Source organism: Haemorhous mexicanus, chromosome 5, assembly GCF_027477595.1.
Source record: "Haemorhous mexicanus isolate bHaeMex1 chromosome 5, bHaeMex1.pri, whole genome shotgun sequence".
Classification (NCBI taxonomy): domain Eukaryota; kingdom Metazoa; phylum Chordata; class Aves; order Passeriformes; family Fringillidae; genus Haemorhous; species Haemorhous mexicanus.
Genome location: NC_082345.1, coordinates 30,741,543 through 30,866,256, shown reverse-complemented (window position 1 = coordinate 30,866,256; position 124,714 = coordinate 30,741,543). Strand labels below are relative to the sequence as shown.

The 124,714-nt window shown below is 37.3% G+C and overlaps 2 long non-coding RNA genes across 2 annotated transcripts; both read left to right on the top strand.

Annotated features, from left to right (window-relative positions):
• Positions 1 to 35,975: 35,975 nt before the first annotated feature.
• LOC132327500 (uncharacterized) lies at positions 35,976 to 40,936 on the top strand. The gene is made up of 3 exons (XR_009486538.1): positions 35,976 to 36,115; positions 38,100 to 38,233; positions 40,052 to 40,936. It is a non-coding gene; the product is annotated as an uncharacterized LOC132327500 (long non-coding RNA).
• An 11,676-nt stretch (positions 40,937 to 52,612) lies between these two features.
• Positions 52,613 to 124,147, top strand: LOC132327498 (uncharacterized). The gene is made up of 7 exons (XR_009486537.1): positions 52,613 to 52,999; positions 71,480 to 71,612; positions 98,884 to 99,086; positions 101,356 to 101,540; positions 117,069 to 117,166; positions 120,290 to 120,449; positions 120,542 to 124,147. It is a non-coding gene; the product is annotated as an uncharacterized LOC132327498 (long non-coding RNA).
• The last annotated feature ends 567 nt before the right edge of the window (positions 124,148 to 124,714 follow it).

Genomic DNA, 124,714 nt, shown 5'->3' with positions numbered 1-124,714 from the left:
TTACGGCTTAATCTGAAAATGTGGGCAGCTCATTTTTCTTACTCTCCTTCCAACTATCCCATGTGTGAGGATGTGATGCTTCATATATGCTTCACATGTGGTGCATGATCATGATTTTACTACCTCCTCACAATTTTTTTACAATCTCATCACCATTTTTTTGTCTCCTTTGTGAGATTTAGGTTTTTAGTCCTTGAATTATGCATCTTTTGTTGGTGTGTTTTATTTCTCATTTTGGTTATTGTTTCATTAGTTGTCTGATAGAGAATGAAAAGTTTTTCAGTTTGAAAGAGTAGAAAGTAAAAAAACCAAAGGTTTGATTTGGGAAGATAGCCTGATGATCAAGGATAGATGGGATCTGTGAACCGTGGAAGATAAGAACTCAGAAAACTATGAAATTTGTAATCCTGTTGCATGTAGCATGAATAAGGTGTCATATGCCCAATCATAGCCTAGAAGTACATTTTAGCAAATCAATATTTGGTAAGTAAAGGACATTTAAAAAATAAACTATCTATTTGGTGATAAAGAGTTTAAGATATTACTAAATACAATATATTTTATGCATTATAAATGCAATTTTAAATGTGTGCCTCATGATTCAGATTACCTTGCAAGCAACGTGAAATGCATCCTTTTGTATATGTCAGTCTTCAACAAAGCGTTGTTTACACCATGGATCAAATATGCAACATTAAAATTCATTATAGCCATATTACCCACTCTCATTATATGACAGAAGTGTGTCAGTGAAATTAGCAGCCACAAAAAAGACAAAGATTTTCTTACCTATTAGTTGGAAGGTAGCAGCTGTTTGAGTAATTCCACAGAGGGATAACAATGACCAACTGACTTGCACGTTTTAAAGAAAAAATGATATCAAATCCTTTGAGGATGCCATATGTTCTGGGCTTTGAGGCAGGCTGTGTACACTATCATAGCAATTAGACAGACTGGAGACTCTGCTAAAATTTTATCCAAAATGCCAGCAGAGAAGTATTTCTTAGGGCTTTTTAATTGTGAAAATAGATGTACTTGTGCTCCCCTTATTTATTAGAGGATAAGTTATCAAAGTGTAGAATTTTTTCCCAATCATTTCCCATAGAGAACCATGTATAAATAAGCTGGTTTAGTGTGGGGTTTGGGTTTCTTATTTATTTTCCTTCTAAATTATGCTTGAATGTATTTAGTCTTTTTTAGTTATGTATGGTGGGTATCCTTTTGCTTACAGAAGAGACTGTGAAATAATCTTGCTTAGAATAATTCTAGCTTCTTTTGTCATCTGTGAATGAGGTCTGAAGGATGCCAAGTCTTCTCAAGCAAACTTGGTAATTGCCACCGGGAGTTGGGCCATTCAGATGATCAATGGATCCATCTGTGTGTTCTACACTTTGGTATTGAACTTCTGTAGTTTGATGTGACTTCTTGCCAGCCCTATTGTGATTTAAGAAAGCTGGTATTGACCAGTTTGCCCAAACTGGGCATGTAAAAATAATCTGTGCTGTTGTTGTGGAGGTGGGTCACGTGAGAAGCTTCAGCTGGCAAAAAGGAAGATGCCTGGATCAGGAAAGATCTGTTTGGAGCCAGTAGGAAGCAGAAAGGACTGTTAGCTGAAACTGCTGTGAAGATGTGTTGAATCTGTGCAACACAGTGTCCAGAGACCCACCAGGACACATAACCCTCTTAGGAAGCTGAGGGATGCTTTGTCTATACGGATATGGATATGGATACCCGTATGTACTCAGAGTTTCTGTGTCCATTTTGAAGCCAGGCCTTTTTTGCTGTGCAGGTTGTATTATTTCTTTGCCTAATAACTGTCAGCAAGATCCACACTGGCACTTATTTTCTAGTGTCTTGGTTCTGTTTGGCAGTTCGCAAAGAGCCTTTCTGACTCTATAGGCATTTTGGCATTCAGCTTTTTTTTTATTTAAAGCAAAAAACTTGTACATGTACAAAAAAGCTCCTCAGAGCTTTATAACTCTGGGTCATGGTGCTTTGTAATGCAGTATTGCAATGTTACTGTATTGAGTACTGTCGTTCCCAGGTCTCCTTGTAGCCCCTCTCATCTCCCTGACCCTCATCCAGAACTGTATTGAATCCCCAAATTGATCTCTGAAGTCAATAGAATTATTTAGGTTTACTGTTTGATGAAGCTAGGGACTAGGAAAAAAGCAGTATAACCAAAGGCTTGCCTAAGAAGCTGTGCAAAGCTATGGACATGGAGTTGGAAGAGTCTGAGGTCTGGGATTTTGTGACCTGTTAGATTTACTATCAGGGGGTGAATGTAAAGGAGTAATAGATCCTGTGGTTTTTTGTGATACAGTGAAAAAATATAAAATTTGAATCAATAGTGACCATCTTATTCTAAAGGCAATAAAATATGAGGGCTAATTTACATATTTGAGAACAAAAGGAAAAATTCTTCCTGAATGGTTTAGGCTTTATATTTACTTTTTGGGGTCATTTTATCCCACAGAAACAGGTGTTTGGAACTGTGCAGCATGCCATCGCAGAACCAATATTGATCAATATAAATGAGCATGATAATCATAAGTAATGAAGTCGCAGTCATGTGATGAATACAATTTTAAACATACTTCTGTAGTTTGTCATGCTTATCCTGCTGAGGTACGTGTTCATGTACACTGCAGAAGCTCAGTAAGTAATAATTGTTGCTGTACTTAGGATATATAAATTAATTTGGGGTTTGTTTTTCCATTTGTTTGTTTAAAAGAAGCATCAAATAATGTTTGAAATGCCTTGTATAAGAGCATAATTTTCTACTTGACCTCAGTATTATGCACCCAGGTATTTATCTGCTATAAAGGGATGAAGGGAAAGCTTCTTCCCTTGATTTATATGTTAGGAGTTTCTACATTTTCTTTCCTGATTCTCACATGTTGTAAGCACCGATATTTCTGGAAAAGCCAGAGATTATTGGTGACTGGGGACATGTGATGTCTCTGGATCTGTCTCCATGACTGTGGGATCAATTCTTCAGGGCTCCTAATAGTCAGTCAGGCTGAATCAAGCAATCTGCTATTAATTGCCATTCCTTTGAAATGCCTTTGCTGCTGCAGTGGAAAAAAAAAGACAGGGATGCAGACAGTCCTTGAGCACTGGCATTGCTATTCCCTGCTTTATCAAGCTGTGGCAACCACAAGGACAGGATTCTGGGGCATCTCCCTTCTGAGGGTGCTGTCTGCCATGTTTCAGCCAAAAAAGCATCTGAGAGGAAGGTGGTGGCAGGAGGTGTTTTCTCTTGAGGAAAAATGCAGTCCCAAAGGGAAGGGGGGTGAAATAAAAATCCTCTCTGTGCTGGAGGTATTGTGGAGTGAGAAGATTTCTTCCCAAAGTGATTTTTTTCCTTTTTGGGAAAGGTTATTGCTGTTTGTCTCAACAAAGTGATGGTGAACCATCTTTTTCACTTTATACTTTAGGTGTTATTTGCTAGTTATATCTCAGTCATTTCCATCCTCAGGAAATTGCATGCAGTCACCTCTTACTCTAAGTCGTGGACCCAAAGCAATGTAGGGCAATCTGGTAAAAAGGATTAAGTGTAGGTATTGTGATATCTTCTTTGTTACACCTGAGAGGTCTTTCCTGCTGAAATTAAATGTAATTGAAGTTGCTGCCTGAATACCTCACGAGCACTGTGCATCAGGCTGGGAGGAGCTGCCTGCAGCACTGCTGGTGAAAGGGGTGTAGGGGGAGTTTGGACAGCTGGGTCCATTCACAGCTTGGATCTGGGAGTCATGGCATTTACGGAAAGAGATTTGTACAAGCCTACTGGGTAACAGAATTTGGTGAGTTCCCTAACTTCAGCACAGCCTCCAGTCATGCTTTACTTTTAGTTTGGAAAGCCCAGGATCCTTTAAAGGTGAGCAGTCATTAAGAAATGAAACAAATAAGCACATAAAGCACTTCATTGTCTCCCATTTTACCAGGTGACCTATAAAGAAGCAGGATTGTATTAATAAGTAGTTGGAAGGGACTTTACTTATTCTAATAAACCCAAGGGGAAAGTGGGAGATACTCCCCAGTACAGGGGTAGGGAACAGACACAGCTGGGCACACATCTTACTTTGCATAACAGTTGTGTTGCTTCCAATGCTTCCTTAAAAGTTCTGCCCCTTTGCCAAGAAAGTAGAATAAACCTTATAATGAATGCAATAAAAAAAAATTATGCCAGTATCAAAAAACAAAATTAATATAGAGAGAGCTGTACCTATACAAATATAGGTGTTAATAAAGAGGAGTAGGCATAGTGTATGTGTAATATTAACTGGGAAGTTTGTGATTTGAATTACAGGGTAAAGATGGTGAGGTATGTGCAAGAGAGAACACTGGAGTTCAATATGTTGAATCTTTTAATTAATCTGTACCATTTTTTTCCCTAGGATTTTTAATACCTTGCACTGTTTTACTTTTGTTGCTCTTTACATCTGCTGTTTTAATTGCAACAGCAGTTTATGCTGTATATAAAAGCATTAGATGTTTTTGCTCTAACAGTGTTTGCTATTGACTTTACACATGCTTCTCTAAGTAAAACAAAATTAGATTTCCTAATATATCAATAGAAAACTCTGTTCAAAAGGCCGACTGATTAATAAATGGTCTAGTGTTTCAGCTCTTATGGATACCATTTCATTTTATCTCACTGTGAATTGACAGGTTATGGCAGGCAATTGAGAACAGAATGCAGTTCAACTTCTTTTGTGCCAATGATATGTCTTTTAAGAGGTAAAATACTTTAATTAAAAAAGACAGTTGAAATTTTAGCTTAAATTTTCCTTGATGTGTCAGGTATTATTGTTGCAGTCTTAACCATTACTATTCTTGTCTTTATATGCCTATTTAAAAAGCATTCTTTTTATTAAAAGTATCTTTTTAAAATTTTCCTTCCGGATGTTGTATTTATTTTACTGATCTCAGGAAGTAAAAAATATCAATAATAATTCCCTGACTAGCTGTTTATTGTTTCAAAGTTTAAACTAGCTTAAATAAAGCTTTCTCTTGCACAGGTTTAAAGCAATAGCTTACCACTAAACAGTTTGATCATAAATTAATCATATTATTTTGGTATTATAGCTGGACATGACTTCTGTTATAATTGTTATACATTGTCTAAAATTTTCATATGAATGAGGAGGTTTATTAAGGAGCTCAATTTGTTTTTAAATAGGTAAAGCTGGTGAATTTGCAATCAGATAACCTGTACGTGAATTATTCCCTATGTATATGAGTTTGATGTCACATTTTAATTTTGTTCTCCAAGAATAATTATTTTTAAAATGTTCTTTTGCTGCAGGACAGGTAATCTGGGAACTGTGCACTATAGATCATCCTCTTTGTGTCATCTACTGACAACCATGCCAGCCCTCTTTTCTCTCAGTGTCTAGATTGATCCTTTCCTCAGGTCACCCATCATCTTTCTTTCTCTCTTTTTATGTCTCAGAAACAAAAGGAGACGGGAAAAAAACCCTCAAACAAAGGAAGAGCAAGAAGGCCAAGACTGCAGTGAAGGGAGTGGGTAGAAATGCAGAGGGAAGGGCAGAGCAGGCTTCTGACAGTTTGTCCTCAGAGACTATTCCAGCTCATTTTTGTGATCAGGGCAATTGAGTGCCAATAAAAAAGTGGTATCCAGATTTCAGGGAGTCAGGTTTTCCAGGTGTCTGTTTATCCCGTTGTCTCTGTCCAAGCAGCAGGCTTCTTAGCCTTGCAAGAGACCTGAACTGTGTGCTTAGCTGCCTCCCTATCTGGACTTGCTTCTGACAGCAAATAAACATGGCCTTATGCAGACCATCAGTATAGCTTTCAGTATGCATCCTTCCTTTAATAAGGTTTGCTACTGGGTTTGTGGACAAAAGCCCAGCTACCCATGTTCTGTCTTTTCACTGGCTCTTTGTGATTAGGCAGAGAACTGTTTCTGAGGTAGGCAGCTCAGACATCAGAAAAAATGACTCTGGTGATAGAATTGCTTCAGCTGCAGTGGAAAAGATCATTGTGCTTTGTTTTGAAAGCTACAAGAACAAAGAGTGCTTTCCCTGTAATAAGGCCCGTGGCTCCTTCATTCCTCTGCACATCATCACAGAAGGTCAGGCAAGACAATGCAGTGGTTACTTCTCTGGGTCTTTGATAGTTCTGTCACCTTGGTTTCTAGAAATTGATGAGTCTGGCAGCTCATTCATTTCTGGACACTTTAAAAGACACTGAACATTTGTTTTAGTGCCCTGTTCTTCAAAATCTTAGGTGACTTTTGAAGGTGACTACAAGGAAGATGAGTAGAGTTGCTTCGTGCAGCTGAGTTTTTCAGCTGCTGCTTGATTTAATAGCAAGAAGACACAGACTTTGTACATGAATGCTTTCATTTTGCAGATGGGAAGACAGTGTAGCATTGCCAGCTTCCAACTTCCCCTTGAACAATTGGAACTTTTTTCCTTTGGAGACTATAAAAGTCTGCATGCCCAAGATACTCTCCCTACTACTAGACTTGCAATTAGAAAAGAATTTGAAAAGAAAGAGAGGTTAACATCTCAAAGCTTGCAGAGCCCTGCTTTTGGTCCTGGAATGCTATTGTGGGAGATTTGCTTTGGTTTCAGATTCCCAGAAAACTCTCCATTGAGAATGCTATGTGGCTTTTTAAAAGTAGCATAAGAACTCCTGTTATCTTAGAGTAATAGGTTAAGAAAGTTCTAATCTGTAGTAATTTCCCTCTTCATTTTTCCCTGAGATTTCTTTGGTTTTAATTTATTGAGTAGATTTGCTTTTCTCAATCGTTTCTTTATCAAAATTTGTTGTGAACTAGTTCCCATCTTGTTCCCTCCCTATTGTGCTGGCAACTTCTGCAGCTGTTGCCAGTGAGACTTTTGAAAGCTTTAATTCTTGCTTGGAAATGTTTTTGGTCAATGGCTCTGGTAAAGGTGATTCAGATTTGAGGTTGCTATCTCAGGATGTGAGTGAAGGTGTTGCTATCAAGGAGTCTTTGATAAAAGGCTGGGTAGCTTTTGGCTGGGGAAAGGGCAGGTGTAGGGAACCATGCCTCAGGGCAAGAGAAGCACCATGTGAGCTCCCGGGGCTCCTCCTGGTGTTTGTTGTGCCACTGGGGGTTTTGCCCCATCTTGCCTGGGGTCAGGCAAGGGGATTCCTAGGCTGTTTTCTTTTCTGCCAGCATAATTTGGTGTTACAACAAATGAGTGTTAAGCCTACATCTCTAAGTTGTCAAGTGAATGTTCTGAAGGCTCTTTATCAGTTTGAGGAGGATAGAACTTTTGTGTGGAGAGAAAGGGCTTGTTGCTCAATTGTTGCTTTATTTGAACATTTTATCCATCCTGGTTGTGGGGGCTGTTCCCAGCAAGTTTTAAATCTCACCAACAAAAAAAGCACATGTGGGACTTGGAAGGAGGGGATAACTAAGCATGTATGTGTATTAGGAAAATGATTTCAAAACTGTTTTTCCTGTGTGCATTCTGATAGATTCACCGTATTGCCAACTCTGAACTGCTTGTATGGGGAGGGAAGGGAGCAGACTGTGACAAACAACTAGTGGAAAGCAATTTTTCTTTGTGTCAGTAAAACTGGGTAATAGAGAAACATAGAAGAAGCTCCTTTTGTGAGTGGTTGGTTTCTAATGTGCATTTGTTATTTTAATTAACACTTTCTTTCAGCATTAACAAAACCCAAAAGATCCTGTCGATGTCCAGGAGAGGCATAAAGAGAGACAAACTGATTAATCCTAATCTTGCCCATTGTGAAAGATTTTATATATAGTCACAATGATCTCTACTCTGACTTTTTAATCTGGGGTCCTGAGAGGTGAATAGCAATTCTCACTGTTCCTTCTGCAAATCCATATTGATAAATCTTTTGCAAAGGTTCCCTTAGAGCCCCCTCCTGTCAGACTTCTGCAAGTCTCTGATTTGCACAGTTTTAATCTCTTAGTTACTTTTAGCAGCTGCCAGCATTGTTTGCATTTATTATTGTGTAGTAAAAATGTAAGAAATGTGATTATGGACTTCCCTTATGGTGGAGGGCACATTACCTATGTCCTTGAGCTTTGCAGGCAAGGCTAGGTCAAATGTAGCTTTGTTGGAGTTTAGATTTTTTTGGGGTTGGTTTTGTTTGGTGTTTGAGTTTGGGAGAGATGTCTGGTTTGCTGAATTGTTTGGGGTTTTTTTAATAATGAAGAATTGAGTAGCAGTATGGAAGCTATTTAAACTCCAGTGTTTTATTGTAATTCAGGGAAGAACAGATCCTATAGTTGCCAAAGCTTATAACTGCTCTGAGAGTATCCAAATTTCCTCTGGTTATGTTGACCTGGGATCTATTTGGGATCCATGTAAATGCTGTCTTGTCTCTGTTGCTATGTGTCAGGGTTCTGGTTTTTGTACGTTCATTATCACCAGTTACATCAGCATTTAAGCAAGTTTGCCAGATGGGATGGAAGGACAAAGGAAAACATGTAATGTGTTTCTTGTTCTGTCTTGCCCTCTATAGGGGTAGCAGATCATGGATTTCATTCAGGTTCATTTGAATGCTAAAACCATGTCTTGATTTGATAGAGATAGTTAAGATATGTTAGCTTAGCTCCCCAGCTGAGTGCAGGCATATTTCTTCTCATGCAGTAGAGGAAAACAATTTTGTTCTTTTCCTAGGACAGAAAAGGGAGATATAAACATTAGAAAGGCTGTGAAACAGATGGTGATTTAACTGGTAAAGTTATTACAGATAGGATGGCAGTCATTCAGACAGAAGATGTGCAAATCATAATAGCTTCTCAGGTGCATATGCATGATACGAGCTGTGTTACAGAGCAGGTCAAGCAATCAGTTTTACATTCATATCCTGAGCCTCAGTCATTTTTGTTAGATCACTCTCCTGTGAGCTGCTTATTCCGTCAGGGCATGGAAATTTATTCTCGAATGAAGAGCGTTTGTTTGGCAGAAGAAACAGGAAATTCAAACTGGTTTGACCTGTTTCTAGATGACCAAGATAAAATTACTTTTAGTCTAGTTGGGATATGGTGACAACTTATTCTTTAAAATACAAATGGAGCTTTTAACTTTAGTAAGGTAACAAAAATATTGCAGGTGTTTTTATGTGGAAAAGAACATCCATAATATTTTCCCACTGTTCTTTCATGTTTCTAAGGTGCTTTTCACTAGAAATATCCTAGTTTTCTTTTTAAGCTTTTATGTATAGGTATGGATCTGCCTATTTTGTCATTCTCTGTAGAATCTATTCATTAGCACAATGTCATGTAGATGAGTCTTAAAGTTCTTTAGATAAAGAAAGAAAAAGAACATTTCCAAACATTGAAAGGTGTATAAATGGATGTGCCATCATCTCCTTGAAAGTGCAGAAAGTCTGCAATAGGAACTTTGATCTTTTGGACCATTCTTATTATCTCTTTGGAGTGTCAACACTCAAACTGTGTGATAAAAATGTCAGTGGCAATGTTATCCATTTTTGTGTTGATCACTTTCACAGGAGTATTCACCAACTGAGCCTATTTCTCAAGTCCAGGTCATATTTGAAGCACTAAATCCTTCATCCATTTTTTCTGTTCAACTGCCAAAATTTCCTCTTGCTACAATAATGTTGACAAGTCACTCTTAAAACTCAAATTGCTTATTTAATACAAAATGTAAAGCAGATGTGTTTATGCATTTGAATATGAAGTTCTGCCTAATTTCTTTTTGCTTTTAAAAAAAGGAGATTAGCAGCGACCACTATGATGAAAATAAATTGAATTTGATACCAGGGAATATTTTACTGAAATCTTTTCAACACACAGTTCAATAAAATTTGTCAGTTGCTGTGGAAGTATTTCCAATTTGTCAAGTAAAGTACCACAATTACAAAAGACTTTGACAAAAATCGGAGCAGAAACTATTTAGTCAAGTTCAGGGTCAGAACTGACAGGTGAGAGCATCTGTTTTAAGGCAGCTGATGATCTAGAAAACCTGAGCAAGACTTAGATGTGTGGATGCCAGGATCTTGAGTATATGCCTTCTCAAATGCCAGCCTCTGGCAGGCATTGTTGGTGCTTCCAGGTTTGACACACCACAGGCACACAGGAGTAACACAACCAAGAGCAGCTTCAGGGGTTGAAAGCAACAAGTGCTCGGGGGCCCCAGTAACCCTGCTTGAGCCATGGTGCCCCTCTAGCTGGAGGCAGCCACCTGCATGGGGTGGGAGGGGAAGTGCACTAGAGGAGGCCCAGGACAGTTAGCAAGATGCCTAGGACTTTTATCCCAAACAAAAGATATCAGTGGAGGTGACAGTGTTAAAGAAAAGTGACAAAGGAGGTGTGACTAGACTAGGCTCCCACTCAAATAAGTGAAAGTCAGCAGATTAGACATATAAGTAAAAGCAGAAGCAAAATTGAAATTATCTGGTTTTTTTCCCCTAAATGTTGCGTAATTTTCATCTTTGACTTTGGAAAAAAACTAGTATGTTATTGCAGGACCAATAAAATAGGTAGATTTGAGCATAGAGGAAATCTGTTGTGTATGTTCTAGAAAGAAAAATCTGAACAAGGCCTTAGTAAGACAATAGGACACGTTTTGCAGAGAATATAAATATTTTAGGCTTGAAAGCAATTCAAGGTGGGATAAATGCTAGAAGGGCTTACTAAATGTGCATTGTGCCAGGCAGAGACATTCTCTTTGCTAAAATTAATGAATGTCTAGACCAAGGAGGTCTGGTTTACATCATCTGACTGTACTGGGTATCTGTAAATTAATAGCTAGGTATTAATAATCAGAAGTGGAAAACTGGGGATCTGCATAAGTAATATAAGTGATTAGCTAAATGAAAGCCAGCACTGGTTAGTGCTGAATGAGAAAGTACAGGGTTGTGTAGGTATCCCTACTGCAGTTCTTGGAGGATGAGTTTTGTGATTAGTCTTAAATTTTTCAAGTGGCTTACTTGGACACTGAAAACGAAAGCAGGCTGATGAAATTTTCTCATGAGAAGGGAGAGAGCTGACTCAGTTGCTCACTGAATGACTAAGTCACTGTTACTACATCAGTTGAAAGGGAGCTGGAAAATTTGGATTCGGATTTGATTCTGCCCCACTGTATTATACCAATTAAAGCACATGTTTAGTTTTTTGTGACCTAAACTACAACAGTTAGGATTAGTGTCATATCCTTTTCTTTTGCCAATAAGAACCTTGCAGGTATGCAAAGGCATATCTTGAATACTTTGTATTACATGCAAATGAACCGTGCAGGGCAGTCATATGAGAAAAAAAAAAAAAGAAAAGCACAGGGAAGTGTTTTGGGAGACTTTACCCTGTGTGTATGATGGCAGGAAGCAAGGATTTTTCTGCAAATTAAGCTGACTGCCTCAGATTTGACACAGTGCTGAATGGTTTGCAATGCAGGCTTGCACACCCCTGCAAACAAGAACATTTTTCCTGTAGAATCAATTTGTGAGAACAGATCAGAGAGAACTGGAGAGAAATGGTACAAAGGGGAGCCTGAGAGAAGAGTGGTGCAGATAAGGAGACAGAAGGAACCAGAATATCAAAAAGATGGAAGGGAGAATAGTATAAAGATGAGCAAGGATAAGGGGTGCATGAAGGAGGGGATGAAAACTAGAGAGAGGGCATGAGGGAAGGCAGGCAGAGGAAGGTGTGTATGAATGCCAGTAGGACTTGCTGAGAAAAGGCTCATGTGCACTGCAGTGGCAGAGGAAGATGCAGGATGGCTGCACGTACTGGGGGGAGGGGGAGAGGCAGTGAATATTCTCAGCAGGAGGGGGAGAGAGATAGATGGCAAACATACACAGAGGAGTGGTGGGGAGAAATAGTGGATGTACACAGCAGGGAGAGAGCAAGTGAGAGAGAGACACAGCAGATGCACACAGCAGGGGGGAGAAATGCATGGAATGAGGAGGGGGCAGCACAGGGAAAGTATCAAAAAGCCTCAACAAAATTTAAAAATAAAAGAATAAGAAATAATAGATTTCTTGATTTGAATATTTATAATTATTTAACACAGGAAATCAAGAAGAGAATTGAAGAGAATTTACATCAGTTCAAAATTTTAAGGACTTCAAATGTTAATAGTGTTTGGTTTGGAATAAGGCTATGCTTGACTTAATGAATTCCTCTTCGCATTTGCAGTGAAGCAGATGTCTGCTTTCTGTGTCTGACAGGGGACCCAATCCATTGCTTTTTGACGTCAATAGGAGTGGGGCTTTTTCAAGGGCATGCATTCATCTTGTCAATGTGCTCTAACCAGCCAGCCTTGCTTCACTGCTCTGGTCTCACACAGGTGAGCAAGGTGGGTGGGAAGCGTCGTCACCTAAACTTTCCGAAATCTAACAGCTGTCACATGCTGCTCAGTACTCCTATGAATGTTTGGGCACTGATCCCTGCTGCTCAGAGCAGCACACACTTGAGGGGAGGTTGCTGTGGTGTGCCTCTGTGTGGGGCTCATTGAGGTATCTGGCACCAGCCCAGTGCCACAGACAAGGTTAGACCACCTTGATAAAGCAGCATCAGTAAGAAACCAGCCAAATAGTGAAATAGGTAAAGGGGCAGGTTTTGGAGGATCCTTTTTTCTGTTATTGTATTAAATGATGTGTAACTTTTCCCAGGTTCCGTGGGAAAGATGCAACAATTTTTATGAGCATAACATAAACTCCACTGGTGTGCATGTGGAGAGAACGCTGCCTCTGGACTGACTTTGTTATCACACCTGTACACAGAGTTGCTTCTCTGTGACTGAGCTGGCAATTCAATGGAAAAAGAAATGAAATGGTAAAAAGGACTCAAAGGGAAACATTTCTCATTCATGAGGAGACAGTGTTGGTACAGCAAAGGCAAGAAGAATTGGAGGTTGAAGATGCTGTTTCTTAAAAAAGCAAGGTTTTTCTCCACAGAAGAAGGGATGTCCCTGAGGAAGAAAAAAAGTGTGGATGGATGAACATTTTGGTTCATTTTTGTGGGTGGAATCAAAGGAATGTACTGCAGTTGGGCATCAGTATGGGCTGTTAGGAAAGTCGCTTTCTCCTTCAAATGGTTTATAGCCCCTAAAATGATTTCTTGCCATTGCTGCAAGGAAGGCTCTACATAGTGGTGACAGCATGCTATGAAGGGAGAGTACCAGGTCTAAATTCAAGAATTCAAAGGGCAAAGAGAATACAGCCAATGTATCCAGGCGGGCATATACCTTTGATCAGAGAATGAGGATGTGAGATTTATAAATCTTCAGTGAAAAGCAGAATAGTGATTGGATTGCTCTAAGGTGGAAATGTGGTAGAAGACATGCTCAAAAAACAATGACTGTTCTTATCCATATCACTGTTTTCCTCCCTTCTGAATTCTTACTTATTCTGAAAGCTCACAGAGAAAAGCTTTATTCAAGTTTCATTTAACCTCTGCAATATGTTCAGTGGTTGCTGCTGTCCTCCTACGGTGTAAGGAGCTTCATGGAGTTCTGTGCTCTCTGGCCAAGCAGACAGAGCAAAAAGAGAGAGAAGGTGGGTGAAATGTGTGGGTTTCAAGAGAGAAGACGTATATGTCAGAGGCTGATGTCAAAATGCCAGTGTTGTAGATGATACTGAGAAACTAGGAAGTTCTAGAAGGGTCTGTTTGTCTTGTCCAGATCTGGAAGGATCTCACTGCCCATTTCCTTCTGCCACGGTGAAGCCTGCTGTGATTTGACAAGCAATGTGGAAAAGCAGGCAGGGAGAGTCTCCTGCCAGAAAGACTCCTTGTCTTTTTGTGCAAGTGGAACCAGAAATAAATATGGTGTGGTGGGACTGATGCATTCAGTTAGACTTCAATATGTGTGAAAGGGCAGTTCAGGGAGAAGCTGGCTGTTCTCCTTCTGTACACACTGGGACTTGCTCTCAGGGTCTCTTAGAGATCTTAGTGTGAGTGCTGTATGTATTAACTGCCTGGGAAAACACTTCCATCATTCTTCTGCTAGCTTAGTATGATGAGTTTATGCTCCTTTTTCTGAACTGGATCCCATTTGTAGCAAGCTGAATTGCTGCTAGCATAGTCCAGGGCAAGGAAGCAAAAGGGCCTTTGCATAATATCCACAAATGTTTTATTCAGCCGTGTGGTGAGATGATCAGGTCCCAGACACACACACATTCAGGGTCCAGCTTTCTCTCTGCAGGGGTCTGGGGACTGACCCCGGCCTCAGAGCAGTACAGAGATGAGGGCCAGTCAGGGAGGAGCAGCTCAGGGACATAGGAACAGACATAGGAACAGGAGAAGGAGCCAGTGGGGTCTAACAGCTTTTTGAGGGAAGCTTCTTGTGTCTCCCTAGACCAAAGAATGCCCCCCCCCCCCCCCCAGGGTCTCCACAATTCCTTGTTTTTTGTATTATTAAGAAAGCTTCTCTGAAGGATCAACTGAATCAACGCAAAATGACAAAAACAATCAAAAGCACCCATAAGACAGTTTTTCAAAATGCAAACAATTCTGAGTTCCCAATGTCTCAACAGATTTCCTGGAGCGTCTTAGAGCTGGCAGGAGGGATTTAGCTTTGGCATTGCTGGAGTAGGGAAAGGTTCATTCTGAACTGCTGTCACAGCCATCTCCATCCTCAGAGGATGTGTTCTCTGGTAACATCAGCTGAGGCTTCTCTCCTTCTGGGCTCATGCTGCTTTGAATACAGCAGGGCAAGGCTCAGTCACCTGAGTGACTGAAATGAGTGCTGATGACTAAGAGCTCTCTCTTGCACCCTTTTGCAACCACATTTTCAGAGTGCTGTTGGGGTTTAGACTGAGAGAAGAACTCGTACCACCCTGGGAACTCTGTGAAAAGCTGTCTGAAACTGATGGGAAGATGTGTCTTTAAGCTGGGCCCAGTATGCATAAAAGACTAAATAATTGATTTTTGAAAAGTAATAAAATAGCTAGGATATTAATATTGCCTCTTTCTGCATTGGTAGAAAAGGTTTTGTCTCTCTTCTTAGATTCTTTAAATTTATACGTGGTTTTCAAATGTAAAATCCTGTTAGTCCAGATGTTTGAGCAGGACTTGGAAAAAATCCCCTTTTGCACACTCTGATAATTCTGGTTTGTGACCAATGTTAGCCTGGGAAAGCAAGGGTTATCTTGGGCAATTCAAGTGAGACAAGGTGAGCTGAATCTTATTATCGGAAATCCAACAACGACAAAAAGACTGAAATACAGGGAATCAGGAAATGGTGGTGATTTTAAAAACACCCCAAACACTAGATACACCTTCAGTGGGCCTATTATAGAAGCAAAAGCTTAGCTGATAGTATCAGATGGATGACAGCTGATAACTCTGTGAAGGGAATGTTGCCCCTGTATAGAACACGTGTGTGAATGTTGTTGGGACAGGAGCACTGTTTGGCCTCAGGTGCCACAATTGCTCTGTAATTCTCTGATGAAATCTTTGCTTTTCAATAACTGTTTGTTTAGTTTCTTTAAGATATGCTTATATGTCAGTAGCACAACAATGTGTTTTGTGACATACACTCTCCTGCATATGTAAGTAACACCTCAAAACCCCTGAATCTTGTTTATGAAGTGACTGTTGTGAAGATTTAATTCTGGAGGGACAAGCTTTAGTAATACCTATAAAATACTAAACCCTTTCTCTTTTTCATCAGCTTCTCTATTGAAATTAATTTCACAGAATATCAAATTAGGTGCTGTTTGTTTAAGTACTTGAACTGTAGGGGTTACATGCCAGATAAAGAAAAGTGTTTTGAATATAAAATAGTACAAAATTAAGTCATTTAAAAATGGGAATGAAAACTGTGAGAAAAAGCTCAGTCCCCTTCAGCTCTGATTAGTGGCTGCATGGTACTTAAAGGGATAGGCTTGAATATTAAGATGGTTGATGTGTCCTATCTTTGGTCTATTCTATAAAAATTGGATTTAGGTGTAAATCATCAATCACCTCAATCACCTCTGATTCTGTCATTTCATAAGAAATCCTGGGTATTTTTGGGTTTAGAATTCTTTTTTTTTTTTTTTTTTTTGAGGCATGTGTGTTGCTTGTTTTTACCTTCAGCATTAGCAGTGTTGTGATTTAAATTATCCTTCTCATATTCAGAATGAAATTAGGGGACCTTATCTGGATGTTGATTGCAGTTTTGCTGGCTTTTGTTCAGGACCAGGTAGTGTACAGACATAGCCTCTTTTTTTATGTCAACAAACAGAGGAAAAACTATATAATTCTCACATATGATGAAAGGAAAGGACAAAGAAGGAAAAGACAGAGAGGAAGAAAGCAAAAAGTGAAATGGTAGGTAGGGTAAAGAGAGGATTGTAATGCAGCTGAATTTCTGTGCATTTATGCAGCACAAGCCAGGACTTAACACAGCAACGTGACAAAAATGTCAATTATGACCATTTCACTGCTATGGAACTAAAGGGAAAGACCTGCTCAGCTCTTGATATAGGGCAATATCTTAATTTCAGTTATGGTTTTGAAGTTGAATTTAATGTCATAATTACAAATGTATTAAAAAGAAAGAAAAAAATGAAAAGTTTATACAGGCTTTTTCAGACCTATCTCACCATCAACATCTCACTTGACAGTTCAAAGCAGTTAGAACATACCATGCAATCTTTAAAATATTTTTACTTCATTATTAGTAAAGATTTTCTTGGTTTATATTTACATCAATTAATGATACAATATGCACAAAAAGTGTCTCATGACCTTATTTTAAAATACTGTTTTGGATATGTCCCCCGTCCCCCTCCGCCCAATTAACAATATTGTTTACAGATTCTGGATTCTGACAATGTTTTTCTATCTTATTTTAATTTTTTTCTCCATCTAGTCATTGTATTCAATGTAAGAACTTTCCTTTCTAATGTCTTTCTGTCTAGGGGCTTGGCACATGAGGGCATGATGAGAGACTTCAGTGCATCATCTTCCTTCTTTATTGTTTTTCTTGTGACAAATCTTTAACATACTCTAGAGAAAATCAGTGTATTGGAAAAAAAAAATTAGACATCTTCTCCCCTAGGATTTTGTTTTAGAAGATGGATAAAATATTGACTTCCTTATACATGTTAAATAGGAAAAAAACATTTTTACATTTTTAGAAATGCATGATGTCTATGCGAGCTGCATTAGACTGGAGTAGGATTGTAGCAATAGTCTGTATTTAGTATTCCTCAATAAATGTCTTACACCATCCTAATGTATCATATTCAGTTCTGATAAATGCAGCTTTCCTTATTTCCTAAATGTACTGTCATTTAGGAAATTAGTTAAAAATATGACAATTACCAATAAGTTAAAAGTCTGACTTTGCGCACTTTTGGAAGAGTATATGACAATAAAGCAATCTTTTAGTTGAGAGAAATTCTTCCTACCCTGTTAATGGATACCTACTTGGGTCCTCTCTTGAAAGATACTTATGATGGTCAGGGAAGACAAAGAAAGGCCCAGTACAACACATGGGTTTTGTGATGTCGTGTGGCATTCAAATCTTTGAAATAAATTTGTATAGTAAAAGCAAGCGTTTCTTCTCAAGAGGCTAAAAATGCATTACTACATTCAAAAATTACTTTTTGTTTGTTTTTTGAGAAGAATTAGCCACTCATTTCTACTCCATACTATGTGCATATTTATTTACTTATTTTTGCTGTTGGACACTCTACCTTAAGAAACTCCTGACCACCTGTGAGGTCTCGAGCAGTCAGAGGGAAAGATATAATTTTCTGTATTGTTTCCTTTTTTTCATCAGTCAGAGGAAGTCAGTCTTCTAATTACAGGGTGGAAAGTAATAAATAGAGTATAAGACATAAGGAATAAGTAAGTGCAAACCTGTTAATCTGCCTTTTTACATCAGCAGTAGGAATTGCATTTAAAATTCTTGGTGCTATATTGTTTTAACAATACAAAAATGTTGGAGAGAATACAGAAAAACCTGAGCATTAAAGACATTTTTAAAAGGCAAAAGCAAAAAAGGCTGAAATTTCTTATCATCAAATAGATGAATTTGGTAGTTATGGTTAGCATTTTTTATTTAAATAACAGATTATTCAGTGAAACAGGAAGGTGAGGTGTTAAATTAGAAATGTTTGGAAGAGTTCTTCCAGAAAGCTACTGGTGCATAGTACTAAAAAAAACCCAAGTTAATCAAATGTGGTATAGTAGGAAATAGTTAACAGGTCTTTGACTTGTAAATCTAATTTACTTTAAACTTCAGACTATTTGTCAAATTCTTTACCAAATGGTCTTCAGAAAAAAGTGAAGTCAGTGTACTTAAATGACTTGGGCAGGCTGAGCAGACTGGAACTTTGAAGAACAGAAGGGGAACATACGTGGGAAGTACTCTGGTAGAGGTGAATACAGAGATGGCTGCTGCAGAGGGGACAAGCATGGTCCTATGGGCTGGCAGGGTTAGACAGGGGAGAAAAAAACCCTAACCCACAGCATTTCTTTTTTTCCTCTGTTCTGCAGAATTTAAACTGTGCAATGCACCTCTACTGTTTTGGATGGTCTAAAGTACAAACTGATTTAAAAAGGGACTGGAAAAACAAGAGAGAACTGGCTAATGAATAGCTATTGAAGACAATTGTGTGGACACAACCTGTGACTTGTGAGATACTATCCTCATTAATTACTGACAGATTTTTGCACATTCCTTGACAGTAGCAGTATGGAGATGGACCATGTACTGGTTGGACTAATGTTCTGATCTGCAGTTGCGTTTTCCTAGATTTCCAATTTGAATATGAATATATGTTCAAAAATCAACACTTCAGTCTTTTTCCAGAGCCTAAGAAAGATCCAAAAATGACTTGCTGCAGTGTATCCCTGTAAAACACTCTACCTGAAGTATGAGTTGCTCTGTGGTTCATTGCCTGTGTTCTGCTTGATAAAGGTGATAGAGTTTTGCTAAACTGGGTGGGCACAATAAGGTTAACAGCTGTTCTTCCTCTGGAAAATACTCTAGGAACTGATGAGGAGGAATGTTTTTGAAAGTCAGTCTTTTCTGTATAAGGGGTATTCATATTAAAACTTCTGGTGGTGATTACACCCCAGTTATGTTCTGACTGGCTCCTGTTGATTGCTTTACAAAATGACAATTGAACCTCTGGGTGCTTTATAATGTATATACTATTGGTGCATGACATGTGGTGGAAAGCAATATCCTTCTGCATCCCAGTTTTGGACTGAGGAAATAAATGCACTGTAAAGTTTTGAGTCATTACATGTAGTCTGCTGTTGAATCTGTGTTTCTGCCATTTATTTAAGCATAAGCAAGTCTCTGGTTGCCTCCAAGACTTTGGCTTTTCTTTTAAAATTCTTTGGCACAAGAATGCTTTCTCTCTTCCTTCAGGAGGTTAGTTCCTTGTCAACCTATTCAACTTGTCATTTCCTGAGAATACAGTTGGGGACCACTCAGATCAGGAGCCTGCTATTGGGGGCCTCCTGCACAGTGTGCTACAAATAAAAGGAAGGTTCACTTTATATTCACCATGTTATGTAATTAACTAAAAGGTTTTTCCCTTATTTGATTAAAATATTTTAAAAATTTTTTGTTCCAATGTAAAGCATAAAAATGTTATTCAGTCAATTCCTATATAGATCTAAGTACAACAGTCTTTGAAAAAGTTTTTTTTTTTAAACAGAAGTATTATCTAGTTTAGAAACAGTAAATAAAAACTAATTTCTAACATATGGATCTGGCTTTTCAGAAAATACACCCAATTCTGAAATGTTGGTGAATTAATATTTCTGAAGAAGCTAAAAGCTTAAGGAGTTACCTACTTAACATGCATAGCAAGTAATAACCTGTCTGCTGCATATGACTTCAGCAACAAGGCCAAAGATTATGGTTTTGTGCAATTTTATCAGCACAACGTTTAGGCTTATACTCAAATTTTCAGCAAAATCTCAATTTCATTGGCTTCTGGACTGAAAGTGAAACCTATGCCCACTTAGATGGTGGTGGACCCCAGGACACTTGAATGCTTTTGTGGGCTTAGGCCTAGTCCAGAAGTATCTGGAATGTACGGTGTTTTTGGCAAAGTCAGATATGTTACTAGTTTAACAGATCTTAAATGCAACCTTTTTTTTGGCATAAGAGTGTGTCTTTGCAGAGTGGCCTGCTTTTTACTTGGAAACTGTTATAATTGTGTAAGGACTCTCTTTCATGCCTTTCCTTTTGAAGAGAAAAAACAAACAAATATATATATATATATACCCCAAAACCCAAAAGAGACTGAAGGTCTTGCATAACTCTTAATGGAAGAGTTGTGCTTGTTCTGAGGTTAAAAAGGAAAATTGAAATAAAACGATGGCCACTTAATAGAATGTAGGCTGTTTAGGTAGAATAAAGTCATTTCATCTGTGATGAAGAAGGTGCCTACTGTCAAGCAAGCAGTGTGAAGAAGCCATAATAACTAATAACTTATTTGTACCTGGGTTATTAGGATAAATCTGCAGATAAGGATACGTGTATAATGGAAGCTTCAAGAGCTGCAAATCTGATGTGATAAATGATTCAAAGTGCAACACATTAGATTAGATTTTAATGTTTGTAAAATGAACGAAACAATACATCTATATGCCAAAACCATATTATCATAAACGTATTTGCCAAACTCTAAGACATAAATTGCACTTAAATTTAGTAATCTATGATGATATGCTTGAATGTATCTTTGTGATTAAATGTGAACAATTGCTCCTTTAAGGTAAAGGTCTGTGTATGTGTGATTAATCAGATTGAAATGACAGGGCGGACAGCTCACGCCATGCCTGGTTATCAGAGTGATTGATTTTAGTCAATGCTGCTGCATGAAAAAAAAAATCTGTTAATAACTACAGCTGCAAAACTCCTGATGTCACTGATAGCACAAATCACTTCTCACACTCCTATTATCTGGCTCATTTGCAGATACGGAGCACACAAACCGATCCATTGGAACGCAAAATTACAACGTACAGATTTATGCAAGAGGGATGACTGCAGAGTGCGTCGCATGAGCAGTGTAAGAAGCTGAAAATTGCTGCTGTTGTAGCTGTCATAGGCACGTTATTTTCTTTGGTATGTGTGGAGATTTTGCTGTCAGGCTTTTATCCTCCAGATTGTTTGTGCTGTACCTCTCTTCCTGCTTAAGATAGAAAATCAGTCACTGAACCTGGATGCTATTAAGTGTTCTTAGAATAGTTCTTAACTAAGTTGGCTGATTTGCACTTTCTGATGAAGGAACATTTGGTTGTTTATTGCAGGCTCTAAACAAACATGTTTTTCCAGAATCTTCTAATAAGATTGCTAATTGCATTTCATCAACAGATCTGTTTATCATAGGTATATTCCTTCCATCTAATATTTATCTTTTTAGTTGTGTTTTTATTTTGAAATATCTGGAGTTTATCTGCATCAAACATTGTATCTTATCTGCATTTTGCAGGGGTTAACAGGGAATACTGGTGTCTTATGTACTTCATAGAAGAAGGGGGACAGCAAATAGTCTCAAATATTTGGTAAATTGGTATCCTAAATCCAGCCCCTTACCGAGCCTTTCTCCATTAGCTTTTCATCTGCCATTCCCCACTGACCTAAAGCAACACATTTGATATACCTCCAAACGTGAAAATACTTTTGGGTTCTTGTAGTCCCTTGTCCCCCCAGAATTCAGATGCATCTATTTTCAGAAAGCACGTACAGTTGTGGTCTAAAATTCTGGGGCTCTTGATTTTTTTAAATGATAAAATAACCCTTTGCTTTTTCAAGCTTCTCCCTTCTGCTCTGTAGGCAAATCATTCTACTGCAAAAGTATTGATATGAAAAACCCCAGACTCACTAATGTGTATGCAATTTCATCACATTGCTGTCTGGTTCTGTCTGGTATTCTGCAGAAGACCAGTGTGCTCATAGGGATACCAGTTAGCCCCAACATTTCATGTATGTAAATGACAGGGGAAAAAATGTTCACTTCAAGAAAGCAGAGATGATTCTCCCTTTGTTGGATATTAAAGCACGACTGTCATTATTATTTGCTCTTATTTCTCCAGAGGATCTGTGTCTTGATTAGGATTCTGTTGTGGTAAGTGCCTCTATCAATCACAGGCAGATCAAGTCCTTGTCTGAAGATGTGCATATAAAGATACCCCATGCAATAGCATGCCTTGAAGGAGCTTGATGGTAATTTCATAAGTGCCAAATATATTAATGTGAGTTCAGGTAGACTGGCATGTTTCTGAAGTCTGAGGTATTTCAAGATAAAATCCTCTATTTATTTATTTATTTTAATTATTCCTATGATTCTCACAGGAATAATTGTGATACAAAAGCAAAGGACTTACCTGACTTTCAGATTTGTGACTTTCTGAACTTTGGATATTGTCCTTTAATATGTTGAGTAAGGTTGTGTAGGAGTTCTGTGTTAGGTCCTTTCATCAAAGGAATGAAAAACTGAAGATGAATCCCTGTCACTAGTGCAGTTTACTTAGGAATTTACTGAGGATTTATCCCTTAATCTAAAGGTCATAACATTTTAAATAACATGCTTTTAATATTCAGAATGGACCCAATTGCCCTCTAAGCGGCTGATAACTTTGAAATGCTGTTAGTTACAGATACCCATTACCTTCCCTCATTTTCCTTTCATAGAAATAATGAAACTTGAATTTTATTGCAAATATGCTTTTGTCTTTTGTTCAAGCAAAAGAGTAAGAGTTGACTATGAGCCTGCTCATGTGTGGTGTTCCTGAGTGCACTGCTTGATCTGTTTGCAGATATGGCAAACCAAGAAGAAATGTTTAAAATACTGCCAGTTGTTTCGTGTGTAAGAAGAATCCCATCCATGGAGGAATCTGAACTAGGAGGACAAGATGGGAGTTCTTGGCTGCACTCTTGCTAACATCATTAAGCTGTTGCCATAAAACTATATGAAGATGCACCACCCAAGGAATTTTAGATAAAATGTCACAGTTTGACATAGAATACAGGGCATATATATACACATCCATTCCATTTCACAGAGCATCCACTCTGTCTCCAGGCACAGCTGCAGGACTCTTCATAAATAAATAACCTCATGTAAGACAGATTATGTTCCTCGGATATCAATCACTGGTAAATATCGTGTTCCTACTTACGATGTAAGAATACTAAATGGAAACTCATGAAGATTTCAGATTCGCATTATATTTACAGTCCTGGGGCTTACTGCTGAGAATTATTGGATGGCTTTGCCTCTAAATGTGGGCTGAAAGCTGCAGTGGGATGCTCATTCCTAGCTTGCCTCTCAGATTTTCAAATCAAGGTTAATTGTACTTCTTAAATCCCTGCCTCTAAATCACTGTAAATATTGCAAAAGGGTTCCAGACTTTGTCAGATGGGGTCAGTGAGTGTAAAACCATGTCTTGGTGGGCTGCTGGGGTCCACTCCAGCTAGTTACAGACCTGAGCCCACATGGTCTTACACAGATGACAGCAAAAGATCAGAAGAACTCTTCTCCACGTGGGGATGAATATCCTCTGCTTATTGACTTGCTAGGAGACACCTCAGGCTCTGGTGACTCCCCAGGTGAGAAAGAGGCTGTGGCCTGATGGCAGGAGACTTTATGCCCTGGGAATGGGGGGCGGATGAGGAGGAGGACCATGGCCAATGGGATACCTATAGCAGGGGGAGGGACTGACCAGGGAATAGACCACCAGGGGGGCATTGGGGACAGGAGTGGGTGAGGGAGAAACCATGGGATCGGAGAGGGGGAAGAACAAACCATGGGATATAACAAACAATTCATAGGAACAGTGCAAATTACCAGTGCAAATTCCTAAACACCCAGTGCAAACAACTAAATAACTATTTAGTGCAATACAGCAAGTGAGGGAGCAAAAGCCCAAACTCATCCTTTCCTGATTCCATATCTGGAAAATGTTTTGGACCAAAGTCTTAGTATTGTTCGATTACAGGGACTAAATGTAGTGGGGGAGATGGAGGGAAAAATGTCAAAAAAACCACCCGGAGTGTTGGAGTGCCTTCTAGTATCTGCACAATGAAAGGGCAGTCTTTTCATTCCCTTTCTTCTACTGGGCCATTAACTCCTTTTCTGTCAGTGGTCAGACATTCCCCAATTCCAGCTGCAAATAATACATCTCTCCATCAACTGATACCAAGAAACAGGGTTGTTTTAACCCTGAATTCTTGCCGTCTTTCAGAGGCAGTGAGTCTTATTTCTTTGCAGTCTGTTTGAATGCTTCCCTCACCAGCCACAGTTGTCCACTGGCCAAAATAAAGGTGAGAGATTGTTTACAAATTCAGGAATTCTCTGTTGGAGACTGTCAGTGTTTTGAATGAAGCCATAGTTGGGTGTTCTGAGATGAATCTAATATTTTTCAATGTGAGTGCAGCTCCTCTTTCATTCCTTATTAATTTTGTCTTATTTATGAATAATCCCAAACAGATTTAAATATTTATTTTTCATATTCTATTCCATTATGTTAATTCTTACAGGGAAAAATATAGTTAGAATATACAGACTCCCCTCCCCCCTTTTATTTACTATACCACAGATTAGCTTTTGTTCATTTTTATTCAGCTGTGAGGACAAGGAAAAACTCCAAGCTTGCTCTTTGGGTTTAATTGTTGTTTTTAATTATTGTTTTTATTAGGGAATATATAAACAGATATTTGTTATCATTTACCTACTTAACATAATTGCTCTTATTTTAGGATTGAATTACTTCAGTTCTGTAGCATTCTCATTAAAAAAAAAAGGATGATCAAAATAGAATAGCAGCCCAGCAGAACTGTATCAGCAGAGCCAAAACCACCTTGGCCAAAATGGGAGCTAAGAGGGGCACGCAGCATTTCATTGCCCTGGTTTAGTCCAGAAACCCTGGAAGTATTCCTATGGAGGATATTTAGCTGAGGCAACCAACCTGGTAAGAGAACCACTGCAGCTTACTGTGGCCACCTTTATCCTTAGTGAGCTTCAACACAGGGCAGTAGGATTCAGGCTGACCAAAATTCAGATGTTTGTTGAGGGTTGATTGTTTTCAACTGGCATATAACAAGTATGGCTTTTTCTTAATTTTTTTTTATTTCAATTCCTGTTTTGCATTAAAGCTAGAAATAATTAATTTCAATGTGCCTCTTAATTTGTAATTTTTGTGGTAATGCTCTACTTCATACAATGTCATGGTTAGCACACCATGGGCTTCAAAAACAGCCTTCTGAATTTTCCAAGAAGATTGCTTCAGTGTAGGGAAAAGCTTATTATTTTGTGATTAGTCTCTATTAGAGAATAAATAATTTCCAGATAAAAAGTGATTTAGCTTACCACAGAAATGTACAGTGTTTTCAAATGTAGAAAGCTTACTTTTACTCTTCTATAAAACAGTCACTAGGAGAAAGCCATTTATGAATTGCAAAACGGAGGTAGAGACTTTTTAGAGGCGTATTCAGCCAATTTTGAGTCTCTTATATTATCTTAGGTATTTTCAAGCATTTTTCTTCAGTGGATTCATATTTCAGACAGTATTTCTGACAATCTATTTTATGCTTCATTGACCACAGGGTTTGAAATTCTAGTTCATATTGGCACAGTAGTGTCAAATTTGTAGTGATAAATGGATAACTTTTTTTTATTTTAAATAGGTCTCTGTTGTTTAATTTGAGATCTGTAATTTTTTTTTCGGTTCATTACTTCTGCTATTTTTCTGTCTAGGAAAAAGTGATTAAAAGAGACAGAGGGATCAAGGTGCTTTAGACTTGTCCGTGAGAAGAAATGGATTGTCCAAGGGAGGGTAAATGTACTCATGCCGTCTATTCATTTTGCTTTAACAGAATTAATGTTATAGTTTTTTGAATTTATTCTTTTTTAGTGAACTGACACTGCTGCTCTTGGGAATCTGTTTAAAATGTGCAACCCAGGATTCATTATTGGGTAGTACACTTGCTAATGTTATTTTCATAAGCAGAGATCTTTTATTTATGTGTATCGTGAATTAAATTTCTTCACTTTCAAAAGCGTAGTAGTGCTACTAAATTATAACGTCCTCATACTTAGAGTGATACTACCTCCTCTCCTTATTTAAGTATGTTCCACTGCCTAATTGTAGGAGGACAAAGCTGAAGAGGAAATGTTGCACTGAGAAAATGCTTCTATTTTAGCATGTTCTCTATTATTCTTTATCCATTTTATAAAACACCATTTATCTTCAAAAATGGGCCCTGAATCTCAAGTTAGTCATGTTGCTTTCCTTAATCTACAGAAATTTGCATTTTATATTACTCATGTAAGATAATTCTGACCCCAGTCCTTAAGATTGTGTAGATTTTGTTTTTCATTGTTTTTGTGGAAAATATTCCTAGATTTTCACATGTTGTAATATCTGGGAGAATCCATTTTTTATATAGACTGCAATTAAATAGAGAGGAAACAGAGTGGGATTATAATACGTCAAGAGGCAAAGAAAGGAGTTGCCTACCTGTGGTCAATGAATGGCTTGAGAGGGCTGAACAGTACTGTTTATATCTGAAGACAATACAGAAAAGCAACTATTCCTTAAATTGGACAAAGACCTTGCTTCTGAAACTGGTGAGAGACAATTTAAAGGCACTGTGTGATGAGGAAAAGGACTACTCCCCTGATTTGGGTCTTTGGCTTATATTTTTTATGTGTATTACATTTCCTTGTAATGTAACACAAGGAAATATGTGTATTACATTTCCTTTCTGTGTAATGCACTTTCCTATTTTTTGTTGTGAGCTATTCAGGTTCCTGCTTTTTGTGTGTATCAAACCTATGTTTTCACCACGTAAATCTATTTGGTGTGTGTTACCATTTGTTCAGGAAGCCATGATAGTGAATCATAGGATCATGGACTATCCTGATTTGGAAGGGACTCATGGATCAACTCCTGACTCCACATGGGGCAACCTACCAGTTAAACCTGGTAGGTTAAATGTCTATTTAGACATTATGAATGTACATTTAGACATTTAACCTGGTAGGTTAAATGTCTATCTTAGACATTTAAGAGTGTCTAACAACAGTCTTAAATGTCTAAGAGTGTTGCTCCAACACTTCCTGAACACTGGCAGGCTTGGATCCATGACTTCACTGGTGAGCTTGTTTCAGTTCCTAATCACATTTTCAGTGAAGAACAAAGAATATCATGTTGGAAGGATTCACAAGGGTCAGCTGTTCAAACCATTTTTAGAAAAAGCACTGTCTCAACAAAATGGCCCAGCACCATATCCTGCCAAAGTGTCCGGTGTTGGGGAAATCACCACTTTTCTGGGGAAGTTATTCCAATGCCTAACTGTTCTCATTGTGAAAAATTTTCCTCATGTGAGCAATCAGAATCTCCCCAGGAGTAACTTGTACCCATTACACCTTGTATTTTCCATGACTGCTTGTAAGAAGTGCTATAGAAGATCTTCCTTTCTATGATCTGATTGTTTCTAGAAATGCTAAGCTGTTATGCTATAGTACAAACAGAAAATCTTTTAGCTAAGTAAAGATGAAATGTTTCAGCTGGCACATATTGATGTGCAAATGTGTGTATATATACATATTCATATATGTAAAACGCAGTCTTATGTATATAATACCTATATCATGAGTAAGTGAGAAATATAAAACTTACCTCATGGACTGTGATAATATGTGCTAAATCTTGAATGGAAATTCCAGAATAACCAGGTGACACTATGTGCTTAAAATTCTGGTGGAAAAGCCACTATTTTACAATTTTCTTTACTGTTACAAATTCAAGAAAGTTGTCTTTCATTAAAAGTAAGAATAAGGGGTAAATAAAAGTACCCAAACCCTTCTTTTTGGGATTTTTATGACAGGGCTTACTGTTGGATTTCAGAAGGCATGTGCATTTGAGGAAATGTTGGTTTGTATTCCAAAGTGTGCTGACCTTACCACCATAAGCTAGTTATATCATAAATTTTCTCTCATACTACTATGAGATCACTATCCCATTCTCAGATTTGATTATAGTTGGCCAACAAGTTAAAAAATCACTGTACCTTGAAAAAAAACATGATCTCATTAAGCCTAATTTCCTAAGAAATCAGGCAAAAGTGTTAAGACAAAAAGATATGGTGCTGTTAAGAAGGAACTGTAGAGATGTGTTTAGCATTTCGAGCTTTCAAAGAGAACTAAAGATTTTTTTTGGCCTGGTAGTGAGGGTTGTTTGCTGGTGAATCGCATCTAAAATTCGTCAGTTGTCCTCATGTATTTTGATACTTGTGAATTTGTAACATAGGCAATGACACTTTAAAACAAAATGATTCTCCTCCTCTTCTTTTTCTCACTGATTTTCTTTAACTTCATCTGTGTTGACAGAAAGGAGTTGGAAAGAAGGGAATTTGGATGAATTTATCGTCATGATGGGAGAAGAAAGGCAAAGAAGAGCTTCTAATGTTTTAGCATGCATTAGAATGTTAATAGACAATTACCATAATTAAATAAAAACATTCTGGTTTCTTAGTAGTGTGCCAGTTTTCAAAAAGCAAGTATTCCTTGTTGTCTCTTACTTGAGAGATATAAATCAATTTGTCTACTAAATCCACGAGATGTCAAAGCACATGTTTTATTTATCATGGTGTGCTCATCTATTTGTGTTTTCCTTTATTGAAAATGTGGGCTGCTTTGAGATCTAAAATTGTTAATTTTCTACCCTCTCTCTCTACTTGAATGTCCTTTATTTTCATGTGCAGTCAAAGAAGCATGAGTATAAGCCTCCATGCTGTGCGTATAAATAACTCCTCTAGCAACTGGAAAGAATTAAAACATGGCATTAGCAGCAAAAGCTGCATTAGTTGGAATGGTTTACCCAGGATGCACTAACTGATAAACTTGTATCTATTTAAGACAGATCTAATTAGGATCCTTTTGTTACATAAACTAAACCATATTATTATAATGAAACATACATAAAAGAATGAATAGAACATGATTTTTTATCATTTCATTCAAATGAGATGACTTAAAGGTAATTTGTACATCTTTAGCATTTAGTTTCATGACATTTCTTAGCAATTCAGCAATTATAATGCCTCAAATGTTTGCCATTATTAAGAAACATTTAATGTACGATTAGATTAGCCATAAATATTTTATAGGGAGAAAATATATTGTTTCAGGTACATCCCAACATCTTTATGCCTGTAATTCTGTGCATCTGCATACAAATAAAAGGGATGCTCTGTTAGCATATTGCACTCCTACTACATCCTTCTGTTGTGAGTGAGTCAGTCTTGAAACAATCTGAAGATTGTCTTGATTTTGCTTCCAAAGTCTAAAGCTAGATATATTTTGGAATGACTTTTCTTCCCTTTCTCTGAACTGTCATCTCAGCAGCCTTTGAAGTTAAGTTATGGCTGTTCCCAGGCATTTGAAGGTCTGTCCTTAACTCTCCACACCATGGTTCTGCCTGGTGCAGTAAGGGTCAGGTCTGGCAGCCTCCTTGTTGTTTTTCTAGACCACTATGCCATTTGGGCCTATTTTATAATGAAAAACTGAAGTACTACAATGTTAAGTGATGGCATATGGTTTAGAAGGGCTGTGGCATGGAGGTGCTTTGCTCAGTACCTTTAATCACCTTTTGAACTGTTACACTGTTGAGGCATTGGTTTTCCTTCCCAGGGAAGACAAGATTTGCACCATGGCAGTCCCATGTGAGTAGGGGAAATCAGTCTTCATCAATCAACCCAGTAAAGGGGAAACTGGAGAGAAGGAAACTGCGTTTCATTTCATATTTAATTGCCCATTATGGCAGGATTGCTGCAAACACAAATATTTTAATTTTTAGACACACATTCTAAGCAAAATAAAAGTGAATCTTCTAAGGAGACAAGACATATTCTATTTTCTCTCTTTATTTTCTTTGCCTTTTGTGTTGAGGAGCTGTATACCAACCTGCTTCTGGTGCTTTGTGTCCACATCCCTCCTGACTATACTCTCATTTTTATGACCCAAACAGCAGTCCCAAAAGCTCCTTTTTCAGGGGCTTATGAGATGCACCTGCAGCACTCCAGGCATCCTGTTGTTTGGTGACCACAGAGCTGTAAGGACACCCTGTCTGAGAGCAAACAGACCTGAACTGAGCAGCTCTGGATGTGAGCCCCGAGCAGGAGCTGGACATGGGCAGCAGCAGCAGGAGCAGCCTGGTGTGGAGCTTCCTAGAGAGCACTCAGATTTACAGAGCAATAACACACCTCAGAAGAGATGCTTGGTAAGATTGCTCTGCTGTGTGCTTTAGGGGTGTTCTTCACTGTAGAGCTTTCATAAGCATGAAGGAATCATAGTGTCTGCTCCAGAGCCTGCCTGCTCCATTTATTCTCTTGCTACCTGAGGACAAAACAATGCTGGGTGATTCTGTGTGGATCACACATTAACTAAATTTCTATCAATGACTTAAAGTAGAAGTAATACTATCTGCTAAATAGAGGATTGTTTCACAAAACCATTTAAAACTGTCTAACCAAATGAAATTAGCAATAATTTCTTAAAAGGTTGTTTTTTGGCTTATGGCTATCCTCTGTTTTCCACAGTTTTGTGCCTCTATAAATTCTGCCAAGTCTGTTTTTGTTGACAGGCAATATTGGTCTTCCTTTGAAACTTTTATTTGCTTCCTATGAGATTTTTTGGTATAAAGTAGAACTTTAGTTATGACTTAAGCTTAAAAATCCCACCTGGACTGTTTCATTGCCTCTGTGATAACCTTAAAGATCTGTGTGATCCACATGCTACCACCTGGGTGTTGAAGCAACAGCATTTCTTTTCAAAAATGAACACAATTATTAAGAAATATAAAATACTAAAATAATAAAAGATAAATATATATATATTCCTATGTAGAACACGGGATTCTTATGTTTTAAAATAGTTTTAGCTGTGTACTTCATAGCAACTTCATAAAATTTATTTTCATTTAGCTGTGGATTTCCCTTAGTCATCTATACTAATGCAAGCAGCAGTCCCCATTCAATGCATAGAAGGCTTTTATGAAGTTGTAAGGGTAAGAATAGTGTCTTTGCTTTTTAAATTTTCCCTTTTGTTGACAAACACATCTTGGAAAGAGAGAGAATAGGCTGGCAATGTCCTTTCTTGGTGTTTAATGAAATGCTGTTAAAAATCATTAGTATGACAGAATTTATGTCCTTCCAGCAGATGCAACAGCAATACAAATTTGTTTACAATAACACATTTTTACCATTTATTTCCCTTTTTTCATTTAATGATAAACACACTATTTCTTGTATAAGAAGACCATTTCTCTTCCTCATATACCCTGTGAAGTAATAACAGCCATTAGTTCCTTGGTGCCAGTTCTGCTGGTACTAATGAAATTTCTTCTACTGATTTATCTTGTGGCTAATGTTACTTTGGAGCCTTGGAATGACATAAACATTGATTGAAATTTCCATAGGTTTTGTGCCTGAGTTCTTTCCCATGTTGTGTTCTCTGGTGCGTACACTCAGGCCACAGCCTGTCCCTCCTTACGGGTGTGTGTCCCTTTCACCAGAAGTCTCTTTTGACAGTACCTGGGGGAGCAGGGTGTTTAACCTCTCCACCCCAAAGTTTAATTTCAGCAAAACTAACAGTTCAGAAAGTGATTAATGAGGGTGGTGAGCAGGCTGACAAGGCAGATAGTATTGACTTCATTAACCTGTTTAACTAGGGGACTGGGTAAAAAAACCCATAAAAATTAAATGTAACCTCTAATGCTTCCTTGTCATGTGGTATGGGAAGTGAGAATCACTCACAGTAAATTATAGTTCCAAAGAAAATGTATGCCATTATGATAAATGTGATATAAATAGGAAGATAGGCTGGCTTTCACTGCAGCCTTTTACTGAGTCCTCGTCCTGCCCCAGACTGGCTGTACTGTGGTGATTCATAGATAATTTCTTGTAATGGATGAGCATAATTCTGGTGGAACTTGGAAACTGGTAGCAAAGCTTGTTTTTAAAACATTTATTTTTCTTAGTGATACAATAGAAGCTGAATCTAAAATAAGAAGTCTCCTCCTTGTCTCCTTCAAATCCTTCTGGAAGGAGCACAACATTTGACTGTAACATCTTATAGAGGTATAAAAAGGCAGATGTCCCTCTGCTTGCAATCTCCACCTTTATTAATTAGAAAAACTGAGGAGCTATTTGGGTTTGTACATTTTTTGAACCACAAGTTGGAGATTAGCAGTCTCATCTGTGGTGGTGCTTGTCTGCATCTTGGAAGAGAAACAGAATTGAAAGGGCTCTTAATTTTGGGTTAATTTTTTATAATAAAAGTAAATTTTTTTGAAACTCAAGTCAGGAAATGGAAAAAGGAATGTTCTCAGGGTAACACTAGCTCAGCCTCTTTGCACAAATAGATTTTTTTTTTCCCAGTAGATTTCTAAAGCTTATTATATTACCATTTGTTTTGCTCTGCATGGAAGAAATTCCCTTCCTTACAAGGTATACACTGCCTTCTGTACACTGTCAATAGCTAAACAGTTCTAATAGCAATGATTAAAGGATCAGATGTACAGTTCAATTAGTAGAAGTGGGTTTTAATTTCCTGAGTCTTGATTGGGGATGATATTGATGTAACCTTAATTTTAACTGTGTATATGTTTTGAAATGTAAATATAAAACAATACATCCAGAAAATGTCATCAGGCACGAGTGAGATGTGCTAGACTGTGTTTGCAGGAGCAAACAGCAAAGAAGTAAATAGCTAAGTCACTCGATACCCTGTGCTTCACTCAGGTCTGCCTCTCAGCCTTATCTTCCTCCCTTTCATCACACACAGCTCACATATCATTCCACCCCCTTCCCCCAATTTTGTTATCAGCCACAATTATTACTTGCCGACACACTGAATAGAAATTAGAGAACTGAAACTTATAAATTAAAACTGCCATGCAGTTCAACTACGCTCTGCATGTTTGTGCTCATGAGTTGAGCTGACTCTGCTGGCAATGAGATCATGTAGAAGGGCTTGTTAAAGTTCTCCTCGGGGTTTTTATGCACTTGAGAGGAATGAAGAGGTGCCCTCAGCATTGAGTGTGCTGCCCTCTGCTGCTGCGTCCCTGCTCGCTGTAGCCTCTGCTCACCGCGACCCAGCAACCTCTTTGCACGGCCGGGGCTGATGGAGATGGAGCCAGAAGCAGCAAGATGCAGCTCTGCCTGCAGCATAGCACAGGAACAGGCCATGGGCTGGAGCTTCAATGCAGCTCCTGAGCTGAGGGGCCCAGGCAGCTGCACTTTCCCGGCAGCCGACCCTGGGTCACCCAGCAGGGATACTGGAGCGAGCCTTGAGCAGCTAAAGCCCAGGATGGACCAGGAGGAAGGCTGCAGGATGGCTCTGTGCCCCAGGCAGGGCTCTGTCATAGCCCTTCTCTCTAGAGGGGAATGTACCAATTTAAGTAGAGTTTAATTACTGTCTCTTCATTCCCTCTCGAGAAATGGTGAGAGAATGGAACCAGGACGTGTGGATTTGGCACCAGTGGGAAATTATCCCAAGTAGCATTTGTCTCTTGTTGGTCTCTTCTGAAACCCATACAGTGAGGTTTGCCATCATCAGAAAAGAAAATGTGGGTCTGAACATTGAAGATCTGATGACAATTCTGATCTTAGTGACTGTCAGGAAAAAGGGAGGAGAAGATGCCTTGTGTGGGAAAATATAAGTGAATAAAAACTGAGCTGGAGAAAAGTCAACATAGAGAATGCTTTAACATTCTCAAGTCTTGTAATAGACCTGTGGCAACTCCAGAAATTCAGCTTGGATTTCAGAAATAAGCCCCCATTCAGTATTTGATGCTTCTGCTGCTCCCTGAAATTGTAAATTTTCCCCTCCCGTGTTAAGGTTCATGAACTGCAATAGCAGCCTAAATATTTCAGCTTTTTTGTCATTTTGTTTCTGTAGGAGTTGGGAAGCTGAATTGTTTAACATATGAAAAGTGAATAATTAAGAGACCTTGATTCCTTCCTTAATGGATTGTGAATGCCAAGAGTAGCTAATAATGAGGAGGAGACTTGCAATTGTTGATTTTTGTTAAGAAATGCGAGAAAGAAAGGAGAGAAAAGTATTTTTCTCCTTTGTTTCCACTGGAAAATAATAGCAAATAGGCTGCAATGTAATATTACTAATATTGGTCAAAGAAGGGGATATATCACAACAGTTGAATTCCACAGGTTCGTTAAGGAATGGCTAATTGAAGGTCAAATAGCTAAAAAATGTGCCCTCAGGACTCTTTGTTCCTGCAGTTCTTCATGTGGAATGGTAGCTTTTGCTTCTTCTCAATATTAATAAGGTGATCCATTTTATTTCCTAAAAATGAATTAAAGATGGTGAATTTTCCTTTTTATAAGAAGATAGCAGAAAGAATATTAGATAAGAACAAGTCTAGAGCTGTTATTTGGGTATCTTTCTGTCTGTGAGGAGGACCCCTGTGGTGTTGTATTCAGAGACATTTATTCACTGTCTCAAAGTGAATCTTTTCTCAAAGATCTAAATTTCAGTTGTCAAAACTTTCTCCTTTCAAATATAGCAACTGAAGATTTTGAAGCCATGGGAATAACCTTTGGCTTGAATTGAAATGCATATCTCCAGGGACTTCAAACTCAAATGAGACTGCTTTCTACCCAACAGATTTTATGGGTAATACAATATAGTTAGAAATTCTTTCCAGAGCCAGGCCTTGCCCAATCCACCACCACACACTCATGAGTAAGGTGAAAGAAGAACCCTCAGTACTCCAGGCAGACACTTGCAACTCCCTTTGTTTACATTCCCTTGCATTGGTTCTTTTTCACTCTACATCAAATTGCATGTCTTTGGCAACAACTGGCGCTTGTTTCCATCTCTCTTGTAAACTGAGTTACTCATAACTTTCTCTTGGTTTCATGGTACACAATACTTTTGCTCCAACTTTGCTTCCTTTGTTTTGGCTGGTGTGCTAAGGAATTCTTAAAGTGTTTTTCTGTTTTGGAGGAGAAGGTCTCTGAAAACCCAGGCAAGTCATCACAGCTGGATGTGGCATGACAGTTTTGTTGGCTGTGAGCATGCTGAGGAGCCGTAACACGAGGATTGTACATCTCTGTGTGATGTAGATGTGTGTGTACAGGCCTGGCTACAGCCTGTGTGTGCACATACATCATCTTCCCTGTGCAGGCTGCCCTAATTTGAGCACTGCAGCTTTTCTCCTACACCAGAGGTTTCTGGGACCGTGGCTGTTCTTAGGTGTCATTGAACATTAAGGAATGATAATCCAATGTCCTCACAGGCATTCATTATCCTTCTGGCTTCAACTGTGTTGTGGGTGCGTTGTGTTCACCTCAGTATAAGGACCTCTGCAGCACTGGCTGCTGTTAGATATCAGACAGGAGATGGCCTTGACAGGTGATGTGCTTCTGTTTCTCAGAAAGCTATCCTTCTGAAAGAAGCTTTGCTCAGCCTTGCAGCTGCAGTGCCACAGCAGTCAAATAATACTTCCAGGGAATTGAATACTGTGGGGAGTGTGTGTTAAAATGCTTATGAGCAGGACAGATAAGTGTCAGTAACAGACAGAAATTAATCAGTTATATTTACATGTGTTGAAAAGGAGCAGTCTAAACCAGCAGTTCATCCCATCATGGACAGCAGCACAGCCATGATGTGCTATTCTACCAAACCACAGAACTCATCCTATCCAAGTCTTCACTTGTATCACACTGTGCAGTGTTCTTATCCAGCATACACATTAAATAGGAATAGAAACAAAACAAAAAACCACAAACTCTCAAGGTCAGTCAGTCTAAATAATGACAGGCAATACGAATGCATTTTATACATAAACAGAAAAGGAGTGGGGAAGGTCTTTCTCATTATGCCAAATGGCAGTCTGGCTATGATTTAATGCATTTGAAATTAAGTCTGTCTCTTCAGCTGTACATTTTTACTAGGTCTGCAGAACAGACTGGCAGACAGTGTGAGCAGATGCTTCTGGTTGGATCAGGATAAATTTCTTTGTGCTGGCTTTTTCGTCTGATAAAATCTTTTGAATCTTTTTGCAGCAGTGAGCTTTAGGTGTTTTCCAGATGAAGTGTTGGACCAAATGAGCCTACCTGTGTGTCATTGTAAGGAGTCAGTAAAGGCAGCTTCTGTTTAAAGATCTCTGCTTACTGCATAGGTAAAGAACAAATGTGACTCTATGACTTCAATATCTTTCTTGGTCTTTTCATTTTCTTGTGGCATATAAAAAATGTGTGGTTTTTTGAGAATTTTTGTGATTTTTTTTTTTTTACCCAGTCAGTGCAACATCTGGTCCTTTAGGGATTTACAGTATGTGAAATCAACACCTTATTTCATAACTAACCCAAAGAAAAGGAGATTATGGTTTGGTGGTTTTTTATTCAAAATTAGGAGAAATAGTAACCCTACTCTTTTTCCTACTGCCTTGTGTGCAAGGGTTGTTCCTGGACAGTTCTAGTGGTAAGATATTTATCAATAGTCAAACTCATAAAGTCCCAGATCCCTGTTTCTGTCCCACAGGTAGACCCTGACAACAATGACCTTTTCCTGAAGAGTGGGGGAAACATATCATGCAACCATTTATTATGAGCTGTCATCTATCATACTTCAGTACAGAATGATAAAAAAACACCTCCAGAATGACATGAGGCACAGTATGGCCAAAACTATGGCTGAGTACCATTGACTGAAAATATTAGAGATGTAATTCATTGCTGTTGATGTGAGAAGTTCAAAAGCTTAAATTTTTACTTTAAACAAGAAAATTATCTCTGAAAAGTGATTACACTTCCCAAAAAATTCAAATAAATTGAATTCAACAGAAAGGGACATAAAAACAAACAAACACAAAAAATCAAAAGGAGTTTAAAATGCCCTTCTTGATAATTCTCTATATGAATGATTTTTTCTTTGTTCCTCTTTTTTGTTCCTTTTTTTTTCTTTTTTTTTTTTTTTCCTACTTAGAAGCTTTGTTATCTGGGTCTTTAGTTCTTCCTACTCCTTTCATATCTTAGCTACTCTTTCAGCAAGAGTTTATGGCCTGTGAGCCAATTGCCTTTTTCTTCTTTAATTATGGAAGCTGAAGGCCACTTTGTCTGCCCTGAGTGCTTAATTGAAGGAGGACCATGCTTACTTTTTTGTTCCTGCCTAGCTTGCCAAGAGTATGGTGCACTGCACAGAAGCAACAACAGCTTCTTTGGTGATTTCTTTTTAACTAGCATCCTGAAGTAAAAGGGGGAGCCAATAAGGAGATTATAGCCCTCTGTCCCTCATTTATGAATGATTGTGATGGCCAAGTCTATGTTAAGTACATGTAGAATGTTCTTCAGCTTTTCTTTTACCTTGGTAGAAGATATGAAAAATACTTTTTTTTTAAGGCGTTCACTTCACATATCCTGTGTCTCTCTCTTTTTCCCTATATTAAAAGGGGGGAGGGGTTATATTCACAAAGAAATCCCCTGCTTTCTACTCTTTCATCACTAAGTGATATTTTTCCTCATTAATTTATTTTGAAAGTAGTGTATGTGTGGTCACTTCAATCTGGTTTGGCCTGTTATAAGCCATTCCCATAAATCAGCCAGAATGTGACTTTGAACAATAATTATTAAAGTTTTATTATTTATTGTTCTTTGTATATTTCCCCAATTTGAATTCTGAATGAGTCATTGTAAAAGGCATGTCTTTAAAATTAGTCAATGCAGCAATAAGATTTCTAAGCAGGGAATTTGAATTACTCTTACAGTATTTATGCTAAAATGACAATCAGACAGTCTCGTTCTACCCTGAGATACTTGCTAAATTGGTAGTGGGATTGAACTTGGCTCTGACTTTTCAGAACATGCAGATCTTATGACTGAGTCATGAAGGGTGAACTGTCACATATCAAAGCTTAATTATTGCTTGAGTTTTATCCTTCAATCATTCTCTGATTTGCTCATACTAAAGGAAAAATATTTCCTGTTCTGATACCTTTTAGTTTCCCAGGAACAAATCCAATGATGCTAAAGGAAGCTGTGGTTTCACTTTGGTGACAGAATACAAAAAAACCCCAAAGTGATAATTAAGTTATGCTATGAATATTGGTTATAAATTACGTTGTCTCATGTAAGCACTTGGGACTTCTGTTGTCTTTTTCTTTTTAGTGCATCATTTTTTCACAATATTGGAAGCCTGGCCATGTGCAGAGATTTTCTTATCTAAGGATACCAGCTGTTTACTGGAGGATGAAACTAGTTGTTCCTTTCTCAAGCAATGTCTGTCACAAGGAGACAAAAATGTGTGTATGACTTGATTTGTTTTCATAATGACGAATGTAGTTCAGTTAGGAAATTGATTATAAAAATAGAAACCAGGCTTTGAAAAGCAATTTGAAGATATGGTGTAGATCTGTTATGATCATTTTAAGGCTACTGAGAATATTTCACTTACGTAGTTAATCTTTTCAGTGTCTAGCAATAATGTTAATGTGGGAAGCCAATGTTGAGAGTAGGATGCACGCTTGGCTGATATGCACCCAAATTATATGCTAACTACTTAATGCATTATTTCCATGGAATGAGTACATAGAATGCAAATGTAATATAAAGCTGAGACATTAATCTTCTTCAGAATATACAAGTATCAGCACAGAGGAGCAGTAATCTCATTTAGGCTTTCTTCAAATAATGTTGAGAGAAGATTTTGACTCTCTATGGGTTTAGAGGCCTAAGCAACAATTTGAGAGTTAGGATGTATCAGATTCAGGCTACTCCTGAACCATGTTTCAAATCCCAGCCTTGAAATATCTCAAAGCCTAGGCTGAAAGAAGTATTCCTTGCTTGTATCAAGGGAGTGCTGTCTTTGCATGACCCAGGCAGGGACTGGGCTGTGTGTTGTGCTATTCCTCCACTCTTTCACGTGGTCAGTGCTGCTCATTGCTACTCTGTAATAATTCTGACCGAATTAAGGAAGCATCCTCTCTGTAGCTATGGAAGAACTCTCTGCCTGTTGATACCACAAACTACTAGGTCTTTATTTAACAAAGTGTCTGCACGGTGCCTAGGCAGACCAGTTACTTCAAATTTGCCCAAGGCTTTCATAATGTTCTCAGTACGCTGCTGCCTTCTTTGAAAGTTCTTCCACCAAATGAGGATGTGAAGCAGGTGTCATTTAAACAAACAATATATGAGAAAAGTAAAATTATCTTGGTCTTAAATATGTTAGTTTGCCTTTTGACATGCTAGAATTGTAAACTTTCAAGTTCTCTTGGTTCAGTTTTGTGTTTATACATTGTCTTCTGTGGTTATTTTGCTCTCTTGACGCGTGTAAGACAGAGGCAAGAGGTGCACTAACAACAGCCCAAGGAGGTGGAAAGTATGTTTTAGCCTGAGACTTGCTTTCTGTGATTTGGTCTAATCAAAATCAGTATGGAAATACCTGTCTCCACTTTGAATTTTATTAGTCCACATAAGACTTCTCCATTTCACCTCTTTACTTTGCTTGACATATTTCATGATTGCGGCATAAATTAGTCCATATCCGTAACAGAAGAAAGTATTGTAGATTATTAAAAGATTTAATTTTCTTTAAGAAAAAAACCCAGAAATTTCCTTCTTGTTTATAAATCCTATGTGTGAATATATTGACACAAATACCATTTTTCTTTAGCTGAGGAGACAAACAGAATGTCTACAGATTCTTTGCAGGCTGAGTGTCTCTCATTCTGTGAAGACCCATGACTTTGTCAGGTCTCTGCACTTCTCAGGTGCTGCAATACCAATTCTCAGGGCACTGTTTTGGGATATTTGAATACACACTGTTGGACATGTAGGACCCGGGATGCCTCATGTTTTTTTTTTTTTTTGTTTCCAATTCTGTAGTACTGTTTTGTCACACTGAGTACAAGACTTCTTTGGGAGATGGGAGGGGCTGCACATAGCATTAGACATGATTGCCCATGTTTTATTAAACACCTTCTGGACAATGTCTTCAAAACATGTTGAAGAATTTAATTAATCTTAACCATGTTTAGGTTTGCATGCAAGTGGAGATCTGGTTGTATGTAAAAGAATTTAAACTGAGTTGCCCTACTAACATTTAAATCTTTCCTTTCCAGCACAGCACCACTGTGGGTGTGTTACATAAATTGCCACAATGGAGTGTATTTCAGATCCTTCATCTCAGAGGCCATCTGTCATTGAAAGTGGCACATTCACCTGCCCATCACTTCTCCAGCAGTGTATGCACTAGACAGGGCACATCCCCATGAAGTTAACAACAGGAGCAGCTCTTCATACAGCTGACTTTGGAAAGACTTAGTAATCAAGTCACTCTTTCAGAGGGGAACAAACAGCACAAATAGATTTTTCTATCTGTCCAAAAGAACAACAAATGCTTTTTGTTTTGTTTCAGAAAAGAGAAAACTAGTTCCCTGAAGGATATTTCTGAGTAGAATCCAACATTGCTTCTGTAAGCTCAGCTCTTCTGTCTCTGACCCTTGACAGGTAATCACAGAGTTCTAATAAGAAGAATTATCCTCAAGTCCTTGAATGGATCCAGACAGGATTCAGCATTTTTATGACTGTTAATCCTTATATATTTCTCTCCATTTTCCTTCCACTTTTGTATTCCCTTTAACTTGATGAAGTGGGAGTAAGACAGGCATGATGTTGAGCATTTTTAATATTATTTGTCTGGAGTGTTTTTTGATTTGAGAATATGTATGCATTTCTGTATTTGTCTAACTTTTCCTTGTTCTTTGTTTAATGCAAACTGTAAGCTGTTGAAAGAGGAACTTGACAGAGTGGATGTGTACTCATAATTTGCTCAAAGAACTTCAACTGTGGGTCAGAGATTTTTCTTTCTAATCAGTGAAAATGTACATAACCTTTCTGTCTGCTGTAAATGTTCCCGTCTGTAAAATGAGGCTTTACTTGCCTGCCTCACAGGCATGTTGAAGCTTAATTAGTATAAGTAATAAACGCTAAGTTTTATTTTAAAAGATCTATTGCTCTCTAAAATGATCAAGTTTGGATCTTAATTCACAGCTTTATGAGCCAGGGTTCAGTGTTGACTACCTTAGATTTTCACAAAGCCTGTCCTGAATTTAATGAGGGATTTAACAAAATAACTCTTGAAAACACTTATAATTCTTCTTAATAAAAAGCTAACTTGTACTTGCATTAAAACTCTTAGGGCTGTGCACATTATCAGAGTTTTCTTGAATGACAGCCTTTGAAATGCAAATGTTGTACAGGTCTTCCTCGTCTGAAGAATATATGGTTGTTATTGTATTACCATATGTAAAATGTTTTTCTGCAGATATTTTCTTAAATTATTTTCTTCAGACTCCAGTATACAGAAAGAATATTATTTAAAATTCACAAGCATTCTTTCAACATTTCACAAGTTAAAAAAATTACGCAGTGGAAATGGATTCTGTTTTTCTAAGTTGGGAGAGCAAAATATTGGAGTTTTAGAGTGCCTGGACTTGTGCCTTGTCGTGTTTAATCCCTTTCTCAGCATTCCTTGGAAGTTAAGCATTGCAGTTTTTTCTTTTCCCTGTTTGTTTCAAACCTGCTCAAAAAGGAAGTACTTTTTTTTTATTCTTAAGTATATATCTGAGATATTTCTGGAAAATTCTATCAATAAAGTTAAAATATGTAGCATAAGCCCAAGGAGCAATATGTATTCTGCAAAATTTAGAGAACAACAAGAGGAGCATTCTAGAGAAACTTTGTCTCTTGTAAAGTCAGTTCTATGTGTGTTTTGAATGTGATTTTTCTTTCTCTGCTCTTCCACTTCTTCTTGGGGCTACTTTTTCCTACTGTGGTATCTAATTAAATTAGCCTTACTTTAATCAGGGATTCTGAGAAAGTTCCTCCCATGAATTCTTCTAATCTAAGTTGTCTAAAGTTCCAGGATGAAAATGTGGTTGCTAATGTCACTCTTTTTCTACAATGTAAACTTCTTTGGTAGTGTTAAAAATCACCTCAACCTTAGGGTTCTCGTCAAGGCTCTGGGATTCTCCCAGAAGCTGAGAATCATATTTGAAATCTTGTTTCAATGTCTTTTTTCATAGTTAGGAACATTTTTGAACTTGCCAGTGTAAATACAAAACAGTATACAGGAAACATTAAAATGAAATCCACCACAGTTCCCTTAATTTTAATCCTTCAGACAGCAGTTTAATGTGTACTTGCTGATGTGCTGAAATTCATCGTGGTGATTGTTGTTTTCAAGGCATGCATTGAAGTAACTTTAGATAGTTGCATTCACAGCCGTGCCAGATGATGTACAGAGGTGGTCATGCATAAGCTCACACAAATGTTCAGGTAGACATGGCTTAAAAAGGATTTATCTCTTGGTGGTTACTTGTTGATTTCCAGTGATAAGAAGGTGCCCTTGTACACTGGAGCAGTTTCAGGTACAACAGTAATGGCATTCAAAATAGTTGTGTTCTAGCAAAATTTGCAATGTCTTTTTATGATGAAGAAGGTACATTCAAAGATTTTCTGTGTAGCACAGTTCTGTCTCTCCATCTATTTGAAAGGGAAAACCTGCGTGCAAATTTGCTGCTAAACTGTCATAAGCAGTTATTTATGTCCTTGATTTATAGCTGACACTCTTCTGGATGCATCTGATGCTTTCATTCATTAAGGAGGATTTCCAGCAAACTATTTTATATCTGCATATTTATCAAGTGGAGATGTCACTGAAAACAAAACTGCAAAGCACTTCTATATTCTCTAACACTGACCCAAATGAAGTGTTTAACTTTAGGAGTGTTAAACTGGCTCTGGCTGACTTTGTGCTTCACCCCCTTACTTTGCTATTTCTTTTTTTGTTAGGAAGCAAGTGACTTAGATTCCACTTACTGTACGAGAAAAATATCTTTGTGATCCTAAAGATAGTCTAAAAGTCTGCCTTATTTTTATTTCTAAATATATATTTAAAGATCTCAGTGAAGATTTTTGGTTGTCTTTCTCAGAAAATGATGGATACCTTAGACAGGGAATTCCTCATGCTGCTGGCATTGGTTCTGACAGATAGAAGATATGCTACTGGCTTCTCATGCTGGTGGGTAAATAAATCAGGAGTTCATTTGGACAAGAGCAAATGGAATGAAAATGCATCAGGAGAAGTTCAGAGTTAGCACTAGGGAAAGGTTCCTCACCCAGAGGGTGTTTGATCACTGGAATGGAGTTCTCTGGGAAGTTGTCATAGCCCCAAGCCTGACAGAGTTCAAGGAACATTTGGATGAAGCTCTTAGTCATATGATTTAGTTATAGGTAGTCCTCTGAGGAGCAGTGAGTTGGATTCGGTGATCCTTTGGTTCCATTCCAACTCGAGATATTCTATGATTTAAGACTATAGAGTTTTTGACTGATTGAAATAGGACTGCAAACTTTAAAATATTTTATAGTTCATGTCTCACAGTAGGTTGCAGATTTTCAGTATTTGATTAAGCACATCTGATTTTAGAAAATCAGAGGAAGTAGCAAATTGCTTTCCCCAGAAGGAAAAATTAAGGAAGCCCTATATAAGTGAAACAAAGGATGCTTCCTTTATCTTTTAAAGATCATGATCCCTCCCTGTGTGTCCAGGAAGAGTATTGTAAATTTCTTTTGTGGGTAGTTTTCAAGCTAATAAACCAGTAATGATATAGCCTGTTTCTTTAGCTATGTACTCCATTCCCCTGCCCCTTCCCACTCTAATCTGGACGATGAGAAAAAGGGTCTCATTGCTGAAGAACTTTTGAGGAAGGGGAATTCTCTGTCATTTACTATTAATTTTATGAGTAAATGTGAGATCTGAAAGTGTTGGCCTCTACTGCCTAAGCTAAAAGACAAACAGTGTCTGCATGAGGTCTACCTGCAGAGTGTGACAGGAGGAAGGATTGTCACACTCTGGGCTTGACCTATTTTCCTTATTTAATGAAGAGAATGAGTGAATGTCCTGGATGCCTGTCAGCTGTATGAATGAAGAATCATTTATATTAAAAGAGATTCAACTAAGAGAGTAGAGCAACAAATATTTACTTTAGTTAGCACATTCCTGCTGTATTTAAGAGTTTTCTCCAAGGAGAATATGCAGAGCTGTGTGCAAAGAAGCATGAAATTCTTTTTTTAATGTAGACTGTTAGTCAACTCTTCATTTCAAATGCCCTCTTTAGTCTCCAACAGCTAAAAAGAAAGCAACTTAGTTTGTGTTTTCCTTCTAAAAAAGTAATTTCCTGAGGGTGACTTGGCTTAGGGAAAGACTGGGGATAAGTTCAGCAGTTTCATACAATCCCTAGAAAGTCAATTACCTTGTGAATCTTGCAGAAACCATTTGAAAATCATATATATGTAGAGTTTGGAAATAAAATACTATGAGACCATGATTAAGTGTTTTTACGTGGGATGAAACCATCTTGATTTTTGTTTTGTAAAAGACAAATTTCTTATCCCTAGCCCTTCAGAGAAAAAGCTTTTTATATTTCTTTTTATTGATGAGTTATTTTTAAGGATCTGCATTTCCCCCTTGTTGCACAGAAATTCTCCTTGGTGATTCAAGGTTTGTGCTGAGGTATGTGTGCATACAGGATTTTAAAATAACTATAGTGTTTAAAATGGGGGGTGTGAAAAGTCATAATCTTATTGGAAAGTCAAGGTTCTACTCACTAATGTTTAGCATGGCTTATTTTTTTTTCTCCAATGCAGGAAAAATCTGCACAAAGACAGTGTTTAGCATTGTGAGTCAGATAATGTTGATTATTTCAACGAAGTGCTTAATACACTCATTAAATGGTCCCTGAGAGGGTTCTGGGGGAAAATAGATGTGAAGTGTAGGTTCAGATTCTGTCAGGTTTGCTACAAGGGGCAGTCTAGTGGCTTCTTGCCAAGGGGTAACAGGACTTTAGGGAGCTCATCTAGCCCACCCTTGTGTCCCAGGGCAGCAACAGTTGTCTCTGCGTCTTTCCAAAAACTGCTGCATCTCTCTGTACCAATTCTGGCCAGGACCTCTTGTGGAGTATTTCAGTAATCAACAGTCTTAATAACTCTCAGCTTTTTGTGTCTCAGTCTTAGTAACTCTCAGCTTTTTGTTTACATTTAGCTCTTCACTTACACCTTGCTGCAAATTCTTTTTTCCAATATAATTTTATTGTCAGTATTAACATACTTTATGCTCACAGTTAGTGCCTATTTAGTGGCTGTGGCTGTCAATTTTCATATTCCAAAAGCAAAAGTCAGTTGTATCATTCACTGTATAGATAGATGACAATAAAACAGGGAGCCTGGTAGCTTTCTGTAGATAATCTGTTTGGAAATAAATAATTAATTGTCATAAATGCATCCAAAATGTCTGGGTTTTCTGTCTCTTTTTTTTTTTTTTTTTTCTCTAAATTAAAATATCTTGTAAACTCTACTGTTTTCTGTTGGGTTTTAAGATACTTGTCCGTGTGAATTTTGTGCTAACTTTTCCATTATTGTGTGAAAGTAAGGAAACTCCTTATGTTTATAGTCACCTCCAGCTCAAAAGATTTTTGTAGTACATTTGTCTTTACATGATAGGAATTCAGTATTTTGAATAAGTTAGACCATTTCTGACTCACAAGTGTAGAAACTCATGAGAGTGAAGGAAATGGCTGGGGTTAACCACACACCCAGTTTCTACTAAGCTGGTTAAAAGAGGGGTAGGGAAACACTGTGTTTGCATTCTGCAATCTAAAGACTACATTTTTAAAGGAATGATAACTGCATAGATGTGTTTACTTAGCTGAGTTCTGTTTTGTGGAGAAGATGGTGGTCTCATTTGTTTAGCGAGGGGTTAAACAGAAACTAATCCTCTAGGCTTACTTTGAAAGGTGGTTATCTCTCCAGCAAGAGAGAGTATTGTTTGCTTTGCCAGAAACAGTGTAATTCTTCCTTAAATCATCCTGTTCTCTAAAAGAATAAACTTCTTAGAGGAAGAATATAATTGGCAAAAGCAGTGTTTTTAGAAGATTCCAAAAATTAATGAATGTGTTTTCATATATGTCTAACAAACACAGCCATTTTGCTTGATGTAGGCTGTATTGAAACTTTTTGTGAAGAAAGTAATTTTTTTGTGTACAAGTGCTCTAAGAGAAGTATCATTGGTATGGGAGATGGAACAGAAGTGTGGTTGGCTCCAGTTAATTACATTTATTCAAATGAAATACTATTCTGCTGTACTCTTCAGGACAAGCAGAGAAAATACCAAAACCTTTTTCAGCCAGTATTTATCTGTTTCAATTATTTTTGACAGTTTGTGTTGCATGTGTGCTTTAGCTACAGTGCCTTTATATCGACAGTTGGTAGCACAAGCCTTTTAAAGCACAAAGGATAGCAGTACTTCAGCCAATCTGTGATAAAAGAGGAAAAATGAAATCACTATGGAAACTGCAGGAAGAATCTAAAAGCTTTCTTTATAAAGTAAACGTCTGATGTTTGTGACTGCGGGGGCAAAAAATTCATAAATCTGTGCGACGCTATCATCTCTGATTTGATATCGCAGCAAATGCCAAGTCTAAGCAGTCTGACCTTAGCCTTATTAAGTGCTTTCTTTTCAGATACAGTTATTATTTGACAATAGAGAGACTGCAGTGCTGCAAGGGGGAAAACTAATATATTTAAAATATGTGTGTGTGTGTGTCTACGTGCGTCTGTGTGTGTGTGTATATATAACTATCCATCTTTTTTACCCTGCAAAGCTTACAGAGTTGAGAGCACCGAGTGTGGGAACTCAGGGACTACTATTCTGAGCACAATTGAGAAAACTATGTTTCGTCCCATTGCATGTGCTTGTCTTTGATCTCAAATTGAAAATCTCTCAGCCTCTTCCTCCAATCCAAAAGCAAATAAATACTGAGAGAAAGAAACCTCTCTCCTCTCAGCACATAGGGCCTCCACAACTGAAAAATGAAGGTGGCTGTTAGAGCTCTGATGAACCTGTTTGGACAACAAACAGCAAAAAAAAAAAAAATACCTGTCGTGGTGGAGGAGTTTAAGAACACTGCAGAGATCATCAGACAGTACAGAATATCTTGGCTCACACGGGCCATTCTCTTTATCTCAAAACAATATCAGCCAAGCTCCTCCGTTCCTACAACTGAAGAGCTGCGGGAGCAGGAGGACAGTAACTAATACAGCTTTTAAATATGTGTCTCCTTGTCCTATTAAGAAAAAAAAAAAAGAAATATAAAGAGAAATACAAAGCAAGGCAAGATATCTGGTAAGTATTTTTATTGTATTTGACTGCTTGAGATGGAAGATTGCTTTTAGTCATAAGTATCTGCTATAAACAGGATTTGAATGAGTGTGGGGCTTTTGTGAAGTTTTTTAGTTATATAAATATTTCCTGCCTATTTTTACGTCTCCAACTTTGATAGTTTTTGGATTTCTTTGTTTTGCTGTTGTGCTGTTATTAGTGTGCAAGCTTTCCAAGTCTGATGTTTCAAGATGCTCAAAAGAGCACTGTTGTTCCCAGGCTCTTGGAATACGAACATGCCCATGAGTAATACATATTATTTTATAGTATTTATATATACATACACAAAACCAGGCTTTAACACTTCTTTTAGTATGGCAGTTTTCAAATATACTGATAATGACCCAAGCCAGGCAAGTATTTTCTGACTGTTTTAAGCTCTCAGAATGGTGTGAATGCTTTAATTCTTATTCAATAAGTTTATATATGAAGATTTAATCTATGACAGCTGACAGTATGAAGTTATTTGGCTATAAAAGTGAGAGGCCAGAAGAATTCTTGATTATGTTCAGATTATAGTACATTGGTGAATGCTACTATAGAGTGTGCTTGTGTTATTAACAGAAAGATTCCAGGTTAACAGTAGAAAAATAGAGACAATACAGTTCTGTCAGGAGCAGGTCAGTCTTTCAGTAATAAATATAACTCTAAGAAAATATATAGTTTGAATTATTGACTTCATTGCAGCTTTTTATATATACAATGAAAACCAATTATCTGTGGAGGGAATTTGACTTTGTGGAATGGAATTAAATTGCTTTTTAAAGGCTTGCTTAAACAGCACTAGCTGGAGGGAAGTCCAATAACATTTTTAGCTCTGAATTGTAATGACTTTGCTACGTTAATAAATCAGGTTGTGTTCTGGCTTTTATCAAAAGATTCCAAGGAAGAAAACTATCCACGGCAGGTTGAAGCCACAGGGGCAGCTCTGAATTGCCTTTCTCCATCCAACTACTTTACTTCAAAAAGTGTCCCTTCGAAAAGCAGCAGCTCCCAGGGATCAGTGCTTAAAACGGTACGTCCAAATCCATCCAAGGTGATGAAAACAAGTGATAAATATTAATTCCTGCTGGAATATCTGTAGCGTAATGTTCCTACTTAAATCACTGCTCTTAAGGAAGCTAGGAGAAAATTCCCATTAATGTTCAACACATTTAGGGTAGTGTTGATATTTTTAGGGGGTTTGGGATATGTTTCGTGGATTTTTTATTTGCTTGGGGATTTTTTAAAGACAATATCTTACTCTATTTGTCTTGATCTGGAACTGGGTACAAGATTGACTTAGAAAGTAAACTTTTTCAAAAGAGATGGTTTAATTCACTCTAAATGTGTGACTATGCCCTGTTACTGTAATTAATGTACTAGTAGTTAGCTAGGCAAATGTTTGGGCTCAGGCTTGAATGGAGGGGATGTATCTGGGACTCAGGATCTAAAACTTTACAGAAAGAAAATTATTTATTTGAACAGTGCTTTGGTCTGGTGATGTTAGCTCTAAAGTAATCGGAGGAGAAAAAAAAGATACTGTCACCTTCTACTCATTTTCTCCAACAGATCACATATCAGAAATGTAATCTGTAGGAAGAATGTGAACTGGAGAAATCTACCACTGATCTTGGTTTCCTATGCCTTTATGTAGAGTGTTTGTCATTATCTTGCTGAGTTGTATTCCCTGACAAAGCATCTAGTGGAGAATGCAATTCTCTAATTATGTTTCTGTGAAAGAGTTGAGGGGGGAAAAAAAAGTTGTGCTCTTTAGAAGAGCATTTTAAAGAAAACCAATTTTTTAATAATGTGCAAACCAAATTTTGGGAATGTTAAGATTTCTTTATCAACTGTAATTCCAGGTTGTTTTATATTGCCGTGTACAAATATAGTTGAATGTATGTTAATTGCAAGTTCTTTCTTAAACTACATGCTTTACTTGCCTACATCCAAAGCAAAATAGGTACTGGCTTTGGTCTAAATATTTTTTTATCTTTATGTTTGATCTCTTACATTTTTCAGTATTTTTTGAGATAATTGAAGTCTAGTTACCACATAAGAAATAAACATATTTTTATTAATAAAAGTCAGTGGTTTCTTATAGGATGTTTTACAGTTGCTTTTGTATTAAGGAAATGAAGATGAAGAATAACAATGAGTTAAATTTAAATTGCACTTCATGAAGATTACCTCCTGTTATGTTCTTTTATATAGGGAACTAGGCCACAAACAATGTGAAGTTGTAAAACTGACTTTTGATCATGGAGGGAGCTCACTTTTTATGGATAGGTTTGTCCACAAAGTGAGGCAAAAGGTTAATTGAGGTTGCATATTTGAATATATTATGTGCATTTCACCCCTGTAAGGGAGTTACTGAAACACTGTTTTTTTCATATCTGGTATGAATAATTTCTAAGTACAAAAGTATTTACTACAGAATCATTAAAATGGAATCTCCAAAGGAAAATGGATATGTGATACTGGTGTGTGCCTTTGTTTCCAAAGTGGGGCTGTGTGGGTTAGCTGAAAGAAATGACTCCAGCAGTCTGTTCTCAAGCAAATTTCTCAGATGCAGAATTGCTATGCAAGACATACCTGGCTTTCTTTATGTTCTCTTTTTGGGAATAAAATAAAACTGTTCAAATATCCGATGGTATGCGAGATTAGTTACCCAGTTTTGTGCCTATCAGGCCTGCTTCTAGTAGATGAGTTGCACAACTAAAAAGAAAAAAGGGAAAAAGCCTTGCTTTTCCTCCCCCTTAAGTGGCCCCTTTTCCCCTTCCACTTAGTGCTTGTGCGTTTTTTTGCTGTTTAGAATTAAAAAAAAAAAGAAAATAGAGGCAATGAGGGAATAAGAATTAGGGCAAATCACTGTAAACAAACATCATCCTTTACATAAATCCCCTAACTTATACTTTTTAGTAAGGAATCTGTTACTGGTGACTTGGGGTAGACTTGACTGGGAAGAGTGGCCGTTGCCTCCCTCAAAGGTTACCTCCAGAGACTGTGAAAATCTTTGGGCAGAATACTTCCCTCCAAAGACGAAGAAAGACATTTTCCTCATGAATGCAGTCTGGGGATTGCTCCAGTAAAAATGGGGAGGGTTTCTGAGGAGGAGGAAGAGGAGGAAATCACACCTTCATAGCAAGCACCAACTTCTCTGTCTTCCACTAAGTTCCCAGCTCCAACATGAGCTCCCTGCAGAAAGTTTTCATTCTCCTCCTCCCATAAAGGGGTATTTATTTATTTAGCAATGCTTTTGAATGGCCTGTGTGCTCATGGAGTTACAGAGCCAGCAGCAGATGAGCACGTACCAGGATAACGCAGCACTGGAAGAAGAGGGGGATCCTGGACTCAGGGTGAAATTCCCCAGGGTTATTACACTCAGCAAGGCCTTGCCAGAGGTTGGAATCAAATGTGACCATGCTCAGGAGCTTGTCACATGGGCTTTAGCAGGGCTGCAGAACAGCCTTTCCATGGCGTGGTTCTGGTGGTCTCTGTTTGGCAGCAGGGTGCTCGTGCTGGGCAGGGTAGGTGTTTCCAGACAGTGACATCCATGGCCATGCTCTCAGCAGTTTTTCCATGCTGTACACCAGATGCAGAGGATCTTCCTGGCACAGGTTTCTCCAGAAATTTTAACTTCCATTTAATGGCAGGAGTTTGTTACTAGTTTGCTCAAATAAAAGGGAAACTGGTGCACAATGCTTAAGAATGGATAGTAAATTAATCTTTTTTGTCTAAGAACACTAGTAAATAGCCAACACATTTATAACTGAAAGCTATTTTCCTACATAGAGCCAGGCATTTACATAAACTGATGATGAAAAACACAGTCCAAATAATAAGTCCACCACTAAAGACTGATATTCCAATTGATATGAAAGAGATGCTTTGGAATTAAACAGCAGCAAGATTTTTGAATGCATAATCCTGGTTCTTTAAAATGCATGGAGTAGGCTAGAGGTATTCTGCCACACAGGGTGTGTTACACTGAGTAACACTGGTTTGCTTTCCTGTTTGTCTGTTTGTTTCCTCACTGCACTGGCAGAATTGTGAATGGCTCTGAATGCCTGGCATTTTGGTAGGAATGTAATTAAATTCTCAAACATGCAGAAAAGGTTGCTTTGAAACACTCCAAAGTGGCCATTGGCAACTTTCAAATTAAATTGCATGCAGTTTTTTAGCATGTCATTCGGAAGTTGCTGATGAAATTACTCTTTATTTGTAATGGGTAGGAAGGCTTCTCTGAGTTGATAGTGTCTCTCAGGGTAAAATACTGCTTTTGACACCATGGCTCTAATTTGCTCTTGTGTTAGCAGTTTCAATTTTAATTTTTTTTAACTGTGCATTTTATAAATCTGATTTTATTGGCACATGAAGATGTTGCTGGTAATCTTCAACCTTTATGCCTTAAACTTGTTTTAAAGCAATCCAAGCAAACCAACCTAAGGCAAGTATACTCATGCATATACACATCCTACTACAATATGCCTGAAATGAAATTAAGACTGACTTACACAGAAGAAGGGAAAAAAGTGTTTTAAAGCTGAAGTCTGCACCTGGCTTGAACTTATACAATTGTTATACAGAATGAAGCACACAGCTTTTCATATAAAAATGCATTACTTCCTAAAAGTCAAGCACAGAGTGTGCCAGGATATTTCCTCCAATAGCTTCATTGACCATGTCTTTCCAAATAAGTGATTAAGCTCCATGTCATAGAAAATTTAAAAAAAAACAGAACTTTTTGTGCAAATAAAATCTCCAAATAGAAATATATAACTACTATGAGACTAAAATTAGTATCTCTGCTTTTTATGCCAGCTAATTACTATCTACTTGCTCTAGCACAATTTGCTGCTGAAGATGCTAACTTCATTTTCAGTAAATGCTTAAAACATAAATCTGTTGGAAAAACTGCTGAAGCTTTTGCACTAAATTTCTCTGGTTTTTAATACCTAGATTATTTGAGCAAGGATGTGTGTTATCTATTCCAACTGTTTTATTTCCCCATGAATGATGAAAATTCATAGAAAGGCAGAGCAGGACTTGTTTCTCTTACAGGATTGGAATCCTGTTTTACTGCTGAAGTGTGCTATTGCTGCGTTGTCCAGCACCAAACTAGATGAGATTTCAAAATGAAAGTCAGTACTCCTAAATTTGTACAGGATTACTGCCTATGTACATGAAACATTTTTCTTAACAGAGCCAGAACAATTTACTGATTTTCTTTTTTTACCTTCCCTGTCCCTCCCTCTCCAGGGCAAAAGGAGATCTTTGTAAAAAGTGAACGGCTAGTAAATAAAGAGTTAAACCGAAGGCAGGCTCACTGGTTTGTTGAGATCTGTCAGAGTCTGAGTGGCTGGCTACATATCTGTCTCAGGAACAATAGCTACCTGTATTCTGCACGGGCTGCTGGGCAGGCACTAGCAGTCTGGAGAAGGTCTGCCTCCGTTGGAGGCTTTTTAGTGGGAATCCCTAATGACAGCCCTGCTTCTCATTGGGAGGGGGGAGAGAAATCTTGTCTACTCTGTTGATGAGGGACAGAGCTTTGATCATTTTCATTCAGCCTTGACTTGGCCTGAGGTTTAGGTTCCCAGTCCTGAAGTCAGCAGGCTCTCTTTTCTCACCCGCACGCACAGCCGCCCACCCGCCCGCACCCCTGTGCTGGTCTGTGCGGGCAGATTAGAGTCACGGCTGTAACTGAGGCACAGAGCAATAAACATAGCAGAACCAATCTCCATGGTGGCAAGAGGGGGCACTGGAGGTGACAACAATGGAGAAGGATCTTTCTTCTGACAAGTTTTAGGTAAGAGAGACTATTCATACCCTCTGCCATGTGTTTTATAGCCTTCTAAATAAGTTAGAAATTGGTAGATTGCAAACATGGCTTGTTATAGAAATATCTTAGTTTACTGTCGTATCCAGGCTGTTACTAGCGTTTAATCTGTAACTGACGTGCTTTGTGCTATGAGAATGTTTGCAGGGAGCTGACAGGCTTTCTTTTTGTGGAAGTGGTGGCTACTATACTTATGTTCTTGAAAATATAAGATCTCTAATATTTGCATTTTTAACATTTATTTTTGGCTGTGTTAAAATTATGCTTAGCTATCATAAATATCCATATCTGATAAAATGTTGTGTAGCTGATAGCACACATGCAATAATAAAACAGTACTCCCTCAACCCTAATTTGTAATTATTTTTACACCCTTAACTGCACTAGGGTCAGAGAGTTTTAAAAATTAATGAGGTTCCCTGCTGAGTTCACATAGTATAATCTACATGAGTTGTTGCTGCAGAGAGCTGAAATTATTCCTGCATGTTTTTAATTAGGTGTAGAATTTTTGTTTCGATATATTTCTGTCAAACACTCCTTTAAACATCAATTTATGCAACCTGCAGTAAGAAGGGAATGACAGTCTATTTGTAATAATGACAAACTGAGCACGGGAAATACAGGGCATACAGTAGCAATACAACACAAACATTTGCTGGCTGCGTTTTTTTTATTTCATGTGTTAGATCTGTGTTAGATTCCTGCAGCTGTGATCAGCTTCACCTATTTACAAATAACTACTGCTCTAGGGAGAGGAAAATGAGCAATACTTAGTGCTTTGTGTGGGATTGGAGTAATAGGTTACTGATGTGTTTGGAACATTAAAAAGAATTGTTCAAGTACTTAAAAAGATATATAAAAGAGAAGAGGAACAGTGCAAAAAGAGGCAGTAAAAATGAAATGATGTACTATCCCTTTTCCTGGAAACACGAGACAGATAGTATCATCAGTGCTCCTGGAAAGTAGAATTTGCTGAATATCCTCAAATGGAAGGACTCAAAGGAAAGGGGGAGGGAGCTGTTTACTATGAAATTTCCATATTGAAATTGTCAAAGTTTCATGCCGCAAGGTTTAAAGTGTTGGTTATTATTTATTATAATCTCCTGTGCATTATGTTTAAATGGCAAGCATTTTAAAGCAGAGTATAGCGTAATCAGTGCTAAAGACATGTCTTCCATTTGCAGGACCCACTCTGAGCTTCCTGTGATATATTGTTATGTAAATACGGTGCAGCAAGGGAAAGCAGCACTATGGAGATTCAATTTACTTTGAAAGTTGTTCATTATGGAAGGGATGAATGTTATTTATTGGATGTGAATCAAAGGCTAGAAATGACTTTTTCACTGTGAAGTCTATTGTGATGGGTGCAGCGTGATCTAATCTTTTTAATTTTGGCTTTCACACCAGTGGAGATGAAAAGAGATCTGAGCTCATTTATTGGTTGCTAAGTCTTACTGAAGGCCTAAGTACCATTCTTGGTTGCTATGGCCAATCTGACCTCAATCTATGCAGTTTTAGGGACTTAAGCAATCCCTTTTTTATTTAGGAGCATGTACCTTGATTTATGTCCAAAATTGTGCCTGAATGTCTTTGTCTACAAGTGATAAATGGTGGTGTACAATTCATCAGTTCTTACAAGTAAACACTGCTGTCCCACTAAAAATATGTTTTGTTCTGAGTTAATGGTATGGAACAAGCCAGTCTCCACAAATAGCTATCTTTTATTGTAGAGAGCCACTGAAAGTTGGAGCAAAGTGAAGGAAATTGGCATTCATCTTCTCTGCCATTAGCATTTCATTTGTGCTCTCTGGTGATGAGACTGTGTGTCCATGGACAATGAAAGGCTGGCATTGTGTTTCCCCCGCCTGAATATATAATTGATCAATTATGAATTTATTTATTCTGAACAGATATTTAAAAGTCACAAATATGATGTCTTATGTTGTTTGTCTGCCACTTCCTTATTACTAACTGTAAAAGTAATTGCATTCAAATAAACTGTGTCCTAGCTGCAGGAAATTCCCAGTTTCCTAGGCAAGTTCCCTGTTTTCGAGTAATAGCAGATGTATGAAACTTCCAGACATGTACTACTTGTGCTGTTCTTAGTGGTGCTTAGCCTTTCATCTGTATTAGAACTTCTTTCAGAAGGAGCTGTTCTAAGAGGTAACTGAGAATATAGAGTGGTTTTCATGATATGAGGAGTAAATTTTTTGCATTGAAATTACTTGTAGCCGTTGAAGATGTACATTCACTGAACAGATGTGATACGGAATAGACAGTAGCAAAAGCAACATATTTTGCTGGGTTTTTAGTCATTATTATTATTATTGTTATTATTTAGTTTTTTGTTAGGGATTTATTTTCAGATATATTAGTAATAAATATATAAAACTATACAAAGCTGGTTGTTAAAATGGCTACTGCAAAATTTGCTACTGTAGATTTACCAGTCCGTAAAGGGAAAAGTCAGATCAATTGCTGATCTTAGTACTTGACAGTGTTATAAATATATTGCTCAAAACCTCCAAACTTTTTCTTTATAAAAATATGAAGAATACCTGGAAATAATAGAGTTCAGCATAGCTTTGGACAGAAATCATTCTTCATTTGTATGCCTTTTAAAAGTAGTGTATTAGAAGAAAAAGTAGTATTTCCTGAAGCCTGATTTCTTTTCATAGCTTATTTTTAATATTAGGCTACAGTGAAGGTTAGTATTTTAATTGAGCAGTTTTTAGTCCTCCTGAGGTGGATTTTTAACATTTGAATCTACAGTGGTGACAGATTTTCCCCATATACTCAGTAGATGGTTGTTGTTGAAATCAATTCTCAGAGATGGAATGTACAAAGGCTGCTGGAACTACTGAGCTGCTTTGCAGCATCAGATTGATAGCAGAATTTGCAGAGGCAGTTCCTTGGGGTTAGTTCACAATAGTGCTACTGCTTCAGGGCTTTTGAGAGTTATTAGCAGCTATTCCTAAAAATGGTCTGAGATGTTAGTTACAGATCTAACCTGGATTTTTTTCTATAAAGGTGCTTTGTAATAGTCCCATGTTCACCTACTGACTGCTTTATACAGTAAGACGCTCTTAAATCAGTCCTTCACACTTGGAAGTATATTTATGAGATTTAATATAAGCACCACCAAACAAAAAGACCATGTTTTTGGAAGAGAAATGCCTTAGAAAAAGCCATTGAAAAATACAATTCAAGAGGATGTTGTTACTATAATGTGTTTCAGTGTTTATTAATTGTTTCTGCAAATGTAAGGAAAAAATAGCTAGTTTGCTGATCTTATGAAAATTTTTCATTTAATAGGACAGCAACTAAAGAAGGGTTTGTATCTTTTGTCTTTTGCACACTTGTATTTAAGTTAATTGGTTTATGCATGCTTAGGCATAAATTGCTTTTGGAATAAATGTTTGTAAGATCAGGACACACAATATATCCTTGTTCTTCATGTTAGTACTTGGTCATCTAAAATGCAAGTGTATTATGAAATACTCTCTTCAAAGCTACAGAATTCCGCTTAAGAGAAGCCAATGCAGACATTCTGTCTTTGTATTCCAGTAGAGCAGAATAAAAGAGTGAGGATTAACTGGCAAAAATGTCACTACCCCCTCGGTGCAGTACCTAAGCGAGAGGAAAAAATTCTTACTGTTTTTTGGAGTTCCTTCAGTTTATGAAGCTAGTTTCCTTTACTGGTAGTACAGTTTCAGTTTTTGTGCCAGACTTTCCATTTATGAAAACATATAGTTAAGATCCATCAAATTGCGATTTGTTGCAAGAAAACAGGAAAATTTATAAGCTTATTTTAATCAGTGGTCGTATATGAATAAAGTCATGATCACTTCTTGTCAACAGCTGCCTTTTTAGCTGATTTATAGTCCTGGTTTTGAAATAAAGGTAAAACAGTGAAAAATCCCTTTATTTTTGCTCTATTAAATGCATGGTTTTCCATGTAATCCTGCCAGTCCCATGTACATATATTGGATGTATTCATTATGATCTGTAATAGTTCGCTATGAACTGAAATAGTCCACTAATAGTGAATAGTTCCCTAATAGTCTGCTTTGTAAGAAAAATGAAGGATTACATAATAATATTATGTACAAATAAGTACACGATCACAAATCTTGCTGGTTTCTTTTTCTTTCTCTCGTGTTCTCCATGAGAAGTACACATATTCTCTCACATGTACCCAGAGTGAAGAAGCTGTGACATGTAAAACCTCTTCCCATGACTTTTTGAATTTTGGATAAAGCCAAAACTGTGCAAGAATAAATTTCTGAAAGGGACACTAATTTTGACTAAGGTTTTTTCTACACCTACTAGGCTACAGTAGGTCATACACTAGTAAAATAATGGAGAGGAATTATAAACTAAATGTGCTTTCCTTTGGCATAGTTCACATGTTGGGAACACCAAATAAGGCAGCTTCCAGATAAGGTCTGTCTTACCCATCCTGCTCTTGCCCCTGGCCATAAATATTGAGCAAAGTATTTGGTTTATTGGTAAAAGCTGTTGGTTCATCTTCCCTTCAACTGGGACAGCAGAGTCACCCACCTGAGGCTGGGGGCAATCCTCTTGCTCTCACACAATCAAACACCACATATTTGTCTCTATCATGGTCAACGTTTGTTGTCACACATGCATTTGTAATTACCTAATTGATCTAAGGCTACTAATGTATTTTTATTCTTAATTTCTTGATGTATTTTGCCATAGCTCAGTGTCTGACTGTGCACAGTTCTTAACTCTCTTTTGAGATATCCTATCGATTCAAGTTTTGTGGAGGATTGAAGCAGTGTCTCCATGGCTCATGTTGTTATTTTGCCTACAGAGGAGGATTTTCAAATTTGATGATGAACAGAACAAACCCCTTTAACATCTGATGGTTGATCCAGGTATCAATGTGCCATCCCTCCTCTCCTTCTCATTGAGTCTATTGTCTGTGTATCACTCTGCAGACCAAAGATAATTGAGAACAGAGTAATTTGGATTAAATAATCCAGTGTTCAGTAACAGTCTTCCTGAGCACTTAATGAGATAGGGGTCCTATCCAAAACAGGAAAAAGATAGTTGTGTAATTAAACATGTTATAATGAGGTCCAGTTCTGATTTCATCATCAACCTTAATATTGGTTCCTCTCTAATTGTTTATTTGAAAATTCTGTACCTTCTATCATAATCTTTAATATTAATTTGTGTGTTTTTATATCTAGAGATTGTGTATGTGGTTAACTTAAAGTTTGTGAGAATTGCAGCTTTGAATAGCATCCATTTTGTTGAAATGAACTGGCAACCAAAATACAAGCTTAAGGTTGTCTGAATATTATTTCCCACATTGTTTGGTTTGCTGTAAATCAATAGATTCTACCAGAGCCTGGCTGAGTGAGAGCACTTTGCTTTGTCTCTCTCTATCAATTTCATCATCTTCAATCATCTTGATGATACCATCGACCAATTATATAAAAAAATTCGGGCCTCAAGTACAGGGTGACATGTTGTTCTCTCTTTAGAATGCAAGAAAGAAGTAGTTACCACCTCTTTGGCTGGAGATATTTTGGGCCGCTTGCTCTCTAACTTGTGTCTGCCAGAGCTGCAGGCCAAGCTGTCCTCCACTAAACTAAATACCTTGGTGATGTGAGGCTCCTGAGGAAGGGTCACCTTGTTGGCAGCGCTGTGATTGTGTGCGTGGAGGAGTGAGCAGGAGCACTTCATTGCAGCAGCTTTGCTGACCTGGGCCAGCAATGCCAGAGAAACTGCTGGTCCTGTCTCCTCTTTGTTGAAGAAAGGACTTGTAAAGCTTTGCTGATCAACTGAAAACTAATCTTCCTTTTCTTTCTCTGGTAGGGTTAGTTTTCATCTGGATCAATCGCTTGATCCAGCTGACTGCATGGCTGCGCACATCCTGGTGCCTGCATTGGAGAGGCAGCTCTAGCAGGGCTCGAGGCTGGGGAGGGCAGGTCAGCCCTTTGGGCTGGGTCCACCCTGAGCCCTCAGCAGCAGCTAAAGCTGTGCTTGTGGACAGGCAGCTCTGTTACACTCCTACCCCTCTTGTTCCTGCACTTTCTGGAGCAAAAGCCACCTGCCTTGGTGAGTTGGAGTGTCAAATGATGTGTGATTAGGATGCTTCTCTTCTCTACATCTTGAAGGAGATCTGATCCAGTGTTTCTTGCTCCACACTGTTAGTGTCGTTTCTTGCAAAAAAAAAAAAAAAAGCTTTTTTAACAGTCTATAGGTCAATCTGTTAGACAAAGATGTTGTTCCCTTAAACCTGAATGAGAATGTAGACCCCCTTGAATTCTAGTTTCAATTCTAAATGCTCTAAATGTGCCATGCTGTGATTAAATTGCAGGTGCGCTACTAAAATTGATAGGTTACATTTTCCAGAGGTGTCTTTTACCTCTGTGGGTTTTTTTTTTTTTGGGTTTTTTTTTTTTTTTTCTTTTTTTTAGTCTGTCAAGGTATTTCCTTCTGCTTTTGTTCAGTCTACTGTTATTGATTGCATGGGTTCCAGCCTTCTGCTTTAAAGAGGTAGGAGAAGTTTGCTCTTTCATTTCTTGCTAGTAAATCCTCAAGCACTTCTACAAAATCATCGTTATCCTCAATAACAGCTGTCATCTTCCTCTGGGCCTGTGGCATCAGAAAATGGTGGCAGTGTACTCCTGGCTGATGGCATTGATTTGAATGGAGAAATTAATTTTTATAGTGTTATTCTCAGCTTTCAACAGTAAATTTTTAAATTTTGCTACAGCAACAATGCTGTATAGGCAGCAACATTATCTCTACAAATAACTAAAGTAGCTATCTTATGTTCATTACTGTTTAATATCTTCTTAAAAATCTGTATTCCTGTTGTTGGGACACGGCCTTTGCATCTGAGAATGGAGAACTAAGGCATCCAAGACCTTCACTTGGCCATCAGCTGGAAACCATAGGTTTGAAAAATGATCTCATTGTTGGGAACTGAACCAGCCTTCATTTTGCTGTTTAACATTTGGTTTCCGTCACTGAGGAAGTATGGTGAATTGAAAGCAAGTGAATGTGATGGGGGCACTGTAAGATTCTCTGTCAAATTAAACTATGAGCTTGGCATGTCTTGGCAGGGTTGTTGCATTGACACAGATGGCAACTGTACTGTCCCATACCAGGAATGCTGATTTGAGCAGACTGCTCTTCTTTCTATGTGAGGAATACAAATTCACACCTATCATTGAGTGAAGTGCAACAGACACTAAAAAAGAGCATAATACAGAGTATTGTTTCCCCATAAATTACGCCTTTGAAAATTTTTATTAGAAAACAAACTATTTGCTAGCAGTTTGAAGTGCATGGGTTTAGAAAATTGCTTTCTGGAAGAAGGAACTATTAAGTGGTTCTGATAAAAAATGTTGCCTATGTAAGTAAGCGTGTACCGATGTTGAAGAAAATAACCATCATCATGGCAAGTAACTTGTGATCACTGCTGTCTGCATTCAGCACATTGGCTCAAACAAATTTGTATTGCACAAATCTGACATTTTTCTTTCTGTTCATCACCTTCCATGTCCATGAAATGGACTTTAAAGCTAAGATTTGTCCTTACACATTCTTTATATTTAGAAATTCTTCACAACTCTAGATATAATAAAAATCAATATGCAGATATTTTCTTTGCACAATGATCAACACTTGGATTGTCAGTTTGCTTTAGCATTTCATTAAAAACAATAGAAAAAGATTATCTACTACCTACCCTTTGCATGTATATATTAATATATATATTCATATTAGTTAATTGTGCAACCTCTGGACTTACCCACACACACCAAAGCTCCAAATCTGTTCTGTAATGCATAGTTTTGATTTTTCAGTAGGTACATATTTCATATAAAGGTTTAGGCTTTAATACATTGAAAATAAAAAATGAAAACTCAGTTCTATTTCTTCTAGATTGTTCAGAGTTCTGGCGCACCGTGCACACGTCACTTGAACAGAAACTCTCTGGAGGGCTTAATAACTACAAAGAGGAGAAATTGTGTTCATATACTGTTGCAGTGGTTCTCAAACACGGGAGGATAACCCCTCCTTTCACTGTATTTTCACGGGTTACATTTTGTTACCTCTTACTCAATACCAAGTGTTTTGTAGGCTCCCTTGTTGTTAGCAAGTTGCTAGAAGTTGTTATTGTGTTTTTGTTTCCATACCCCACTTCCTGTTTGTGAGTCTGAGAGCAGAGTTTCTTTATTTTAAGAACAATTTACTCAAATTGAAATGAGATTAGCTGGGCTTGCAGGGAAAACCATTCTGAGGGATTGTCTGCCTAAACATGCCCTCTTCTTTGGATGAGAGCAATTCTCCAGCTTAGAGTTTTTAGTAGTCCCATTGGGCAGTCTGTAGAGAGAAGCAATTTCTTTTGCATTTGACTAGTCAGTTTTGGCCCCCTGGTGACTCATAGCTGTCATCTCAAAATGATACTTTTTTGGTATATTCCAATTGGGATAGTAATGATGGAAAAGTTGAAGCAGGCAAAAAAAAAAAAAACCACCTTTTTATTCATGTGCAGGCCATTCCTATAAATAAAAAAAAAAAACAACAAAGAAGTTAATTCTCAGTACGTCTCTCACTAAAACAAGAGATTGACATTAGAAAAAAGTGGGCTTTTCCTAGATAAACCACTTAAATAGAAAAACACCATGGAAGAAAGACTTTCCAAGTGTGTTTTTCCACAACAGAGGTGGTATTACAACATACCCCTGAATATTCAGACTGATCTTTTTTTTTTTTTTTTTTTTTTTTTTATTTTTTTAAATCCATTTCCTGATAGTGTCCCCTGCACTTTTCTGGAAGCAGGGAAAGTTGGGCAAGAGTTTGAGAAGTGCCCCACTTTGCAGCCAGTTGGCTTTTCCTGTGCTGATTACATAGCTCATTATTTTCCATCTTTTAAGGTTTTAGTTTATGAGGTCTGAGGTGTTTCCTTCATCCTAATCCATGTGTCCATCTCTGCGAGGGTGACAGAGCAAAGGGAAGCAGCTGGGATTGGGATGAGCCGTCTGCCACAGTCTGTGCCATGGGCTAGAGGTGACTTCTCTGTTTTGTGCACAAGGTCTCCATGTGACAGGGAGACATTCACATCTCCATCGTGAACCTCAGCACTGGAGGGGTGCCATGATCCTCCCCCAGCTTGCCCAGCCAGGCTTGGCACCAGCCAAATCTGAAGACTCCAGGCTAGAGAGGCAGGAGATGCTGCTGCAAGGTTTCTATGGAGACAGAGGTGGAAGATGGGAGACAACTAATAAGAGGCCAACTCAGACAGCTTCTGGATAGTGATTTGAAAATAAGGACTTTTAAAAATAACCCTTTACCTTATTTTCCCCCACCTAATCTTTGTTTCTGAAGAAAGAAATCAGAAAGGCAGTGGGTTGCCTGCAGCAGTGAATGAGAGCTCTCACTCACACCACTTTCATCTGTTGGCTGTCATGCAAGACCTGTAAGTAGCAGTTTACTAAAACTGGCTGCAGGCTTACAAAGTGTGTAGTAATTGTATTTTTGGACTAGAAGAAAACGTGAAATGCATTTTAAAGGTGTTTTTCCACCCCTGTTTTTGTCCTTTTGAATGCAGTAATTTCAAGGATGGCACAAAGGCTCTTTCTAAGCCATGAACTCGCACTAGATATTAACTGTGGCAAAATATATGAGTATTTTACTGCATTCAAAATATTTTTTGGTGTGTTTTACCCCTATGGCAGGCAAGATCTAGGTTGTTATTCCCTTTAATCTGTTTTGTTTCTCTTTATCCTTCACAGCATTGTCTCTACACTGACAACTTCTAATGCAGACATTAGAATGTTTCAGGAAAAAATTTATGAAGTTTTTCCCAAGAAAGATCTTAGGTCATCATGTATCAGTGAAAAAGGGAATTCTTTGCCAAATCTCCATTTTACTTTTTTTTTTTTCCTTTCTCCTCAAAGGGTTTAGGAAGTGGGAAATTCTGATTGTATCAATTCCTTACATAAAATTTAAAACTTATACAACAGGCCATAATTGGAATTAAGGGTGAATTTTGTGCTTTCAGTCTCATGCTGGATTGATTTTTGCTGCTGTTATGTTAATGTGATGCTTGGATGCTTGTATTAACCTTTGGAATACAGAAACTAGATGAGATTGCAACTCAGCTTCTTAATCAATTTTAAAAAATCTATTGAGAAATTAAAAACAAAGGAAAAATATTTCACTCAAGAGAGGTGAGAAGTCTACAATTTAATATAATGGTCCATGCTGATGCTAAACCAGAATAAGACCAGCCAGTTGATGTCCTTTTGCATTTGTGTGCCTCTTCTCAGACTGGTGTCCTGTCTTACCCCTCTGAGCGATGCCTTAGGAATCCAGGGAAACCTGGGGCAGAGGTAGTGTGGTCTCTGCCTTCTCTGTCCTATCACATGTGCACAGGACTATTCCAATTTTTCATATTGTACCCAGAGTCTGATTTGCTCCCTAAGGCCACTTGTGCATCTGATGGGCATGTCTGAATATGTGGCTGTGTGATGCTGCTGAGAAAACTCTGCAGAGAAACAAAGTGGTGGCGAAGATCAGAAATCAGCTGTTTGTGGAAACTGGGAGCACTGTTGGTTGATTTAGGTAAGGTTCAGCTGGAATCAATTCCTTCACTTCATACCTCAGATGAGAGGCACTTCTGAAATTTTAGAGAAAAAAATCTCTTTGTGTGGACAAGTGGGAGCAGAGAACAAAGTGTCTGGTTAATTTGAATGAAAAAAGTTATTTTGCTGGAAAGGGGCATATGCACAAGGAGGGCATTTGAACTCTGTGCACTTAGCAAAAATTTTTTCTAAAGTGTCATACAAAAATTCAATAACCTTTAGAAAAAGTTACCAAAACTGAAGTGCCATTATAGTATAAACCAAATAAATTTGATTTACCTCTAAATGCAAATTGTTGGAGGTTAGGTAGATCACCATTACACAGACATTTCATTTTTTCTCAGTCTTGATTTGGAAGCAGAGAGAGGAAAAGGAGTAAGGTGTTGAGGAAGGAGTAGCTAAGGCTTATCTTAATTAATAGTGGTTTAAGTATGAGCAATTTCCATCATCTTAATAAGAAAAGAAGAAAATGGTTACTATCTACCAGGAGTTTTATTTTTCCCTTTGATGTACTCTGCATTCCTCCTGTTGATCATAATATACTTAACAGTTGTGCTTGCAGACTTGAAAGTGTAACACATGCTGATTTGTCCTCCCAGAGGCATGCTAGATTTGACATGCAATACGCAATTTGACTTTTTAAAATACTGTATTTGTCACTGTTGAAAAGCTTCTAAGACTATAAACATCATTATTTCATAAAAAACAACAACAGCAAAACCAACTGCAAAACACATCAATTGCTACAGTTTGCTGTACCTATACATATATTTGTTCATACACACAGGTATAAGTTTAGAATATTCATAAAAATATTGAATGTTGCAACGGTGTAGGACCCATAATATGCAAAAGCCATTTTCAGTAGATTTTTACTGCTGTAAAATAATCCCTCTGGTCTTCCCAGCACCGTGCCTGGAAAGTGCTGTTTTGAGTATCTCTTAGAGATGCCAGAATAAAAGTAGGGTTATACTGCTGTCAGTAGAGAAAGCAGGTCACTTTCCAGGGACAGTCAACGAAATTTAGTCAGGTAAGTGTGGAAAGTCCCCTGGGAAGGTGATCTAGGCACTCAAATGCTTCCTCAGTTTTATAGCACATTATAGAATTTCCTGGATGGCCTTTTAAATCTTGCACCACGGAACAGCAGAGGAAATCCTGCCAGAAGGATTGGTAGACATACCTATCCATTCATGGAAAATAGTTGAGACTGTATGTAAGTAGTGAAGGTAGCACCCATCACCACAGCCTGGGAATATAATTAATTAAAATATTATTTTTCTGTTCTTTTTCTGAACTAGCCCTGCTGGCACAATTAAAGCTCAAACCTAATATATTTAATGATGTTTAATAATATTTAGATTAGTCCAGCTGGCATGAGTCACACTAAGGGAAAAAAAAAGATAACAGTTTTGGTACCATTCACTTAGGTACTCATGTGATGTATGTAACACATGTCTGTAGAAAGGAAGTGTTAATTCATGGTAGTACTACTGCAGGGCACTTTCAGGGTCTGGGGAGCAAATGATAACTTTTTCTCTGAATGTTTCTTTTGGAAGAGTTATTTAGGAAGTAATTTTGCATCCTTGGTTCTGCATCTGTGCAGGTTTTTTTCTTTGTTGGTGTTTTGTTTTTTTTTTTAAATCCATCCTTATGAGTTTTTCTTTCGTCTCTTTGCCAATTTCATTGTTCTGGAATGTCACACTCATGTGAGATAGTGCCCTTGGAGGGAGACAATCAGGGAGAGAGAAAGGGGTTTGGAAGCAACTTGAGCTAATCTGATTCATCCCTTAAATTATCCGTGTTCCACAGCACTGTCTGCCTGGTGAGTAAATGATAGCCATCCATCAGCATTTGCAACTCTGTAGAGGTTGTTTCAGGCAGAGGTCAGATTTGTACAGCTTTTCTTAGAAGAGTGGTAGAGGAACTTGTTGGAAAATCTATTTAATTTTTTTTCACCCCTCCATGTGGACTTCTCTCTTTAAATGTTTTTTTTTCCCCACTATCTTTTGTCTTTATTTTTTCTAAGAAATCTAAATTGCATTGACAGAGAGGACCATTTCTTAGTTTAGCAAATCTCACTAACCAATGCTGTTTTCTACTGTTCAATCTTATTTTTTCCCTTCTTAAAGCCATCTCATTATAACTATCATATCTTCCACGTCACACTAAGTGATTCAGTGAATCTGGTGAAATACAGACTAATGTGTTCCCTTGGCCATTGGTTCAGTTATCATCAGTTCTCTCTAATTGAAAGAAATTGTACCTTATTTTTGAACTTGATCATTCTCCATCAATTTCCTTTCCCTCTGTTTTATTATTTTTGGTTGGGCTCAGGATAAATGCACTGTGTCTCAGAGGAGTTTTTTTACCTCCTCTGAGCAGGTTGCTGAGTCTTTCTTGGGATTATATACAAAGTGGCAGTTTTGGCCAGTTGAATGTTTATTAAGGTAAAGGAACCAACTAGCAGGTCAGAGGGCTTTCCTACATGGTGATTTTAATCCTCATAGATGCTATGGTTAATTTAAATACAGCCATAACTTTAATTTAAGTAGCATCAGCTCAGGAAAGACTTGTGGACCAAAATAACATAGCAGGGTTGACTGCTAGAGCAGTCATAAGCCTCCTGGCAGGAGTGTGCTGGGAGGAGAGAGTTTCTTAGAAAAGGAATTTTCTGCTGTGTTCACAGGATGAAGGGGTTGATACAAGAATTTGGGGGATGAGGGGAGAGGGGAAGGAAGAGAAGTCTCTCTGTTCTGTGATACAGTTAGTTCAGATTTGGCTCTCCTTATATGAGGATGTTGAGAGGAGAAGGTGACCAGAGAAGAGCCAGCTCTGCTTCCCAGGAAGAACAAGTTTTAAAACCCTTGCTGGCAGTGTGAAGCAGAGTTGTGGAACTCAGTGCCAGAGGAAATTAAGGAGGACAAAGGTATAAGATAAAAATGGAATTAGTGAGGTTCTTGGAGGGTAGACATCACAGTGGCTGTAAAATGTAACTGTCATCATGTACCCTGTTCATTCAAGTTAGGTTTAAATCTCTAGTTTAACCAGAAAGTGGGAGGAATATGTCCTAGCTTTATAATCTTCCTTGACTGCCTGCTCTGAGCCATGGTCAAGGACAAGCATACACAGCACTGGCATGACTATTTTTGCAGGTCAGGGGGCTTGGATTTTTTTCTCCAGAAATGAGGTGCTTATTTCAGTGTTTAGTTCCATATTTTTTAAAGGTTGCACTGAAAATGAATTCTTAAATTATAGTATTCAGCCTTTGCTCTGATTTGCATTAGGAGGCAATGCACAGGTGTTCATTAGGAACTCGTAGTGATCAGGCAACTTGGATCTTTTGCCAGAGTTGTCTTTTCTTTGTGCAGCTCCAAGTCTCTTGTAGGAATTCAGTTACATCGTTATCATTGCACTCTGTGCTTACAGAATGAATTCAGCTGGCATCTTGGATCTTTTGTGCTTCTAGAAACTGCATCCTGTGGTTTCCTCTTTTGCATTTGAGATGATTTGTGTTCTTTAAAGTTAAACCTGGAGCACCTTAATTTTGTGTCAGGCTAGCTAGATTTTTATGTCACACTTTTAATTTTGTGTCAGACAAGACAGATTTAATAGATTCTGACTCTTTCTCTCCCTGATAAGGATGACTTTTTTTTCCTTTTTAATTTTGTACTAGTACAGAAAGAGGGCTTTGGCTGAATACAATCTATTTAAAGTTTGATTTTCTATTAAAAGTTTTATAATTAGGAAAGAAAAAATACCAGCAATTCCTTGTTAGTAATTTTTTTCCTGTAGTTTCTTGATCGATAGCAATCTTCAATGTTTTTGGAATCAGCCCATTAAAACATATTTGAAGCTTAAATTCCAGGTTTATGGTAGTATGCTTGTTATTTCTGAAAAATATGGCTGGCACATAGTGAATTATGCTGTTGAGTTCTTCCGTCTTAAAACAAATATCTACCAGTGCATCTCAGTCCATTCCTCACTGTTCTTTCATTATTCTATTCTCAGTTCCTGGAAGAAGTAAGATAAGACTCAGAAGCTGGTGGGGATGGGTTTTAGTGAGTGGGAGAGACATTAACAGTACTGAAGGCTGATAGCTACTTTAGATTTTTAAAATCCCTTCTTGGACTTTGAAGTTTAGTATATTTAGTAAAGGAAAAAAATGCTAATTTAATTAGCATTTTCATTTATGGATAATTCTGTTTCAAGTTGTCCCCTCCCAAGACTAGTTTTAATATTGGTGTTATCTGTTCCAAGAAAATAGAACGCAAAGATTGCTTTAGGTTGTGGGTTGGGAATTTACTTAAACATGAATCCCCGAGGAGGAAAATCACTTGAGCTCTCTTTAGCTCTACCTTAATTGCATTGAAAAGTTTCAGGAGATAGTTACATGAAATATCCTTCATCATTTAGATATTTATGGAAAATTATTTTAGAGTAAAAGTGGTAAGTTTACTTGAGTTGCTAGTTCACAGTTTTGAATTGTGTAAAAAATAGCCCATATATTTTGGGATAAACATTGATACATTGATTCTCTTGTTAACTGACTAAATTATATTGGTATATATATATATAAAATTAGTGCTGCATCCAAAATTTTGGTGGAATTATACCATTTAGATGTATACCTCTTTTAAGCCTTGAACCTGAATTCCTGGAAAATATTATCTGTTTATATTAAACAATACAGTGATATGGATTATTAAAGCCCAGGGAAACATGTATTTTTGTCTTTATTGCAAATCTTGTTGGCATACAAGTGCATATGATGGAACGTGCATCCTTTGTTTTCTAGACTTCCAAATTCCAAGGAACACTCTTACAAAATTTTGCTATTCTAATCCACATTTTATATCTGTTTGCACAGCAAAATTTAAATCTCTGAAGCCTAGAGATTCAGAAGTTGTAAGTGTATATTTCATATCTGAAATATGCCTGAAAATGCCTCTTTTTCCTGGAAGAAGATCTGAGATGATTCACATTGGTCAGAAATAGCCTCAAGTTCCCAAGCACCAATGATCTTAGTATTTCTTAGCTCTTCCTAGCTTGATTTCAACCTAATTTGGCACATAAATTGTAGTTGACCTCAGACAGAATAATTCAGATGTTTGAGCCTCTTAGATGTGTAGCCAAAAGCGAATTGTCTTGTTGCATGTATTTTTAAACATCTGCAAGCTGAGCCAAGAAGCAGAATGCAAATTCTAGGACTTGAAGATACCTGTGAGATTATGAAAATTCCTTTGGGACTGCAGAGAATCCCCATGCCTATGAAGATGATTTTTTTCCCTAGTCATGGTGTATTTAGAAATTTAAAATTTGCTTTAATTTCTGGTAACAGAAGTAAAAATGACAATAGAAGCAGCTCATCAATAATTTAATAGTAAATGTACAGTCTGAGATAGTAACTTTTGTTGAACCTTTTAATGCCTATTCCACGAGGATTGAAGGAATTGTTTCCTGCACTTTGTATTTCTGTTTTACTGGGATAGAAGAATAATTTTTTGTTCATGCATAAAAAAAAGTTGTAGCAAATTAGCATTAGCAGAATTGGTTCTTTCAATAGCTTTCTTTTAGTTAAGTACCAGTACACAGACAAATGATATTTTCAATAGATTGCAAAGGAATTCCCATGCCTCTTAGGAATAAGAACCAGCTAACTTCTCAGCTCATGATAAGTGGGGTTTAGGTTGGAAGCTTTGAGTTCTCGAAAAATTTGACTAATAAAAGATGTGGTGAATATTTTATTAATTAAATGTTGCATATATCTCTATAAATTCCCTACATTATACAGTAATTTTTGCTTGAGATATTTCATTCTCTGTGTTTTTTTAGAAGTAGTGGGGGAAGCTGAAGTTTCAGTCTAAGTTTGAGGGAGAATTGTGTCTAAACAATGAGTTTTGAAATGCTTTTATTGTCTAAAATCACAGTTTGATTCCAGGATAGGATTGTTTGGTCCTTCACTTATATAAATCCTATAAAATGGGCTCAGATGAGATTTTTTTCTTTTGGAGGCTGTTCTTATAAGCACCTATAATATAGGATTCTCTTGACTATGAAAGACATGGCTCTTTCTATAACCGTAAGCCCTTTTGGCCAAACTTCTGTCTAGTCATTGGTCCATGACATACACTCATCCTCTTCTACCAGCCATCCTGAGCAAAGTCACGTGTCAGTGGCTGGTGAAAAGACTAGTCTGTGCACTGATTCATAAGATCCTCTCAGATTTTTTGAAAAGTTTCAATTTGTTTTCAGCAGCATCACAAGTGTCAATTAAAACAAAAGATCTCATGCGTTAAGGAAATGGGTGTGTGGCACCATGACTTTGCATCGTGTGCTATTACCCAACAACACAAACTGAGTAGGTTTTACACTTGCCTTGGGCTACCTTAGTTTATAGGGTCTTGGTCTATAGGGTTGCTGGTTCTAAAAGCTGTTGTGTTCTGAAACTGAAGGCAATAAATACATGGGCCCCCACAAGTTTGTGAGTTCATCTGACATCCCTGTACAGGATCTGCTGTCAGTATGCATCCACAGATGAGACCAAACACGCTGTCATCTCTCCAGAGAGATACCTTTTCTTCTGAAAATCTTGTTTTAAAAAATAGACAAATATTTTGGCCCAAGATAACAAGTTTTCATTTTGAGTCTTAGTAGTAGAAGTTGCCACATGTGTTTCCTGTGGTATTGGGATCATGTTTGACTCTTCACCTTCAGTAAGGAGATGTGCAGGAGCTGCTTCTCTGAATAGTCCCCTCCCTGATTTCATTGGACTTGAATATATCTAACATCCTGCCAGTGATAACTGAGTGTGGTATCTGTTGCAGCCAGTGAAGGTAAGGAGCTGTGGTTATGATCTTTTCCCCATCTGTGCCATGGAAATTAGCTGTGGTTTTCTCCCACAGGCATCAGAAAAATGTTGGCCTTGAGCTTTGGAAGCTTGGGGTGGAGAAAAAGGCAAGGAAACTGAGCGCCATTCCATAAAGCAAAATATCCAGGAACAGAATAGAGATGGGAATTCGAGTGTATTTTGGAGCACTAGGTCACCATATTTAGGAGCAATGATTTGGCACATCAGTAATGAGGAGTAAGCAGTGGGTATACCTGATCATACCTACACCTGATCCAGAAGAAATGTGTTGGAACTGCATCCTGAAATACCTTTTGACCTAGATAGGTATCTTTTAAAATCCAGGTTTGAAAGGTGCCAATGATTCACAGGGATGCACATTGTCTGGGAAAAAACGAAGCTCCTCTGAGACTGGCAGTTTTGGAATGTTAAGCTCAAAACCAGCTGTCTGAGCAGTGTTCCAGGAGAGTGTAAACATGGAGGGAGATCTGCTACATCCTATTTGAAGAAAAGAGTAGTGTGGTGTAGTTTTCTGGGGTTTTCTTTCCTTGAAACTGTGACACTTTTGATTAACTGTTTTTGACAACATCTGATCATGAGGTAAACTGAAGTGCAGAGCCTGTTTGAGAACTAGTTCAGCTATGCAATGAAGCCTAATTTACTATGAGTTCAAAAGGAAATTATGTTTTCAGGGAAAAAAATTGGGATCTATGAAGTCAAGCTTTTATGTGAGCCTAAGTGTATTTTGCAGGTTAGCTGTTCTTGTGGATTTATTCCTATCATGTCTGAAGACAGAATGGAACGTGTCTGTCACAAAGCAACTCCAACTGTATAATTTCAAATGAGGATGTCATCTGTATTGTGGAAAACACCCTTTTTACTTTCTATTTTTTAGGACTTGCTGACAGAGCAGCAAATTTACCACCAATCACCTTTGTCTCACCTTGCACTTTCCCTCCACAGATGCCGGGGTCCTGCTGAGCCCTTGCTGATGCTCGGAGGCTGTGCTGGGCAGGAGGATTGCAGTGAACCTCTTCCCATGTCCTGGGGGAGCCAAAAGCCAAGTGTGGCAAAACCCTCCAGGGAGGTAACACAGGTGCGTGAAAAATGTTGGGAACGTGGCTCCATATTGATTTTATCTTAATGTTTGACATGCAGAGTGGGAATAATATTATTCCAGTGACAATTCATCTGAAGACATGCACTATTATACAAAATAAATGTCAGTGTTTGCCCTCCATGCATGCAGCCTTCTGATTCACACAGATAATTTGAAGATTTTGAAATTTAGGTTGTCCACTCCTCTTTCTTAGCAGAGAAAAATTAGTGTGTCCTAAAATAATTGTCAAGAAAATAATATCAGGGATTTTTTTTTCTACTCCTTTTGCTCTTCTTCAGAGACTTTGAGCAATATTAAATGTTCAGGCTCACCAACAAAATAAATGCTGAGGTCTGACCCATCCTGCTCTTCTCCTGCTCTCTGCTGCACCTTCCTGTATCTCCCTCAGCCTTTCTGATGACTTCTTAGTGAAAGTCCTGTTTCAGATAGTCAGTATCAGAGCACAGAGACAGAATGCTGATTCTAAGCATGAATATTTTCTGATAAATCACAAGTCAGTGATTGGTAAAAGTGAAGTTTTGATAAAAAAATGAGTCAAGTTCTGAAAAACACAAGCCAGGCCTCATAAGCAATTCTGATACTTTTCATGTATATGGCAGTTTCCAGGCTATTACAATTATGATCAGGTACAATGTGAAGCTTTTGCAATTTTATGGTCAATGAAAAGCGCACACTTCATAGCTAGAGACTGAAATCCACTATTCCTTTGGTCAAAAAAAGTGCACAAAAAAGGAAAAAAACATTTCCACACTCTGTACTGTCAAAGATCGAAGGCTGCTGGTGTGGGAATTCCCTGAAACTTGCAGAGCAGTTGTGTTCCCCTCTGCTGAGAATGACATCCATAAACCTCATGGTGGGAGCACTCTTCACTGATGCTCGGAGAGAAACATCTAATCCACCTAATTTTACTGCCTGGGAAATAATTTGAATAATGTGAAGTAATTTAATTGTCTCTATTCTGAACCTGAAGGCAAGACTGAAAAATCCAGGGTGTGAGTTTTTCATGGTGACTGAAATCAACCAGACCTGGGGGGACTTGTAAGACTTGTGCATGTAGATGGTGCCTTCTGTGATCAGGACTTGATTCTCACTGCAAATTTCCTCTAGCTGTCTGTTCCTTTCTGTGGTCTTTATTTTCCTATAGACAGGGAAAAATTAAAATGAGTAAGTTATCATGTCAGTAGGTTTTAGGAAAGGAAACATATTATTTTCATTAAACCAAATATGTTCTTAGAAGACATTACTTTCCTTTGGTCCGAGAAAGGATGGTATCCTCACTTCTGGTTTCCCCTGTGACTGAAGAAAACACAGAAAATCCTCATGGTGAGCTAGGATGTTTGCTTATTTTAATATTAAGGGATATTAGTTCAGTCACTATACAGTAGTAAGAAACTGTAGATACCATATTATCTGCTTAAAAAAAAAAAAAAGAATACTTTTTAGAAAAAACAGAAAAACTGATTTGTTCACTTAAGCTTAAAAAGGCAATACCAGGTGGTCTCTTACCCAAGGTTTGGGCAAATAATACATTCAAGGCTTACAGAATAAAGAAGCATAAGCCTCAAGCATCTCTTCTCCTCATATTCTTTTGAATTACTGTACAGTAATTTATGTAAGTGGCTTCTGTTGCTCCCTTAATGACTACATAATTTTCTTGCTGTGTTGCCTTGCATAGGATCACAGGATGACTACACAGTTACTTCAGTCATATCAGTGCTGGACTAGACAATCTTAGACTTCTAGACTGAAATATCTCAACAGAATGTGAAGAAAAGGGGAAAATATTATGTTTTCATGCTTGAACAAATATAACAGTGATGAGAGATTAGTTTTTTAAGATTAAGACAGTGGAGAGGTATTGCTTGAAGCCGTCTTTTAATGTCTTAGTTTTAAAATGATACACCAATACATTCCACTAAAATACTGGATAAAAATATGAATTTGACTATTTTAAGTGCTGTTATATTTACAAATATTTTCAATTCTTCTAAGTAAGATGCCAATTTTAGAAAAAAAAATTATTATTCAGGTAAGTTTTTGTGCAGGACTGTGAGTTGATATTACACCAAAAGTATTGTTTTTTTACTTACTGACAATATACCTACGTGTAAATGCCAGTGTAAATACCAGGTTAATTGAACAGTATTTTCTTATTACTTATCCTTTTGATCACATAAGTTTTTTTCAACAAGATAGAAAATGTCTTTCAACTTTCAGTTAGATAAAAAGACTTGTATAAATTTTGCTTAGTGACACTTTTATTGAAATGGTTTCTAAAAAAGAAAATTAGGACTATTTAATGTTTCTCTTCATCAAGGAAAACAATACTGAGAACAGAAGGAACTGTTTATCTGGAGTGCAAAATGCTTCTCTGTTCTTAGGAGATGCAAATACCTTTTGTTTCGTCATATCAACAAATTTTTCTTATTTTGTGGAGCACAGTTTACCTATAGCTTCCAGTCCAGAAAATGATTTTGAGATGCTGTTTAAGCAGTAAGCTCGTAATAGTTTATTATGTTGTGAATTTCCATTGCTCATTCCTATTGTGCAGGTAATGACTTTGGGGGCAGAGAGTGAAATGAAATTCCCCATTGAGTAGATAAACACTCATTTATTACTGCTTCTCTGGGTGCCAAATTATGGGCTAGTTGATAGTGAGAACCTCTATCAGTTTTTAGCCTTTGACTCCAGATGACTGAGGTAATCACATGACTCATATCACCTCCAAAGGAAAGGCTCCTCGTATGAAAGAGTGGTTGAAAGACTGTTGCTGCATTATTAATAAAAAACAGAGGCAACACAGAATCCCTGATGTCTCAGAATGATGAGGTGAGACTTTGAATTGTCCCACAGGAAATGGTTTTATTTTATTTATTTTCTTCCAGCAAGTTTTGCATTTCCTTTGTTGCCACAGGCAGCTGTAGGGCTTTCATGTACAGAGTACAGAATGCAAATAGCAGCTCTACAGTTGATAGGGGGCTGGAAATGCTTGGTGCCACAGACTGGCAAACCTACTTGGAATGTGTTATCTCATGCATACATTTCTATTTTGTAGTACATCTGCTCAGGGTTCCTGCGTAACCTTGACGAGCAAGGACGCTCTGCTGAAGTCACAACAATGCTGATATGGGATGGTAAAATTCTTGGAGCAAGCATCAAAATAGAGCTATTGCTTCAGTGGAAAAAAAATAAATCACTCTTCCTAATCACATACACATTGAATTGGTGAAGGATATGTAGTCAGAGACTCGGTGTTTCATTAATGATGGATGATGTAATTCAATAATGTAGTTTAAAATTAACATTTAGTAAGGACTCACCTATGGTTAATTTATAGTAACTTCACTTTTATTTTGATGATTTAGGTTCAATGCTCCAGGATCCCTGCCTTGGGAACACTGTCTAGCAAGTTTAGCTGATAATGTTTAACAAGAGCCAGGGAATCAATGACACCTAATCCAAATGAGATTTAAGGAGCAAGAGATTCCCTCCAATCTAGAACATTCCCATTGCTTATAGCTCACTGTCATTGTCACCTGTTTCAAAAGGAACTAATTATCTTCATAAGATAATACACTTTCTTAAATTTCTTATTTAATAGATTTAACTGTCTTCAGGTGTATGAACACATGGTGTTTACTTTTGTTCCCCTGACTTTGCACAGCAACTTGCAATGGGTGTATGTGAAATGTCTGTCAACCTAATAAGTACTTACCTAATGAAATAATACTGTTTAGAAACAATGTGCCTTGGCTAGGTGATATGATGTGGCAAGGGTAAGTCACACCAAAAACAGAGTGCAAAGTTTAAATTAATGAGGTTTGGTTTAGGGCTTTTTTATAGTTAAATAGATTTTAAGTTAGGCATATGTTTGTCTTTATTGCACATTCAGCAGTTTTATTAGTAAAAAGTGCTGAGGTACAGTTTTAGTTGAAGAACAGCAGCACTCAGCAAGCTCCAAGGGCAGTGGGCTGGTACCATTTGTGTGTGTTGGCATGGAAAGCACAGTGCTGTGGAAGTTACAGTGTGCTTGTAGTTCCTTATCATACTTTCATTGATCTGTGACTTCCATGCAAGTCCAGAGAAAATCAGCTATGATTTTGATGGTCAGCATTCTAGAAACCTTTCCCCAAATCCACAATTTGAAAGAATTAGTCAGTTGAAGAAAAGGTTTCGGATTGACATTCAAATACATGAGAAGTTGTTGCCAAGAGGAAAGTACTAAACTGTCCTTTTGTCTATGGGGAACAGTAGAAGAATAATAATGTTTTTACATTCTAGTGAGGGAGATTTAAGTTAGACATTTTACACTTACATTTTAAGTGTAAAATTAGTGAAGCAGAGCAGCTGATGGATTAGAGATGCTGCAGCATCTCTGTTGAAGAATCTGGGAAGCAGTTAGGCAAACTTCTGTCAGAGGCAGCTTAGTGATCCTTGTTGAGCAGAGGGGTGGCAAAGATGGCTCGTGGCATCCCTACTCACCCTGTCTAGGTCAGCTCTGTTTTTACACTGTCCTTGGGAGGCAGAGAGGTTAAAAACTTTGAATCACAGTGGCTTCTTTACCTTGATCTCTTTTATGATTAGGTTTCTTACTTTACTCTTGTTAGGGTATAAGATAAAACCTTGCTTTTGACCAGCAAGTTTCCACAGCTTTCTTTTCCCAAGAAGGGTATTAGAAGAAAATGCAGCATGTCTGTTTAATACTATCTTGGCCCTGTTTTTGTGTTATTTGGCAGTATTCTTTGTTCATATGTTGTGAATTAAATCTTTTTCTAATAATTTGAAACAAAATTTGCACCTTGTCATTAGATAAAATTAAATCCCAGAAATTCATCGGTTAACTTCCATTTTTATTTAAAGAAGATTTGTGGAAATTAATTAAATTAGAGATTGTAAAAGGCCCTTCTGTTGTTTTTTTTTAATAGCATAGCATAAATAAATAAAGTCCTTTTTTTTCTAAATCTGTGTAGCATTACATCATTTCCCACATCAATTTAAGCTTCTGTTCTTTAGAGATGGTGTTATTTACAGTAAAATCCTATGGTATTCAAAGTAATAAAATATGTCTTGTCACGGCTGATGAAGACACTGTTCTCTAGAATGGATGGTAAAGTTCATTGGAGCATTAAAAAGGATATTCTTGGTTTCTCATATGTACATCCAGCCTAAGCCCTGGAATCACCAGCAGAGTGACTAGAATGTCTGCCTGTAAGAATACTGGTGTTGGTGGTGAGAAAATAGAAGTATTTTTTGCTCATTGCTGTCTTTCTTATTTTTCTTTAGTATCTGACCTTTCTTGCCTTCATATTAATTTGTCCAACCTGTAGTTTGCCTTTCCATTTCTTCTTTTTGTTTCAGTTCAAGAGCTGTAACAGGAAAATTGTATTGGAGCCCCACTGATATATTTCCTTTGAATGGTAATAGAATTTAACTGACTGATATTATGCAGTCCTAATGAATTTTATTTACAGCTTTGGGGATTAGAAAAACACTTTCTAACAAAAACCAAACCATTGTTTTCCACACAAGTGCTTGTTCCAATGAGCTCTTAGATTTGGAAAAAGAGCAGTGCAAAGTGCCATTAACATTTTTTAATGAGAAAAAATTTTAATTGTGCTCTCAGTTTTCACAAAGATCTGCGGTCTTTCTGAGTGCTAAAATAATGGCATATATAGCTTCTGCCTCTCTTAAATCTCTTCTTTGAAAAGCACAATTAAAAGTGTATTTTTGCTGCTACTGTCACCACACTGTAATTCCATGACAATTTTAGAGGAGGAATTTTCTTTGAGTCCAACAGGATGGGGCTGAAGAGCTACACATGAGAGAGAATATATTCTAGTGGGTTTTTAATAGATTTAAAAAAAAACCACTGTTTGTCTTACAGAAACAAGTAAAGGGCCTCCTGTGACACATAAGATTTGGTAAGCACACTGAACTGGCAATCAGCTAATCTCTGGTGTCAGAACGATATCAGTAATTGGATCCCCTATGAAACAACAGGAGTCAGTGGTGGGTGGATTGTTTCTTTGCAGGGCAGTGCAGGCAGCTGAGTGCTCCGTGCTCAGCTGCAAGGCTGTGGGAGCATGATTGCCACAGTGCCAGGAGAATTGAGACAGGTTTTTAATTACCGCGTTATTGAATTATTTGGTATTATTTCTTGCAAGTGCACAATGAAGCACCATGTGAGAATACTAATTTCTACTCGGTTAATCACGGGTAGTAGGGCTTCTGTTGCATGCTTGTAGCCTGCTTGTGTCTTTTAGTTTTATAGTAATCATGAGAGATACCACTTTCACAGTTCTATATTTACTGTAGGTAAATTTTTAGGTCAGAAATAGTATTCTTTATGTGCTTGTGATATTATGATTGAAAGTCACAGGAGACATTTCAGATTTTCAGGGTATCACAATGGGAATGCCTTGTTGTTCAAGAGCAAAAAAAAAAAAATGTTGAAGGGGGAAGTAAGAAATAATCTCATTTTCTGTTGTTTGTAATAAGTAGGCCTGTTTTGACTCAACTAATTATCAGAAGCCCCTGTTCTGCTGTGAGTATTTTCACCAAGAGCAATAACTCCTACAAGACAGATGTCCTGATATTTTGAAAGAGTGGTTTAAATATGTATGTGTATGGTTCTTTGCATCTATTTGATGTTAAAATTAATTTTAGAGACAGCCGTGATGTAAGATGCTCTTTTTCTTTTACTGCCTCCGTCCATATTTCTGTGAAATAGTATAGCAGATTTTCCAAGCCATTTAGGTCCCTAAAAGGCTAACTTTTTAATCACCAAAGTACCAAATGAAGCCAAGTCTTTGAAACTGTATAAAACCATTTACTGTCACATTATGTACTTAGCATGACTTGAACAACAGCTTCAAGCTTCTGAAGTTGATTTTTTCCCCAGCTTTGACATAATTTTCCTTCACCTATCACCTGCAAATGTTATTGATGCTTGAATGAGTCAAAGTACTTGAAAACTGTTTTGCTATCTTATTCTAAATCTGGATGAACTCAAAGTCAGTCCCTATTTAAATTATGTCCATTGAGTAAAATTGGAAATGGAGAATATCCCTATGGGAATAGGAAATATATAGGTAGAGAAATGCATAGAGGGAACATTTTTAAAAGGGTCTTATTTATAATGGATGTTTGTGTGTTCTATGTTTATACTCTATTTTTATAACTTCAGAAATGAGCATAATTTCAGCATTCACCCTCCATCCACAGTGACACTTTAATTGTTACTTTGCAGAGCAGAACTAGGCAAACAGAGGGAGGACACTGCTGTGTCTTCTCTGCCATGTGTCATTACTATCTGACTAACAACAGTAAACTGTAGTTTCATGCAGTTAAAGCAGGATTGTAACTGACTTTGTAAAGAGATCAAGGAAGGATGTTTTAAGTCCAGTAAATTTTAATAACCTTTCAGAGAAAGAACAGCTTTTGATCTGATTTGGCAAAGAAAAAAAAATTCTCTTTGGAATTAATTGCTGCTCTTCCAAGAACTGTTTCATGGAAGTTAGTTGCTTAAATGAAAGAACTATGGGTGAGCCCAAATCAGTTTTGTCTTTTCTGCCCTCAGTAGTAAAATAAAACAAATTAAATCAGGTGTATTTGCCTCATTCTTTTATTTTGCCTGAATGAATTTGACAAATAGAAGTAAAGTATACTCTTGCAGAGCCCTTAAATATCTGATTATCTTTACCCCACTTTGTTGGGGTTCTCTCCCTGAAACATTGGTTCAGAGGGGATTTGAGTTTTTCCTTGTCCTTTCTGAAACTGCTGCTGTGGTAGACACCACACACACACACACACATTCACAATTATGTTTTGGGTTTGTTTTTGTTTTTTTTTTTTAAGATTGTTTCCTCAACCACTACCTCTCACCATAATTTTCGCAACATTTAACTGTTTTTCTCCCCGTTCTAGTTTTCTGTGAGAAGGCATTATGTGCAGGGTTTTGCTGCAGCCACTTTTCACATTTGAAGTACTGTTTTTCCAGCTGATTTTGGCAGATTGAGCAAAGTGATAAGATTGCTATGTAGGAAAGTTAGACAAATAGATCAATGCTGCCTTTGGCGCAGATACTTTTCCAAATACTCTGTTTTCTTAGTTGTATTTTTCATATTCCATATAATGTCAGCATCACAGGTTCAGGGTCTTAATCAGATTCCAACTTTGTGGTTATCACTTCTCTTATTATATGTTTGTTGGTTTTTTTCCAGCAGCATTAAAAAGATAGTCTCCTCATCTTATTTTCTTTGTGTGAGAAATGCCATTTAGGTTCTTCTTTACTTTGACCAATTATACATTTTTCCCACCTGCTGTTTCTGTGGCAGGGTGTGCAATCAGGCAGCGTCCTGGTTCCCAGTGCTGGGTTGCTTGACAGGCTGTGTTGACTAATTGGTCTCTGCCATTTTCTCTGTCTTTCTCTCCTTTCCCTCTCTCCCCCAGTTGGAGCAGAGCCTCACTGAGAGCAGCCCACAGAAAGCATTCTCCCTCAGCTCCTGACAACCACCTCATGTTCAGGGCTGTTGTTAGTGAAACAAAAGCAAAAGTCCTCGAGTGGGCTTCCCGCAAGTAGTGGGAGTCAAACTGGGAATTAAAAATCTTTCCCCTCCTTTGCAGCTAGGAAAGAAACATATCAGTGATGTTTGAGGCACAGATCAGGCGGCTCTTTCAGAACACCAAAGAGGCTGTTAAGTTTTTGATACAGGGTTTGTTTTGTCCTTTCAGGAGAAGTAATCATAGCATGTCACATTTAGTAAGGTAATGCATTTAAGAACTGAATCACGAGGTAGGTAAAATATAAGTGCAGCACTCTATTCTCACACACAATATATAAACTTTGAGCATCCATCTGCTCTTCAAATTGAGTAAACCCATATAAAAATGGATGTCTTTGCCAGTGTTCAGAAAGGTGGAGGAAGTTAATGCTTAAAGTGGTTTAACATTGTATTTACCTTCTTCATTAGAATTTTAATTCAGTTTGAAAATTATACAAAAGATTTCTGTTCATGGCACTTCATGACATCATTTGAACAACATTTACTGGTAAATTGATGCCATCATAGAACAGAAGAGTCAACTTTTTAATGTGTTGGGAATTTAAACATAATGTTGGATGTGTTCATGCTTGATGTTCTACTTAAAAAAGTGTACTGAACAGAATACAGGAATTTACAACTACAGCATCTAACCTGTCTTGATTCCATCCAATCAAAATGTCCTGTAAGTATAACATGAATATGTTTGAAAAATTTCAGCATTGAATGGTAAATTGACTCTGGTTTTGCACATCTTTTCTTTTGTTTTAAGAAAATACATGGTCCAAAGTTAAAGCTTTTGTGGCATCTCTATTGTGTAATTCCCTGTTTAACCTGCTAACAGCTCTTTGTTTGCTTCTATTTTTCTTTGGTCTATGGTTCTGGACTAACAGTCTATTTAAAACCTATGTATGTATTTTTTATTTCTGATATAAAGACAGCCTTAATTCCATAGCAAGGTATTTTGATAATTTTGGGATTAGGTTTCTCTTTGCTATGACATATTCCTAATGATCTGAAGTGCTATGATTAAATCTTGTATGAAATAAAACTTTCTAGTTTAGGTTAACTCAAACTTTAATTTGCAGCAGGATAACATTGGTAATATCCCAAACACCTCTCTTAGAGTGACACAGCTGTCCAAGTGCACTATAAACTGGCCTTGAGCTGCAGCAGGCTCCGCAACTGACTTGTTGGAGGATGTGCTTAGCAAGATCAGTGTCAGTGTCTCTGGATATTGAAGGTTTTCCTTGTACACCAGCTTCTTTCGTCTGTGGACATCTACCTAAAGTCCATAGCAGGTACTCAAACCAATGCAGCTGCACAATGGCAGATGGCCATCAAAGTTGTTGAACTTCTGGCTAAATACTCAACTAATTTTAATATTGACTCTTGGATCCATTCTCCCTTATCCTATTGACTCATAAAATCAGTGGAAAGCACCAACAGAGAGGCTTCATTTACTTCTTTTTGACCTGACTTCATGTATCTTGTACATACCTTGTATACATACCTATACATAAAAATAATTCCCAAAGTATGTAGATTAAAATTAATTGGTAACTTGGTTTCATTTCGGCTTTTTCAAATTTAAATTCACAAAATATTTAGGTTGAAAATTTTTTAAAATGTGAACAATTGAATTTTAATTGTGGTTACTCAGGATTAAATCTAAACCTGACCGCTAGATCCCTTAGCCATTGAAAACATTTTATTTACTAACTATACCTGCACAAAACTGTTTTTAAAATAAATGTCAATCTGCAATTCAAGGTTATGGTGAGTTTTTCACCTATTTCAGTTGACTAAATAATCATCATTTTCTCAGTGATATACAGAGCAAAAGTTTTGTCAAAGAAGTTACTAAGTTGTGGGTTTATCTGGCCATCCCAGTGTTTAAGGAGTTAAGATCTGAAACCACTTTCCTGGGAAAGTGAAAGACATGATGAGGAGCATATCTCTGACCCCCAGGGGCCATCTCCTTCACCCATATGTTCTCTGGGAGGAACTGAGGTCCAACTCATGGATCCCTCTGGATGGATACAGGGAGGCATCTGGTGAGCCCTATGAAGTTGGTCCCTCCTGCTCAGTCCTGTTTCCTCTTGCTGATGTCTGTGGAGGCTTTCCTTGTCTTACCTTTGAGCAGGAGAGAGCCACAGAAAAGACAGGACTGGGCTAGGCAGCAAACATCATTTATGAGAAGACAAAAAGAGAAGCCTAGGGAGGAGGTGTTGAGTGTTGTCTAGCCCATTTTGTCTGCTGTCAAATGCCTTTCTGTATTCCTTACTAGTCAGTGCAGGCAGTTTCCTTAAAAATCAAAACGGGAAACATTCTGGTGTATGTCAATGAATATGCAAACAGACAAGTTTGGGGATCCTTTGACTTCAAATCTCTTAACCAAATGAGAAGTGTTAGCACACTTCACAGGGGAAGCAAAACAGAACTAGGACAACTTATTCTTTGCTAGAAGGCATCACTGCTGTCTTTAATTGCTCATAGCTGTGGGTGTGTATGACCACCTTTCTTTGCTGTTATTCTGTAAACAGGTTTAAGGTAATGCCTCCTACAAAAACCAGAATAGAAAGGAATCCTGAATGAGGATCCATTCAAAGATTGCTCTTAAAACTAAATATGGTTTTTAAAGGGCATGTTATGCAAAGTGCCTATGATGGTTGTTCTTGAAAATGAAGGTAACATTTTAAGAAGTTAGAAAGTTTTTTTATTTGTCATAAGTTTTTCTTCAACACCGTTTGAACCCTTGTCTGCTGATCAGTTAAGTTCATTTGCAAATATGAGGTGAGGGGAAAGAGATTATTCAGAAGAAAATCTGTATGGTATAAAGCCTTCTATTTCATAAAAGAAATCAGATCCAAATTCAACTAGTAATGATTCAGTAGTTAGCAGTCAACTGTTATTGCTTGGTCAATAGCAAAATGAGAAATTGAGATGATGAATACTTGGTCTTTTTGAAAAACTCTTTTCCACCTGAAGCAAATGTATTTGTTGATGTTAATGAATATTGGAGTTGCATGAGAAATGAAGCTGCAGAAATTTTGTAAGGCATTTGATTTGTATTTATCTAGTGCTCATGACTGACACTTGTGGTAAATGAGGCCAGATATTAGACAAAGTCCACTATTTTGGTTGCATTTAATTTTATTTTTTTTTTGTAGACATTCTTTCTGTACAGTTTAAACCAGAATACACTTTTCATTAACTTCAGTGGATGGAAGAGCATGCCCTTGCATCATAATTTTATTGAGTCTTATTGGAAAAAGTGTTCACATAGACCCTGGAAATGTTTCATGTTTCAGAGAAAACAGACTACATTACGATTATGTTTAGAGAATGAGGAAGAAGACTTTAAAGTAGAACAGATTCATACAGATGGTACTTGCATTATTGGCAAGTGCTAGAAAGATTTGCATGGTCTAATTCTCACTTGATGACTAGGGAGTATAATAGAGATGGAAGGCATTTCCAAGCCATTGCTGTTACTTAACTCTGTTCCATGAATACAGCAAAATTTCTGTCTGTTTCTGTGGAAATGATTGAAAAGTATTTGTGAAATTAAGAAAAAAATCTGAAAGTTTACCATCTTCAGTAGAAGCTCATCTAATTTTAATGTATGCTGTGGGTTCAAATTTATGTCCCTTTGTCAGTAAGCTAATCTGAAAGAGTTTAATTGGGAAATACCTATTACCCTTTTCCTCAGTGGGACTGAGCTTTCAAACCTGATCAAATTCATCATCAGTCTTGTACAAATTCTCCTAGAAAGCCCAAGGAAAATTCAATGGGAATATTTCCCTCAGGATCCACCATACTGATTACAAAAAATATCCATGCTTAATACTGAATTTATGTTTATATCTTCACAAAATTTTACTGAAAGAGGTTCAGTGTATACATTCATGTGGAGCCAGTGATGTTGCAAATGCTTACAGCTCTGATAAATTTTTTAACAGCTTGCATTTACACCAAACTCTGCTTTGCACTTCTGACAAAAATACATATGTAATCCCAGGGCATAACATGTGTGTTCATTTTCACACCACACATGCAAATCTGATCCATCAGACTTGACAGTGTACAAGAGAACATTTCCTATTTTGAACTAGCTCTGCTAATGCTCTGTCACCTTCTGTAATAACCCTTTACCTTTCCTAGGGTGAACCACAAGTGTTTGCAGTCATGAAAAGTTGACAGTGCCATGCAACACTGATTTCTTGTCATTACCATCAGCTGCATGATCCTGGAATGTACAATAGCAGCTGGAACTCAGTTGTGAAATAAAGACCACACGGTTGGCTTTTGGGTCTTCCTACATTAGTGTTGTGAAATTCCTATGGAGTATGACATCCTTTTTTTAAAGAATGCATAACTTTCTTACAAGTAGTGTTAGTGTTTGCTTTCTATTAGGCTTGCAAAATTGTGACTGGCACAGTCTCAGTAGAAGCCTCTTTTCCTTTTATCATTTCACCTAAATTTTGCAGCGGTGGAAACTTGACCTGATTTTTCATCAGGTTGAAGGTCAAATTCTTTTACAAATTAAGACAAAATTAGATTAAGTTCCCTATTTTTGGAGAACCTCAGTAACGTTAGCATTTTTTCACTTCCTGTATCAAATGTCTGATGTCATCAGAAAGGAGAGTTAGCAGAATTGTCATCAGAAAGGAGTGCAGGAGTGGCAGGGGAGGCCTCTAATTCACAGGGGTAATTTTAAATTCATGACAGAATGGTGAAGGCAGTAGAAGATTCAGATTTTTTTCAATGTCCACCTTATTGTAGACCTCTGTTGTCTGGTCTTATTTCTGTTTTACAGTAAAGGAGCTGTTAAATTTTGTCCCTTCTGTTCTGTTATGTCTAAACATGTGTGATTCTGTGTAAAATTACTGACATCTTTAGCATCTCATCCTTTTGCCCAAGAATGCTCTTTTGCACATGATAAAAAGCTGTTCCTCTTACTGAAACAGAGCTCATATGCCAGGCTTACTTGAAGTCTCTGGAATGACAGCATGAACTTTTTACCACAAACAATCCCTCTGGTTGCCTTAGGCACTTAGAGACCCGTTTGCTTCTCTTTGACCTGGTGGGTTTCAAGACTTGAGGTCTTAAAATTCATCCTTTTACAACTTCCTGGGAACCAGAGGCAGGACCCTGAAGACTGTCCCATTTATATCCAGTATAGAATCAGCAGTTTTCACGGGAAGAATGGAATTCAGAAAGTGGTGCCACAGAATTCCAAAGCTGGGTGCCCTGTGCTGCTTCCCGCTGTGGCCAGCGTGTTGTCTCTACAGTCAGTGCTGCTGATGCTCTCCTGGAGGGAGGGATAACTGCAGCTTGCTTGTTGTGGATGCTGGGTTTATCAAGCCCTGCTACTTAAAAGCATTGTTTATTAAACCAACCAAACAAGAGAATTAAACAGATTATAGGCTTATGTTGGAGCAAGTGAAAGACAGAAAGCGTGTAATTGGAAGGTGGAGTGTTTTGACAGCTTCTGCAGATGGCAATAGACAGAAAGGAGGATTATGTTCCTAAAATGTAACTTTTTTTTAAATAATTGTCAAATAATTCTATCAGCTCTTTTGAGGGTATTGTATTTGTCATGAAATGTATGACTGAATCTCTTTCTAGGTATTGGTTATGAAAATTTTACTTGGGCTTTTTTTTTTCTCTTGACGATCCAGAACATTTTGTGAACAGTCCTATTGTTCACTTTCTGTACTAATTTTTGAAGTAATGCTCTGATTTAGTTTTGCAATGCGGTGTTATCCAGAAGGATCATGAATTCAGTATTGCCTCAGAAACTTTGTGTTATTTTATCACTCAGCAGTGTTTCATATGCAGTATCATGTCTGATGCAAAGTATTTAAATGGAAGATTGTTTCAGAATACCTTTTTCTCAGAAACTTACATAAACCTAAAAATAATACAGTGAAGAATTCATTTTTACATGCTTTTGGCTTTTGCCTTTTAAAACCAAAAGGATTTCCTGAAGGATATGCTTGTCTACATCTATTTTCTCTCCAGCATATGAAATGACAGGCTATACAAAGTGCCCAAATATTAATTTTTGTGGCATGTCTGTGTATTCATCTGTCAACCTTCAGTGAATTTTCTGGTTTTCTATTAGCTTGTCCCAAACTGCTGGCAAGCTAAATTTCTCTAACAGACATCAATTCACTGCATTAAATTCCTATTCTACTCTGCAAGACGTATTGATTGTTTTTTTCTCAGCAAAGTGACAACTACCATTTTCATGACAATAATAGAGATTGATTACAATTTTATGGAAGAGAGAAAGAGCCAATATTGCTGAAAGAACCTTGGGGCTTATAAAAAAATTGGAAAAAAAGATCGTTTGAATTAATAAAAAAAAAATTAATTCATCTGTTGCTAATGAAGCTGAAGTATTTTTGATATAATGAAAACTACAGTAAATGCATGATCATTGCCGAAGTCAGGCAGATTTAAATGTGTTTGTAGCATTTGGTGCCTGAAATCACTTGAAGAAATGCTAGTAATCCATTTTGAAGGGCTCAGACTCTGAGCCCTGTAAAACTTTAATAGTTTTTCCTATGCATGTAGCTATGCATGATGATGTATGTGTGATCATGCTGTGTTTTCTTGATCAGTGGAAGCCGAACCTGGAAGACCGAGGAAATGTTGTTGAGTTTTTTATAGGGGCTTCTATTGAAAACCTAAAAGGAAATATATTTATTTTGGTGATTTGTTTTTTTCTTTTTTTGGTTGTTTTTACTATTAATTTTATTTACATTTCACAATATATTCTTTGCTGGAGATATAAACTGCAGCTCGAGCTCCTTTACTCTTCTCTCACACCTTATCCACTCTAAAAGAAGCTGAATCGAGAGACAGTGAAGGATCAAGATGAGACTTGAGTATTTAGATTTGACTTAGAGTTTGTTTATTCATGACATGGTGTCAAAGTAAAGGATAACAACAGGGTATAACATGCAGGGTATAACAACATATACAGGTTACTTGTGCTGTTATGTGTTATATTTAAACAAAAAAAAACCTGTTAATAGACACTTTCATATAAGGCAGAGTTTTCTGTGTATGATATGATTGTAAAATTCACTTCACATTCAACAACCTTTTATCAATTTTTATTCTTTTTTTACCTCAGAATATATTTTTCTGATTGATGTATAATTGAAAACCCAGGTTATAGTACAATGCATGTAAGACTTTTAAACAAACTGCAAGGTAGGATGGAGAAGGAAAAAAGTTGTGCAAATAACTCAAATCTCTGAAATGACACTTTCTTTTGCAATTAGTTTATTCTGTGATTTTCTCCATCGAGAAATATGAAGAGCTACAACTTTATTCTAGGGAATGAAATTCAGAAAAGGAAGCTTACAGAGGTAAGCCAGAGTAGTATGATAAACTAATTAATTCTGTGTCTCTTTCACATGTAAACATGTGAGTACAACTTTGAAAATTTTGCTCCGACCTCCATATAAAAAGTTGTAAATTTTCACAGTTCTTACTTAGTGTTGAACCGAACATAAGCCTTGTTTGAGGGAGACACAAAGAAGAAATGTTTCAGAATTAGGTGTGAGGGCCCTTTTGCCTCGTTTATAATACTTACAGGTACGTCCCAGTGTTTGGATTTTTTCTTACAGTTCCACATTAACTATAAACCTTTTAAAGGATTTTTGTTGCGAGCTTTTTTTTTTTACTTGAAAGAATGAGATAATGTATTGTTTGCCATCTGCTAATTCTATATAAATATATTTTTAAAAGAATGCAGAGCAACAGAGCTGCAGATGTAGTGTTCAAATGTAAAAGCAGAACAAATAAATGAGTACATACATCCCACTGTGGAATTTGCATAGGAGCCTAGTGGTTAAACTAACAATAGAGACAATTTCTGTATTTGACTTATCATGACTTTCTGAGCTCTTCACATACTGTTGTAAAATTTTTAATGGTAAACTTTCAACACAAAAGTTATTTCAATATTTTAGGGAACACTGTTGAGCAGGAGAAGGTAAAATCAGTACCTCATCATAAAAATGAATGTTTATGACCTTTTAAATGACAGCTGTAGGGCCAAAACAGCTGGGTAAACAGGCTGAAATTTTTCAAAGTGGCAGTTCTCTCTTTGGAGAAAAGTGTTTGAAATGTCTCTATGAGATCAGTTGTGATTGAGTCTGAACATATTATGGTTTGCCCATGGGTGGTAAAATTTGTGATAGTGTATCCACCAGCTTACTTGGAAGAGCACTCGGCTCAGTCTCTGCTGTTTGTCTTATGTGATTTTTGCAGGATGTACACCTGGGTTTTGCAGGAGTCCAGGTGTCATTTGGTGCTGGCTGTAAATTGTAAAATGTTGGGCTTCCACTTTACTGATTTACAGTGTGCTAACATGTATGTTTGTGTTCCAAGTAGTCAGACAATTGGCATTGTTAATTATTTAGGAACAATCTCAGTTTTCCTTAAATTTTCTACTTGGAAGGAAAGCCCTGTCTGGCTGAGATTGAGGAGTTGCATTGGAGCTGTGTGCAGCAGAAGAGGATCCTGTGGCTCCTTAGGCTGGCTGTAGTGCCGCACAGGTGTGGATGCTCTGCCACTGGTGTCTCCTTCCATCCACAAACAGGTGGAGCTGCTCTTGTGGGAAGCTGCTGCTATCAGCCCTTAGGCACCCACATTACTTTCACGTGGAAGCAGGGGAGAAGCCTTGGTGCTGCACTCCCCAAAGGAGCTAGAGGGGCAGAGAATGACGAGAGAGTGATACCCCTATCTCCTGCTGCATGCTGCACCCTTGCTCCTCCAAGCATGGGGAGTGTGGGCTCTGCACCTAAACACAGCCATGGTGAGCTCACTGCAGTGCTAACTGGATGGCCTCCCAGAGTGTGCTTTAGCATCTGATTTAGGCTACATCTATGATGGTGCTGTCTGGTAATGTGTACTGTCTGCAATGATGCATTTCACTGCTCTTTTCCAGTACAAAATGCTGAGTTCAGAGGAGCTCTGCCAACAAACAGTGTGCTCCTAACAGTATTGTGCTTCCACGCCATTTTGTGAAGTAGGAAAGTTCAGTGACAATTAAATGGTGTCAGAAAATAGTTAAAATGCCCTCTGTGACTTTTTGTCAGACTTGTTTACAGCTAAGTAATTCTATTTGACTGTGCAAGACCAGGCAAATGCTTCTGAAAGTTATTTTAAATATTATCAGCAACTTGAACCTATGTAATCAAAAGTAATGTATCACCAATTAAACAACATGTGAAATTCCTCATAGGAACACTGGCTGAATTGTGTTTTAGTGCCTTCACTTTGGCTTGAGATGCTGAAATTCTGGAAACACTGGAAATTCTGCTTTAAACTGAGCTACACAAATTAATATTTTTAACAGATTTTGGAAGTATAATGAGGGAACATGCTTGTTTCTTATTTTAATTTCCACTTTGAAATATAATTTGATTTGAAATCATTGGAACTGACTATAATGCTTGTATGTGATTGATGATTAAATTATCATTGCATTTGCTAATTTTTTAATATCCTGTTTTTGTAGTAAAATCTTAAAGTATTTTGCCAGATTAGGGACTGTGGGATGAAGCCCTACTTTCATGCAGTAGGTGAAGAACTCTTAAATCAGTCTCTGGAGTTATTTACTGGTTACCAATTACTCCTGCATTGTAAACAATCAAAGTGCTTGTATCTGCAGGCAGTAGATAACCTGAAAATCAAATATATCAGCTCTGCCCAGATCCTTGAGGAGATTGTCCTGTCAGCTAAAACAAGAATAAAAGATGTGATTGTAAATAACATTTGTGGGACAAGCAGGCTGGTAACATTCGTTTGAAAAATAAATATGGAACCACCTGTAGCCCGCAGTGGACATTAATTGTACATCTGTCAGAAAACAAAGCCTTAAGAAACTTGTGGGCTTTGCTTCCTGATTGCTTTAATTTGTGCTTTGCCATCTTATGATGTGAGGGCATCCCTGACCCATTCTTTGTGAGGAGGTGTAATGGATAGCACTGGTCCTGCCAGAGGTGTTGGAAAACCTTGCAGTTTGGATTCTTTGAGTCGTGGAGTAGCTGCTAGCCCTACATTTTCCCTTTTTTTATGTGAGAGGACTGTGTTTTTGGCTACATGCATGTCATAGGGATTTTACTTTAATATAAGAGTTAATGAATGTATTGATTAAATTGAATAGCATTTCTTACCTGTTAACTTTTTTTTCTAGTTTTGTTTCTTGTTACCAATGATAAGAGAAGAGGAACTAGTCATAAGCTATAAATTTTGATTGAAATGTCTCCATCCCTATCCATAAAGTAGATGAGAAAAATTAAGATTTTTATATAACCTTATTTCAAATGCCATCAGCATTAGAAATAATACAAATTTTAGTGACCCCTTAAATTAATCCCACAGGACTGAAGTTATTAGAAATTTGGTCAGTTTACACAAGTGCTGGAGTATAAAAAGAGCTTCTAAACTAGTAATATTGTGACAGACAGTATCATTGAGAATACTAGGCTGATCCTGTAATATACATGGATGGTTGTGCTGATAGTTTGAGTACTAAGCTGTTTTCTTTTGTTTTGAGGGAATGAGAGGGTGGTGATAACAATTTCTTTATAGTCATTTGTGGTGGAAATATTTGGTAAATAAATGAAATGGAGGGGAAAAAGGAAATCTGTTAGCCACTGTTTTCTTGTATCAACTCTTTTTTTTTTTCCTCTTAAACATAGCTATTTAGTCCATTAGTGGGTTTCTTTCTCCTTGCATGCTGGCTTCCTGTAGGTTTCACTGTGGAGTAGCAGGTGTACAATTCCAAAGTGTCTTTACAAGTGGCTCAGCAGGGCTTCCTGTGCCATACATTCACTGGAGACAGCTCATCTGTTTAATCCTTATGTTTTAGTCAACCTTTCTTATTATGCGGACAGGGCTCCCATGCTCAGCTGGATTTTGACTCTCAGAATGAATTGATGGAGCTCTTTGATCTTTGCTGTGTATTGCATCTGTTTCATCTTTCATCTTAATGCATGATCTTCCTAACTTCTAGCTAATGCTTTATTTTGTTTATTTTACCTTTTTCCACTTGAATGCATCAATTTTGTTTTGTTCTTTTAGCACGACTTTTTATTTTCCATGAACTTGATTGCACAGCTTTACCATTATGATAATTAAGTTGGTATGGGCATTTAGAACACAGGCAAAGACTCAGAGAGCCATGTCGTTTTCAGGGTTGGCACTTTGCATTTTAGAGCCTTGACCAGAATCCTTAAAAGGGATTAGTGTAATTTTTTACAAATTCCAGATTGCTGCACCTGGTGATAGTGGTGATAAATAGTGGACATGCCAAAGAAATAGGCTGGGACAGTGCTCACATTTGGAGCAGCCTGCTACTGGGTATTGACACCTGGACTACAGTGGCATTGAGCATTAGTGGGCAGAGCTGGTATAATGCTGAACTTTCTTGAGGTATATCATCGTGGCAACCTGACACATGTCCTTATGTATTCAAGTTCCTTCCTTCTAAATTCCTGTTAATTAATCAGCTCCTTAAGAGCTGTTAAGAAGTTACACTTTTTCTTAATTGTGGGCTTATTCTACTCCAGGGAGTTTAAAGGCATTCAAAATTCCATGGTCTAATTCAGTCCAATGCTGAGCTACAGTTACATTTTGGGTTACCTCTCCCCCCACCACCAATCCTATATTTAAGCATCACAACAAGCAAGGGATTACTCTTTTCCAAAAGAAGCCAGCAAATTAACAATTGCCATTATACCTTTCAGTTGAAACTAGCACCACCACAACAGAGCATTTTCTAATGGTGTGGTTGATTCCTCTACTCATACACTAGAGTTTAAATTCTGTTCTTAAAAAGATTTAATTCAGTGTTCAGCTGTAAGTGAAAGCAGAAATTTAATTTTTCTCATGATCAATAGTGCTAGAGTGGAGAGAGCATTTTCAAATGAGCAAAAAGGTCTACAGCAGCAAAACTCTTGAGTCTTTGCACGTAAGAGGTTTGATATATTTCACTCCAGTCTAGCATCTCACATGTATGGCATATTCAGAGCCATTCCCCATTTTGCTGCATATGCAGATCATATTTTGTCCCTTTGGGAATAGCCAGCATTTGGACACTAAAGTTTTTGTGGGTTTCTTTTAATATTCTTTCTCTGGAGAGGGCTCCTTGTGCAGAACTCCCACTTCCCTGTTTAGTGTGGTAAAACCTGGGGCAGTTGATTGTTATGTGATGGGGAAATCTCCATTTAGAAATGGAGACAGATCCTCCAGAGGTTCTTCTTTGGTCAATGACATGTGACCCATTCAGTCACATTACAAAAGTATCTTCTAGCATCCTTATGCAAATACCATCTTTATAAGTGAGGGAAAAAAAGCATAAAACAGTAATTTTTGGGAAAGAACAACATTTTTAATTTTGAATCTGTTAGCCTTTATTTAAAAGGAGCCATAGCCTCACAAAATTAATTATTTTAGGCTTGATTTCACTGTGACATAGGTAGGTGACACTATTACTAGTGATAATTTCTGTAATGAAAAAGTAAGAAGAGACCTGAATCTGATACAATACAATGACATCTGCTGTTGTTCCAAAACATAAAATTTGATAATTTTTGCCTGATACAATAAACATCTTTCCCCCAAACAAGCAAACTAAACCCCCTCCCCCCAGCCTTAAACTATGCTTCTTTTGCTGTTAGATCACCTTCTTTCAGCTACTTTTTGAAATAACACTCTGCAAGAGCTCTCTGTCATCTAATATTGAAAATAATAGATAACAGACATTGATGGCAAAACCAGTTTAAATATATATAAGGAAGAAATTTAGACTTTAGGAAAAAAAAGGATGACTGATTTGGCCTCCTTGTTATCTTTTTGGTTTTTTATCAGTTTGCCTTTGGAACTTTTTTGCTGCTCTGAAAGGAAGCAGTTGTAGAGTATTATCTGTCAGGAAATTAACTATTTATATTGAAAGAAGCTCATTGAGTGAATTTCAAAAATTATTAATATCCTGGATGCCCGTGTCGAGCAGTTTCACAATTTGAGACCTATATTTGTAGAATCCAGACTCAAAATGTAACTACATTAACTCTATACTCTCTTTTTAATGAAGTTTTATCAGACAATCTTAGTGGTTTATGCTGTTGGATTTAACTTTTTTTTTCCTGTCTGTTGGGTTTTGGCTTATGTCACTTCAATTGGATCATTGAAGTTACAACCTTTTTAATAGGTCATGCACCAGAGTTTGTTTCTGCCACATTATTAGTGTTTTACATGTTTCAATTTTATTCAGACAAAATGAATATGAGACTTTATGAGACTATTTCAGCTGTAAGCGCATTTTTTATTTTGGGAAAAAATATAAAATGACACATTAAACATAAGTACCATATAATCTAAAGAAATTGTGTTGCTGTAACATGGCAATATGTTCTCTCCAATGTGTTTTGTGTTTGTTGTCTCCAGAACAAGCATTTCTTTAATTCACTTGTTATTTTGTTCTATGTGGGTGTCTGCAATCCCAGCTCCAGTTTACTGCAGGTGAGAACTTTTGCATAGGAGATGCCTTCAGGCTGTAGAAAAGGCTTTTTAACCACAACATTGGGAATGAGTTTCCTGTAAAACAGTGCAAACACTGCCTTTAGGGAAGAAGTATTACGAGCTCCTGGAGTTGTGGTGCTCAGATGTCTCACTTGACCCAGCAAGAGGCTCTCTGGGAAAGGGCTTTTAGATGCTGTCATTCCATTAAGACAATCCAAGTTTCCTTATTGCCTCATCTTTACAGAATGATACAACCCCCAACCCCATTTCAAATCTGGAATTTTTAGTCTGAATGTTAATGAACAGCTTGTCTTTTTTAAAAATTAGGCAAACAAATTGTTTAGGACAGATTAATTTTTTGTGGATTTCAGCCCAGTCTTTCCTATTCCAACAAGCATTTCTGTTTTACAGATATATTGTCAATTACTGATTTTTTGGGTCATTCTGTTATATAGGTAGCAGAATGGAAATTCTTGTCAAATGTGTTGCATTAAGCCATCCTGGCTTTGTGATAAGTTAGCTTCCATGCCATGAGTGGGTAAAAGCTGGGAGCAGACATCAGGAGTGAAAATCACTCCTTGCTTGCCCTTACATTTTTTCCTGGACACCTGCTACTGGACGTTGTCAAAGTCAGGATGCTGGAGCATATATATGTAGTGTCTATATTCTTAATGGTCAGTTTAAGAAGAGGTATGTCAGACTACTGGTGCAGGAACAAAACTGGTGAAACAGAGTGGCAAGGAAAAAACATTTGCCCCTTTCAGTCTTGTGGGCATCCGGCCACAGCAGGACAGAACAAAAGTCCTTTAGTTTGTGTGTCCTGACAATAATAAAGTGGGATAAAACTGGACCTGTTCATCACACTGCAGGTGGAGAAATGTTCTTTTCCCCCTTTTTCTTTCTTTTTCAGTTCCTAGAATATAGGCAAGATTGTTTTCCTTGCAATGCATTAATATTTCACCTCTGCTCATTCTGTGCTAAGGATTGACACAACATGTGGCCTCTTCACATCTGCCTCATGGCGCTTCCCCCTCGAGAAGCTCCGTGTGACCTTTGCAGACATTGTTCTGCACTGTGAAACTTTATTATTTCATTAATTTCAGTGGAATATATGTGCAGTTTAAACTGCAGGCAAGCTGCTGAAAACAAAATTAAAAAGAAAAAATATCCTTGGCTCTTTCAGGTGCATATGACATGCCAAAATGAGAAACCATACCTTAAGGTCTCTGTCTGTAGTTGTGTCTGTTTTTCTTGGATTGAGGGGGGAATCAGTGTGTGAGGGGGTGTGTCACCAAAGCCTTAAAAGCTCTTTTTTCAGGAAGAACTTCACTGCAGACAAGTTTTGGTCCTTGGACCCAGGCTCTGCTACATGTGTTCCCTTAAAGCTCTGCACTGGTGTTAGTGTACCCTCCTGCACTGGCTTTGTGCCCTTGTGTTACACTTTTCCTTCTCCTAGTTTGTGGTTTCTAGCAGAATCAAACATGTAGGCTCCTTGTTAATTGGCAGCCGCTGAGCATTAAAAGTTAATTTAAAAGCCCACTGGATTGCAATGTGAAGAGTGCTCCTTTCATTACATTGTTCATTATTTTAAATGTATAATTTACATGTATTATTTCTTAATTTTACTTAATTTTTTGTAATGAGGCACTTGGAAGATTTACAGGATTTATGAGAGTACAGTGGATGGTTTATTAGATGGACATTTTTAAAGTTAAGCTTACAAATAAGTTGTCTTATTATGTTTTTTTTTTCTTTAGATAATGGCTCCTACTCTTTACTATATTTTTGCTACACTAGATCTTGGGGATTTGAGTTTTTTTTTTTTTTTTTCTTTTGGTGTTTTGGGTCATCGTCCCCCCCCGCCAAATGTAAGAATGTAGCAAATACTGTGGAAATCCTGGAGTAATCCTGTCTTTACTAAAATAAACCTCTCTTTTGAGAGGTACCACCATTATTATGGCCATGGCTTGCGTTTTCTTTTTTCAAACTGAATGTACTTTTAGTTAAGCATCGCCTATCCTTTATTCTATCCTTTATTCTAACCCTCTATTCTAATGAAATTTTTCTTTTACCTGACCCTGAGTTTACTCCTCCTATATCAAGTATGTTGTCTAGTTGCTTTCATGGAGGTCTTTGTTCACTTCCTCTGTGTATTCCCCTTGATATGTTTCCTTTTCTCTGAAATTCTTATTGTATGGAGGATTTGGTAATTCTAATATTTTTGTCTCAATGGATGGGGGAAACAACCCCCCAACCAAATATGGCTGATTTTTCAAATGGCTTAAGAAATTGAGGGCCAAAGTACTCAGAGGAGGTGCCCTGCCCTCCTGTGAAAATTACATCTCTAATTCCTTTAATTTGGATAATCTCATAATTTTTACTATTTGTGTTGGTTTTGCTTTAGACAGTTCATAGATAAATAGAATAATTCAATTTGGAAGAGACATCCAGAGGTCAACTAGTCCAGCCTCCTCCTTCAAGCAGGGTTAAAACTGAATTCAGACCAGTTTTGCAATCTACACGAGAGCTAATAGAGAGAGCTAGTACATCCATCCCGTGTATAAATTGTTCCACCAATATTCAAGTATGTAAAGAGGTAAAATAATTCATTCTCAGCAGATTCCTGTCATGCTGTCTATCCTAGTGATGACAGAGGAGAGCATAGTGACAAGCCCAGTTGCCTTGTTTGTTATAGCTGAGGGTACATGGAGTTAATTCCATATTTTCCCATAGTAAACCTTGAAGTAATGAAAAGGAAAAAAGTGTGAATAAGAGGAAAACCAGATGTAATTGTTGAAAATGGACAAAAGCTTGTTCTTCTGGGGTCCCGAGTCTGATCCTTCATTCCTGCATCTTTAAAATAATTGGTCAGGTCAATCTGTATCTGTCAGACACCATCCTGTTTGTTTTCCAGTTTTGCCAGCTTGGATCTGTTCTGACAGCTTAGAAGCCTAGTCAGGTCTATGCTGGAATCTGACTGGAGGTACTGCTAGGGATAGGCTTATGTATCTGATGCTTTTGGTTAACCTTCCAGGAAAATGAATAGATAGTTACGGCAGCCTCCTGTTTTTGTGTGCTTAAGTCCCTCATTCATTTGCTATGCTCAGTTATTACCTCTTGCCTTAAACCTCTGTGCTAAAACCAAGACTATTTCTTCATATTTAGCTGTTGCCTAAATAAAGCAAGATCTGGTTTGAGTAAAGTATTAAAAATGAGACAAATAATTCATTAAGGTCTTCCTTCTGACTAAAATCCTCTTGGTGGTAGATATTTTAAGTGAATTAGTCAGGAGTTTCTAACAGTGTCTGCCATTGCATTGGTGACAATGTGTTGTGGAGGTACTTGAGCTAGATCTCAATTTGTTAGCAATTTGGATATAGAATGCAAAGCAGAACTGATGCAGCCTTCAATATCTGCCTGAGAAGCTGGTTGAATACTGCAGTCATCCAAAATGAATGAAACAAGGACATGACATTTGAGAATGTAATTCATTTTCTTGTCTTCATCCTTTCAAACAAATATCAGAAAGCAATTAACTGTGTTTAATAATGAATTATGAACACTATTACTATTCCTGTATTCAGCCTCCTAAATTTTCCAAATGAGGAAGTCACACAGGACAAAAATTTGACTTCTGAAAGTTATAGAAGGTTCTGCAACACTTTAATTTCAATGGAGCAAGGTCAGGATGTAATTGTTGCTCCCGCTAGCTGCTGTTTTCTAACTGTTGATATTTTCTATTTGCATGTCAAGAAAGCTGAAAATTTCAGCTGAACTGCATGTGAAAACTTTCAAGAAAAAATGTATTGTTTTTAGTGAATTTATTAAAAAAGAGGTAATTGTATGCCATAAAGTCCACAAAATCTTCTTCATGATTGAGATGGTCTTTCTGGATACCACTTTAAATGGAAACTAGCTTTCACTTAAGGTGAAGTAAACACAAGATCACCTTTCTGAAAATAAATAGTTTTGGAAAAGGAATCTTTGGTCCAAGTGCCAGGGCAGCCAATGTACCAAGAATCCAAAATTGATGCTGAAAAGTTTTTCACATCGCTATAAATTTGTATTCATTGATTATTATACGCTATTTAGTTAAATGGAACTGTCGGCAGGCATTTCAAAATGTATGAAGTTAGTTGGTGGGGCTTTTTGTACCAGAATGCATAATTCTGATAGCTTTTGTTCTATTGTAACCTTTGTTTCTACTTCATATGAACCACCTTCCACTACTTGGCAGCGCATTTGGTGTGTAAAAAAACGTTTTACAGTATGAGTGCATGGTTGTTTAATGCTGCTCTAAATGAAAAGCCCAAATATATTCCTGTTTCTAGACCAATGCTGAAATTCAGCAACAGCTCAGATTCTGTTAGCATGCTTTTATATTCTGGGTTTATAACATACTTGCGTGTTTAACCTTCCCAGAGCATAGGCTTCACTTGTGGGGTTTTATGTACGATCAGACTAGTTGAGGGGAAGATGTATACAGAGAAGCCTTTAATGGTAGCTAACTGCTTCTGTGGGCCCAATTAAGACTATCCAACTGTGAAACAGAGTCCCTGGAGTAACGGTGCGGTCTGCTTGCCTGGGTTTTCTGAGGTGGGGGGATGGAGGCCTGGAATAAGAGAATATCCAATGCAGCTTTGGAGAAAAAAAAATTTTAAGAGTTTTCTTAGGGGAAAAAATAATAAAAAAAAAACCCCAAAACCAAAGAACCACAAAACAAAACTAAAAAAAGAGTAGCCCTCAAACTTTTGGTATGCAGTATTAATAAAGGCTGAGGTCAGCTTTATGTATGCACTGCATTCTAGACTTGACACTGTAGTAGCTGTGCCTGAGATCTTGATGTGTTGTTGATCCAAAATCAATCTTGTTGCTCCTCAGAAGGCAATGAGAGATAATAAGTACTATTCACCTGATTGCCTTCCTGTTCTGAGACAGCTGGTGACGCTTGTCTTCCTGATAACCAGGAGTTTCAGATCTAAGGCAGGGATAAAGAAAAGCTGGGAGCTTGCTGAATCTAAATTTGACAGTCGATGGCTGTGTAGAGGGTCAGGAGGGATAGAATCTGTGACACGTATAAGAAAGGAACAAAATTTATCTGCTCTGGTTGCAATGATTAGATGTCTCTTTGTCTGGCTTTCTTACAGTGGATGATTGATTGTACCCGCCAGCTGGCTAATATCATAATTAACAAAGTTGCTACCATGTCTGAGAAGTTTAATCGAAAAAATTGCCGGCAGTGTGATGCCATTGTCACAGAGATCACAAGCACAGCAGTGTTGACTTTTGCACTGGTGGAGCCGCAGGACTATGTAGATGTGCTGAAAGTCGTTCGCTGGGATAACTGAAGGTATGTTTCTTTCCCTATACATTTCTCCACTGTTCGTTCTTTTGAAAAATAAAGTGCATGGTTCTTTGAGGATGCCTTTCATTTCAGGGTCCCATGTGAAGCTATTCTGTCGTATTTTAAAGCAGTTGCAATAGCAGTCTAGAATACGTTTTATCAATGCGTCAAGAGGTGAATAATCAACACTGTAGTTCAGTGATACTCACCCTTTCTAAGTGGTCTTCGGTGTCTTGCCGGATGCTTTTTGCAAAAAATGCGGATGCAGTTGTTTTGTAGCTAATTTTCTCAGCTGGAAGCTGAGAAATGCTGTTGACAGTCTATGTTCTAGGAACTTGTCGTTCAGCTTGGGTTTATGCTTTTCAGCATTTATTTTCATGCATTACTTCAAGTTACAATGAAACTTAAAGGCATTAAAAAGTTAGAAGGATAAACCAGGGGAAAACCTGTGTTCTTGCATCCGTAATTGAGCATTAGACTGCCTTGCAAAAATGCTCCCTTTTGTATATGTGTATTTGTGTCTGTTTGTGTGAAAAGAGAGGAGCATTGACGATGTTAGCTGGGAATTCACAGCCCCTTTGTAAAATACTGCCTGAGAATCTCACTTCTTTTGTATGTTTACCTAGTTTTCCAAGTTAAACATTGTTCCACTGAGCTCTTTTTCTCTGCAATTGTATTTTAATGTGTGTGTGTGTGTGTGTGTGTGTGCACTGTGTGGTAGTTCAGTTATGCTCTGGAGTGTGTTGAAAATGCCAGCCTGACATATTGCTAATGAGTGTGCATATTGACAGTGACGGGGGCGTGTGTCTGTCTGTGTGCCATATATTAAAACAAAAAGAGGAGAGAGACGGAGACAGAGAGAGACAGAGAGAGACAGAGAGACAGAGAAGGAAATATTGGGATGGGAAAGAACAGTTTGTTTACATTACGGTATGTCAAAATGTTATTATGGCTAAAAAATCCATTTTAAATAGACACAAGATTTCTTTCTCGCAGGAGCTAATATGACCATGGTAGGAGGATAAGGGAGACCCATTTATTTTGGTGGTATTAGTATTTTTCTGCCCAAAAAATTCTGACTTTTTGGTATCAGCTTCTAAAATTTGGTAAATGAATTGTTTGCGTTTTGTTTCGGTCTGTAACGAGCTCTCCCTGAGTTTTCTGTTGCTTTTCTCTGTGTCTTTACAGGTAAACTAGTTCTGAGCATTCAGATGGAATTATTACAGTAGACTTTTTAAGGAATGTATTGTTTAGTAGCTAGCATAGCAGATGTTTATCTAAAACCAACATTTTTGAAGGGATGTGCTCTTTTATATTGGATAATTTTCTGTTTCGAGTTAAACAATTTTCTCATTTTGAGCTGATATTATTGCAATGGTAGTTTAAACTAATGCTGATGTGAATTTTTCAGGGAGACTTCGCAGTTCTCAGTCAATTTAATAGCAGATATATTGTTCTTAACTGGTAGATCAAATTTAAAGAACAAGCTACTCTTTTTTATTATTTCTTTGTTTTTTAATGGGTTATACCCCAAAAGAGACTTCTGTTTTGTGAGGAAATACTTCTCTGCAGGCCAGAAACATATTCTTATCATCATTATTATTCCTATCCTCCGTAATGGATTTTAAGTTATCCTTGTAAATCTATTGCTTTTCAAGAGCTGCTAAACAAAATTAAAAATCTATATTTTGTTTTGAATAGAAAATGCTGTGAGCAGTGACAAAATAGATTAGTATTGTGATTGCAGACAATAGGGAAGATTAAGTTACTAAAACAGTATATTGTTGTTCTAAACGAAAGCCTGTAATATTTTCTGTAATTGAGACTTCGTGCATTGTTAGAACTCAGTTGGAGTATCAAATGGTTGTGAGGATTAGAGCAGACAACTAAAGCAATGTCACAGTAGATGTGGCTGGTTTTTAACAGGATTATCTTCTGAGATGAGTAGAAATGAGCCCTTGTAATAGTTTTGGAGGAATTAATAATTTTAGTAAAATGTTAATGGCAAATGTGCTAATGTAAAGAATTAGAAGATTAGTGATGCATCCTTTTGCATGGAAATAGGAATATAATAAATGTCCTGCAGGTGACTGAAGCTACTGCAATTTTATTGGAGATTAAAGTTTGATTGACCTTTGCTGAGGTGATTAACCCTTCTGAAATTAAAAGCCAGTAGTAAATTATTCTGTCCAATTTAAATGCAAACACGAATGATATAGCATACTGTTCTAAGTGTAAGAGAAAAAAAACGTTTTAATTTTCGTTTTGCACTCAGTGAGATGTGATTGCAGACAGCGCGCGGCCGGGCTGTGGTGGAACTGGCCAGTGGCAACCTGCCTTTGCTCTGCCGGCTCCCGCCGGAGCAGCCGTGCCACGGGGATGCCGAACTTGGGAGCAGCTGCCTGCAATGAACCTTGGCGTGCAGGAATGCCGGCAGGAGAGCGTGGAAGCAACAGCGAGGTAAGCGGTGCAAGTCGCTGTGGATGTGCCTGATCTGCGAGCGGAGACCCCGGGCCAGGTGACGCGTGCAGGGGCAGCGTGACACAGGTGAGGGTCCCTGCCCAGCCTCACAGGACGACCCGTCGGAGATGCGTTGCTCACCTGTGCGAGCCATAGCAGAATTAGAAATTAAGTTGCATCCATGTTCTTTGAGTTGCTTTTTCCTTCTCCCCTATCCTTAAACGTCAGCTGTACGAGCTTGCAGAACTGTACTTTGACTGACGGAGCGCTTCCTCCAGCACAGGCTGAGTGCAGGTGTGTGAATTGCTGCGCTGCTTCAGGGATGTGATTCCCATCCTTCCTGCAAAGGCGATCAAGCGGCTTCTTAGGCTGTAGCCAGTACGTCGTGCTGGATGGGTAGGATCAGGGCATGATCTTAGTAGTTGTCTAAAGCCTGTGGGATTACTTTGCATGTGTAAAGTCTTGCAGATGGTTGTCGGAGTTGCTGTGGCTATGCTACTGAACAGCATTTAAAAAAAAGTCTAGAAAGTTAATTTCCAATAGATCTTATACTGTTTCACGTTACAGTTCGTATCTGGGTGTGCAAACTTTATTACTTAATATTGAATTGGAAAGACCTCAGTAATATGCTTGCTGAATTTTTTATAAATCTTTCATTAAAAGTTAAACACTTAGGAATTCCTCCCAGAGTATCGGCCTGACTCTTTATTTTTATTTAGCAGAAAAATGAATGTCAGAGCAGTGATTTGTTTTATAATGAAGTACACTTAACTTCCGCTGAGTAAGAGATCAGGGTGTTGTTATAAAGCAGCATACTGTCAAAAAGTCCTTCTTGAAGACTATAATGACTCTCTGAGGGCTTAAATTTACACTGACTACAGAAGTTATTGATGGATCCAGTTCACATATTTTTGTTGCTTTTGTTAGGAAATTATATTTTTCTTAAAAGCACCAAAATAATGGTAAATTAGAAGTCGTTTTGTTATTTTGGGTTGGTTTAACTTGCATGAACAAGTCCTTCAGGGATTACTGTCTCCTTCCTTCACCTTCTGGTCCAGAATAGGGAGGCAAGAGAGTCAGGTCTGCACCCAGGAATCTTCATGGTCTTTGGCATACACTGTACTGGATCAGACAATGATGGATTTTCTTTTTTTCTTTGCCTTTTTTTTTTCTTTCATTTCCTATGCTTGAATCCACCTCTCCCTGACCACCTGAGAAGAGATAAAATAGCTCTTTGAAGGCTTTTGCTTGTGTGCCAACAGCAGTAGTGCTGGGAATTGGGCTGAAGGGCAGAAGGGCTTCTACAACTGTTTGGTCTTGAGTGGACTTTCTGCCTAGTAAAATTTCCTATTCTTTCATGCATCTGAAAAGCATTAAAATGATAATGAATGTGCCATCTGCATTCCATATTCAGTTTATCTCCTCACTTTTCATCAAGGAAGATTTCATATTGCATCTGTCAAGGTAGGGAAGTCCAAGGAATTGCAGTTCAGAAATTAAGGACCCTGAGGTAGCAGCTCACTTCTGTCTCGTCTTTTCATTTACACTTTAAACAGCCTTCAGAGAGATGGGTTGCTGCTTCTGGGACCCAGCAAAGAAAGTGAGGAATAGATAAAAGCTGAACTTGTGGTGGAGTGACCTAAATGGAACAGCTGGCAGAAGTATAGAGGGGATCCTCCAGGGTACTGAATTATACCTTCAGGCTTGGATTAGTGGGATGTTTAACAAAGAGATCCATTTGCCAAAAGGATCTCTGGCTGATTTTTAATTATGGAACTAGCACTTCCTTCAACATTTGCAAATTATTGAGCTTTTTTTCCTCATGTAAAGTGTAGAGTACTAATTGTTGGCTTTTGGCTCTTGCTTTTGCTTTTCTCAAACTAAAAATTTTTGCATCTTCTTGAATTAACCATATGAATACCTGGAACGTAAAGCATTTTGACAGTTCTTATGAGTAATGAGTTGCATGCTCTGTGAAAAAAATAAATAACTTCAAATATTTATTGTTTTGCCTATAATTCTGGAATGCCCTTAAGTGCTTTTAAGAGGATGAAACTTTTCTTTAAATTGAGGAAAACAGCATTTATAGATTCTTTGTAGTCATACATATCCATAGTATTTTAATTAACAGTAATTGGAATGTAAAATCCAATTTTAAAATTATTTTTGGTAGAAAGATGCCTCTATTATTTTCCATATTTTACAGTAGAGCAATGCAGGACAGAAAAAAATGGAGCTACATCTGTAAGAAACACCTATTTACCAGCCAACTTTCATATATAGCATTTTCTCTTTTGAGATAGGCATTTTTTCCTTGTCTGTTATCAGCTAATACTGCCATAAATTTATTAAACCTCTGTGGAAAAGCCCCCTCCATATCACATGAAATAATGATGCTCTAGCATGATGTAAAATTTTCAAATGGAAGGTGCATCAGGGAAATTCATGATGAGGTAATAATATATGCTAAATACGTATGTGTTCAGTGAAGAGATTCTCCTAACTGTGTCTACTTATATTTTCTGAGGCACTCAGGCTGAATAGGCAGGCCAGTGTAGTAAAGTATTTCTGAGAAGTTTGTTGGACTACTATACCTGATTACTTTAGGCAAGAAAAAGTGCTAACAATGTGGCTGGTGGAGGAGGGACCTCCTCCCTCAACAAGGATGGTGTCACTGTCCTCACTTCCTGCAGACTAGGACACCTAAAGCAAACACCGTTAGTCACTGTGCCTTTGGCTTTGCTCCTTTGAAAAAGCATTTATCAAGCAGGCTCTTTCAAAGACATAAGACTGACAAAGGTCACGTAAGATGGTTTTGATGATCTTCACTGTATGTCAAGGTTAACAAGTCACGTGAGAGAGATCAGTGAGGTGCTTAGCATGTGATATGTCATGTAGGTGACTTTCTCTCTTGAAAAAAACCCGAAAAAAGGTGCAGTTAAAACCTTGTTTGCCCCCACTGTTGCTCCCAGTGCGAATGGCATAGGGAACTACATATGTTTTTATGTTTGTAAGATAATTATTTAGAAATTATCTTGTTCAGCATTTCTAACGTTAGCAGTAGTCATTATGATTACTTGAGAAGAAAACACCTCAAAATTTTACTCCTGCCACAGGCTTCATTTTTCCTCTTCCATCTCATTTCAATATTCTTTCAATATGTTACTCAGCCAATAGCTAAATGAAAATTGGAGGTTTAAAGCCATTTTAACTGAAGCATCAAAAAAAATTTTTTATAATGGAACAAACTGCAATTTTCTATATTGAGAAAAGTTTCTGAGTAGTGAGATGTGCATTGCATTACATATAACTGGAAAACACACTGCAGTTTCAGTAGCTACTTAGGCTTAGACCTTAAAGTTGTAAAGAATTCTTTTTCTTCACAATGATGTATTTAGCAGAAGCTATATATTCTCTGTTGCAAATCTGCACAAAATGTATTGCATGTTTTCCCCCAGAGTTAGCCTCAAATCAGGGAGAAGATACAAAAACTGTAGATTAATTTTAGGCTTCTGTTAAAAATCAGCAATTGCCTAGGTATTTCTTTTCATCATGGAAAATTAGCTGCAAGTTGATAATTGCATTCCTTGTTCATCAGACCTGTGTAGCTTTCTGAAAGTGTGCATAACAGAGAATTGAATGTGAATGACTTGAATAGCTTGCATATGAAAAATCTTGGAGTATAATGTTTCACTTTCTTCATTCCATTTCAATAGAAATTAAAACTCTCTTATGAATATGCAGTTTCTTACACTGCTTGGGTTTGGGTTTTTTTTTTTGTAGTTTTTGGAGGGTTTCAAATTTTGGATTAAGTGAGGGGAAGGGAAGGAAAGGATGTGAAACTTTGTAGGTCAAGGCAGGATATTTTGAGGTATTTACCACTTTACGTTCTTGAAATGGATAGTGGTAGAAATTTCTAGCTTTTCTTTAAAGTAAACCAAAATGCACCTACTTTGAAGAAATTTAAATTTTAATTGAGTTGAGGGCTTTCCCATTAAAATATTCCTGTCTGAAAATGAGAACAACTCAGACCTTCACGTTCAACAGTTCAAAAACCGCTTGAGAAAACATTAACTTTTAAAATCATTAAAACTTCTGTCAGAAACAAATCCACTCTTTCGTGTAGAAACACTGAGGAAAGCATTTATGTGAAAAAAATATTGTCAAATTTCTGAAAATACAGACCAATTAGTGAGATTTAATTTAGATATTTGTGACTGACTATGTATCATGTATAAGTTAGAGCTGATTTACCACTATATTCTTGCCTTATTTGCAAAAAGAGACTCCTACTTATTGAAATATTACTGAAGAATCTAGCTTTCCCCACAAATTACACATTTTTTGCATAAATGTGCCTAATTACCTGAATTCAGTTTTGATTAGCAGTGTTAATTGATGCAGCTGTGGATGGGCTCTGTTTACCTAAATTACCATGTGCAAACAGCAATACGTTTGAAAGTGAATATGCTAAACTGAAAATACTAATTAGCTAAGACAGATTGTTATTCAAGTCACATCTCAGAGCTTTTTAATGAAACCCTGAATGTGTCAGGGCTTTATGATATTCAGACAGAAATGTCTATATTACATATGAATTCTAAATTTAATTCAAGGGAACAGATGGGATGTCGACCAGGGTTCTTCTCCATCGCTTCCAGTATTAATGTGAATATTTTACTCTACTGGATACATTTTTGAGTGTGTGTATGTGAGAGAGAAAGGAGTTTGTGTGAGTGTGTGTGAGAGAGAGAAGGGAGCCTCCCTCATTGTGTGCCTTGACATTGTGCCAACCAGGAACATCAAACTGGTCTATTTTTGACTAACATATTTGCAAATTATAGGCACCTACTTTCCCAGAATGAAGATAAACAAACTATTTTGCAAATGTAGTAAGGCTAGATAGTAAATGAAATAAACCCAAATAACAGAAAGATTAAACAGATCTCATTAAAAGAACTTTTGCAACAGCAGAGATTTCTCCTTTTGCAAGAATTTTTAAAAATTCCAGTTTTTTATATAATAGGACATTTGGGCTACATGTTTCAGATTGTCATGGAAAGGCTTTTAACTGTATTAAACTGTACAGGAAAATACAAATACAATCTATTTTCCTATTTTTTTTAGAGCAGCACAGATTAAGGTATTCCATTATTGTGCTTAATCCCTCTTCGTAGTTCAATTGGATAAAAACCTGTAAATAAGTCTTAAAGTAGTACAAAAGAATATCTGGAGCATAAGTGCTCGTAATATAGATCAGCTGCCACACAGCATATGTCCAGTTTTCAATCAATTTATTCTTTTGCTTCAAAGCTTAAATATTCAGAGGTCAGCTCCCATGTGAAATTCAGTAATTCCATCAGAAGTTTTAAGCACAATGTCTTGACAAAATTAAAAGTGAGGGTTGTAAGTACTGCACCTATTTGTACCAAAATAATAATTAGACTTGTAATGGTCTAATTTTCCTTTTTGGACAGTTCTTTCACAAACATTCTCAAGATATTTTTAGTGGTCCTGGTTCAACGTAGGTAGCTACGGTTATAGAGGGTGTCAGATCTTTTGATCTCAGCGGGTTGGAATCTATTTTCTTCTGTGTGTTGCAATGAGAGAGAGAACTCTTTTGACCATGTTATTCCACCATTATGGTGAATAGAAATTGTCCTGGTTACTTTAGTTTTGTGGACACAATACTCCTTTTTAAAAGGTTCAATAGTTCTGTTTTTGTGTAAGTTGACACGTAGAGCTGATGATACTTTCTGCAAGTAATTATCTAAGGTCTTAAACTTTATACCTGAATCCTTTAGTCATGGCCTCTTGTACTCCATTAGCAGAGGCTTTACAGATGGAACATATTCCTAAATAAATTAGTTCCAGGTACCTTCATTGTTCAGCTGACAATTAACTCTGGCTGAAGAGGAGAACAGTAGTGGTACAAGTCAGATTTGGACCACTATGATAAAAAAATTGCCTCATTCCTATTACATTGCTAAATATGAGTGATCCTCTGTAATGAACTGTCTCTTCAGTCCAGACATCTGACCTAGGAAAAAGCTTTTATCCCTAATAAATCACATTTATCAGGAGCTCTGAGTCATAAAATGTTATACTAGACCATTTAATGTCAAGTACTTCACCACCCTCAATAGAGCTTGACTTCTTTATGAAAGGAGTAGTTGAAAGACAAAAAGAGAGAGAAGCATCAACTTCTGGAACACAGAAATGGAAAGAGGGAGACACACAAATCCAAAGTTTAAAGTTTAGTTTTAAATGGAGTTTGAAAAAGTCATGAAAATTTGTGTCCAGACATGACTCTCACTAGCAAATTTCTGGAATAAATGATTCATAGACAAGATCTTTTGGGCAGTTGATTATCTTCAGATAAACTGGTAAATGAAAGAAAGAATGTATTAACCCACAGCTTAAAAGAATCTACCAAGGCCTTTTTTCCCCTAGAAAATAAAGCAGCAACTTCCACATAAATGTTTAAAGAAAGACAACCCTTGATATAGAAAATCTCTCCAAACTTTGACCTTTACTCGACCATTGTTTGAGAGCAAAATCAGTGTGAAAGAAGTCTGCAGTATTTGCTTTTGGCCTTTAAAATAGAAGTTCAGGCCAGAATCTTAGTGGCAGCAGTCAGCTGTTACTCAGGGCATCTATATGATACAGCTGGAAAAGCTGATTTAGCCTTGCAACAGGTTCTTGTTTCCAGTCAGCAGTGTAAAGGTGTGTGTGATATCTTCTGACACCTGCTGTGCCCAGACTATCCATTCTACAGAATTTGTATAAAATCACCTACTGAAGAGATACAATAACATTTTTTTGAGATTAGCTAGTTTAGCATAGACTGACCAAATAACAATAAATAAATACTTATGAGCTCGGCAGTCAAGGCTCAAATAAGGACACAAAAATCATGCAGGAAAAAGAACATAGTGTCATGACTAATTGCCTGTTTTGCTTTTATTTCTCAAAAAAAATTCTGCATCCATAAAAGGGAGTGGTTGTCAAATTCCTATGGAAAATAGATAACTTTTGGTCAACTGGAACTGAAACATTTTAAAGCACATGTGAAAGCCATGGATATAAGCACCCTCATAAAAAGATCTGAAGTATCCAGGAGGTTTGGTTCTTATGAAATGTACTTAACCTTAGCAGCAGACATGAACCAAGGAGGAATAATAGAAAAAGGGATTCCTCCTCCTCACTCAGCATCACCTTTACCAGTTTTGCATTCCCACACCATGTAGTGACATTACATCTCTGGTCAGGGACAAGCCCATCTAAGAATAGAAGTGGTTTCTAGCACAATTTGATTTGAACTCATCTGTCTTGCTACTTACTTAACCATTCATGTTGACTTTTGCCTTTTTTTTTTCTAACAACAGAAAGACCGACCTGCTGCTAATGCAGAAATTCTCTCTTCATCTCCACCTTAAATGCCTTTGGGTTTTTATTTGTCAGTCCACATTATTGGAATTCTTGTCATACAGGGTTGACTTGGAAGGAGAGATGAGACACTGTGCTGTCTTGGTTTCTGCTCTGTGGATGAATTGAGTGACTATTTCTATTCATCCCCTCTGTTTGGATATTTCCAGTGGATTCCAGGAATTTTTTGGTTCCGAAATCAGGGCAATGTTTCTGGTCTTTCAAGCAATTAATATGTCAGTTTTGGCTCTGTGGGCTGCCTCTTTGACTTTTTAAGGTATTTCTCAAAACAAGGAGACTGCTCTTGATGCTTTGGGGAATTTTTTATAGAGTCCAAGTCAAAAAGTATCTTCTGCTTTTATGGATAATTTTTGATATTTTTCATATCTATTCTAATTTCCAGCATTGAATTTTTGAAATCTGATGCATTCTGAAGTATTTGTTTTGTTCTATGTTTGCTAAAACATCTCACAGTACACTTACAAAAAATAACTTAGACCTCAGTTACTCGCCTGAAGTTTTTTTAAGTGAGTTTTAGTATAAATCTGTTTCACAATTAAATGTTCTCTATTTTTCAAGTTCATTGTACAACATTAAGCAATTAACATTCCCCTCAAAAAAGGGAAGCACATATTACATATCCTTTCTCTTTCACGTTGCATCTCAAAGTATCCATTGATATGAGGGGTCCCTGTTTAAAAATGCCTTTAAGACCCTGCCAGAAGTGAAGTCCTCTAGTCTCTTCCAGATTCTTTGTCCCCCCTTCTGCAGACTCCTTTTCTCTTATAGTCCAGTTGCTATTTTACATTCACTCTGTTTCTGTGCTATCACTGTTTCTCACCTCATCTTTTACCCTGATCCTCTTTCATGTCTGTCCCTTTCTCCTTGTGCATGGCACACAGTTTGGGTAATTTTGATTTTTCTAGTTGATCATATTTTTCTTCTACCTAAAGATCTTAAGGCTGACCATGAGTTTTAGTTTGGTTTTCATTAATCTGCAATTGCTCTGTCTTTCTAATACTGAGTAATGCCATGCACCTGAAAAAAAATGTCTTTTACCTTTGAAAGGCAAAACCTAGATGTGTGTTATTCTACTAGGCTACTCTAGACATCTGGGAGTGCTATCACTAAGAGTTAATTTTTTTTCTAAGTGTCTTGTGTCAGCATGGATTTCAAAAAGTCTTGCAAACTCCTATTTGATCAACTATTTCTATGCTATCACAGAATCACATTCACTTTATATGTGAACTTTTCCATGTGCTTTTCTTTTCTAGATGTTCTTATGCCTCTTCTGCTGAGATTCAGCTTCAACCTTCATTTATTCATTCATTAATTTACTTAATGTCTATATTTAAAGCCACCATATGTATGTCAAAAGGGCAAGTGTAATAACTGTATGATATCTGCAAACTTCCATCAAATCGAGGCTGAACACTAAAAATTTCTTTTTGACATCACTGGTCTTTGTTAATTCTACTTTAAAATTAAATTTCCTAAATTTTTCTCTATTGTTCAACACAGATGAAATTGTTCCTCTTGTATTTCTTTACACTAATTAGAAACAATCTACAGTTAGTCTTTAATTACTTTCAACTATCTAAAACTACACAAGATAGTAAGAGAAGGAAAAGCAGAGCAGGTCAGTACCACCTTCTCTGCCACATTAGAGATAGTCTGTTTTTGTGTAGTTGTCCATGTCTGGGCAGAAATATGCTCAGAAAGGAAGACTCAAGCTATGTGAATAAATTCCTTTCTTAGATAACTTCATTAGCTCCTTTGTCAATGCCATTAGAGATGTCTTCTTTCCAACCTCACATAGCTTGGTTCTCACTACCTCTCCTCAATAGCCCCTTGTTTATTATTGTGTTTCCCCCATCTACATTCCTCATCGTTGATGACAACGATGCAACCCTTTCTTCTGGCAGATATTGTATATGTGTTTGTGTGAGTGTGCACTTGTGTGAGCTGATGAAGTCCATACTTTGGGCCAGTTCCTCTTTCAGACAGAACTGGCATGAAATGAGTAAAGCCTCAACATAAGTTAGTAAGTTTTCTCATGTTAGAATGTCTATTATTGAACTGTTTCAGGTTTCAATCGTCAGCTGTGCCAACCGAGAAGCAGAACAAACATTATGAGTATTTGCATTTAGTTTGATTTTTCCTAAGTGTGTATGTATGCACTGACTGATGCTTGCACAGCAGTTATGAACCAACCTGTGTGTGGCATTTTTATGTTGCCATAAACACAGAGCATTTAATTTGAGTGAGTATCTATTGCGAGAGACGTGATTTTTGAATAATGGCTTTTCCAAGCCTATAGGTTCTCAGAAGGAAAATTGCAAGACCAGATAAAAATATTCCTAACTGCATTTAAAGTAGTGCAAAGGGCTGTCTGAAAGTTGTAGTTGCATAGTATAGGAAATGTGATTCTATCTGTATTTGGCATACTCGCGTGTATGCATGTACAAATGCATAGCCCATCAAAATGGCTGTGAAGATCACACAGAAAATTCATCAAAACTCTCACGATCTCTCTCTTTTTTTTCTTGACAATTCCACTCTGGCTGACCATTTTTGGGGCATGTGGAGCATATTCCAGCAATTGCCAGTGTCTTTTTCTGAGCCTAAAAAGTGCTTTTTCCCTTAGACGAAAATTATCTGTATGCTTATTAGTCCCCAGAGTAGTATTAGACAGTGTTTAAATCAGAGACTATTTTTATGTTAATTTTCTCTCTGGGTATGAGAATGGAAATTTTACTTTTGGAAAGAAGGAAGAAAACTCGGACAAATTCCCAGCGCAACAAAATACTTCTTTCCAAGCACATGAGCTCTCAGATGTGTAAATCAAATCTTGGTATTATTTTACCCAGCCTTTTTTTGGTTAGATTGTGTAACTTTTAAATCTTTTCACTTTGATTGTCCTGTTCCTTTTGTACCTATACAATTTGACTCTGCCCTTCAACAATGCTAGTGTGCTCTAAAATGTTATTCACAATAATAACTCTTTCCCTATTTTTTCATTATAGTATGAACTTTGATTCCTTACTTGTTCCATGTGTTTCTCCATAAGGTCTCTTTCTCCTCTTTAGACACTGTAAGTCCATGCATGTGTGAAGGAGAGATAAAAGAAAGATTTTAGGCAAGTGACTATGTTTCTCTTTCATTTCCACTTCAGCTATAAGGCCTCTGAGGGAAGAAAGTAGAGAATTTGTTGGGTTGTGGTCTGTGCTGGAAGGAGCTGGGGACTCCAGTTACTATTTTGATACAAGTAAAAGAAAAAAAAGCCCCATTCTTTTAAATAGCATGACATAAAAGGGAGGCATAAATATGAATGGTACCATTTTAACTCTTGGTCTTGTTTGTCAAAGGCAAACATGCTGTAACTGATCAAATACTAAAATGTTACAAGGCTGCAGTGGACAGCTACAAAATAATGAAAACACCGTACTTCTTAACTCAATGAAGACCCTTCAGGGCAACAGGTGCATCCATTCTAGCTTGTATAGTACAAAGTAAAATGACTTCTTGATGGTCCTGACCATTCACCATGGCTCTATTTGTAATATATTATGTATTTATAGATGTATACATATTTATATGTGTATATAATGTAATTGAAAGATTAATTTCACTTGGCAAGTAAGGAAATTCAGCAAAAATAAGTGCATATTACTGCTTTCTAGCTTTTGTGTGGCTGGAGATGGGTCAGTGCTGTGTCAGGACAGAAAGCCAAAAAGAGTCCTCCAAAACTCTTTTAAGGAAATAATTGAATACATACATTCATGATAGATGTTAAAGAAAGTCTGCCCTTAAAAAGAGCTTTTCTTACCACAACTACTAGGTTTAAATTATTTCAGAGTTTAATTTTTGGAGTAGAACCCACAGAGAACCAACTTCACTCAGAGTGAAATCTGAGGCCTAAAAAAAAGACATTAATCTACTAGGAACACAAAATTTGAAAAAGAAATCTACAGTGCCTGTATTGCATTATACAAATTCTAGTTTGCTTGATGATATGAAAAACAACATGAGAAGAACCTTGTCTGCATGTCCATTATACTTTGTAGGACAGCCAAACACTTTACTCACCTATATGTTCTGGGTTCCAATAATACCAAGTTCTAATACCAAGGAAAGAATGTACAAAAGTTGACATTCAGTTTTATTAAATATTTATTTATAGTGAGTATAACTTGGAGAGGATCAACAATATGCTGAATAAAGAAGCTGTCTGACAGTTGATTTAAATTTACTCCAGAAAAGGTGGTGAAGGGCTTAAAGTTCAATATGCAATGCCCAAATCATTAAGAACTGTGTATCAGAGAATCCTTTTAAAACAACTGCTGATTGGAAATATATCTTCACCTCTCTTCTTAGAAACACAGGAGAATTCAAATGATAGTGACTGTTGTTTATCAAATGTTTAGATTTTCATTAATATCACCAACCAATGCTGAATTGCTGGCTGAAATGCTGAGAGGAAAAATCAGTTATAAATTCCTCCTTTACCTATGTATATTTCTTGAGGTCCCTTCATTATAACTTTAATAACAAAAAAGGATTTTCTCTTTCTTCCCACTAAACCTACACAAAATGTTATCTCTGCTGCAGTACATTTGGTATTTTAATTGCATTTCATTGTTCTCAAACCTAATTTGTTGCATGTTAAGTCTAATTATATTAGAGCTGGGAGCTGAATCAGTGCTCACATGAGAGAATTTGGCAAAATATACTATTATGCATAGTAAATCCAAAAGTGTTGGTATTTTTTTTCCCTATGTCTTGAAGAAGGTCTGATTTATTTTAAGAATGAGTTACCATTCAAGAAATAAATCTTATATCTAGTGAGCATATTGCAGCCTGTTTTGAAAGTGCTTTATTTCTTTTGTATAGCAAAAAACTACAGGTTCAAATTACACACATCTTAGAGTGGCTTTTAAGAGAAAGCAAATGTTTGCTAAGTATTAACTGACAAAGACTCATAGAGTCATTAAGTTGGAAAAGACCTTTAAGACCATCAGACTTTGGGATCTCTTCTGAAGGGTACAAAACAGGTTTAGCTGGCCCAGTATGATGTAAGATGCTGGAATGTTTCCCATGTCTTCATTGAGAAACTTTTTATATTTAGCGTAACAAAAAAGGCAAAACCAAAAGCACACAAACAAACAAATGAACAAGCTCACCAGCCTTTTCCAGTAGCTAGGCCATTCAGAAAGAATACCTGTTGGAGTATTTGGAAGTAGTAAAACTGGTAGCCAGCACCTAACATTGCTTTCTGGAGTTAATCTTAGTAATTATATTCATTTCTAACTCTCAAGCATTTCTTCCTTATCTGTAAAATAGTTACCTAATTCTATTGCATCAGCTATGAATGTGAGGAGCATGGCCCGATGCAGGTTGAAGTGATGCTGGTGCTCATCTAAAACTAGGATTGCTTCTGGGGCATGCTCTGAAGCCAGCTTTTTGTTGTTCTAGTTTTTCTGGGTTTTTTTGTTTGACTGGGCTTTTTCCTCTTAAGAGGGATACAGCTTAGGCATGTCAGCTGGTCAGAACAAAACTGAAGAATACAGGGGTGATATCTAAACTTGGTAAAACAAATATGAGAATGCAGCCCTCCCTCAAGTCCTGTGAGGACTCTGCTTGTTGGTCAGGACAGTCAAATGGCATTTTCCTTTGTTATCAGCTGTTTGGGGAGGAGGACCTTTGTATCAGAAATGAAGGGCGGGATTCATTCAAGTGAAAGACGTTACAGGGAATACCTGTCTTGTAGCTCTCATGGTTATGTGCTTGCAACAGAAAAAAAATATTGTGTGAATTCACGTTTTTTCAATTGGCTAAAATCACATGCTGGATGGGTTTCAGTGATCTAGTGTTCACAAGACAAAGGCACCTACAGTTCTTTCATTGTTAGAACACAGAATTGCAAGGTCTTCATTTTGAAATTGAATATATATAAATGCCACAGTCTCCTGGTCACACACAGAAAACAGAAAGCAAGACATCCTGCTAGTGGGATCTTGTTACACCAATTGGTGTTCTACTGGGATCACAACACTTTAGTCTTAAAGGCTGGAAAGGAAAGTATGATTCCTGCACCTAACCAAGCACTTGTTGTAAAACTGTGAAAACACTGTTTAAAATGAAATCCTGATTAGAAGTAACTCAACATTTTTCATCTTTCTGAGCAAACTGTTTTGATGGTTAATCAAACCTATTGTTACAGCTCAAGTTAGCAATATTTTGAATTCTGTGTAATTTTACCATCAGCATGGCTAATAGTCATATGGGAGGCAAACAGTACCATAAAAATTATTATAAAAAGGTGGAGAGTGCTGTCACCTCTGTGTAAGGGTTAAATAGGATCAGCTTCTCACATGTTTTTTGTGTTAGAGTGAGAAGGATGTCATATGGAGCATTTTAAAGATCTACCCCTTCCATGTGCGATCCAATGAATTAAAGTCACTTGTCTTACGTGTGCTGCCCTCGAGGAGGCAGGGGAAAAAAGGAATAGCAACAAAGGTAGTGAGTGTCTTGTAAACATGGAATGACATGACATCATGTTAATTTGTTGCAAATGGCATCAAAATATGTTGATGGGGGAATATTTTTTGAAAATTGAGTTCGGACATTAAAAGTTTGTGTCTTGAACAAATATTTTTTCATGATGGATAAGAATTTTTTTTGGCAAAAAGATTGATAGGGTACATGAGTTCGACTTTGAGCTTATGTCAGGAGGACAACAGAAGTTAATTTCTCTGTCACTCCTTCTGTTGGGAAAAACAGTTTGTTTCTAACTTCCTTTCAGAGGCATAAAGTTCTGGAGGATTGAATATATATATGCAACTCTTCTGCTGCAATTTCATGTTACCCTCTGATGTACAGGGCTTAAAGGGAGGGAACACGACCAGATGGAAATGGCTTTCTTATCCAAGGGGAAACAGGTTCAGTCAGCTTGCAGGAGGGGTCATAAACCCCTCAAAATATTTCTTAAATGATACAGTAGAGGAAGTCACCGAGCCGTATTTTAATGGCCATTAATTGCCTCTGCTGTGCATTCAGGGTCAGGATACATGGAATACACATGCTTGTATTATGAATGGAAGGAAAAATATCTTCTGAGCAAAAGAAAATCTAATGTTAATTAAAATTTTCCAGGGGTTGGGTTGGATAATTCTTCTTTTGTATTCTTAAATCTCTTTTGATTTTAATTGCATGACAAAAAATTGACTGTAAGTGTAATGTTAGCAAATGTTCATATTTGATTACAAGCATCTGTGAATGTTAAGTCAAAGAATTGAATTACTTTAATTGGGGTGGGTTTGTTTTCTGTTTCTTCATGAGGTTTTTGTATACTGTGGTTTTTTTCCCCCCAGCACAGCCACACTGGTAATAAAGCTTGTACTGTCAGTATGCTGAAGGTCATTCCTGTAATCTATTCAGTAAGATCTGCTACCCTTTAGGTGGAAAAAAAAAATCAACTGAGCATACCTAAAAATGTCTAGAAAATCCTATTACACTTACCGAATTTCAGTTATGTATTTCAGATTCACATAGAATCCAATGAGTGCTCAGAACAAATATGAACATTTGTAGCAAGTTTCCAATGTTATGCACAGGGTTTCCCTCCCTCCCCCTTTCTGTGCTGTCTTAGACAAACAAGGAAATTCTTCTCAGATATGGCAAAGGATAAAATGAAATGAGTAACATTAAAACGTACCTAATACTGTGTGATATGTTTTAAAACTGGAAACAAAGGTAGGATATGTCTTATCTGTCTGTCGTGACTCCCTGTGCATCTGTCTGTCTCTCTAGAGCAAGTCAATAAAAATGATTAGAGCTGGCACCTCACAATCATACACCCTTAAAGCATGAAGCAATAATACTGTGAAGGAAATTTTTTTTCTGACCTTTTCAAATTACATCCAACTGTCTAGGGAATTTCTCAGTGACTAGAGGTAATAAAGTTCAATCCGTTTTGCCGGTCGGCTTCAAATTTAGCTCCTCAGAAGCCCTAACTTATCTATTCTTTTTATCTTGGCCTTGGCATCTATTCAGTACAGTAATCCATGCATCTAATCTTTTTTTTCTCTCCCCTCTCAGGTTTAGCTGGTGGATCATATTGTGAAAACTGCAGCCATGAAAGGCCCTCCATTTACTGCACCCTTCAAAACGAAATGTTAGCATGGGAGGCTAAGCTGGTATGTTGCCTTTGAGAGGCTCTTGTTGAATTTAATTAGCTTTTAGATTTCATCTCCATCTCACATCTCAGCTTTCACCATTGTGTGTGATTTAGGCTTCACTGACTTCCATTATTTAAAACTTTTCCAACTTAGCTGTGCCACTTTAGAATAATGAGGGAAAAGTAAAGTTTAAAGTCCATTGTCTTAAATTGATTTCTAATTAGTTTTTATGACATGAGCTTAGAAACAATAGAGACACAGCCTCTCAGTAAGTTAGGATTCAAGTGACAAAGACAAGCAACCATTTCCTCATGTCTTGTTTCTCATTGTACTCCATGAAGTAAAACTAGAAACAGGTAAAGTATGTTTTTAGCAAAATATTTCTTAAATTATTTTAAAATGCATAAAAAAACTGGGCTTTACTGCTGTCTCTTCTCTGAAATATTGAATCAGTGTTTAGATATATATTTGATCTGCTAATGAATGATCTGCAGACTATTCAAAATGCATGTGTATCTAAAAGCACCTGTAAAACATTTACTTTTAATCATGCAAGTAATACCCTGGAAGACATATGTCTTCCATGTTAGCTATCTTAATAGAGTTGCAAGGAAAAGGAGCAGCTACAAAATGGTTTGGTAAGGATAGGAGATTTGGTTTTTTTCTTTTTTTTTTTTTTTTCTGAATTCTTCCTCACTTTGATTCTCTCTTCTGAAGTGAAGGGAAACATGGTCAGATGGGTAAAGTACAAAATTGGGAGTTTCTAGATCTTGCCCCAGTATGTAAATGGGCCTCTACTAGGGCTGTAATGTTTAAGTCACTCAGTCACTTTGTACCATAACCCTGGCTATTGTGAAAAACTCTCAGGGAGTGCTCAGCAGAGGATGAGCACAGGGTGGAATCTGACTATTTCACTGTGTTTAATTGATTCAGCTAAAATTAAATAGGTTCATTTTTAATCAATATATATTGTGCTCCATTGATACTAGCCATGTTGAAAGTGGGATAATCAGTAATCTTTTCATGCCTGAAAGAATGGCATTCTCAACAAAATTACTGAGGACATCTTTAATTCTGAAATTAATTTAGGAAAAACAGTACCCCACGTTGGTAAGGCTTCTCATATTCACAGGTATTTTTTTTAGTCTCCTTACTGTCACTTCCTGAAAAGAAATGTTGCTAAATTGACAGATCCAGTTATATTTTTAATCAAGCAGGAATAAACACTTCAAAGTTCTTTTATTAGTTTAGTGCAAAAGATAACATACCTAAATTTGCAATATGCTAGATCATGTCCTTGTTTCAGACATAATATGGAGGGATATATTAGAGTGTACATGAACATTCAGCTTGGTGTTAAAATAAAGTTAAATAAATGTTTGTGGGGATGTGTTTATTTACTTTCACATCTTGGAAGCTCCACTGATACAGAGTTATTTTTTAGTAGAACCAACTGTTTTTCAGTCTACATGAATTAGGCTTCTCCTGATACTCTAGCATTCAGGTTGATCTCTACGTGTGGAGACAAGCAACCCAAAAGGGTCCATAGTTTACCAAGTATCAGAGGTCTGAGAAATACCTCTTGGAAGAAGCAAGTTTTAGCTTCTCAAAGCAATGTCACTGTTGTTTTATATATTTATATATATATATATATATATATATATATATATATATATATATATATATATATATATATATATATATATATATATATATATAAAATAGTAGGTTTTGAAAAATATACAATAAATATCCCCTGTAATAGTTCAGGCAGAAATAGATAGGAATGGGATAATTTTGAATGCAAGTGGGATATTAAAGTGTTGGCAATGTGAATTTTCTTTCAGTGAAAAAATTTTTATTTCCAAAAACCTTTCTAATTTACAAACCTGAATACTGAGTAGCAGCACTTCTGCTGACAGGTTTTTCTACCATACTGATGGTTTTCAGCTCAAAAGTATTGAAAATTATTTTTAAGGAGAAAATATTTTTCTTATTTATTTATTTGAATTTTATTCAGCACAGTATATAGTACATAGAAGGATCTATGTTGTGATATCCAAATGCTTACATTTCATTTCTTGGAGTGTCTGTGTAGACAACCATGAAGCTAAAGGTGTTGTTTTCCATTTTGAATGTAGCTGTGTCTTACTTTATGTTTTACTTACCTGGTCAAAGCCAGGCATTATGGATTACTGAAGGCCTCAACACCTCAGAACGATATTCTAGCTTTTATTGTTACTGGGGAATATTGAAATCTTCTTTGCAAACTAATTTGTTCCTTAAAGTAGTTTATTGAAAACAAACAAGCAAACCACAAGTGTCTTTCAAATCAAACATACAACATTATGTCTTGTAGGGGGAAGCAACAGATGTCCTGATGTTTTCTTGGTTTAATGTCTTTATAGCTTTCCTTTCTATTCTGTCTTTCCTGATTTTCATTAATAGGGAGTACAGTAATAGTATGCTAGGGATAGGTATATGAAAAATGGTGTTTCAGCTTTGCTTTTTCCTCAGTTAGAAAATACCTAGTTTAACAAATCTTTTTGAGAAGAAAATACTGTAGATTGTGTTAAAGTAACTCCTGTCCATGCAACAGTAGTGTTAAAATAGGAGCTTGCCTTGTGCATATCAAAGGGATTGTGTGAATGTTATTAATACACTGTTGTTCAGTGCTATTTATATTTTCATCATTAGTCCATAAAGTCTTAATAATTAACTCCCTAATTTCCCAGAAAAAGCATGGTAATTTGTTGAACTGGTTGAAGGAAGGAAAAAAAAAATTCTGACCAATCTGGTATTGTAAGTTAATAGTATAGAACAAAGCATAGTCATAATTAGTCGAGAAAAGGACTTTCCCTGTTCATTCCAGTTCATAATAAAAAGTGCCTCACCAAAGTGACTTAGAAAATAATACATTCAGACTGAGCAGAATTACTGCCTAGCAGATTCTATTTATCTGTAGCTTAAAAAGCAGCTGCGTTTTTGTAAAAAGCAATGAATGTGGCAGTCCTACTTAAAGGTAGAAGAAAAAGAACACCCCTTGTTTTGTAATAAGGGGATTTTCAATTTAAAAGAGAGAGAGAGCCTGTTGTGTGAAGTATGGTTATTACATTCACTGTATTCTATCTCACCCACCAGGAGGCTAATAACGAGGGAGTCAGTGAAGGAGACCAATGCCACAAGGGTTATCTCACAGCCCCAGATGCTGGATAAGTTGAAGGAGGCAGAATCGCTTTTGGATGACATTCAGGAAGGCCTTGAATGATTATCTGGTAGAGAAAAGACTATTCTTTTCAAGGTAAACAGTCCATTTCATCTGTCTGCTGTTGGTGTTAGTGTAAAATATGTTTATATAAATACCTCTAAAGTTCATTTTCTATCATTTTTCAGGTTTTTTTCCCTAGATGCTGCAATGATCTATTAGGAATCCTTTTTGAGACAAAGGATCCACTCCACCTCCAACCTAAGGAAATGCTTTGAAAGAATTGACAAGCTCACTTTTAATCACAAGAGAGAAATTACCCACATAGAGTCAGCAGAAAATGAAAAAGTAGAGCTCGTGCTGCGAATAATTCCAGCAAGTGCCAAGGGGCTAGTTGAGAAATGGCTTCATGAGGTGAATATCTTTAGCTCTTACTTAGGGTTTGGTTACTGTATGATCATTTTCTCTTTTAGGAGCAATGAATATTATAAGTGTGTACTAAATAACTCTCTGAATATTTGTCAAGATGTTGACAGATTTCAGCCTTATTGTTGTTATTTATTGCAACTAATTTAGCATCTGCAAACATGCAGAAATTAATTCTAATAAAAAGCTCTCTTGAATCAGGCTGTCAGAAGTCGGTCTGTGTCTGAAACCATATGTGTGAATATATGTTTGAGTCTACATGTATGTGTTTTTGTGCTTTCATGGTGTAATGTCTGTAGTTTGGGAGGATAATATGTAAAAAATCATCAAAGAAATGTGAGATTTTAAATGCTTCCCTCCACCCTGCAGAAAGTGTGTCCCATTGTGTTGGAGGGGTTTAATATCCAATCATTTTAACAAAAGGGAAGAGAAATTATGTCACTGATAACATCCTAACCTTTCCCCTTTGGGCCTCTAATCTAAATTCATTGGTTTCAGTACGAAATTAGTTTGGTGACCTTTTTTGTTTGCTTTCTTTAACCTTCCTCTCCCAGTGGATGGGAATGGGACCTTCCGTTCTTTTTTCGTTCTGGGCATTTTTCTTCCATGTGCTTACCTTTCTCCTGGGGCAGGACCAGCCCCAGGAATTCCACTTCCCCTTTGTTCACTGTTGTGGGTACTGGTCTCCTCCTCAGGGGCTTGTCCCTGGGTGCTCCCTAGGCAAGGGGAAGTGACAGGGACCAGCACCCAGCTCCAGCAGGAGAAGTGAGGGGAGGCTATTTGTGTAGCCAGATGATTGGGCAGTGAAGCCTGGAGCAGGTGGGAAGGTTAAAGGTGCATGGCCCTATTCCTATGGTGTTCCTACTGGCTGGGCGAGCAAAGCCAGGCCGCCTAAGCCCACTTGTGAATCCCCTTTTCCTACACAGTGAAGCAGCAACGTGCCAGCCTTGGATGGAGGCCCTTTAGGGAGTGACTGCCCACGGTTTAAAATGATCCATCTGCATCATTATTCAGGATAGGGAATGGAGAAGAGAAGGGGATGATTTAGGCAAGCCCAAACACTTCCCACCCTGCTCTCTGTGTCAAGCCACTAGTTTGGTTTTGGACTAGTTTGCAGACAAAACTGTCTTCCATTAAAAAGAAAAAGAAAAAAAAGAGGGACAGTGGAAAAGTGGCCATCCTGAGGAGAAACCCAGATTCTCAAGCCTATGATATAATTTTTAGTTTTTGCTTTCTTCCACATATGAAACAGGGTTGAGGGAGGTGAGCAGCTGTGTTTATTTTAATACATCTATTTTAACCCTCACCTAAAAACAAATGGGAAGGTTTGGGAGTGCATTAATCTGGATCAGATTAGTGTCTCTTTCTCCCTCAAAAGTGCAACCTGAGATTAATGAATATAAACTAGAGTTTCATATGCAGTCTTTAAGTCATTTGCATGTTTTATGCATGATAATTGAATTTATTTATGCACTTCCTTTCATTTAATGATTTCTCACTCTTTTCTATGCTATCAACATTATATTATGCAAGAAGTTGGATTTGGTAGGCAAGAAAGGATAGCAGTACATAAATCAAACCCGAGTTAATTTTGAGTTCTAGTGTCAACACTAGATCAGAATTATTATTGGTCCCATGCCAGTGGGTTTAAATGGCTGGGAAGATGTAAAATACTTTTGGTAAAGCACAGATTTTAGCTTGAGACATTTCTGATGTAGCCTAGTTTGCTTGCAAGTGCACAAGGAAAATTATTTTCAAATGGCAGTTAAATTATTGTATTGACTTTTCAATGACCCTAGAGACTTGTGTTTCTACTTGGCCAATTAGTAGTAATAAGAAGATGAATAGTAATTACACTAATAAATAACTGTGTTCAGACCAGGACCTCAGTATTATAGTCTGGGTTAGAAAATAAGGATATTTTATAATTTGTCTCATTTGGTCTTTCATCAGGAGAAATATGGACTTTGGAGCTATATAGTAAATTTGTCATAGCCAAGAAGGTAAAAGTCCTAGGGATGAGAGGGTCATATTTGACAGGAGCTCTGTGACAGTAGCTGTTTCGGTGTCATAAGTAGGGAATCTTGTTCTGCTTCTGCAATTAAGCTCAGATGTCTTAAAGATGTCATAGTGTTGGAGTGCGTTTCTTTTATAATGCATGCCAGGAAGTTACTGAGGAAAATTAGGAAAAAGATGCTGGTAGTGGTGCTTTCATAGCGTTCATCTATACCAGTTTCTTTTGTGTCTCTTGTCTTTCCTTATGTCTTGAAAGATGTATGTGGAAGTGATATTTTTCTGTGGCGTCCTGTCTTTTATCAGTGAATTAAATGGTTGTGTCTTGTGACTGTTTCTTGATTCTCGTAGGTAGGAATGTGTTTAAAGGCTAAAGCTTTGTTAATTTGTGATGTAACCATTTCAGTGTCTTTCTTGTCATTGAAATGTAGTTTAAAATGTTCAGTAATGTAGCATGAAATCATTGGTTAGTTTTGGAATGGTGATGAAATCATGTGAAGAAAATAAGTATTGCATCTGATCAAGATAAATTCACTCTAGTGTTTTATGGCTTTTTATTCCTATGTGATAGTAATAAAGTCTCATGTAGGGATGGAAGCCATGAAATACATTGTGAAAAATCATCAACTCAGATGGGGCCATCAGGATAGCATGCTGTAGTTGTAGAGTTATGGAGAATGATTGGAAGATGGTTTAGCGTGTCATCACTTTGACTTCCATGTTTTTGCATTTTGTTTCTTCATCCTTCACCCATGTAGTTTGATGAGAGGAAATCAGTTTGTAACGAGATGATCCATCGTTACATCGGTGTTCAGTACTTAAATTGTTCATACATCTTTCATTTTCTGCCAAAGATAACACTGTATATGAAACACTTAGCTAAGAATTTAATATAGCTAATAAACACATGCCAAAATGAATACAAAGAAATGCCAACGAATTTCTAAATGCTTGGAAATAAGGAAGGAAACAAAGCAAGGTCTACCCTGTTAGCAACTGGTCCAGAGTCTTTTTTTCCATGTTTAAGAGCAAATCTGAGATGATGTAACCAGGGATTTAAAAAGAATTTTTTCTCTGCTTGCATGTCTTTCTGAAAGTGCTTGTACTTTTCCTCTCTGGAACTGGGATGAAGGCTGACAGTGTTGGGCTCAGAAAACAATTTCTGACAAATACCTTACAGTGCTTCTATTCCACATATTGCCTTATACTGCTCCGTCTCCTTTGTTTTTGTATACCAATTTCCTTTGAGAATGTTTTGGGGAATGTTATTTATTCTGATGCAACTATTTCCAAGTTTTCTGTTGAAATATTTCTCTGAAGCATATGTTAATAAAACATTATTGATTTTTTTGGTACTTTGACTCCTTTATTATTTCTCTTAGGTATGATTTTTTTTTTCTCTCTGCTAAAAATACTGACTTTATTGTAGCTAAGGTCATCTTCTGGTGAACAGCCCCAGCAATAATTAGGCAGAATGTATATTTCCATTTTATTATAAATTTTATTTTCTTCTTTAAATCAAACAGCATGTGGAGAAATTAACCATTATTAAATTCTCTGATGTTGTGTGGCAATTTTTTCAGTCTTACTTGGGCTTAGAAAGGGTGGACACAGGTTTTCTTCAATTGCGCCATGTGAAAGAAAAGTGTAAAAACCTATAAACCACATTATCTTCAGACTCCTATTAAAAGAAAAACTATTTTCCTTCTCATGTGTTAACAAAACCTTTCCCGATAGTATCCAGGGTGTACAGCCAAGAGAATTAACTGTGTTTATTTTTCAACTTTTTATTTGGCTAAGTTAAAAATTGTCTTCATCTTTTCAATACCTACTTTGGTTGTAACTTTTCAGAGACCTGAGACAAAGTCCTTTAAACATGGGCCCCTGTACTTTTTCTCCATTTCTACCAATTTAATGATGAA